Source organism: Pyrgilauda ruficollis, unplaced genomic scaffold (genome assembly GCF_017590135.1).
Source record: "Pyrgilauda ruficollis isolate IOZ18807 unplaced genomic scaffold, ASM1759013v1 scaffold11, whole genome shotgun sequence".
Classification (NCBI taxonomy): Eukaryota; Metazoa; Chordata; class Aves; order Passeriformes; family Passeridae; genus Pyrgilauda; species Pyrgilauda ruficollis.
The window spans coordinates 8,244,157-8,373,184 of NW_024509210.1; the positions used below are offsets into that span (position 1 = coordinate 8,244,157).

The window sequence follows — 129,028 nt, forward strand, 5'->3', positions numbered from 1 at the left end:
CTGCTGTGTCACTGTCTATATAAGCTGCATTGTGGCCAACCCTTGGCCAAAGGGTAAATATATATGATTTCCTATTCTGCCAAGACACAGGCTCCATTGACATGTACATTTGAAAGGCTAAACTGAACTAACACACTTCATCTAAACACCTATGCAATTTAGCAACATCTCAAATCTATAGCTAAAATTTCAGGCTTTTGTGCAGCACTGAGGAGCTTTAACCAGTGATTATTTTCAAGACAGTAGAGCAAGACCTGCAAATAAATTAAAAAAAAAAAGTTCCTGCACAGTCACATGAATAATGAGTTCCCTTATGTATCCCTAGACACCCCCAGGTTAACAGTTAATTCAAGGTGTTTTGAACAAATTCTGCAAGAAAATCTAGCTTAAGCTAAATCTCAAAAATATAAGAGGTGTCAAATATTGGACAGGATAATCAAAGAAGAAAAATAATATTTCAGTAATTTGTCCTTGGCAAGAAACTATTTTTCTCTTAAAAATTTGTACAGTCATATTTGTACATCATTTTCCCACAGAATCTGACGTAATCAGAAGTTACTGAAAAGACTAAAAAGAACCACAGCCCTTTACACTTATACCACATTTTCTTTTGGGTGAAAGCTGGAAAGGAATAGCTGTGTTATCTGCTAACAGATCATCAAAAGCCTTCCAGGAAATGAACTTACTGTCCACATAGAGCAAGCAACAGAATCACTGGGTCTTGATTAACCAGTGGTTAAAATAAAGAACTGGGAAGTACCATTCCAATAGCCACTTTTAAAACCTGAACCAAATAAATTGATAATTATAATAATTGATAATTATAATAACTGCTGCTGGAAAAAGTCTGAGTGGTTATTGCTTTATTCTTAAGCCAGGTATAGCTTCAGCTAGGAGGCAGCAAATTCAGGTATTTCAAAATATACTTCTTCAAAGCGGAAGGAACGCTGTAGGATTTTTGAAAAAGCAAATAACAGTTTAAAAAACCCCAAAACTATGCAAACAATGCACGTTAAAATTTAGTAGCTGCTTTAAATTTTTAATTTGTAATTTTTTTCATGAAGTGTCATGAGATGAATGCTGGCATTCTATTTGTTTCATTTAGTTAAATTTAGAATAACCAAAATAATTTTTTATCACTTGGTGATTGAAATATTTACTCCACATTAAACTCTTCTTTCTTCTAGGAAAAAAAACTGGAGAAAAAAAAGCTAGAGGTGGGAAGTCTACTTGGAGGAAGTTTGCTACTGAAGCTACAGCTTCAGTCAACTTAAAGACTTACAGTGTACAATACTTGAGAAGTTCTAGCTAACCACAGTCTGTAATAAAGAATTCCTTTTTAATAATCATAAAATTTTTACTGGAAGACTAGTGAAAAATTATTGGAGACAGCATAGTCTGCCATTGAGATAAAAAGCAATATCTGCTCAGTCAAAGCAGTGTGGTTCCTTTAAAGAAAATCTGTTCCCTCTTTCAACAATTGGACTACACTAATAAGTTAACAGAATAGCCAATAATATGGTTTTATGTGCTTTTTTCACAAGGCATTGGGAAGAGCTGTCTCACAAATATTAACAAGGAAAATTAATAGTTGTGAGCACACATGCATGTAACCAGAGACATCCACCTCTCTTCCTGCTAGGGAAGAAATTATATAAATTTATTTTTCAACAGAGGAAGAAAATATAATACTGGAACAACCCAATTTCTATTTATTAATTGTATTATTGATATGTTTGTTAGAGATTGGAAAGCAGAAGAGAGTCAGGAAATGAGGGTGCTCTGAATAAATAGGCAAAGGAACACTTTTTTAAAAGAGAATTAGAAGAATAAGGGGGATCAAGAGGAAAAGTATATTCTGTGTTCCCTTATATTAAAATACACTACCAATACTTAAAATTTTATTACACAAAAAGGCAGAGCCTGGTACTATTAAATAAATAATTTTAAAATATGATTTTTCAAGAAAAATGTTAATGGGCATCAAGTGTAAAGTTAAAACCAAATAACTTTGTTTGATATGTCAGTAAGAACTGTTAAGTCATGAACATTTATACAGGTATATTTGAGAAAGTAAATCTTTGAGAAAGTATTTCTAACATTCAAAACTATTCCCTGTGGTTTGCAGAGCAGATGCTGGACTCCCCCCAGGACATGGGAGCATTCCACATACAGCCAGGATGCTAGGAGTGATTATGGCAGACCCAGAGCCTTCCTCCTGTTAGAAGAGGGTGGCTTATTAGTTCTGGGAATCTGTCACAACCAGCCAGTGGGAAAAAAAGGGAGCTGGAGATATTCCACTTAAGGTATAGCAAAAGCGGTTTTTTTCACTGCAGGCTAGGGGGTTTTTGTTGGGTTTTGGTTTGTATTAATTCTAACAATGTCGTCCAAAACCACCAATATCTAGTTTAGCCTGTACCTATATTGCTGCATGAGCAGAAGTTGAACAGTAATAGAAGAACTTAATGTGAAAAAAAATGTTTAAAGTGCAAAGCTCATAATAAATTCTTAGCTTATGCTTGAAACTTCAGGGTCTGGGCAGGCACTTAAAAGCCACAAAGACACAGGTGGCCAAACAAAGCCTGGCTGCTGCAGGGATCCAAAGCCACCGCTGAAGGTCTGGGGTTTCACTGCCTTCTCTTGGCAATCTGTTGAGCTTGAAGAGATATCAGAATGAGCTGACATTGGGCTGTAACAGACATAATCGATCATGGGAAGAACAAGAAAAACCTTATATTTGTTCCCACAAGTATTCCCCAGGCAGTGGGTGGGGTTGACGTTTACAGCCTTTCCCAGCCCCAGCGCCGAGGTGCCAAAGGCAGACGGGCGCTTTAAATTCACTGCTGGGCGGTGAGGGTGTTTGCCTTAACAGGGGTGCAGCTTTACAACACTGTCTGAGTGCTGTGAAAAGAAAGGAGTAAGTTAAATGGAGGCTTTTAGAGTTCCCCAGTAGCTTCTGTCACTCAAAACACAGCTACTCTTAATCCCAGTTCCAATAAACAGTGCAAACCATTCCCCTGAAATTCATGTGGCAAAGCAACCTAAAGTGAAGGGTTCAGACCTCCTTGCTCTCAGGTCCTGGGGGATGCCAGCAGCTTTAGTAGTCAAGTCAGCTCATTAGAAAAGGCAGAAAACAAGTTCAAAGGTAAACAATGAAATAAAAGACAAATATTCTTCATGTGTCCAGATTCTAGTCAGCCCTTTAAAGAGGGCTAGAATTCAGTGGGACAAAAATTCCAGAAGCAGACTGGCTGACTAGGATTTTTTTAACTGAAATTTTTTCTCATTTCAGAGGTAAAGGCAGGATGAGACTTTGCATCCCAAGTGTAGACCATTTTTTCAAGGAAGGGGATTATTTCAAGAATACCCACTGTTAAAGCACACACATCAAGTCCCTGCTACGTGGGTTAGTGATTGGAGTTAGAAATTAGAGGTCAGAGCTTTGGCTGTCTCTTCCTGCTAGGGTTTCACATTTATCCACATTCCAATCAGGTTCTTGGTCCAGGTTTATAGACCTACAGAGTTTTTTTAATAACACCTAGCAAATGGATACACTAACCCTTATTTAATATTGATAAAGAACTTAGCAATTCAAGAGTACCATTGAGTTGAAGGTCACTGAAGAAAAATATTATTTTAGAGCGTGAAAATAATTATACAAGGCCATTTTCTTTTTCCCTTGATGGCTGAAACTTGTCTCACACCACCGATAAAATCCTGACTTAATGGGTGTTTAGTGTCCTGTGACAAATAATACATACTTTTGATTCCATTCCAAGCAAATAAGTAAACATCAGTACTGCATTGGGCCACTAAGCCTCACAGAAAGGACAAAAAATGAAAGAAACAAAAAAATAGTACAAGTAAAGACAAACTATTCAAGGTATCACAGCGTGAAAACATTTTGTGATTCCTGAAATGCCAGTATGGCAAGCTTTCATGTAATATTCTGTGCTCTTCAAAAACACAGAGGGGGGTCATCTTACCATTTTGAAACCCTAACAAAAATGCTTGGTTGAGAGCTGTCTTTCATGCCTCCACAAAAGAGAAAGCATAAAAAGCTGTATAACTGGGTGAGGAAATCAACAACAAAAACCCAAACAAAACCCTCAGAAACAAACAAACCCCCCTCAAACAAAGAGCCAAAACAAAGAAACCCAGCAACAACAAGAAAAACCCACACAAGGGGGAGAACTACTATAGTAGATCCTGAATGGATGGGAAGGGGAAAGGCAGGAATTTGCATTTAGCCCCAGGATGAGCACAGAAGTAACAAACACACTTCATCTTCTCTTAAGGGCAAGGAGGAAAGCCAGAGGAACAGTGGAGTTCATGTTCTGGTCTCAGGTCGGCTCACCTAGAGAGCATTATGCCAATGATTTAATCCAGACCAGGACCAGTTCCTGTCTTAAATATTGTTGAGGTTGTTCTCACTTGTTTTTATTCACATCTCAGAGCATCCATAGCATGTGCTAAACAAATCTGTGCTCTTACTGCTCGTCTAGATGGCGAGACTATCATCTTGCCTTAGGGAGAAACAACCACAAAAATGTGTAGGGGATGCCAGATCCATTGATCCTTTTAAAAAGAACTAAATCACTAACACAGATATAATCCTATTTGCTGTCCACCCCTTGGGCTGGACTGTTACTTCTCCAAACAGACATTCAAAACAATAAACGCCCAAACTATTACAGATCAAGAAAAGGAACAGAGAATTTAGTGATAAAGAATAACTCACTAAGGAAAAGTGAATGATTAGAGAAGCAGATAGAAAAGAATAAGGCTTTTTCCCCAAACTTTGAGAATTACCAGAAGTTAAAAATTTAAGACATCTAGGCACGATATATGACTCTTCCAATTTCTACTGAGTTCTAACTGAGTGATTTTCAAGCTTTCAATGGAATATGCAAGTACCAGAGAGCCATAGTAGTCCGATTAAAAATGCATTATAGAACCCAAGGAGACTAAGCTCTATCTCTGGTAACTCAGTGGAATTTATTAGTCCTTGCAGACTGGCTGCTACTATGAGGAAAAGCAATTATTCATGTTAAAGTGTGACTGTTAATTTAAAAATGTCCCAATGTAACCCAAGTCTCCTGCTACCATACAGCCATCAAGCCATCGAGAAAGCAGATCTTTGTGGGGTATAGAATGAACTATTTATTTATTGGTCTTCTAGAGCCATTCTTTATGAAAGAATTGCAATCACATAGCTCTGATGGTGGAAGGGAAAAGAGAATATTTGAAGCATACAAACAGTACAAGCTAAAGGTATTTTAAAGCAGAGAATAGAACCAAATCTGAATCCTGTTCAAACTGCCCAACTACAGCTGAAAATTAATTATGATTTTGGAAGTACTTCTGCAAATTGCTACTCCAGCTGACACCCCATCCACAGTTAATCACAAATCAAAGCCAAACCACAACATTTTACTGGGGATATTAGTTGTCACTGTCAGTTCTTCTCAAAAGACTTTTAAAAGAGAATCATAATTTTGGCAGTAATTGCAGCCCAGTCATATTTTCAGTTCATCAAGGGGAAAGTTTTAAAATAAATAAAGGATTTTATTTCTAATATATTGTTGAATTTTCTACTAAATTTAGGTAAGCTTAAGAAAAGTGAAACATTTTGGTAACACTCAGTTTGCCAAGGGATGCCTGATATTTTTCTGCTAACACAATAAAAATCACAATAGAGATAAGTGGTTGTGGGGTTTTTTCCTAGCCGCATGAATCCTCTTATCTCACCTCAAAACATCTGGCAAAATAGGGAAACAGATGCAGGATACCAACATCTTCATGCAAGTCATTGATGACCTAGAAAGAAACAGCTGAAAACCATGATCCTTGATCCTTTCTTGTGCTGTGCCTCGTTGGGAATGTTACCATTTGTCACCCCCACTTTGCTATATTCTGATATAGATACAGTCAAAACACACATGCTTACACCAGAGGCAAAATGACATATAACATGACACCACTGACAAAGCAGAACATGAACTTTTTTCTACAGAGCCTTCAGTTGTGCTCCGGACCCCTCTGGTGCTCATTAATGAGGGGCAATACCTTGCACCCCAACTTTCAGACCATAAAAACCAATCTGTTCCTTTGGAAGTAATCTGTACATGACAGTGTTCTAATTCTTAAAATGATAGATAAGCCATTTCTAACATTTGAAGGGTTTTTTACATGAATTCTCCTTTCCTCCGAACCTAAGACAGCAAAGATGAACACAGACTAGCAGCTGAACTCCTACTCACTGCCATGTCCTTGATTCAAAGTACATTAGCAACTAAGCAAAAACAAGCTAGACTGTCAGAAAAAAGGTTCAACAATCTCATATGTTCAATCATTTCATCTGTACCACTAGAGGTGGTAGCAAACAAACTACATATTCCACATATGTAAAATAAACACATAATTGCTGTCTAAAAGTTGAACTTTTTTTTTTTTTTTTTTTTTTTTTTTTTTTTTTTTTTTTTTTTTTTTAATTTAGCTGGTTTGGGGACCCACAGACTCAACATGTATGATTTTAATTTAGGTTTGTCTGTGAAAATATTATCAATTCATATAGTCTTTTTTTGTAGAAATTTCACTAACTCCAAAACAATGTAAAAAACAGCTCAGTTTGCTCAAGTAGTGTCCCATTTTGCTAGAGAACTGGATACATTCTTGTTGGATATAATTATATTGTAGCATTTTTTTATTAAAAGATACAGAGATGGGGAATTTTTTTTTTTTTTTTGTGAGTGCAATACATAACTGTGCCAATAGCAAAGCTGAAATTTGGCAATGGCAGGAACACACAGTACCTTTGACAGCCCTGGTGTTTGTGCTACTGAGCTGAAGCCCCTTTCCTGAAAGATGTTTCATCTGAAGGCATGAAAGGCAACCAGCATAGGAGTAAGACATCAAGAAAAGATTTAAACTATGATTTTCTATACTTACCCTTTATATTTCCCAGGATAAAAAAGTGCAAGACCTTTTGCTATGGTTTGGAAGGTGAGAACTAAGATTACACTGGGACATCCCCCCATTCCTCCATGTCCTTATTTACCCAGCAATTCACTTCTGACACTTTCAAGGAATGTCTCTGACAGTGCTGATTGGGATGAATGTTTTTCACTCAGTGACAGGGATGCTGTGGCAGAAACAGTGGGGTGGACACACATCAGCTGGAGAAGGTGTTTCTGTAGATACACAGTCACATGCACACTCTGTAGCTGCCTCTGGCCTACAGCTAGGGTTTAAACAAGTGGAAGAAAACAAGGTTGAATCAACATTAAAGTTGGGAAAATAAACACTATCCTTTTTTCACTTGTTCATCAATAAACATACTATCTGTTCATTAGCTGTCTACATTTCTGAGCAAATATGACATTCCTAAGGTAGAAATATTGGAAAGTTAATTTTGGAGCAATTACACCCTTGCAGACTTCCTCAGCTTTCATTTTTATTTTTCATTCAACAAGTTATTAGTGTTAATGATACCTTTGGCTAATCCCATCCTCACAGGACCAGGTGGTACATGTTAACACTTCCAAATTAACAGCTGTGTTTCAGATAGAGACACTGGTAGGCTTGTTCAGCCCTTTACAGGAGAAGAAGTTACTTGTCTCACTGCATCGCACAGGGTCAGGTCAGTACTCACAGGCTGGCACCAGTCTTAACTTGAGAAGTTCATTGTAAGGGTCTGCAGTAGTGTTTAGGCCAACACAGAGAGTAAAAATAAAGTTTCAGGTTAGCAGGCAAGAAAAATTACCGTAAGAATTCAAAATATTCCAGTTTTACACCAAGAAGAGTGGCATACTTTTCCCTAAGGCACATGTGCCTATACCCTTCTGGTTCATTTATTTACCGTAACCTTCACTATAACTTAATTTTTCTTATTCAGGATTGCATTGAAGAAACAAAGAAAATGTCTTGCTAGAAATTTCTCTTTTGCCTTCAGTTGAATTAAACTGGGCTAACATGAATAGGGACTTGAGTAGGGACAAGCAACTTGTATAACAACAATTGTTTTTACACAGGTTTTAAAAGAGCACTTTTCCCCTTGTGAATATTTCCTTTTCCTTTATGAGTGACTGGAATGTAGTGCTTCTACTAAACAAGACATACATGTGAAAGAGAATGATGTCTGTCAACTGTATTAATGGAGGTGAAAAAAACCTGGATTAAAAAGGAAGAGGACAGTTTTTAATGTTTTAAAGTAGTTCTAGTGTTCCATTAGCAGTGCTAACTTAGGCAATATCACTGTGACTTTTATCTATAATTGACAGATATATATATATATGGAAAGGGTTTTTTTACTAGAATTTAGTCCATATTTGTCTGCACCTATATCACTGCTCCCAAAAAACCATATACCAGGACTGATGTAGTAAATCTAATCCAAAACCTGTACAGTCATATGTGTTATAAAAGCTGGTGACTTTTAGGCCTTGGTGGACAGTAGCAGGGAACAGCCCCTTCCTGCACAGAGCTGTAAAAGCACCAGGCAGCTCGAAGGCAGATGGTCCTGACAAACACTGTAGGTGTGAGGTGTGCTGACTGAGGCAAGAACTGAGCCCTTGTGTGAGACAGAGGTCCAAGTTTCAGAAAATAAAAACCTTGTGTCTTCAGTCATCTGCAGTTCATTCCTTCTATTTGAAGAATTGCCTGAAACCTGCTTGGAGCGTTTTCAAGTCTGATAAAAATATTGTGCTGACTCAAAGTACCTAGGAAACAAACTTCCCTGCAACAGGGTTAGTGCCAATTAAGATTGGCAACTAATTCTAGCCTACTCTAGAATTAACATGGCAGCTCAGCATGGACAAGATATTTACACTCATGAACAAATAAATCATTCTGTCATCCGGACTAACAGAAAGTGGGGATAAAACAGAAAAAGCAAACCCACTGACAATCCTGGGTATGTAAAGAAAGCATTAAGAAGAAATTAGTGAGAGTGCAGCACTGACATAGGTAGTAGCAGTATGCTCTGTGATCGCTGGGGTGCCAGCAGATTGCCATACCATGAATAAAATACTGCTTCCAGACCCAATCTGTCTTCAGGACAATCCCAAAAAGCAGTCAAACACTCCATTAATCAAAAGATAATTTTAGATACAATCACAGCCTCCAATTCCAGCGCAGCCACTCTGTTTGCAGGTCCCATCAGTTCCTTCCTGTCACTTCCATCCATGTCATGTATGTTTATCTCTGGCATTCTTTTTTGTCTCCTACAGTTGCTCTAACTCAAAGCCTTGCTCTACCTCAGCAAGCAGGGTTTATAGTTATTGGAAGAAAAAAATCTAGTGGAGATCCTAGGGAAAAAGAGAAGTGGCAAACAATTAGGCACTAGCTCTGTCTCCTGGAGCCTGCAGTACCATGGAATTGGTGAGAGTAGATGGGCAGAGATACTATATGCAGTAAAGGGACACACAGAAAAATGCAAATGAAACCCTTCACGCATTTTCAAAAGGATCAAGTGAAGAATCCTCCTTTCCCTCCTTGGGTAATTGCTTGAGGATTTCTATTGTATTCTTTAAGGGGCTCCATAAATAGCACCTAACTTATTCTTCAGCTGGGAACCAGTTACAAAGCACTGAGGCCATTTAACCCTCAGTAAAGGGTCTCCTGGAGCATAAGGCAGATTAGAGGGATCCCCAGGTGACAAAATCCCTGGGCCTCTGCACTTGCCTGGCATTTCTCTGGCTGCAGAAGCAACCATCAGCAGCTGTTCCAACACAGACACTTCCAGGTAAGGCAGATGGCTCCCCTTCACCCACTTCTCCCTAACTGCTACTGCTCTTCTCATCTGCCCTGCTCTTTTCCTTGGACTCCCTCTCTTGGATTCCTGGATCAAGCAAGTGAAACGGGTTAGGATGGGCTAAGGAGAAGGAACAAGATACCTCAGCTACTGTTTTGGACATGGATGCCGAACTATGTAGTTCAGTACTAGAAACAAGGAGATACTACCTTTCAAAACTGAAATAATGGAACAATTCAGATGACTGTGCTGCAGCTGAAGAAGGTACAGGAAGCTTTGTAAAACAATACAGAAAGATCAAACCACTATTTCTCACACAGCTACTCATATCCAGGCTTATTTCATGCAATTACTCAGCAATGCACTGACATCTTAACAGAGAGCAAGCAAGGAGGCCCCAGGACTTGAAACCGCAAACTGGCCAGGTGCAGAATCTGTGTGCTCCAAAAGGATCTGTTACACCAATTACCTACTTGGTGGTTTGAGACAGTCTTGCAGGAATTGTGCTTCACACACTATCCACAGCAAATCGTTACGGCATATGGTATATATTTACTAACATTCTGCATATGGATGAACTATACCTTTATATCCATATATTTCCAGGATTTTCTATGTCAAAACTAAAGGAGGAAGAAAACACAAATTTTTACTTTTGTACCTAAGCACTGGGTTGCAGCTGATCCTTTAGATAGGTGCAAAAATCCATGGTGCTCCATACCCAAGCACAAGCATTTCCCAGACTCACTTTAACTAACTTTGGTTTATGCTACTTTTCACTGCTGGCAGTGGAAATGTTGTACCTATCCAGCCAGCACAAGTGGTTTTAACATCCATAACTCACAAATGCCACATGCAGATGTGCTTTCACAGTTTACAGCTCTGCTGAACTGCCTTCTCATAATTCAGAGTGCTCACACAGATTCCACCACATAGCAAACTTATTTTATAATAAGATAAGAATCTCTGCTGCAGCAGATGAAAAACATTTGTTTGGAATATTTCAGCCACGCTGCACATGAACGGCCTGTTGCATTATGTATATACTGATTACAGAAACTGGAGAATACAGTGGGTTCAAGTTACACATGTTCTCTAGCCTTATTGGCAGTTTTGGGTATTCGTTCTATTTTCCTACTGGAGCCCCATCTAATCTAGAAGATGACTAAGAAGACAGCAATTCAGACCAAGACAAATTTAAAAGCACAACAATCCAGGATATTTGTAGTAGGGCACATTAATTTTTAAAATATGGAGGAGCATAAAAAAATTCTTAAAAAAAAATTTAAATCACATATATAGTTTAAAGGCTGACATCACTAAAGGTATGAACATTGGCAGCAAGAACATAAATACATTAGATTATGAAACAAGTCCTGACCAGAAGTGGAAAATTATGTTCCTCACTCCTGCAAAGATATTGTGGGAAGGGTGCAGCCACAAGATGTCCAGTTCACTAAGGGGACAGGCTGAATGAGCAGTTATAAGGAGATTTTGGATAAATTACACTACCACTTAAACAATAGGACTGAAGCAGCTGAATCCTGTCTCTGTGTTTGCCTTTGACTTGTTTCAAGGCTTCTATTTTCCAAGTCACTTAAGCTATTCCATTTATTCAAAGTTTGATCTTAAAGTTCCAGTTGTTTGTTACTTCATTAGCAGTACTTGAATAAAACCAAGAGGATTCATGGATGTTTTGGCAACATAAGGCTGATGTAAAATCCATGTAGTTAATGTCACTTATACTCTGTCCCAAAATAATCAAAGGAAGATATTGTGCATGTCTGGAAGATATTTCAAAGCCATCTAACTACCTTATTGGGCACCTTTGTCTCAAGTATTTCTGAGAAGAATAGATGCAATCGATATTAGCACCTTTTTCTGTACTGTCATGTCTCTGCTAAACAGACCATTTGTATCCATCTTCTCCTCACTCATCTACTACTCCCAGAGGTGGAGTGAACTTCCAGTGAAAAAATTGCCATCTTGAACCTAAGTGGACTGTAACAAGTGTGGCAGCAGCATTTTGCTAAGCTAAGAGCAGTATTAAATACAGAAATGAGAAGGAACAGCCTGAAACTGTTCCAGAAGAAATTGCACAGGAGACTGGGATGACAACTGAACCTCAAAGAGTGGGCACTTTTCAGTTAAGCTGCTCATAATGCATGTATTTGCAGCCTTTTCCTTTCCTGATAGGCCAAACAAAGCATCTATTCAATTTACTCATTCCTCTGCATGGTTACTAGAAGGGGCAAGGGCTAGAAGTATCTAGAAGTTACCAGGGCTACTGCCAGGGGGCAATGACAGCCAAAAGCTCTCAGTTTGAACCTGGTGGAGCACACGGTGCCCCTCACATCATAAGGGGTTGCTGCATTCATGAATGCAGCTGCTGCAACAAATGTACCCTAACTCCACCTTCCCCTGCCCTGCAGCAATCTCTACTGTGTTGTCTAACTAAAGCAATCCAACCACCTACAATAAGAGCTGTATTCAATTTAGGGGGAAAAAATATCAAAATATACCAAAAACTCTTCATCCAAAACATTGTATCACCTTGACCACTCTATTTTGACCTCTGCTTTTGACCTCTATTGCTACAAGATCGCTGTTATCTTTTCTGCCTGTTCAGAATTCCTATTTCCTTCACAGCATCTAACTAAACAGAGTGCACAGTGGAGATGCCAAATAAAAACACATGTATTTAACTTAGCAAGTAAAAGAGGGAAGTGATAAGAATAGAAATTGTCTTTAAGGAAGGAATTAGCATGCCTACAAAAAAAAAAAAAAAAAAAATCCAAACAACTCCACAACAACAAAACAAGCAGCTTCAGCCTAGTTCCCCCTTCTAGACTTTCTACCATATCCTGACTTCTTAAATACCATCTGCCAGAAAGGCAAGTTCCTCAGATGTGCTATCTGTTTCTTGGGGTTTTTCTTCATTTACCAGCAAATCATGGAAAATCCTCCTCCACAATTTAAGTCAGTAAGCATCATCCACCTTTTCCTTCTTTAAAACATTATGCAACTGTTTGAGTATAGGATGCAATTTGATTGAATTCTTCTGTTATGAAAAATTCCACCTTTACACTGGTGGAAGTTTGTTCCTTCTCATACTGATGCACACTTATTTAAATGTGCCTCAAAGGGCTTCTAAACCAAGAGAGTGTACAAAAGAGTGAACTGAATCTGTGCTGCAAGGACTTTGTCACTGAAAAAAAAAAAAGAAAAGGAAAAAAAAAAGTAGCCTCACTAAAGGAATTCAGTTTGATTCAGCTGCTCTACCCTTGACCTTGCAGTTCTGGAAAGTTAGAATCTTCACCTGCATTTAAATTCCTGCAAGCATATAGCTCTGCTGTCCTAACTAGCAGCTCTCAAAAGTTTAATGCATCCATCTTTGGTGTTTGCAGCTGACGACTGAACAGCATTTTCTACTGTGTGTACACTGACTCTCACGTTCTGTTGCTTGTAATCAGACCTTTTCAGAAGAGTGACTTTTTTCCTATCTTGGCAGAGATGTATGGCTTATTACAGCAAACCAAGACGCCAACTTTGATGTTTCAAAGGTCAGATTTTTTTTTTCCCTGTTATCTAAGTAAAGAAGGCTTTATTTCCCCCCCCCCAAAGTCATATTGGGAAGACACATTAATTTTTACCCTTTTGTCACTCGGCAAAAAGCATAGGGAGCTATGATCAAGTTTTTAAATTACCTCCTGGGAGCTCCTTTGAAAACTCCTAGTTTGATTACTACGATGTTTGTACCAAAGCAAGAAATAGCCGCCCTGTTCCACTCATTGCAGGGAAGGCAGCAGGGAAGAGTTTTTGAACTGTAATTACCAGCTTACCCACTCAGGCTCCTTCCTAAAGCAGGAATCATTCATCATCCTCTTTTGTGCTACCGACTCCTTAAAAGGCCTACTCAGCTTTAACTCCCGGGCATCCCACCACAGCCAGGCTCCCCAAGAGCCCACGCCAGGGCTACCTAGATGGATTTCAAAGGGAACATCGCGCCGCTTGCCTGCCTTATTTGGAAAACCCTAACTCTGCACGGCTTGGCACAACCTCAGCGGCCGCGCAGGGCTTCGTAAACCTGGAGCTCTGACAGAGCTTTAACGAGAAGGAACCTCAGATTGCAATGAACTCCCAGCACCAGCAAGAAACAGAAATGAGAATAAAAAGAGAGGGCGGGCTGACAAGAGCCGAGCGAAAGTTGTCGAGTTAAAAACAAACCCAAAAGGGCCCAGCGCGGAGCGCTCGGGAGGGCTTTGAGCGTGTTTGGCACAAAAACCTTCAGGAAGGAGGAAAAGGAAGGCCGGGGAGCGAGCGAGGGAGCCGGTCCGACCCCGGCGGGCGAGTGGCCAGCGGCGCGGGGACACCTCCGCGCACACGCTCCTCCGGCCGCGCTCAGGCGGGCAGGGCGGGGGCGGAGCGGCGCCGGGACGCCCCTGCACCCCCGCGGCGGCCGGGAGGCCTATGGGGGCGCGGCGCCGCCGCCGGAGCGCCGGCAGCCCCTCCCCGCCGCTGCCTGCAGGAGTGGGAATAAAGACAGATAGCGGGGCAGGCACCGGCCGGGCGGGCGGGACGGAGCGCGCACAAAGTTTCCTGCGGAGCCCGCGGGCGGCGGCAGCGATGCCCGTGCTGCGCGGAGCACTGGGGCTGCGCGGGCGCCGCCGGCCTTAGGGGAGCGAGAGCGGCGCGGGGCGCGGCAGCGAGCCCCCGGCCCGTCCTCTCCTCCGGGCGGCCAGGAGGAAGCGCCCCGGGCAGGGACGGGAGAGCGGCACTGCCGGAGCGCGGGGAGGGGGACCGGCACCGCGGGGCCAGCCGCGCCGGCGGAGCCGGGGGGAAAGATGAGCTTGTTGTCAACCATCGACACCAGCGCCGCGCCCGTGTACCAGCCCGCCCAGCTCCTCAACTGGGTCTATCTCTCGCTGCAAGACACGCACCAGGCCAGCGCCTTCGATGCCTTCAGACCCGAGCCCTCCTCGTCCCAGCACCCCGACCTCGGCTACACCAAGAGCACCCCGGAGCTGGGCTCGTCACTCAGCTCCAGCTATCTCAACAGCTTCTTCCAGCTCCAGCGGAGCGAGGTGAGTCCGCCGCGCCGCCCGGCGCGGAGCCCCCGGCCCCCCCGGGCCACAACCGCCATGATGCCTCGGCAGCCTCCTGCCCCCTTCCCCGGGCCGGCACCGAGCCCGCCCCAAGCGGGGCAGCCCCGCTCCCCGCCGCGCACGCCGGGGCGGCTCGGCCACCCGCGCAGGCTCCTTGTCCTCCTGCCTAGCCGGCTCCTTCCCGCCCGGCGCTCCCTCGCTGCCCGTCCCGCTAACGGGCCGGGGCGAGGCGCCGCCGCCGCGGCATTGGCGCGGCCGCCGCCTCCTCCCGCCGCCCGCCAGCGGCGCGGGGCGCCCGTGTTGACAGTCTGGTCAATGGTTACACGGATTTCCCGTGCGCAGCCGGAGGGACGGGGGGCAGGACACGCAAAAAGTGCTACATCCGTCATAACGTGCAAAAATACCACCACCGCCGCCGCCACCACCCCCCCCCCTTTTATTTTTTTCCCCCTAAAGCGTTACTTAAAAAGCTTGATATAAGACTGCATATGGCTTATGAGAGATCAAAGGCAGGCACTATTTGAAAGGAATAAATATAAACAGGAACGTGATGAAAACAGCAAAAAAGTTTTGTGCACGTTTCGTAATGCAAAACGAGACTAAATGTAACCAAAGGGAAGGAAGCTAAAAAACTGGGATATGCAAAGACAATTCGCTGTGGAACTCCCTGTTACAGGAAGTTGTTGAGGTCAAGCACTTCTGCACTGGAGGGGTTTCACATGTGTGGAGAGAGATCCTGCAAGGTGGCACCTCACACGCCACAGCTCCCAGCCTCTCCAGAAAAGACCCAGCTAGAGTTTGGCACCCTACTGTGGGACTCTTGCCGGAGGCATTCAACAGCGGCTTTGTTTGATATGGTCAGATGGACTATACATCCCAACCTGCTCTGGCACTTCCTACAGAATGACATTTCAAAGTTCTTCCAGCACCTTTTATGTTAAACGTCGACTTAAAATGTATTCTTGGTCAAAGTACACCCTTCTGTTCTGTCAGAAAAGTTATGGAGTTATTAATTAAAACCAAATCAAATTCCCCAAGTGCTCTTGTAATAGAGCTACTAAAAGTTGAGAGCCAGATTTATATAGACATGTTTTCCTTTAATTAGAAATTCTTTCTTTAAGAATTTAACAAAGCACATCCAATCTCAAAATAGGTACTGTATTTGAGAGTATGTAGTTTGAAACTCGTTCAACCTGATTAAGTCTTACTAAGCATGACATGACATGGGCATTCAACAACATATAGACCTAACAAGCACATTGATTTTGCAAAAAGATTAGCAGGAAGTGCAATTTAAACTATTAGCTACCTACCTGTTGGTGACAAATTGTAGATTTTACCCCTTCCTGCTAGGCTTTCAAACTTTATGTTACCCAGGTAGCAGCAAGCCTCCAGGAGCTTGGCCAGCATGGATTCCAGATGGGACTCTGTTCAGGCCCATGTTTGTTGAAGTTGGGATACATTCTGCTCACAGCAGGTCTTTTATTTTTTGGGATAAAAAGGAAGAAACAAGTAAATGGAGTCTGCATTCAGGAAGCCTTTGAAACAGTCTCTGAGAAACAGTTTTCTCTTCCTGACAGTTCCCTAGTTCATTTCGGCTTCTACTATACTCTGTGCAAGTAGGGGCTAATCCTTTTGTCACACTCCCTTTCCACTTGGCTTATAGTTCTTTCCATTTTCCCCCCTAACCTTTCTTGTGGAACATAATTTGCCTGCTATTCCAGGCCTTCTTCAGGCCCCTGTCTCTGCCCCAGCTCCAAGCAGTCAGTCCCTGTGCAGCCTCCCCCCAGCTGTGCTGTTTTCAGATCCCAGAAGTCACCTTCTGTGTGGATTCCTATCACCCGCAAGCTGTAACTTTATTCTGCTCTTTTTAACCTCATTACAGTTTCCTGAGGCACACGAACAGCAGCAGCAACTGAGAATTTCAGCTCTGTAGAAAGCCAAGAACATTCACCATTCAGGAAATAAGAAGCCATTTCATTCTATACAGATATTTTATTATTTTTAAAGATAAGGCCTGTTAGTTTGTTGCCATTCATTTTCCAGCCTGTGACGATAGCACTGACTATGTGGCTGATGGAGACACTTCTATATTTCCAGTATTCACCTGAACTATGTCCTAATACATAGTAACCTGAAAAGAGGGAAAGGAGCACAGCTATCTCCTATGGCATGGGAATGCATCTGCCCTGCTGGATATACCCTGAAGGAAGTAGGAAGCCCTCTAATTTCCCAGCTAACACTGCCTGCTTGTACAGCAGCTTTCATTCAAGGGTTTAGAAGGTGCTAGAGATACTGTTGCTCAAAAGAAGTTATGTCAATATCTTATATGCTCTGTTCTTTCCAGAAACGGGAAACCAGACTGCTTTTTTGGCAGGAGTCACCCAAGAGTTTCCGACAATGTCATGCTCTTAATTCTTGAGATTCTAACATCTGTTTATTTGCAGATGCCATTGGGTATACACTACACATTTCAACCGCATAAAATTATTTTGGAGAGCATTAGTACTGTATGCTGTTTCTGCAGCAAGTGGGCCTATGCTATCTTTGGAACGACACATAGCTTTCCACAGTCAAACTGTTGACTGTTTTCTACACAGTACTTGCTTTGGTTGGCATTTTTTTTCCCCTCACGGTTTTGTCCTGGGTTGGCTTAGCCTGGAGCCGAGCTGTGACAATGATTGACACATAGCTGTACACAATATTTGGAAAGTGACCTAATGAGGGTCCAAAATAGCAACAGATTGAAAAATGATAGGATCATAGGGTGTAAAATAGTTGTGTGTCCTGTATGTTGCCTTGCAATTGAAACTTTCTGGAGAAGAACACTTGGAATAAGAGACAGCACTTGTGAAAAGTTGCTATTATACAGGGTTTGCAAGTCTGCATGGCACTGCCTGTGTATGTGACTTGCATACTGACCAAAGGAACAGGACAGCAAAAAAATAAAAATGCCAGCACCCACAGAGTAGTCTTGTACTTCAAGATTTTTGTCCTCCAGACTTTTTCCACTACAATGGATGCCTTCTAAATAAACATGATGAACACAGCTGTTTGGTGCATAAAAGCCCATTGTACCAAGGGAAAAAAAAAACAATAATAAAGGTTTAAACAGTAAAACAACAATGAGTGTTTTGTTCTGTATGCAAGACTCGTTTTGCAAAACAGACCTGCTTTAAGCCAAACTTTATGGCAGCATTTGTTGTCCTAGATATGAAATAAAAGCATGTTAGACCATTAAGATGCAATAAATTGGCCATTGAACTGAGCTCCACCCTCATTATAACACCATCCATCAGAGCCAAGTATTTGAGGTTTTGTTGTGAGGCTGGTTATGTGGAATTTAATGCCTTTGAGACACAGCCAGGTATCTGTGGCTTTATCATTGAGGGTTATAATTAAAAAAACCTAGAGTAAGGGGGCAAGAGACTCATAAGATATTTTTCTACACTAACAGGAGGCATCCTACCAGGTCAGTGCTGTCTTTGGTCAAGAAGAGACAGCAAGCAGCAACTAGAAATTATCACAATATAATAGTTACTTTTTTTTTTCTCTACTCTGTGTCTTTCAAGAGCAAAATTCCTTCTAGAAGCCTCTACAGCAGCCACTTTCTGGATCTAAAACAGATTTTATTTAAGCACAAATAACTGTACGTACTAGATGAGAAAATAACCACCATTTTCATGTTTCTGACTTAGAGACTTCCAGATCCAGTCCTTATAGGCAAGAGGGGAACTGACTGGGAATGAGAGCACACCAGCTAGTTCAGTTTGCTGCAGTAAAGTATGGATCACTTGCTTGGAAAGAAAAATGTGTGGAGTTAAAAAAAGTTTACAGTATGCTGTGGAAAATAACATTTAAATCCCTGTGAAACAAGCAAGTCTAAAGCACTTGGGTAGATTAGGTAACTTCCCAAAGAAGATAGTGACATTCATGAACTAACAACAAAAACTGATGAAATACTGAAAGAACAAAAACATAGGGAAGGAAATTGGGAGTTCTACAGAAAATATATTTTATTTTATTTTAACTTGTTGTCCCTCTGTCTTTCACAGAATTAGGGGGGTAAATACTAGGCTGATACCTGATGAAGAAAGATCTGTTATTTGGCCAAGATGAAGTAATTTGGAGGGTAATTATGAGATTAAAAAAAATATCTCCATTCTCTTAGTATCAGAAGAATATAAGGATTGCTATACCAGATCAGGCCATTGGCTCCCTGAATTAAGTCAGTATCTTTGGGAACAGCCACGTTTAAAAGATTTAAAAGGGAAAACCAAATGCCTTTTAGGAGGCTGCTCACAACCAGTATGGTCTGAAGGCAAAATCAACAGAGAGGCAGGTTAGCAGAAATTGCCATATGTTCCAAAACATGTCCAATTTGTTTAATTTTGAGCAACATTATTAGTTACTCTAACACACAGCATGTTTTTGATCCACAGGGTGCTTAATGTGCTAGGCACTCAAATGAGGACTTCTTGCTTTCTCAGCTACAGACTGACAGAGTAGCAGTCTACAGTACCTGAATATGTCCTTTAATAGTAATGTTAACTATTTATTTCCTAATTTTAATTTTTTTTTCTCACTGTAAGTACCAACATTGGAGTGCTCTCAACCTTCTCTAAATTTTATTGAAAGGACACTAGCATAACAATTCCTGTGTTGCAGGGACTTGTGCTCTCTGCCTCAGGATGATTATACTCTACCGGTATTTTGTGGCTACTTAAAGTGCCAAGCAATTCTAAAATGCTTTTCAGGAAGTTAAATGTCAATTCTCACATCAGACCTCATAAGAGATTCCAGGGAGCTGAATCTCTTATGTTAATCAGAGGACAACATGCATTTGGAGATCTTGGCAAGACCAGCCTGTGTTCTCCCAATGCAGCCAGCTCCAGAGCCCTTTTGATGCTGCTGCCTCAGCACACAAAGTGAGCTTTCACAGCCCACTGTACACTGGTCTCAAAATTTTAGATCCTATTACAGCTATTTGAGCTAATAACTATTCTGTTCCTAATTCCAATTGGACATATGCTTTAAAATGCAAAAAATCAGGGGTTTATGTCTATAAGCATTCTCTTTTCCACCCAGTTCTTATCTCTGCAGCTGTGGCCTCCTGCTTTGCTACTTCTGTAGCCTTTGAAAAACACCCACGTTTGCCTGGGAAATAAAAACCCCACGTGTGAATGTAGTATAGGAAGTGGAGTTGGAAAATAAGATCTATATCTTGTATAAAAAGTGTGAAACTCAAATTATTATCCAAATGACACTCTTCCATTTGTAGCACCTTGGTATGGCTTTAGGCTTCTCTGTTGTCCAGGATTAAGTGCTTTGTTTGTGTGTGTTTTTGCAAGTGGACAGTCCTGCATGTAGCAAATACTCTCCTTACTCTTGACACTTAGGCTGATTTACCTAATAGCAATTTGATTGCAGGAAGAAATGCACAAGAGCCAAATGTGATTCACCAAAGAAAGTGTTCTAAATACAATTATGTTACTTTTACTCTGGCTTCCTTACCTGACTAAGAACAGCAAAAGTTCCCAGAAGTAAGAAGGGGGTGTGTTGAATTTACTCCAACAGCCAGAGCCTCTTGTGTTGTGTCCTTACCAACAAACTGCCCCTGCCCCCAGCAAATGCTGCTGTAGCTCTGCAGCACACCTGCCCTACCTTCAGCTTTAACTACTGAAAACATGACTTACACCTGGGCTTTACTTTATTTACAGTGAAATTATTATCCACCATAGTAATCTGCAGCTACTTGCTTTCACATCACAATCAGAACCATGCTTGAAAAGCTGGCAAGAACTAAAATATTAATTGCTGAAAGTAAATCAAATCTTCAAGAAGAGGAATATGCACTTTTTGCTTTACTATTGATTTCTTTTTGATAGCTTGAAAAGAAAAATAAAATCAAGAACAGAAGATAGACTAGTTATATTTATTATTCCTGATTAGCTGAAAATCATTGCCAATTTTTTTAAATCACTTGGGATTTTGTATCTATGCAAACTCCTCATTGGGAGAAACACTGGCATGCTTCTTCTGCCTCACAAATATATTCACATCTTGGAAAAAGCCTGTCAGGCAGTATACAGAAAAGCAAAACACACCAACCTATAATTGGAGGCAAAAGGATGTAGAATTCTTGTTGCAATTATATTTTATACACAGAGCTTTCATTTACAGTTATTTTATGCGTTTACAGTGTCTTCCATGCCAAAGCACCCAAACAAAGGGGTGATGTAACTGTGTGTTGGGTAATGATTTTTCATCCACTCCTCTTTTGCTCTGCAGACACAGACTCAGTTATTCAGAAGAGAAGAGGAAGATCCTTCTCCAGTGAACTGCACAAATGATCAGACAACCGAGTCTGACTTGAACCAATATATAAATTTATGAAATGTATGGAATGAATTAGGTAACCAAGAGGTGTAGTGAACTGCTTTTATCCCAAAGCCAATGCCACTCTTCCCCCCCTACCCAGGCCTTTTTGGTTACATTTGGGGGATTTTCAGTACTTGTACAAGATAGATAACTTGTAGAGATGGTCCTGTTACTTTGGTAATTGACAACTAGAAGAAAAGATTGCATTGACAGATGCCAGGTGAGGATTAACACCAAGGAAAGTTTTCTAGATCAGAGTTTAAGTGCACCATAAAAGGACTTTGAAACACAATTTAAGTGAAATTTAAATCTAAGACCAGAGAATCTTTTCCATGATGCTTTAAGAAGCATGAAAAATAATGACAGTGCACTTGCCAAGAAGTGCAGGCACAGATACTACAAAGGCAAATCATACAATTCTGATATATATATTTGCGTAGGAACGAAAGCAGCTGTATCCTGTTATCCAAATTAGATGCATACATAGAAATGCTACCTAAAGAGTGATATTGGGCATAACCTTCCATTTTCTGAACAGATTAATGAAACGTCACAATTAATACCCATACCTCTCCCCACTTTGTCTTCCCCAGAAAAATTGCCAATGGCCTGATGCCCATTTTGCTAACTCTGGAATTGCTCTTCCTCTTTTAGAAAGTGACAATGAAATTACTAAATTAAATGGAGAGAATATAAGTCTTTTCCTCATGGTTTACTTAGGTTCTGTGTGGGTTCCAGAGTAATTATAATAGATCAAAGCAACTAATTGAATTTCACAAAGCTATTCAAATCTTACAGTAATGCTGACACAATTCAGACAGACAGTATTTCATAAGTGTAAAAGCCTGGATCACTTCATTTATCCTGCAGGTTGGTTCTCACTCTCAGAACCATAGCAAACAATTTGTGATCTGCTAAAAGTAGAATCTAAAATTATAGACAGATTCACTTGAGGAAAGCAGAATAAATGCTGGGTTACGAGTCCTTTGTCCCTGTCCCTCATTGTCTAGCCAGGCCAGCACAGCTGTGGGGAGTTTTGGTGGGTTTTAAATTTTAACATATCACAAGCCTAGCCCCTTACTTTCTGTCATATATTTTGGTGTAAGCAACTAGTAACAAATCCAGTACTTAGACTAAGAGGAGTTTTAAGGAGCCTCATGTAGACCCTTTTTCTTAACTCCTTCAACTGCTGCTGATGGGAGAACTTCTGCCTGGTCTTCCAAACCTGTTTCTTAAGAAATACGTTTTGTGTTTTGACAAATTTGGTTTGAAGATTAGCAAATGCCCTCATGATCCAGAACTTGAGCTTATATGCAAAGCAGAGATAAATTCCTGCTGGCCACCCACACCTACTCCCTGCATGTGGCAGGATTTGGTGTCTTTTCAATGAACACAAGTGCAATACCTTACACAGAAGGATTGTGGGTACCTGGAAATCTGTATTTACATCTCATCCAGCTAAATGCCAACCAAGCAAACACTTTAAGGGGATCAGCTTGGTCTCACAGATTTCTCTTGCTTCTAGGAGTTCCAGGGATCTCAGTGGTCTTTGCAGGGGAGTTGCAGCCTGTATTTCTTCATATTAAGGAAGCCTGCTAGGCAACTATTTTGGAAGTAGTCATTAGGGCTGTGGATACTTGTGGTTGAAAAGAAAGCAAATGATCTATTGTACAGTCATTGCACCCTGAAAATAGAGAATAGAGGACTAGCAATAGTTTTTAAGAGGATTTGGGCATCAGTGATCCTTGAAATACTGAGGTGTTCTTATATAACCATCTTTCTCTAACATACATTGCAACTGAAATTAGTAAAATAATAGATTAATTCCTCTAACAGTCACAGCATGGGAAGAAAAAAAACCCCTCAAATCTACTCTGAAACCAGATTTCTCAGTTGTTATTTTATAATTTATCTGAAGCAGATTGTGATGTTTTAGGTTTGCTTGCTGAGATCACACTTCAAGCTGTGCTCTTTCACTGTTGATTAAGAAGGTAGCTTTAAATGTAGATAAAACTATATGAAACCTGGAGTCACAAAATGAAATTCCAGCCTGTCATTTAGTAATAGAAATAATTTATTTTCCTCACTATATTCCATTTCGTAAAAGTTTTTGTCTTCCCGTGAGTGCAGGAGCTGAGGCCCTGGCGCGTTGCGAGGGGCCCGCTCTGGGCAGATGATGTATTGTTCCTACCTCTGACAGCGACCTCAGCTTTGACTCTTTTAAACTTTGGCAGCCGGCGCAGAGGTTTCTGTGCCAAGAAGGCATTACTGGATGTAAATGATATAAACAAAACTGTCTCAGACTTAGAGTTCTGTTTAACCCAAAATGGACATTTCTTAGCAAAACCTTTCATCATGCAAGAGCTGCACAGGAGGTGAATGCTTTCCTAAGTGTGTCTTGAACAGGCACATATCTATTTCCGGGTGTTATTTTTCTTGCGTTTGGAGTGTCAAAAGACCTACCAAATGAGAGGAAACTCGACTCTTGTTTTTCAGACTGCAGGTCAGATTGAGACAAGATTTCCTGCAGGAAGCTGAGATGTTAACAGAAAGTGCAAGGATCAAAACATGTCCATCCGTTTCTCCCCTCACTTCATGCTATACAGCCTTCATGACCTGCTCCTTGCTGGAGACCCCTGTCTCGAGCAAAAGGACTTGTTTCTGGGCAGAGGGACAAAGGTGCCTGCCAGGGACCACCCCCCCTGTGGCCTCTCCCCAAAGGTCAGGGAGGTTGGTGGCCAGGGGACGGCCTGGGAATCCAGGGTTCCTGGTGGGATGTGTTAAAGCAATTTGCAATGTGAATGGTCTCTGTTGTCCCTAATATAGAGCTCATGTGTTAGAGCTTCTCTTGAACATATGAGGGCAGTTGTTGGGTGTTCAGCAGATGAAAAGGAACCCTGCAGAACTTGGTGCAAGATTTAGAAAGTTCCTTCAAGACTGCATGCCTTTGACCATAGCAAATCTCTGTCCTCTCCCACATCTGCCTTTAAAGGCCTTTTGTGAGGTCCCTGTACATTGTAAAAAATGAGTATCCTCACTGATATCCACAGCAAACCCTTCCCTGAGGCTGAAATAAGGAGGGTCACACTACTAGCAGAAAGCCAAAAGGCTTTCCTGAGCTCTGGCAAGCCTGGAGATGGTGTCTGAGCAATTCCTGAGCTGTCAGCATAACTTTAACACTGTACAGTACAGAGGGAGCAGGATTTTTTAAAGACCTGAGAAACTCATTGAAAGCTTTGGATCCAAGTGTTAAAGACCAGCAGATCTAAAGCAAGGCGAGGTGGTGGTTGTGATTGAAGGGACACACCAGTCATGCTCAGAGGAGCTTGTTGCACCCACTTGCTGTTCTGCAGAGTCTGAGCAATTACAGCCTGAGAAGCCACAGCCAGCTGAGCTATCAGATTTGGAATAACTAGATTAGAGAGGTCTATATGCTGGATTAAAGATTCATTGCCCTTCAATGACTTGCTTTACAAGCACTGGCAGGTCACACTGCATTTGTAGCTGCCCCCTTAAGATACTGTTTCTGCAGAAGGAAAGGCTTAGTGCCATCTGTCTGAAAATATTTACAAGTAGACATTAGTGTTAGCAGTTTAACATAAACATGTATTTGTCTAAAACCCCCTGCAGAAGAAAGATGAATTAAGGTATACTTGGCTAGTCTAACTAGCCAGGAATGCATTAAGGTTTACTTGGCTAATGTACATTTATCTGTGGTTTTATATGAGAACTTGAGTAACTCAGATTTTACTAAAAGTCAAGCCAAAGACCAGATTTTTTTGACAGCTGATTTAAAAGTTGACTTCAGAAGAAAACAGAAACCTGAGTCTTATTTTCTTATTTTTTCTTACTCGAGGCAAACATTTTCTTTACTGAGTGATGAGCTTGGCTTTTAGTTTTCCAATGATAAAATGTTACTGAACAAACTCTTAAGCTCTTTTTTTGTAAAAGTATCCAGTTTATCAGAGGAGCTAAAGCAGACACAAGCCATACAGGAGCAGTTTTTGAGGTTTTCCAGTTCAGCCTTGGTAATTAAACTTCTCTATTTCTTCTGGCTCAAATTAATACAACTAAATTTATTACAGTATTTTCATTTAATCCCTCTGTTTTCAGAAGGCTTTGGGGTTGGCCATAAACATGATAATCTTAAAGGTCTTTTCCAATCTAAACAATTCCATGATTCTCTTCTGTGATTCTGCATTGGATGTTTTCTTTGGGGACAAAAACAGGGAACTGTTTTAATCACTTACGAAGAGCTGAAGCACAGAGAAGTCAGAGATTTGAAGTGCTCTTCTCCAAACATGGTTATTTTCTGGTGCAACTGTTGTGCTTTCACACCTATTGCATGGCCCCATGCATAAAGCCCACATCAGAAGCAAGCCTTAGGGCACTAGGAAATAAGACAGCTATAGGCCCTCGGGTTAAGTTTTGTATATTACACATACAAGCCACTGAATTACTGTTTGAGTAGCTCAGGTTTCCCTCTCCTCCAACATGAAAGTAGCAACTGAGGGCAATGACTTGTCTGTCCTACTGTTTTATCCATGACACAGCACAGGGACCACTCAGTTCTTATCTTTGTGAAAATCCAAGCTGATAACTTTAGCACCTTTTGATATTTCAGTGCAGGGCTAATGAGTAGCATGGCTAGTCTGGTTACTGTCATACAGGCTGGAAAATATTTACAATTTACAACAGATGAAAACTTTACTTTTCCCATACTGATGACAGGGCAATCCAACTCCTTTTTCCTACAGACTTCAAACAGCCATGGCGTCTGTTGACTTAAACTTAACTCTATCCATTAAGACTGCTGTATTTGTGTTTGCTTCATTAGGTCAGCAGCAAAAATAAGTCACCAAAAATTCTTTGCTCTTTGTTTTTCAATTATAGCCTATTTCATGTTGTGGAAGCATTGATGACTGGACTAGATTGTAGGACCATTGAAGTGCTACAAGACCTCATTTCAGTACGTGCAGTTACTACAAATGTAGAGAGAACCATAAGCACAAATCACACTAACTTCTAGAGCAGACAGATGCACTGACTAGATACAGCCCCCATCAACCAGCACAAGTCATTCTAGCCTTATATAATGGTGGATAGGTTCATCTTTATCTTCACTGCCTTAAGGGTCCAGCAACACAAACTGAACTTGGGGCAGAAACTGGTTTTTCCAGAGATACCTCTACTTTTCCAGTCCGTGCCTAATAAGATACCATTCCCACATGAACAAGTTGGCATTGCTGATTAATACCAGCTGGTCTGGTAGATGCTCAGACATAAATGTCATAATTGAGAGGCTGTTGTGCTCTCTGTGCTTTCTAGTCCCTTTTAAAAACATACTTTTATAGGTAAAGCAGTAGCTATACATACCAAAGGGAAATTTGGAAAGTAAGATTTGCCTCTTATTTATCTTTCAATGTTTCATTGCATATTCACAACAGTTGTCTTTCTTCTCAACATTATACTATTGCTAAAAAAGAAACTGAAGAGATAAAGCCAGGGTTTCAGGGTTTCTTTTTCTACCTCTTCACGCATCAATCCCAAAAGATGTTTCTGAAAGGGAGGGACCCCACCAAGGGAATCAAGAGCTTTAGCAAATCATTCGTGTAACTAGGAATATCATAGAGGTGAATTAGATACTGGAACTCCTGAGTCACTCACTTACATTACCCAACTGGAAATCAGAGTGAGGAAACTATAGAAGACAATAGCTGCCTTTCACAAAGGACCGCACTGCAACCTTACCATTACGTGCCCTTTAACTGGAAACACTGAGCAAACAAATAACAAAGGGAACTTTGCTTCCTAACACCACCAACAGATACAGTTTAAAGATCTACCCAGCAGTGAGGTTACCTTTAGAAAATACAGTACAAGATTTTCAGTTTGGTTCATATTCAATTAAATCAACAAGTTACATAGGAAGGAAAAAACAAACAAATAGACAAACTTACATTATCAGCTTGAACCTCCCACCAAGGCTGTTTCTAAGTTTTACCATCAGATTCCCCATCCCCCCAGTATGGCAAGATAAGGAAATCCTGAATTCATTGCAGCTGGGCTGATGAGCCTTGTAATTAGGACATGCAGTGTGGTCTTTCAGGCGCCTTCAGAACACTAACCCTTTCAGTGCCAAATCCTTTTCGCCTGTTCAAGCTCAAAATAAGACTCTATTTGAGAGGTACTATTGTCTACCATTTAAAAAAATAGGTTGGCTTTGGTAGTGCTGCATTGTGAACACAGAGCAAGTCATTGCTTTTGGTGGAATTCATGAAAGGAGTAATCTCCTTGCCACCTCCCAGATGAGTACTAATACACTTGAGACCGGAGTGAGTCAGAATGCATTTGTTTCTTCATCCCTGTTTTCTGTCTGAGGCCATCAACACTCTCTCTGGCACTCTAATCACCCCCCTGGACATCCCCTTTTGGTGTGAAGCTAATTCAAATTTTTTATTCAAAACCCTTCTTTAAAATCCTCTTTGTAGCAGTGCAAATACTTAGTAAGAGCTGAATTGCCTGTTCTGCTCAATTGAGTGCCCCAGAAAGAGAAAAAAACAAACAAACCAAAACTGTTTTATGTATCACAGCAATATTCATTCACCCCTTGTCTTTTACAATGACAAAATGGAGTCAATCACCATTTCATCACATTTGTTACAAGCCCTAAGCTTTCACTATTTGATTCCAAGGGCCGGGATGAACTTTCCCATTATCACCCTTATTATATAACTTGGCTTTTGGGAATGGTTTATTTCCTCATCTCTTTCTGAAGAACTAGAGATTTCCAGAGCTAGAAACAGGATGTAGCACCATTTGTGCTGGTGCTCTTTATAGCAACTTTTAAGTGCCAGATTGATGTGTTTTTCACATTGACTTGGAGTCAAACAGATTTAAGGCCATTTTCCAGGTCAGATTGGCAGGAACTGCTGAATCGGTTCGCCTGACTATACCCAGAGGGATGGGCTGCATCTCGGGATCATCTAGGCATTTTCCAAAGGAATGCATTGTTCTTTGATGTACCAGTGTCATCAGCAATGTCCATCTTCTCCTTTACTGTCATGTTCTGGGATGTTATATTTGTTTCTTCCTTTTTTAACACCGGGCCTCAGATGTTTGTAGGGAAGTGTTTCACGGTGCAGTGTGTGGACTGAATGTTTTGCCGTGTCCAGCTGTGGCATGCATTGCACAAGTGCCCTGCCAGCTGAACCAGGTGGCCACTTTTAGAGCAGTGTGCCCCTCTTTGGCCACAGAACCCTTGGTGGCTGCTAAGGGTAGGATTTAATGTCAGTGCAGCCCATGGTCTGATGGGATCCTCGCCTCTGGCACAGCTTCTGGCTGCCACGGTTGAAACAAAAGTTTGTGAAGGTTTGCTGCCAAGGTGCCAAACTGCACCTTGTTTTTCAGTATTGAGCTGAAATCTGCCAGGAAGGGTTGGTGGAGGAGTGAATTGCATAATACCCAGCTGTGGTTTCAAATTGCTCCCTTTTAATGAGGGCAATAGCTCAGTGTAAAGGATGTGTAGGGGAAAAAACGGTCATCACTGCATGCCGTATGCCCAATTCAAAGCCCACTGTAGGCAGCTGATAGGTATGTTTTGGTTTGTTACTGAGTTGGCCCTGGGGGAAAAAATAGCAACCTCCTAATGGGCAGGAGTTATTCTGCATCCCCAGAAGATATTCCACATTTTGGCAATAGGTAAAGAATTTGCCACTTCATATGTTCTGTGTCCATGCTTTCACCCTTCTATAAAATCAGATAATAAGGAATTTGCAAATTTACTTTTTGGGTGTAATGCAGGTGAAGTACTTTAAGAATCTCTTGCAAGACGATCTCTTAAAAAGAAGGATTGTATATTTTTCCAAGAGTATATAAGAGAAAGTGGCTCCTAGGGAGACAAGAACTTCTTGAAGACCCTTAATTAACACTATTTTGGCATTCACAGCACTTCCCCTTCCTTTTCAAAATTTGATGCCAAGAATTTCTCATTCCAATAGCATCCAATAAATCCTAGAACTAAATTCCAGTGACCATTGGAGGTCTCTCTGGTTGCTTGATGGCTAAAGCAGCTAAACTCTTTTATTCGTTTTTGAAATACCTTTTCCTTTTAAAATCTGTGGCTTTAACCCCTGAAACAAAGTGGCTGATTCTCCTCTCGGCCCCACCAGCTTGCACAGCACAGAGCTATGCTACACAGGATGTTTTAGCCCTAGGGCATATGTGAAGTCCCAGGTGAGATCAGAATTCCACTCTGGGACCTCTTGAATTAATCCTGCTGCTGTGCACCAGCTTCAGCTTTGCAAGAGGAGTCAGTAGAGATCAGCATGTTGTGTTTGACTACAGTGCAAGTGGGTGAAGCAGATTACTAGGCTGAATTCTTCTGTACGTTGTACACCATCTGTGGAGAGATGGAATTCAGGGATAGTTGGGGCTCACCCAGGTATTTCTGCCTAGAGCTTTAATATTATTTTTTGGTATGCAGCTGTCTCCCAGAAAACACTCACTGTGCGGGCACCCTGAATGTTTGAGATCTCTGAAACTAATTTAATTTCAATTTCAGATTAATTTCACAAACTCTAAATCAATTTCAGTGGATTTCACAAACTCTAAATCAATTTCAGTGCATTTCAGTCTTCAAAATATATATTACATGTATAAACATATGAAAACACATATAAAGACCCCATTGAAATATTTGAATTCAGTAGAATTAAAGCATGGCATCACAGACCAGACCTCTTTTTACCTCACTTTCCTATAAGCCAGCAGTAATTCTCTGATGGCAGGAGAATTACATGAACATAGTATTGCAGACCTAAGGTGGAAACACCTTGTGAAATGTGTCCATCAGGTGAGAATGGAAAGGACACTCAATGGTTGGTCCTGTTTCTACAGTGATTCATTATTATGTTAATTTTTTAAAAAGAGTTTTAATTTTCTTTTTGAACTCCACTAAGGTTTCTTTTGGACCTTAAGCGGTTAGAGTGAATTAATCCTTGTTATCTCCATTAGGGAGAATACCTATTTAGGTGTTGATGGGTTTCCTGCTGTTCCAAGACTACTGAATAGCAAATTAGGAGCTACTGATTTTGATTTGCAGATTGAGAGAGTGAAGATCCTATTGAGGTGAAGTACAAAACCTAGGTATTTACTGTTTATCAGGAAATGTTTAAATCACAGCAGGTTCCCCCTTAGAAAATCCAAACCAGATGTAGCTCTCAATGCTTCTTGTTATTATTTGAACATGGGACTCTCTGTTGACTGTCTGATTAACCAGATTGGAAATTGGAAGATACTTTGCATTTTTCTTGGTGTTCTTTCCTTTCCCTGACTTGTGTAAGTAGTTTTGGACACAAAAGGGTTCTGTTTTGTGAGTTGTTCTTGCAGCTTTTTGCCTGCATAATCTAACTGTACTATGAATGCATTATGGCCAAACACAAGAAAGCAATCATTGCTTAGTGGAAAGGTTGCACTAAGAGAATCATAGCAAGCTCAAAGGTTTCCTCAACAGTGGGGTGACCAGCTGCATTGCACTGCCATTGTGAAGCCTCTTTATTAATAGCCTGTATATTGCTTCCCTCAAATGTGTAGCCATGTTCCTAAGAAAAAAAATAATCACTTTGTTTTTTCTGCTATTTTTATCTATCCCCTATTCAAATCTCTCTCAGAACAATCCTTAATACGTACTGTGTTGCATGTGACTTATTTGTTTTCTTTTGCAGGCCCTGAGCAGCAGTCTCTACAAGAGTGCATCACCTTATGGCTCTCTTAATAACATTGTGGATGGGTTAAGCTCCCTCACCGAGCATTTCTCTGACCTATCCCTTTCTTCAGAAGCCAGAAAACCCAGCAAGAGGCCACCTCCTAACTACCTGTGCCACCTCTGCTTTAACAAGGGACACTACATCAAAGACTGCCCCCAGGTAAGTAATATATAATATCCTGAAAAAATATGCATCAAGATTTTCTTCAGTCCTTGGTTTAGATACACAGAATTTGACTGAAATACTTTAGAGTGAGTAACACTGAAGAAGTATCTTGACAAAGTGCCATGCTAGCCGTGTGTTCTTTTAATCTATTCTTTATCATAGTGCTGATGGACAAAGTACACTGTTTCATTTGCCTTGTACGTATTACAGCAGACATTAATTTAGGCACACAGCTAAGTACATTCTGGTGACTTTAAAAATGGCTACTCTGTAATTTTCTATGGGGCAGCACTGTGTGTAGTCAGTTTGGCAAGGGCACTTAATATAACAAGTTACATATGCTGAAGGAGAGGAAATTGTTACATTCAGAGAGAACTTTGGATCAGTGTTGCCGTAACAAAGGCTCAAGGTATTTTGGGTGCAAAGTCTTTTTTTGTCCTACAGAAGAGGTTTGCTGTACTTCGCAAAATGTGATGGTCTTTGACTCCTAGGACTTTTCTGTAGTGGCAAAGCTGGCAATATTTATTTCCTTCAAAAAGGGATATAAACCAGTGTGCACTAAAAGCACTTACTAATCTATAATTTTTTTCCCCTGAAGCTCCCAAGCAGAGTGAACCAGGTTTCTTAATTTTCTGGTTTCAGCTGGATGCAGTTGTGTTGCTGGCTTAAACTTGCACAATTTCAACAACATCCTATGTAAAGTCCCAAGGAAATTAAAATGCTGCCAATACTCTAAAAACACAGATGTGGACATCACCATCATCCACTTCATTATGACTTTAACCTCCTAGCCTCTTATTGTGTGACTTTCAGCAGAATTAATCTGCATAAAAATTAACTACAGTTAATTTGCTGTTGAGGATGTCAGACATTTATAAACCAAAACACAGGCAGAAAAACATCTGCCAGCAGAGGAAGGAGAGCATGAAATGAAGTCTAAATCAGATGAGCTTTGAGTGTATTCCTCTTGCTGCTATGCATAGACTAACTTTATCACTTTCACTGTATGTCTTTCATTAATTCTAATGAAAGTTATGGAATTAAAGTATGTTTGCAGTCTTGGGTGTGGCACTTGAAAATATTTTTACTACTTATTTTGATCTAGGTTGAGTAATAATTTTCTTTAGGAAAAAACTATGAAATTTTCTTTGCTAGGAGATCAAAAGTACTCTGGTTTCTTTACTTAAGTGTTTAATCTACTTAATTTAGCATGTTGCAGAAGAATGTAAGGATAGAACCACGTAATAAAACACATTACTTAACAAGAGGATTGAAACTCCAACTACTAAATATGTGGCGGAGTGGGGGTCGATAGCTGTGCTTTGCCATGCTGTGTGAGAAACCAAATGAATGCAAAAGGTCTCTTGACAATCAGCATGTGCAAGCTGCAGCTCATACAGACCAAGTGAATGTGTCAGTGTTGGAGAAGTAATGCATTATTTATTTCTTAGCTATTTTTATGATTTGAGGCACTAGGGATTAAACATGTTAGTGAAAACTGAAGACACAAGAAATCCAGGAGATATGAACAATTAAGGATTGTGTAGGAACACTAATTCTCTTAAATTGCACATCCTGTATAATTTTTTTTTCAGACCTAATTTGTAAAGTCTTCAATTTCTCTCTGAACCAGGAAGTGGAAAGACTTCCTACTGGCATACTCTGTGACTATCGTGTGAGTTTGGGAGGAATGAATAAAGGAACACAGGAGAGGGAAACATCTGCTCGCTCACCACATGCAGTCTATGGTTACAGGCAGCCATATCACATAGCCCCTTTTGAAAACTGATCAGGTTTTACTTGGGAAGCATTTCAGTATTTTGCCTTTGCTACTGCTGGTGTGGAAAGCTGCTCCAGAACCTCAGCCCTCTCCTAACTAGAAATCTTCCAATTGCTAGGATGAGAGTAACTCATGGCCACTTTATAGTCATTTGTTCTCCTGCCAACATTGTCCTCCACTGAAATAGCTCTTATCCCTCCCTGGTGTTTATCTCAGGATGTATTAATAGACTGCAATCATATCCTCTCTCAGCATTCAATCACATCCTGTCTCAGCATTCATTCTGTAGGACTAACCAGGCCAGGTTTTCTGAGTTTCTTCACACAAAGTATACAGAGCCTCTATTCCCCTGGCCTTCTCAGTGCTTTTCATTCCTTGCTCATGCATGACTACATGTGGCATCCCAGAGCAGAGCTTGTCAGTGCCTTCTGCTCTGTGTGCATGTTTCTGTTTATGTTAGTTAAGGGACAGGTGATAGGAAATTGATTCTGTTTAACTGGAGATTTCTTCTAGCACAGGCAAGTGCTTTCTAGTTTAATCAGCAAGTGCTTTCTTGAGAAAAAGCGGAGTTAGGCATTCACAGAAACATACACACTTTCCTTATGTTACCTGAGTTTGAGGACAGTTCTAAAGAGGGATGACCCTGTGTACAACATTGTGCACAAGAAGGGAGCAGCACTGGCAGGATCAGGCTTTTGTCATAAAGTCTCCATTTGTTACCACTGCTTTTGACAAGAACTGATTTCTTAGTTTGAACATTGTATGCACTGCTTACTATCTTAGGTTTTGATGTTTAGTTTTGCTAGTGCTGTCACAAATAAAAGTTGTTTAGCAAATCCTACCAAAAAAAAGGGCTGTAGCTGTGTGTTTTTAAAGTACTAAAACCTGGACAGAGAAAAGAGATAAACTAATCTGATCTGGGCAAAATGCGTATCAGTAAATCATACAGTATTTTTCTTTTGTTTTTATGAAACTGCCTAATAAGAAACACATTTTGAAATGGAGTGTTCTATGAAGTTTTTTCTGTATAGCAAAGAAATTGTGTAACAACTTTAGGACTTAATATCCTCCCTTAATTCTGCCTGTTACTACCACTGAAAATATATGTCCTTTTTCTGTTGCTGTAAAAGTTGATGAAAATGCATGTATCAGCTCAGATTTATATCTTAAGTGATGATCATATTCCTTAAGGTTAAATAGTTATAAACAAAAACTGCTATCTTTAATTTTTAAGTACCTCTTGTATCTGCAATTTGTCTAATATTGTGTCCTCAACTATCTGAAAATTGAAATGGGATTTAGCAGACTTCTATTATTTTACCATGTAGTTTGTGTCATACATGGTGATAGAAAGTGTTCTTTTCTGTTTAGGAAACTACGAGAAATAAGAGCAGTGTTATGATTGCGATTCATCATTTCCAATTTGTCTACATTTGCAAAAAGCTGTTTGTTCAATAATTATGTCTATAAAAACCCAGCACTAATCTTTAGTATCATCTTTATAGCATATCTACATTTTTTTCCAAAACTAATCTGTGAGTTTCAGTGGCTTAGACAATAAAATTCTGCTCATACCTCTCTGATGTTCTTGCACATAAAGAATTCTCATTGACTTGAATGAAGTGAAAAATGCGTAGAGAATAAAGGTTAAAAGCAGTGTTCTTAATATAGCACTGCTCTTAAATTATCATTGACAGTGCCATAAAAAATAAACAAGATGTTTCTCTTTAAATAGGAAGGAAGGTAAGGAATGAGAGTGCTTTTCCTATCTGGTTTACAAGTGGTTGATTGCATGATATATGAATATATATATATATATATATATGTATGTATATAGATCTGTCAAAACTTGTATACTTATTTGTGTACCCAAAGGTACTGTACCTTTGCCTGGTATTCCCCCTACCAGGAAAAAACCCCAATGAGTTCTGGACCGGTAATGCTAAAGATATATGATTCTATATGGCATTTTTTGATATAGCAGGTGTAGAAGTTATTAGAAGATCTTTTAAAAAAAGTTACATTGTGTCTTTTCACCCATTTTCACTATATTCTTAAATCCTATAAAATATAAACAGTGAGTTCCTTTGTACCAAGTGTGGCCTATACAAAATGAATCTTGCTCCTTTGAATTGTTAGGAATGTTATTGACATGATTTCTCTTCCATGATGTCATCAACCTAAACTCAGACATATCATAGAAGTTTAATTTGTAAAAAGTATAGAATAACGGGGTATGGTGTCTATGTCTAAATACAGTCTAAGTAGACACTTGTAAATAAAGCACCTAGTTCACATTCTAAGATGTTGCTGAGTGAAAAAACCTTTGCCATTTTTTCAGAAATCTACTTAGGAAAGTAAATACACAAATCCTGGACCTCATTTTTTGCTTATGTCATTCCAGTTGTTAATTTACTAAGCAGCAACAGAAGCCCAGGCTTGGAGCTCCAGCAAAGCATCTCTGTATTCAGAATTTTCAAACTGCTCTACCTGGTGTTTCTGCCAAGCACCAGTTCCATCTACTGGTGTCTTTGCCCTAACTGTAATCAAATACTGTGCCAGTGCCAAGCTCATTGAAAAAACCTTTCTGACAATTCCTGTGAATTTCTGCGCAGGCAAGGAACCCTTAGTTCATGCTGATATGGTGGGGAAAGAAAATGGGCACATATCACTGTTCTGCAGTCAAATTCCCATGCACTGCCCCCGGTTTCTGGGAGACAGGGGAATGTTGCACAGTGTGTTTCCCAGTTTTCCGTTGTACTTACAGAGGAAAATGCCACGTACCTGCTCACAGGAGTACAGACACTGCTGCAGACATGTATGTAATGGGAAGCTGTTAGTCTCTGCACTGCCTGTTTAAACCTGTGGCTGAAATGCATGGCATGGTCCATATTAATGTGGCCAACAGCAGGAGTCTTTCCACTGCCAACAGGGATCTTTGAAGCAGATCCTGTAAAACTGAAGTGCCTTGAGAGCACAAATTCGAGTCAATAGGAGCAGTAGGTAATTGCTGTGGCTGCTTGAGTTTGCATAGATTTGCTTTTGTGGTTTCATGCAGGATGTGGAAGAAATAAGTGTCAGGCTGCCTTTAGTCCTTTCTTCTTGGTCCATAGCTTGGTCTGCCAGATCACGCTGCCCTGAAGCTGTCCCTGCCTGTGGTCAGATCCAGTGGATCTTGGGCACTGGGGCTGCCTCAGCAGACAGCTATTTGGCTGCAGGATTGGAGCAACTCTCATGCCTGAAACATTCATCTGATTTGACTTGTGCCTTATGGTTGTGCAAGGATCTCAAAGGTGCATAACATTTAAGGAATTCACAGCTGTGATTTCTCCAGGTACCAAAGGCTGACTAAGATGGCAATGAGGAACAAACTAGCATCTCTACAAAGTTGGAAAATATTTAACTTTTTGGTTTTTAGCTCCAAAATCTTAATTTTTTTTTAAAAAAAGCAAAACAAACACAAACTCCTTGGAATTTTATCTTCCCTTTAAAGTAAAGATGAGATTTCAAAGAGCTCTGGAGTTAAAGGAGATCACAGACCTTAGAAAAGCCTAACATTCACTCTGAAAATGTTTTTGACAGTTGCTACATTTTACATTTTGTAGTAGGTTTTTGGATATTGTGTGACAGCATCCAAATAAATGTGTCTTTTCTCTGTTGAACTGAGTAAAATACCATTATTGTTACTCAGTTACAGGATGAGGGGGTTAGTCTCCCCATTTTTGGAGGAATCTGATACCCTGTATGGGCTCAATTTTTCAGGTTCCACCATGGTTTTTGAACAGAGTATACTTGGTGGCATTTAATCTGGTGCTGTACAGGCCTCTCCTATTTATGCTCTTATTCTGTTGGCCTAGAGAGTTGCTGAAGTATCCCTGATATAAATAAAGCAGTATTTGAACCACCAAAATTAGCATTCTTCATGCAGAGGTAAAGATGAAAATATGGATCACGTAAGAAAAGAAAACAACAGCTAAACTTACATCTGGTAAGTTAGGGGTGTTAGTAAGATCAGTGCTGAGACAGAACCTGTTAGCCTGTATTACAAGAGGGGAAAGGTGTTAAATCTCTGCTATACGTAATTACTTTCAAATTTTATGTGTGGCACTCCAGAAAAAAGTCTGTATGTCTAGCCCCTTCATTCACTAGCTTTGAAATGCATTTAGGTATGCACATTTCTTCACCTATACATAGTTCTATAAGGAATTGTAGCTGCTAGATGTTCATTCTGCAAATACTTCTGCACATACGAAAATTCCACATTACAAGATATTGGATGAATGTGAGGCTCTGAAGAGTCCTCTTTATGCACAACATGCTGATTTCATTTATTCCAATTTTTTCATTGAGAACCTGCATTAAACTATTGTAGATAATTTGGTCTTGGCTTAGATTTTTTTTTTTTTTTTTTTGTCACATGGAGCCACTTTGACAACTTCATGATGTTAAATATACTACAAAATTTATTGCAGGCTGTTATTTTTTTTTCTCATATACTTGAACTTAGCTGTGCCAAATTTTCTCAGTATTTCTGAGATTAGCTGAATATATTTTTTCAGATAATTTCTACTTTTATTATGAAGACTTGCAGAAATCTTGTAACCAAAGTATAGTGGGCTATAAATTGGTCACATCCGTCTTACTGCTGAAAATGTAAGCTATTTAAGAGTCTGAAAGATCAAAAAATACCCATTGTGCACTCTTTTGGAAATTCTCAATAAGCTGTGCATGTCATGGTTTCAAACCATTTATCAGAGGCAAGTAACTCAGCTGTACCTGAGTAGAGGGGATCCCAAGAGCCCTGTTTTGAGAGCATGTTCCCAAAGTTCTTGTGTTAAAGCTGTGTCTAGAGTATGGGGCATTTATGTCCAATTATTTGATAAACTGTGTGCTTGAAAAGAAGATACTGAACCCTAACATACCAAAGTAAGAACAGTTGGATAGTGAAAAAGAAAACAGAAAATACCTAGTAAACTGTGTCTGTGCCCCTTTCCTGTCTAGCACACTACATGACATTACATTCCCAAAAGTCTGGAAGTCCAGCCAAACCCAAGCTCCTCCTTCAGGCCCATGACTAAGCTGTTATTGCTGTGCTTCAGTCTTTATATACTAATACGAGTTCAGATGGGTTTTTTCATCCCTCTGGGATGTCTGCAATGCAGACAGAGGTGATAAAGGCAAATACTCTAAGAGCAATGCTTGCTTGGTCTTTGCAGTAGCCTTGGAGTGCAGTCCCAGGTCCTGTGTGACAGTTACCAATGGGCTGTGTGACAGGATGGATCATCCACCACAGAATGGGATTGCATTTCATTGAGGTTTTCCAACTACTTTTTATTTGCCTTTGAATCTCATTTGCATATTCACTATCTAGATAATTTCAAGCCAACTGGTAACTAGCAACAAGATAGATATCAGGAAAAGAATACTGTTCAATTGCAAAACCATAAGGATACCCAGCATTTAAACTGAATAAGGTTTTAGCACTGATAAAGCCTCCTCTGGCTCCAGGTTGGGCACAGAAATTCAGGGTAAAGTGGAGAGGAGCAAAATCAGTTTGAGATCTCTGAAACATGACTTGTGTTGAAAGGCTGAAGAACCAGTGTTGTTTGTTCCCACAAAAAGTCATATTAAAAATTTGCAAATATGTAGAAAGCCTCAGATGAAGGACACAGTTTGTTTTCCACAGCCACAGCTGGTGAGTCCAGTAGTGGCCTTCAGCTAGGCTGCTCTAACTGTGAGGCCTTGAAGTAGAGTGCTCTTGATCACTGGAGGACTTTCAGAACAGTGTAGGTGAACATAAACCAAGATTTGCACTTGGTGATCCTGTCCAGGGAAAGGATCTTGTCCAGGGACAAGTGAGGAGAACATCCCAAAGCACCTCACAGCCTTGCGTTTCTGCTATTGCGTATCTGCATGCTAATATTACAATTCACTATCTTAAACGTGCATGATTTATATTTAAAATCCATGCACAATGAACCAGGTCCAAATCCTGTGCAAGTCACTGAGAGACTTTTATAAAACTCATTTTAAGTAGACTGAACATAGCTATCATGCTAAATTTGAACTCTGTTTACTAACAATTTAGAATTTGATTAGTTTGTAGTAAAAATCCTGATAAACCATAACTACGTATTTAGCTTTGAAATTAGTACTGAGAGCATTCCTTTTGAGGAGGAAAGTAACACTGGTTTCCAGCCCTCCACCAGCTGATTTATAGATAAGGTAAAGAGAGCTACCAGGTTAAATCACACTAGTTTATCAATTCCTCATTTGCACTGATAAGAGGTGAATAACGGAAAATTAAGTGAATAATTTTTTCTCACTTCATAAAAGTATTTTGTTTTAGTGTGAAATATAGGTTGTGGAATTTCCATTCATGCTTGGAAGTGTTCAAGATCTGATTGGACAAAATCCTAGTAAATCTGACCTGAACTCAGTGTTGGTCCTTCTTTGAGCAGGAGGTTGGACTTGGTGCCTTCCCAATGTCCCCATCAAATTTAATAATGGGGTTATTTGTGAAAATTAACTAAATTTTCATAAATCTGCAATAAATAATCCCTCTTCAAGAGTGTTTTCAAGATCTGTCTCCCAGCACTAATATCTACCATAATCCTTCCTCACTATGGTTTTCAATAAAAGCATAAAAGTAGAAGCAAACAGGCATTTATTGCAATATCGAATACATAAAAAGGCCTCCCCAAACTTACCACCTGTCAAAATGTCCCTGCACAAACACTTTCTGTAAAAAGGTAGCTTCATTTAATCTATATTTAAAAAATGAATCAAATAACTTTTTTTTCCAAAAGAATTTTCTCCAGGAAAATATGTTTCAACAAGTTGTTCAGCTGAAAAACCAAAAGTTGAAGCAAAACCTGAAGTGGAAGCTTTACACTTTGCAATGGCTTGAATTTGTTTTGCAAGAATTTGTTTGGAAATGTTTCAAAAGCCTAATTTACCCAAAATGAAAATTTATTTCTTTGTGTTTCTGGTTTGAAATTCCAAAAATTTTTACGTCTGCCAAATGCCTAAATAGTTCAACTCCCTTTCTCGGTTTTAACAGAACCTTGTTTCCCTGTTTCTCAAAAATGAAAGTATGTTTTCTGATAAACTACATGCCCAATTAGAGGAGGCCTTCAAGGTCTGAGCAGAGACTGGGATGGTGTCATGGAAATGGGAAATGCTCTGGCTGTTGAGGAGAAAGTGACTGTCAGGGATGTCAGCTGCTGTTTCTCTCCCTCCCTTTTCCTTTGAAGTTCCTGTCCAGGGGAGGAAGCTGGCAAACAGCAAAAGCAGTGAACAAGAGCAAATGGCTGAAGGCAGATCAGCAGTTTCTGCTGGCAAGAGTCAGCAGTGCAGCTCAGCCCCTCCTTGCTTTCCTGGTTGTCCCAGGACAGTCAGTAGATTGTGAGGGCACAAATCCAACCCAGGGGCCCCCTCTCATTTTCCTGCTGTCAGCATGTACCACGCAGTCCTGCCGTCCCTCCCATTGTATCACTTCCCTCAAGAAATTAAGATACTGAATGGAAGTTCATCCCTATTCCATTTCCCTGCTATAGCACAAATACTGGTGGTATTCTACTCTATCTGGCTTATATCAATAAACATAGAAGGAGCCTTACATATTTGGATATGTCTCTTTCCATAGCTATAAAAAGGTCTACTAGGAGATGTGAGCAGAGTTTCTCAGATAACTGTTCTCCTCTGTGCCTGGTAGGACTGTAGATATCCTTCAGACTGCCTAAGAGAGAGAGAGAGAGAGAGATAGAAGCAGGAGAGGCATCACTGCATGGATCAGGAACACAGGACTCTGCTCTGCTGATACAGGGAATGTCAGCTTCATAGACATGAGGCTTGGGGTAAACTTAGTATAGACTTCTTTCCTTAACATTTTATATTTTATACTATAACTTATCAGTCATGTTTCTGATAGAACATTGTTATTTGAAGAGGCGTTTTGCAGGTTTGTAGAAGCTTTTTTTTAAGACAAAAAAAAAAAAAAGAGAAAAAAGGTTTTAAGACTTTTTTTCCAAATGTCCTTCATTTGGCAGGAAAGCTAAAATGTTTGTATAGTAATTGGAGAAAACAATGAATAAGCCTTTTATTTCAGAGCCTGGTCAGTGCCAAATTATTAGCTAAAGCAATAAAGCCTATATACAGGCACTTAAATTGAAACATTTGGGAATTTTAGCAGCAACAGCAGACATTTTGGAAATGACATAATGTTGATAACTAGTTTATCCAGACTTCTGCCTGATTTTCCACAAGAAACTTGCTACTCTTTGTTTCTAACTCTGGCTGTGTAGAAATGTGCATAGGAGTACAGCAGCACCTTCTGAGATCTTCTGTATTATTGAACCCTGTAAATAATATTTTTTTTTCTTTTCATTTTGGAGAGCAATAACACATTTCAGCTGGTTTTCAACACAGTCTCAAGGTATAATCTTGGAAACGAGTTCAGAGTAACCCTGAACATTTCCCAGGCTCAAAGGTTTCACATACAAAATACTGGTTTCAAGTCAATTTCTAATTTTAAACCACATTGCAGGTGTGCAACTATAGTTAAAACTCTGCAACAGCCCAGGCAAATGAATACTTGCAGCTGAGCCAGGCTGCCCACAGCACCTGGCAGCCAGGAACACCCAGCCCAGGTGCACACTCTGCCCTCCCAAACACTGCCCTGTCAGTCTTACAGTGTAAGGAATGAAGACCCTGGGAAGGCTTCATGAGAGCAGAGACAGCTTCTGAGATGATTTTATATAGAAGTCATGTTTCTCTTATTCCTGATTACAGAGCTGAAAAAATTAGAAGAGCAAAAAGTGGGGAAGAGAAAGGCTTCTTCCAAATAAATGGCAAACAAGAAGGCTTTCCTAGAAGATCAAAGAGGAGTCATCATTTAATAGAAAGGTGGCTTTGATTTAAATAGTTTTAAAAAACAAAATGTAGTATTAGTCATTCCAGACCTGTATTTTGTATTTCCTCTTTTTTCTATTTCTTCTACAGCAAGTTGGAGCTCTGCTAATTAAAACAGACTTATGTAAACTCTAGCTAAGGAGATTCAATAGATTAGAATATAAAGACAAACCTCACTGCCGCCTTCATAAGTTTTCTCCAAAATCATGAAAAAAGTCCTCCTGTTATATCACCTGTCCCAAGGCCAGATTATCTGTACATTTTATGTGAGGACAAACCAGCTCCAAAATGATTGCAGTGGTTTTTGTACTCCACTTACTACTGGTCAAAGTGTTTGCACAAAACATGAGAAAGAGGAAAATCAAATCAAGCCCATGAATTGTCCAGTTTCCTCAAAAAGAATTACTTGTATAAATAAAGCTCTTCATCCCTATCCTGAGGTGGGTGATGGGCAATACATATTTACCTGCATATCACCTGCCACAGGAAAGTATCCTTCTCAGGAAAGGTGGTATCCATATTTCCTGATGAGCACAGAGTGCTGTTACACAAATGAAACTAACCATACTGTGGTTTTACAGCATGCTAGTCATTTTTGCACTAGTGACTCAAAACTTCTATCAATTACTTAGCTCATGTCAGTATATTACACAGTTGTATCCTGTGTGATATCATGTGGTCCTCAAATGTGTAGGTGAAGCCCTCCAGAGGGGATAGACCTGTCTCAATGTTATATGGAGTTTTCTTGAGGTGGCTTGCAGTGGAGTATCAAAGCCTGACTTGCATGTTTTTCTCCAGCTTTTTTTTCTTTCAGCTTTTCTCCAGTATCTATAATCACACTGCCCTCTCAGCTTTTTACCGTTTTGTAATTTTGCTAGATTCTTTATCCTAGACTCATCTGATCTTCTAAAACATGACCAAAAGCTTCTTGTCAATCCCCCTTTCCCTGTGTGACCCAGACACAAATGATGCTTAGAGTCTCCTCATTTTCTTCATGCCCATAGAAGACAGGGCTGTCTGACTAGATAGCTTGGCACTCGAGGCCTGGGAGCCAGATGTCCTGCACTGGGAGGGAGAAGAAGGATAAAGTAGGTTATAAAGGTGGATATTTTATGCCAGCAGCTATCAGCCTTAGCAAATATGATGAGCTCTTTCAGTCATCCAGGAGCTGTTGGCATAGCACCATGTACAGCACTGACAGAGTTACTGCATCTATTGCTATTTCTGCTGTTCTGCAGTGAAAGCTATGCTTATTAATAACAGCCTGACTTTTCAGCCACTGCTAACACTCCTGTTAAACTTTAAAAAAAGTCCTCTCTCTTGCTGCTGTTGTTTACAGAAGTCTCCTAAGCAGCAAGTCCTAACTGTAATTTTATGGTTGGTTTGTGATAAATTATTTCCTTTCATACTCTATTGCATTTATTTAAATAGAAGGTAGGAGACACTACAAAACTAAAAATTAGTGGTATTAACTTGAAACTACTGGAAAGTTTTGGTTGGAGTATTTTTAGATACTGACATATATAAGTAAATAATACAATGGTCTCCTCTATAGGTGCTTGAGGTAGAATATATCCAGTATCAGTGGGTACAGCTAATATGGCTGTAGTGCTTGTGCTGAGCTCACAATGTGACTCATGTTTTGTTTGTTTGCAAAGTTGGAGAAGAGAAGGGGCACTTTTTTTCAACATTAACGTAATTTTAACTCTCATCTGCTTTCTTCTGAGCTCCCATTCCTGATTCAGCACGCATGAGTCTGCTAATGAAATCCAGATGTCAGACGAAAAAACAATAAGCTCTCCCACCCTTCTGGTGGATCAGGTTTCTCAGAGAATGGAAAAAAAAGAATCAGGAAAGATTCCTAGAATGTCTGAAACTTTAGATTTCAGTCTGTGTTCAGAGAGCAGAGGGCAGCAGGGGGATGGTTTGAAGGTAAAATTGATAGCAAGTCAAGATTCTTGGTGCAAACTTGAGAAGAAATTTAGTGATTATGTTATCAGTTACTCTGAGCCCTAAACAGATCTAGTACATTCCAAAGTCAGTGCTACTACTGAAGAATTACTGAATAGTGAAATAATTCATTAATAACAAATAATTAAAGTGGTGTCTTCTGTGCTTCCAATAACAGTAGGATGCATCAGGGTTTGTTTTGACTCCGAGAGACATCTATCCCTAAGCACACGTGAGGCATTGCAAGCTTTCCTCATTTCAGCTATATTTGACTTGAGCCAAGTCACAAAGTGCTTTGCTGCAAGAAGTTTCCTTTGTGACTAAAAGCAGAGTGGTCGACAGCAGTGGCCTCCTCTCAGTGGCTACACCTCTCCCAGATCTGTCTGACCATGGTGCTTGCAGACCTGGGCACATTCTGCCTCTGCTGCAGGCCACTGGCCAGGCTACTTCTGATGCAAAAGTCCTGTAACCCTACTTGTTGAAATGTAATCTGTAGATTTAGGACTTTAAAATGCCACAGCTTCACATCTTTCAGTATTGCACTCTTTTCTGTGGAACACTGTGATTAAACCTGTTATGATAGAGGTAAATCTTGCAGTTGTCAAATGGCACAGTTACTCACGGATGCTACTCAGTAGTAGTTTAGTATCTGCACAACCTCCAGAGCTCTCTGCTGTCAGACTGAACAGAGCTGTTGAAATTTGTGCCTCCTACAAAGGGAACTGCTCTGTAACTACAAGCCCTTCAAAGTACTCATTCACTACTATATATTTGGCCCAGGTTATCGAGCTGCTCATTATTCATGAGCTGCTCTTATCTGAACTGTGGTCACAATGGTCATAACTTGTGATGATGGATGGTTAAGAGCTGGTTCTAGTGTGCAGACTTTGCATTAGAGCCTGTGTTGTTTTAACCAGTTCCTCTGGCAGTTGTACACAGGGATTCAGCAGGATGACTGTGCACAGAAACCACAGTGGGGACCAGTGGCAGAGTCTCTGCTCTTGAGGGGGGCTGGCCAAATGATCCTTTCATGAAGGATACAATCCACCTCAGTGCAATCCCTTGGACCTTGCCATTCTTTTACATGAGGAAGAGCAGTATCTTATGAAAGCATCACTGTTCATAAACATTCCTTATCACATCTTTTCTTTCTGCCTCATAGTCATCTCTGTTACAAGCCCCTGATACATTTGATGTCTGATAAGCGCCAAAAGCAGAAGCTATAGAGATAAGAGCCAGGGAAGTGAGAGAAGTGAGAAGACAGCTGTTGCCTGAAGACTACCAGCTGTTGAAAAACAATCAGAGGGCACTATAGAGCATCACCCTAAGGTAACTTAAATAAAGACTTTAGCTCTGATCTCTGTCTGTGCAAAAAGCCTACTTGTTTCAGTAGGAACTGAATAGAGATGGAACTTTGGATGGTCAGCCTTCAGAAATAGGCTGTTGTCTCACTCCAGCAGAATTATTGGAGCACATACAGAAGGTCTGACCCTGCTGACCCCACGTTCTGCATCATGTCATACCTTCTCTTTATCTCACCTCCATTCTTGAGATTCTTTCCCAATCAATTAGTCTCCTTATCCAGCTGCTAAAGGTAAATCCCTCATTTATTTTCCAGAGTATCTAAGATCAATATTTTGACCCATTCAGCCCTCTTTCCAAGGCGCCTTCCACTGGTGTGAGAGAATTAAGGCTGAAGAATGGATATTTAGCACACCAAAACAGATGGGGAATGGAAGGCACAGCTCTCGTATTCCTTGTATACAGTTCCCAGAAACACAAGCTTTATCTAGCTTTTCCAAACTCAACCTTTTTTCATTATTTTCTCTTTTAATCTCCAGTGGCTGTCATGTCATTCATCACTGCCATTTTATTAACCACTCTAGAAAAGATGTTGTTTATCTGCTTAGCATATCTTGCAAGTTAAGATACAGTGGTTTCTTCTCTGGATATTTTAACATACCTTGAGTGGTTATGTTACAGCAAGAAACACAGCCAAAGTGCAGTGAGCATAACTAGTTAAATGTATAGATTCAGATCTGTGAAAAAGCAATTTAAAGTTCTTGAAAAAACCCAATTACATTTTAGTAGGATTCCATGTCAGACTTAGCTAGCAGTTGAATAACCAGCAGTAGATATTCACTGCCTTCTTGTGAAGTTGATTTATTCCATACTGATATTTTAAAAAAAGAATCCTGATTCCTTCTTACTTAAGGTAGAGATAAATAACTGAATTTGGACACTGTAAAAGGTACCAAACTGTACATGTCCATAAGACAGATCATCTATCAGCTAATTTTTCTTTTAAGCCCTCTCTGACTCCTTGATTTACTGTTGGAGAAAATTATGTGTACTGATCAGATAAACATCCAACAGAACACAGAACTGGAAGAACTGGTGTTCCACCACGTATAATCTGAGCCTTTCCTGCTAATGTAGTGTCACTTCATACAGGTAGAACTAAATATCTAGCCTGTAGAACAAAATACTCTAGTTTCATTTCATTTGTGATCAATTTGTGGAAAAGGAATCTGGTTTTAGTTGGATCTGAGCAGTCTGGTACTGTTTTAACCTACAGTTGGGTTACCAGTATTCTGATATTCAGGTTTTTTCACTTAACTATGGCTGGTTACTAAATTTTTGTGATACTGTTCTTTACAACAAAAATAGCATCTTTAGTTTTCCAGAAGTATGGGACCAGGAAGCATGTTTGCTCAAATTTTTGTAAAAAGTGAAGACAGCTGAAAACAATTCACTAAAGATCCGTAGGTATTTAAAGAAGAAATTGTCATGCACTCAGTCCTCTTAAAAATCTAGTCTAATGTACATTCATATATAAATCAAGAAATGAGGTGCTCAGCACATCCGTATTAAACTTCTAAAGCTGAAAACCCCCTGGTGTTTGCAAACCTCCCCACACTTTTCATACTGAATACCACTTTTATTCTCCCTGTTACTCTTCAAAACACAGGTGCCTTTCAGGAAACCTTCCACATGACTCCAGAATATTAAATCACAAAAACAACAAACCTGCTGAGGCTGGCAGGGGTCTGAGGAGATCAGCTAATCTGACCCCCTGCCCAATACTCAGGTGTAGAGTATCTCCAAGGATAAGGGCACCATAACCCCCTTGGACATCCTGTGTCAGTGCTTAGTCACCCTCACCCTAAAACAGCTCTTATATTTAAAAGGAATTTCTGGTATTTCAATTTGTGCCCATTGCCTTTTGGATCAGATCTCCTCTGCTGCTGGATACCAGTGAAAAGTGTCTAACTCTGTCTTCTTTAATCTCCCCATGCTACATATCAGCTACACAACACAAAATCTGGGGAGCCTTTTCAATTGAATATTAGTCATGTTGAACAGGTTTGAACTGTGAGGGAAGATGGGGTGGCCACCTTTTTGCCATCTGAGATGCAAAGTCTAACAAGGTGGATGCTAAAATATGTGATTCGTAGGCTGCTAGAAGTCACTTGGACCTAAACTCTGGCTGTGTTTAAGACAGTTGCACTTTCCATGCCACAGTGCACTGTCACGGAGAGAATTAGGGTTGCATGCATTGCAACATGCAGTTTCCACTTCTGGAAGTGGCTTCTTCAGAGCTACCATCCTACCAGTCCCATAAAATAGAGACTAAGAGGTATAGTCGTGACAGATCATCATGTCTATGAAAAGCAGCTTTTTGTCCCTCAGATACGCTCTGGGGAAAAACCAGTCAAGTCAATGAATTGAGAGACTTTTGCCCATCTAAGTAGTTGACATGAAAAATTCTCTTGAGGCAGGCACTGCATTTCAGATGCTGGGGGCAATGAATCTCTGAATGCATTGGATTAACACATGCAGAAACAATGATATAGAGTACACATTTTGACTGCCTCAAATACCATTTTCTCTGTTCCAATTTAATGAGAGAATGGAAAGAAAGAGAAATGAAAGCAGAACTCCATTTAAAATCAGAATATCTGCAGTGGCTTTAGTATTTTCATCAACTTCTTGACAGAGAATATTCTTTGCACTGCAGATTTTGAGTTGCAGTGAGACAGTTTGCTGTTAGTTCTCCATTTTAAACATAACTACAGGACCAGGTTTTTCAAGACCTTCACTCTTTCTTCTCCATCTTTCCTGGGTTTTACCTCACCACCTCTCCTGAACTTGCAGCAGTGTTTTGTGTGTTAGGCTTTAAAAGTCAAGGCAGGCAAGCCCAACATGGTCAGCCCTCAAAGACAAATGAGCATGATTCTGTTCAAGTCTGTTAGGATGCATCTGTTTGTAATATTGGATTATCTGGTCCACAGTATCAAACAGGAAAAGCCAGAAAATGCTGTTAGCTGAGAGTTTCAGTTGGCATGGCACTCTGACTTGATATAGCTGGCGTGTTCATGTGATGGAAAGAGCTCAAAAATCACAATGATTATGCCAATCTTGAGTTGTCAGGAGGGACAAGGCAACTTCCATGAGAAATTACTGTACCTTTTACTTTTCCATGCCTTTCCTTACAAACCAAATAGTTCTCCTTTTGTCCAGTGGCACTCCCTAGCAAGATATCTGCTTCTTTCTTATCCAAGGCTGGTGATACAAGTTTTGAATACCTGCATCTCAGCTGACTCCAAGACCCTTGGCTCAGATGTGGGGCAGTGCTGCGGAGCTGGCCTGTGGCAGATGCACGCTCCGTTCCCAGCATTTTATTACCCACTTAGATCCTTGGAAGTAGTAAACTTTCTGCTTGTTTTTGCACAGCTGACCTAATTGCTCAGAGAACTAAAAAGCCTACTACTAGAGTAGGCTTTTCTTTTTCTTTGTAATGACTAGCCTTGTCAAAAAACAACCAAAAAAAAAAAAAAAACCACAAAAAAACACCAAAAAAAAAAAAAACTCCAGTGCTGTAGTGCACAAGATCATCTGTGATGAAAAAAAAGGTTACTTTTTTTCATCGTGTCATACTGGAAACTCAAGTTTAGCTGATTCTGAATAATTCTCCTGAGAAGAAACCTCAATTTATGGTATCAAGTTGTAGCACTTCAGTTTTACATTTGCCTATGGTAAAACATGGTCCTGTACCACTTATGCAGTGATTGAGATCACTGTATCAGTTAGATGATCTCTTCATTATTTACCACATCACAGGCACTCTGCAGACTTCATTATTCCTTACTACCTATGTTCCTCTTTCTGGCTACACCTTCATGGAATAATATCAAAGTGAAACAAATGACAGGTTTGCTTTGGCATCCACATATTAAGAATAATGAATTTTTATTTTCAGATTCAACTCACTCCTAAACTGCTTTTGATACTGAAAAACACTTGTTGCAACCAATTCAACTATGGGGCTGATTCAGGGAATGGTAAATTTGTGACACTGAATTACTAAGTCATCACTATGAGTAAGAGTCAATGCTGTTCTAATTTTTTTTTCTATTTTTTTTAAATATAAAAAAATTCTGAGTGTTTGGCTTTGACCCTATCTATATAATTGTTTGTATTGGTGTAATTATAATTCTACTTATTGTCCTCTGCCCTATAGGAATATTGTGTAATTACAAGCAGTTAATATAACATCTTAGATGTTTATCTATAAAGAGTAATAGATAAAAATCCTAGAAAACCTCTGCAAAAAAGGTTTTGGAACAACAGCACTTCAACGTTATATTTGCTGAAAAATTACAAATATTTTGTGTGCCGATGAAAATCACAAATAAAAAAAAAAACAGTTGAAACAGCCTATTTTCTGTTTATCAAACTGATAGAAGCTTAGAAATAAACTCAAATATTATTTTCTGCACTTTTTTTTGTTCATATAATTTTGAAGAAAAGTTATCTAACTGGCTTTCATGATTGCCCAATGATGTTTGAATTTGTGATGCTAGTCATTTTGCTATTCTGGTTCAGAAGTTTCTCTGAAATATTTTCTCTCCCTCTACACTTCCAATCACACTTTATGGGCTTGCTCTAAGGCCAGTGACTAATTTTTAAAGGCCTACAAATCAATCCTGAACACCTTCTACATGCATAAATATACATCATCACTCAAACTAATGGTTCCTAAATGCCAGCATAAGTTGTAATATTGAGTAATATTGTAATATTGTAATATTGAGTTCTAATTTCTGTCTCACTATTAAATCAACGCAGCACTGATTTCCCTTTCAACTTTGTATTTTCAGAGCTGTGGCTTAAGCTAGTCAATATAGGAACTAAGGACTAGAAAAGAATAAGAACACGGTACATCCATGCTTTTGGCCCATCATTTCAGTGAGAGAGTTGTATCATGGTGGTGATTCCTTCTAGGGCCATTTATGAGAGTATTTATGTCTTTATCATTTTCTCACCTTTAACTAACACTGTTTCACTCTGGAGAAAGTTACTCAAGAAAGAGAAATTAAACATATAGCAAATAGTAATTTGTTTTAGCAGTGATAATGTAGTTTTAGTTAATGGTGTAGTTCTGGAAGGAAAACCAGCGCAGCTGGCAGATAACCATGATGGGTCTATGGAAAATATTCCTCAGTCAAAACTCTGCTAGTTCAGAGAATATGTGCTTAAAACACTTGGGGATGGTTAACCAACAGAGAACAAAAATTCTGGGAGGCAATGGTTTGTTATTTTGCAACCAAAGTTAAATCTTAATTTGTTACTTCTTTGGAGGAAAGTTGTAATTGTCAGGCACTAAATAAAATGAAAAACATAGTGGTACCCTGAGGAATGCATTGGTCAGCTAACAGAATCTAATCTTTTTTTTAACAGGTTGTAGCCACTGTCCTCTTTTATCTAGAAGAGGAGCAATAATATTAGTCATTTATAGTATGGACACTTGTCTTGGATTCACTCTGCTAGGATTCACTCTACCTAGTCATAAAGGGGCCTGGTCCCACAGGAATGTGAAAACTAGAAAGTGAGTTTGCTCAACTACTATTTAATAACTAATATTAATAGTGGGAGAGACAACTACTTTATAAAAAACAAATACAGAAAATGAAAGTTGGAAACCTTCCTAAAATACATCAGGTTTTCTATGACAGACTCTGGCCTTTCTTACAGCATCTTGCATACAACATCCACCAGTAATGCTTCGTCTTTGTACTGCATCAGTGTGAAGCTCTGCATCACAGCATCTTTAGGCCAAATAATGGACTACTTCTAAACACTTTTGGTCCAGAAGCTGCTCTTCGATACTGCTTCATGTATTAAAACCTAGACAGTTCAATTCTGCTAAATTATAAAAACATTATAAGTCAAAATATAACCCCGTGCATTGTTCAGTGAGGACTGAACTGTCCCATCTGCTATTGTCTTCTGCAGTACCACATACTCACGACAGAAATACAACTGAGAGATTGTGTGCAGACCTCCCCAATTTAGCTGCAGTTGCACTATGCTCAGGAATTTCAATCACAAAGAAGATCCTTTTTTACAAGAAGGCAGTAATGTGCCCTTAGAATCCATTGGTATCATGTAAAACAGAACTGTGTTTGTTCTGCCTAATGGACTTTGCATGGGGCATCTTTCTAGCACAGTCAGAAATATATTCTTTGGCTGTACCAGTTTGCCCTGAGGCACTACAGTACCCCACAGATTCTCCCCAGGGAATTCATGCTTTTCGAAATCCTAGCCAGGTCCTCTTTGGTAAATGTGTGTGTCCCCAGACCTTCAGTGCAGCATGTTGCTGTTGGCTACATGTCATAACTGTAAAACATAGGTTGAAAACAGCATGAGAGTTTTGTCTCATTTCGTTAATATAAAGAGAAACTGGACTGTGTGCCTGTAGTTCATTGAAATCAACCAAATTGCTTATTTGATGGAGGAAGGGGATTGTTTAATGAGAAGTACATTCTTACTTCAATTACATTGTAGCAACTAAAACAGCAGTCTCTAAAATGAGCAAAAGTGTATGGCTTTTAGCAACTGACACTTAATGAATGGAAAAATTCCTAGAGAACTTGATTCCACAGAAGCTTGCTGAGTCAGCAAGCTCTCCCAACTTTCTTTCCTTTGTTTGGTGGTTACAGTACTCAACTTTACAGTAATGTATTTTCTAAATCATGTATTTTAAAAATATATATTTTTCTTCTGTAGGTCCATATTCAGTTTTACTAGTTTCAAAATGTAGGAGTTAGATTTTTTTTTCAGTAAGCACAGATGTTGTGCATATTGACCTTAAATTCAGTTCTGCTTACTGTCTGCAGGCACAACAGAACATACAAGCTTACATGGTCAGTCAGGCTGACTGTGAACTCACTGAATCCCAGCCAGTTTCCTGCACAACATGCTTTTCAGATATTTTTGTTTGCATTTAGACTTCTTGTAATGTGTAACACATTAATTTGGAAGTGAGAGAATGGTCTTGTGGTTTAAGATCTGGACTAAGATTCAAAAACATGTTGGTCGATGCTGACTAGTTATATACACTTGTATTAGTGATATTAGCAATACTGTATATCCATGTTTTATGGATGAGGAACTGAGGCAAAATCCCATTTTACCCACTAGAGTCAGCTCTTTTGGCCAAAATATTTTTTCTGTCATTTTGTATAGCTCCTACTGCAATAGACTGAGGATTTCCACTTAGTAGTAAATGATAAATAATTTTTAGACAAGATTCAAAAACACTTAATCACTGCTGGTCTGCACTGGTCTGGGGATCAATGTGTCAAGTCAGCACAGCTGACATACCACAGGTTTAGAGAGTACTATTTACAAAAGACATGAGAAACCAAAGAAGAATTCGAATATGGTTCAAAACCAAGGGGAACCTGGTTTGGCCTCCTGGATGTGCCAAGCAGGGCTGGAAAGCAAATGAGAACAGTGTTTCATGAGATTTTCCTACTTCTGGTCAGGCCAGAAATTTTGCAAGAGCAGCTTTTCTCATGATATTTTGGCACTTTTGCTTCTGGTCTTGCCTGAAGCCTGGAGGCAGAGCCATGTGAAAATACTGAGGGTAAAAACAGCTTTTCTCAGTGTGTTTGATCTTCAGCTACAGCCTGAAAGATTCATGTTCTCATACTTTATCTATGTCCAGCTGTTACTTTCAGGTTTAAATATTTTTTAACTCATACCTCCTCCTTTTGCTGCTGCAAACTTGCAGCCTCACATGCAGCTTAATCCTTCGCCACCAGAAGAAACTGAAAGCATGAAATGAAGTGTCATTCTTAAAAGAGATGACTATGAATTAAGGAGAAGAAGGTGCTGTCCTTGAAGCCAGCCTTCAAACTACCTTAACCCCATTGTCTACTTTACCCCAGAACTTCCCCAGCTGATGTCAGAACATTGTGGCTCACTTGAGTCGGGATTGATGTAGCCACTGTAGTCATTGACAAGACTAGAAGAGCTCACAGAATGTACTTCACATACCCTCAACCCAAAAGCAATCCTAAGTCATTGTCTGATCAGTCTATGTCATCACCTAAAGGACAAACTCACTGGGGCAGAGACTCACCCTATCCATGAGTTTCTACCAGCTCTGTTGTGGCAGACAACTTCCCACAAATGGCAAATTATACTATTAATACCAGCCCTTTCTTCCTTGGAGCATTTATCTTCCATGTAAAGTAGTGAATCACAGAATTTGCAAGGGTTAATAGGAAAGGCTCTCTCTAGCCCTCTTGCTAGGAAGCTTTTCTTTTACTCAAATGAATAGAGGGTCCCTGCAGCCTCCCTTTTACAAAGGAGGTGATTTTGACTATGGATAGCAATCAGGAAAAAAATTAAAACTCACACTTGCTCCTCTCCTCAATTTTTCAGATGACACCATTCCAATGAGCTTCGTAGCTAACCTGTTTATGGCTGTTTGCAGCATTACTCTAAACACAGGGTCATCTGTGCCAGCATACCTGCCTGGTTTCTTTCTCACCCTGTTTATCTGCAAACACTTTTTTTCAATGCAATCACCTGCCAAAACCAAAAGCTGAAATTTGGGGGATTTGTAGTAACACACCCTGGTTTTTTTCTAGAGTGGAATATAGGAGGGAATAGGAGGTGGATGAACTGAGCCTTTCAGTCTTTCTTCAGTGTGGCTCAGAGCATTGTCCTCACCTAATCAATCTCTCCCCAGATGTGTATGTGTATTAGGACCCATTGCATGTGTTCTTGAACTGTGTTCTGGGGACAGGTGATAACCATACTCTGAACCACTGAAATTTCATGTAGGCTGGAATTTATTTCTTGATTCATCTACAGCTGTTTCTCAGACGATAAAAATAGGCTCCTGTGCTAGTGCTATCACTGCCTATTTTGATTAAAACAAGATGTGCAACAAGATCCTGTTCTGATCCAGATGATCCAGAATAAGGGAAGGGTGAAGCAAAGTTTTCTTTCTAGCAAGTTTTGGGGAAAGGGACAGGAAAATGAACTAGCAATTAATTCCCATTTAGGTCTTTTTAGAGCCTTTCCTAGAGTTTGCAAATTGCATTGGGTAAGAAACAACACTGCAGCTTTCTCAGCACCTCAGTGCATTGCATACATATTAGCAGAAGAAAGGTACTTGCCATAATTAAACCATTGCCCTGGGTGAAGCCAACAGTTGATCTTTGATTCTTGTTCCTGTGACAAGCACAAAATAGTACTGCATAGTTCTTGAACTCTGTCAGCATGCCAAAGGAGGAATTAAGGACTGGAATCAGGTCTGGGCAGCAGTTACCAGAAAAGTGATCACCGTGTTGGGCTTCAGGTGGACTCAACAAAGCAGTCCCTGTCACTGATGCTGTTGGTGGTGGTCTCAAAGTCTGTGCTTGTCTCAAATTATTGTACCAAGCAAGAGCAAAACAACTTCTCCACATTCAGAGCCAGGTTCATAATGGACAGAACTGGAAAGTGATAGGATGGAGAGAAATTCCATACTTTGGTACTGCACTATAACAAGAGTGTTAAGTCTGGACAGATGGTGATGAACCCAGCCTGAAGGGCACACAACATCCTCTACCCTCAGAGCAGAGACAAATACTCTTCATAGTGACCTCTTAGTTCAGTACTGATGAATTTTCTTTACACAAAAGTATCCTTACAAACCTTTTTAAACTGTTTTAGAAACCTTGCATTATTAATACCTTTAAAGAAGATGTTGAAATTAAGATTTCAGATTGCTTTTGGCTCCACTAGCAGTACTATACTTGATCTCAAATATCTCTAGCTAGTACAGTTGTTACTCCTTTTAGAGGTCATTGGAATAGTTTTTAATCTAGATATATCAAATTCACTTTAGCAGTCCTAGAATATTTTTGATAGGAATCCAAACCTGGGAAAGTTTAACTGAAACTTAGAGAATTCTGCCTTTATCAAAGAGGATTAGAAAAGAGAAATAATGTAGCCCAGATCAAAGTAAAGAATATCAGGTTGACTACTCACCTTGAATGGGCTTAAAAAAAGGTTTCTTGTATCCTTACTCTAGAAAAGAAAATGGCTTGGATTGTGTGGAAAGGAATTATACTAAATACCCAGAGCCGCTTGATAGGGTACTGCAGAAAAAAGAAAATCAGAGAAAAAGCCACACAGTCCCACCACACCAGAGTGTTGCTTCTCTGTCCTACACATCTTTGTAATTGGAGATCTTTGATCATGGAACACCTGTTGTCCTTTAGAATCAAACATGCATGGAAAAGAGCAGAACGCTTTATTAAATTATTTACTTACGGTCTTTGGGAAAGCGTTTCATACTTCAGCTGCCTGGATTGTTTTCTGCCATAATCTGGCACAGCTTTATCTCACAGCAAAAGGTGCTAAATCATCAAGTGTGTTCAGGCACATCTGTGATGTCATACCATATGCAGTAACAATGTATTTATTATGTGATGTGGTATGCATCTGTCCTAGTAGGTCATTCCTATCATTGTCTTCATCAGCAAGACACTTTTTTTTTTTCTATGTGCAATGTTTTGTTTTACTTTGAGAGTACAGACAGCTTTGGCAAGGAATCAGCTTTAAAATTTAGCAGTTGCATGGACCTAACTGGACAAGTGAGCACATCAAAACCAGGAGATAACAGTGTATATTTATGGGGAGATATGTTTATGGAAACCTATGGGAAAGGCCAGCTTCTTTTCAGAGAAGACAGAGGTTGTGCATGCTCATTACAGCTTTGGAAAATTTTCCTTTTACCATTTTACCATATTCTGAGTGAAAATTAATTGCAAATATATTCTTGCTACTGCTGTCAGCTCTAATGCTCTATTAAGCTTCAGTTTAATGCTTTGTTCCTCCAAAATCTTTGCAACAAATTATCTCCTGGCTTAACTCCACCAACTGTGGTGAAGCTACATTAGAATGGATTTGGCCCTACATTTTTTTTCCCAGTGCTGCTTTTGCTTGACTCTGTACATGACCAGAATATAAAGACAGCAAGCTTACATTACAAACAAGTCACTAGAGAAACCAAGAAATCTTTCTAAGCTATCAAATGTCTTTTCATGGGGTGTAAATGACTGCACAGTTCATTTCCTTCCTTTTCAATATCTTCTGGCAGGAGGACAGTGCTAACTGTCATGTAAACATCAAGTTTTACAAAAGAATTCTCAAAAATAAGTAAAGTACTGGTTTACATTGCTTAGTTCACTTTTCCCACTGTTTATACACAAACCTGAAATTCTCATTACCGAATTATAAACAACTGCAACCCCCCAAAAACATTCATTTCAGAGGACATAGTCTGTTTCAACATATTCATGGTTCAGCTGGTGCAACAGCCTCCTGGATTTACTGCTGGTCTGCTGTGCAGCAGACCCCTAGAAATTCTGCCAGAGAACACCTCAGTCATCTAGGTTAACACAGTCTTTCCCTAAAGCAGTGTTTTCCCACTCTTACTGTCCCATTTTACATGACTCAGCAATGGAGTTTTCACACTGAAGACAATTCCACATTCTAATTGATGGTTTGCTTTTTTATTGCCATTTTTTTTTTCAGGGTTGAAAGAGAGCTGCTTTTGTAGCCTCAAGGCACGTGGCAGAAGATGGAAACATTTCTTTCATAACATCTTTCTGATTATAGAGCCCTTTGATCCTGAAAGATTTACATTCAACTGAAACAAAAACTGAGACAAAACAACCATTTGTAATCACTGGTCACTAGTACAATTTGAAGTATCTTATCAGGCAGGCTAATAACAAATTGGCATAGCCTCACAGACACACATACAGGAATATCTATCTACTGTATTATTTTAAAAAAAACACAGTGGAGGAGAAGAAACTTTCCAAGTTTTGGCTAAATCTGTTTGAAAGAGAGTGTTATCCTGTTAGTACAGAAGAATCTAGATAGTGACATCAAAGCACCAGAAGAGCAATGCTCTTCCTCATGTAGTGCACTGTGCCAGCAAATTCTTTGCTGAAGATGACACTGTGGCAAAGTGGTGGCTTAAATTTAGGCACTTGGTAAATTGAGAGCTGTTGGAAAACTGCATAGACACCTAAGAATCTATGAGTATACCTATCTGAAATGCTGTAGGTAGCGTTAAAGTAATGGTCCCTTTTACATTGCCACAGACCTAAATCCCACATAACCTGCACACCTGTGCCAAGATGGTTTGCTCCTGTCTGGTGCTGAACCTACTGGCTTGGAAACTGAAGCACAGCTGTACGGCCTGTCCAGCTGGGGACATGAGAGGGATTGTTGTGCCATTTTTGGCAATTCTTTGTCTATTCTGACTAGAAAATGAAGAAATCAGAAGATAGAGACACATGAAATGACACACTAGTTGACTATCATAGATATTTACACAGTTCTAGCTATGAGTGAAAATCGGAGTAGAATGGAGAGGAAGGGTAGTGTTGGAAGCTCGGAGGAAACAGCAATCACTGCCCAAAATGTAACATCTTGTTGAGTTAGCCTTGCCATCTCCTCAGCTGGTGCTGCTGCCTTTCAGTATATTCTCAAGTGTCCTTTGCAGTCAGAGTTCAAATAGCTGAAAGAGTGGCACGTCTGCAATTTCTTAACCTGACAGCTATACCTTACTGCTAGGAATTTTCTTAGACATTTAAACTGAGGTCTCACATCTAATACTAGAAAGAAGATGAGTAGCAACACCTCCCACCACTTACTTTATGACAACCTGACAATCTTCACTTAAAACTGCTCACAGTAATTCTTTACTCCCTTGGAATTTTCTTGATGTATCTACAGAAGAGTCATTCTGCTTCTGAAATCTATAGGACATTTATTTATTTACTAGCAAAACATCATCTAGACTGGGATTTTGCCACCAAATCTTACTGCAGTTTTATGAAGCTGAGTAGTTGATACATTAAGGCTCCTTTAGAAAACCTGATACATTAGGAAAATAATCCATAAGGAAAAAACCAAAGTTTTATTTGTTACTTTATAAAAATAACTTTATGCTTACATCTTAATCTATGCTTACACAAACATAAGTCACCTCAGCAAACTAGAATTCCCACGATCTGAAATCCTCACCTCAACATTTTGGAAACTTGGTCAGAATTTTAAAACAGCCTCATCCAGCCCAGCACTGTGCTTAGATGACCTTGGGGAGATACTGCTTGTTTTAAATGTCAGCTACCAAATTTCCAAATCAGTCACCAATAATTTATGTTTCTAGCTGCACAAGCACCTTTTTCCCGCAACACTTGATTGCTGAAGCACTTTTTAGCATTTGCTAAATGATTCTAAGCTCAAAAGATGAAAACAAAACCTAATTTTTACTGACACTGGTGGAGTTTTCCCAGCCTGCTGGGGAAGCCTAAATAAAGCAGACTGGAGCAGAACAGGAACAAAGCCATGCTGGAGGAACTTGCTCTAAAAACACAGCTGAGCATGCTGAGTTCCCAACATACCGGAGACACAAACAATAATGTAAAGCGAGGATGGAAGCTCTTGCTGTGAAACCCCTTGTTCTCCTGCATCTCTAAGAACATGTTCAGCCCAGAAGAATTTACATGAAGATGTATGTGAGGCTGCCCAGCTCAGACGTACAGGCAGTGCGTGCAACTCTGCTTAAAGCCCTTTGTGTTCACGAGGGGCCAGTCTCTTGCTCAGGCAGCCATGTCTTTTTGTTTACCCACTGGGGTGCTCCCTGCTGCTCCTTATTAGGGCCCCTGCCTCTACAGGCATTTCTTGGTACAGTCAGTGCAAGCATTTTTTAACTGTTACTTACAAAATGGCAGTGGCTTCCCCAAGGCCATATCTTTGTTTCTTTGTACAATGCTGTGATTGTGTAAATTGTCTTGCGTAAGCACATCAGCCCACTCTGGAATTAATTTTTTCCCCCCTTATGGCCTTTCATTGTTGTTCTTTTATGGTGGGATTTGTTCTTTTGCCATCTTGTCACAAATCCATTCCTGTGGCTATGTCACTTAAGAAACAGCATGGCTAAGTCTGGCCTTTCCATTTGCAGAGGTCTGGGGAGCAGCTACTTCTGCTGAGAGCACTGTTGTCAGCAAACTGAACGGTCTCCCTAGCACTGTCACACAAAACTGCAGAGTCCCTAAAATTGTGAAGTCCAAAGCAGCCACTTGTGTTCTTTTATCATAATCCTTTCCTGCATATAGCTCAACAGACTGTCTTCTAAATCCAGTGAAGTGACTTGTGACATCAAACCTGGGAGTATGAGAGAGCTTCCTCTCTTAGGCATGATTCAAGTCCTTGGATCTTGAATGCAGACACTGCAAGCTTCAGCGTACAAATTGTGTACAAATATTTCTTCTTTCATTTGTATAAAGAGCAAACCACAAGTGAAAACCAGAGTCTGTGAGAAACTTGCAGTTTCAAGATGGCACAGCATTTTGGAGCATGTTTGTCTCCACCCATCTCCACCTTAGCTGTAATCCTGCTTCAAGGTCTTTTAGTAGTGTACAAGATCCCTTCCTGGGCCATGGATCTGACCACTATTTCCTCAGCTGCTAATATTCATCTGGAAAGTTATAAAAGGCTAACAGGAAAGCATGTGTGGAGGCTTCTTCCCCTTTTACTTTTGCTACAAACAGAAGAGGTCTGGCTGACCCGCAGGCTTTGCTGGCTCAGTGTGTGCAAGAGCCCATCAGGAGATGTCCATATGGGGGGCCACTGCTACAGGACAGACCCTCAGGGTTTATTACAGGCCCTGTTTGCAGAAACCATCCCAGCTGACCCTGACAGCAGTGCACAGGTTGTCAGCTATGCAGCAGCCCCATTTGGAGCTCAGGAATACAATAGTCAATTTGAGATTAGGCAGGAAAGAGTTAACTATCAGGCTTCCTTGGAAGAAAGGAAAATTGCACTTAATTAGCTTGTGCCACCTAGAAGGATTGAGACGATGTTTTTAGCCAAAGAACCATTCAAAGGGAACACATAAATCAGGATCAGTATTGTTGATTTACCAGAAAGGTTGTAATCCAAATCCCTGTTATCCAAAATGTGTTGGTTTGTCATTATGAAGCAGCAGCCACGGAGTTTACTTCTTCCCATGTGTACAAGCAAAGTCACATACCCCACTAAATGAGCAGTAATGAATAAGCCCAAGTCTAACTGAGGGCAATGGAAATTCCATTGTCTTCCACCAAGCTTTGAAATGAGCCTGAGTCAGACATACAGAATTTTTGCATGTGTGTTTGTTATAACACAGTTATACTTCAGCAAACAGTGTTGCAAGATGTAAAATAATATGTTCAAATACTCTAAGCTCAGTACATAAAATAAATCACTTCTATTCATCATGTTTGCCCTTACAAATCTATTGTTTTAGCCACATTAAAAAACAATCAATATTCTTAAGGCTTGAATGCTACAATGGTTCAGATCAGGTATCACAGACAAACCTCAAAAAAAAAAAAAAAAAGAGAGAAATTACCTTCCTATAAATAAAGTGTGTCATCTTCAACACAAAAATTTAGAAAGAGTTTACCTCCTAATGTTAAAAGCTAAACTGTCTAAATGATGCTAGATAAATATAGGGTTATGCTGCTGTTGCCAAGAGAACTTAAGGAGCTTGATGAGGGTTAGAAGTGTTTTGTCTTTGAATGGCATGATTGTGATATCATTCCTGAGTCTAACATTAGATTTTATTTAAACAAAATTAATTAGCATAAAACAGAAATGCTGCAATAAAGTGGAAGCTGCCTTTGTAACAGTGATTCTCCAGGTATGCCTCACTCTGTTTTCTCCCCCTAAATGCTCACTAAACTGCTTGTGCATTTCTGGTGAGCTGAAAGGTCAGCAGTCCACATTTCCTAGAACCACTTCTGGAAGACTGTGAGTCTCAGTGATCCAGAATGAAATGCTCTTTCGGCAGCATGCTGAAGAACACCCTTACCAGCTCTTTCTCTTGTGTTAGCTGCATGGTTCATGTATAAGTATCAGACCTAAACATTTTCAATTCAGAATTGGATCTGAATGAGGAGCTGTTTTATACAGGCTGAGATATTACTCTTACCCTGGGCTATGCTTCTGAGGCTGTGTTTGGCACGTGTCCTCCACTGAAATGCTTTGTGCTTACTGCTATCAGTATTACTCGTGTTCATGCTGTTCGTGTGTCTCAGCACACCTGATCCCTGAATTTCAAAGGAAACTGTAAGTAGAATTATGGTGTTGGTTGCCAGCTAAAGCTGATGAGCACCTGCCTTTAAACACTGCTGTTGTGCTCCTCCTGCTAGCACTGGAGCACAGTCTGTTCATCATGGCTGGACTTCTCTGCTAGCACTAACAAGAGCTGGTTTAAAAACATTTAGATTGATCTGTAACTCTGCATTTGTTTGAAACTTGGCCTAGCTAAAAAGAGTAAGATTTCTACTGTGTTAAGGAAGGAAACTTCTGAAAAGCAATAAAAATGGGAAATAGCTCATTTGGAAATGACCTGATTGGTCATATTGTATATCCCATAATCTTAGGAACCTTGGAAATAGCCATAGAAATGGGAATCAGACATAGCATGACAAAGGCCCAAGTAGGTAAAGTCTTTAGATAATCACCATTCTTTCCTATTTTCTTTCATCTGTTTTTGATGAGACTGTCCTTTAAACAGACATTTCTGTCCTCTTCAAACTGAATACTAAGGACTCCAAATTTAGTAGGAAAAATGTAATCACCATACAGACAAGAATAACAAAAACTGCTGTTGAGGGACATGGAACTGAAGAACAATTTCAGCAACGAGGCTTATACACTGCTCAGCCTGTTTAGAAATACAATCTCAAAACTGTTTACTTACACATGATGTAACTAAGCACTGAAAATTTAAGGTAGGTGCTTAGTTCACTGAAATAACTATTAATTGACTGTTGCCATATATTCCCTTCCCAAAATACACAACCTGAAAATTAGCGTTCTACTAGGAAATCCAAATGCATGCAAAGAACTGATTCAACCCAATCACCTATCCCACAGAGGATGCCTGCACTTCTGCTTTTTGTGGAATTGCCTGATTTTGGAAGGATGACCAAGGGCAAAAAGTCATGAGGTGGACAGCATGCAAACACAAACCTAAGTTTCCAAAAGGTGTTTCTTATATTGGAAAACAAAGCCCAGACACATCCTCTTCAGGTCTTCTTTGGCACTAGGTTATTTGAGATATTGTCAAGAAGAGGCAGGAGTTCAGTTCACTTGTAAAAAAAAGGAAGTGGAGATCCCATCCTTTAGGTTGCAGTTTTGAAAATAGCTATATAATATGATAATAACAGGCTAGATTTTTATTTCTCAAGAGCTGAGATGATGTGAATGTGGGCTACTTGGAGGCAGAGGTTTTGTGTCCTCCATATCCCAGTTATTTCCCCATTTGAACAGAGAACTATGGGCATGGAGGTATGTAGATTCCTGCAGACAGCTCAGGGTTGAGCACAGCTTTGCAGGCTCTGCTACAAACATATCCCGTTTGCTAGAGAGCAGCATGCCAGCAGGGAGTGACAAAACAGAATAACATGTACACATGGTTTTCAAAACAGAGTTTTCAAAGCTCTGTTACAGTTCTTAAACAACGATAGAGACCAGTTACCAAGTATGCATCACCCATGAGAAAAAAAGAATTTCAGTTCTTTGAAGTGGTTTAGAGTGAGAAACTAACCTGTATCTGTTGAAGAAATGAATGTAAAATATGAAATAAAGCTGTCCGTTTTCTCTATGTCCCCAGTATAAAGTGCAGCTAAAGTGCACCTGCTCATACACAGGTGAAGATTGCTCAGTGTTCCCCTCTCCTTTCACAAGGTTCATTCAGTAACTTCACAGCAGCTTTTCTCCAGCATCTGCATCAGCAAAACTAACAGAGCAGAGAGGAGCTCAGAGCTAGACTAAAGGAGACTTCAACTGTCCCAAGAACTTTTCACAGACACAAATCTTGGTCTGGCAAGAGTGCAAAGAAGGCCATGGGAAAAACACATCCAAGCATGCAGGAGGCCAGGCAGACCTGATGTGTAGTAGTGTCTTATGGCCTGTCACTGCCATGACTTGGAGAGCTGCTCACTTAGAGAGGCTAATGAGATCACTTTGAAATTGTGGTCTAAAACTCCCCCCCTGCCCCCCCGCCTTTCTCCTCTTCTGAGTCCAGACTTCCTTTCAATAATCTTTCATCTTCCAAGAGAAACAGTCACAACCTCCATCTTTAAAGGAACATATCATACATAAAGGTTATAACCCAACTGGAAAATGAATAATGACATATTTCTTCTAAAGAGATTAAACTGATATCAATAGATCTTTTTATAAGCCTGGAATGTGTGTGAGGGTCCCACTTACCCCAGCCAAGCTGAGGCATAGGGCTTTCCATCTGTCTTGATCTTCATCAACACCTAGCTGAGGTGGGCAGCACATCATCCCTGCCACAGACTATTAAATGGCACACAGAGGAGTAAGGCATGAACTGAGAACAGCTAGATTCAGTCCGAGGCCTGTCCTCAACCACACAGCTTTTCTGCCCCAGAATGATCTCCCTGTGTACACACTTCAGTGTAAAAAAAAACAGCATTTGAAATTAATATCTCAGAAGTTTCTGTTCTTTGAAAATTACATCTGATGTCAGCCTACTGGCAGAACACATCAAGTGCAGGCAAGGGAGAAGGGGAATACAAAGCAGAGGATGTGAACTTCTACAGAGCTCAAAAGAAAAACTGTTGTTATCGTTGGCCTGGGTATTGTGGCTTTAAATTACAAATTACTTTAAATTGTAAAAACATCCATAGCAATCCCCTGGAGAAGAATCCCCAGAATGGCAGTAAATAAAGAGCATCCTGTCTCTCTTTATGCCACAGCTAATGTGGGAGGTAGTTTAAAATCCTAGCTTGGCAAGTGCTGCATGTCAGAGTTGATGAGTTGAAAGGATGTGCATGTACACAGACCCAAACAAAGAACTTCTAACACACAGAAAAATTACTGCACTTAGTGGCTGTAGATGTTGAGCAGTGCAGCAACATTTGCTCTTATACTTGGAGTTGTCCTGAATTTTTACAGAGGCTCCTATTACCTTGGAAGTGGCAGGTGGCTTTTCAGGGATCCTTGGGGCTGCTGTCATAGGGGAAAGTTAAGCTCACAAAGTACTTCCTTGTCAGATCCCTCACCACCCTGGGAAGAGGACGGAGTTCTCTTTCTGTTTTGTCCCGGGTCTGGAGTCTGGGAGTCCCACCTGCTCCTGCAGCTCACATGCCCTGAAACCAGAGCCCATCCAGCAGCTGCATAAATCACTGGGAACAGGGCTGCAGCGGGTGTCGAGCAGTTGGGAGCACATGGGGGAGTGACTCCCTCCTCCCTTCATGCCTCCATCTTCCCCTAAAGTAAACAACAGCAGTCCCCACTGTGAACCCAGTTGCGAAACCTTGTGGCTCTGAACTTTAACTCTGTGATGAACTCTGTGTCTCCCTTGCATGGGCTGTGCAGCTGAGGGCTCCTCTGGCCTGTGTTCTTCTGCTGCCAGCCAGGGAATTCTTTCCATAGCTTGTACAGACACCCTAGGAAAGGCAGCCTGCTTGTAAATGTGCAGCTGAATGAGGTGGTGTGGGCAGCTTAATGCATCATTTTTCTGGGACCAAGTCAAGACCAAAAGTGCATTTCAATAAATTGCTAATACCAATTTACATACAGTCAACTCCATCAACATTTATCCCATGTCAGGTAACTTTTAGTTCTCCTAGAAGCTCTTAGCATAAGAAAGGAGCAATAAAAAAGCAGGCCAGTCAAGTTATAAAGTTCAGTCACAGATCAGAGTAGTAACTCCCCCCTGACTAGATAATGCAAATGATTCTTGGTTCAGACATAATTATAACAACATGTTGTAGACACTGATGTGGTTTTTTTCCAAGATAGAATTCCAAAACTAGCAAAAGCTACCACATCACAAATGAGGAAACCACTCCCTTGGTGAAGAGAAGATGGTACGACATTAAATCAGTGGAAAAGAAAACCCTCAAAAAGCCAATAGATGCATTGAAGCTATCCATACGTAGAAGTGGTGGTCCAGGGATCTGAGCAGTAATGCTCTGCAGCTGCCTTGCAATCCAAGTCATGTTTAAAGGAATCCTTAAAGTCTCACCCACGCAAGAGATTCTGGTTTAAAGCCAGCTCCAGGAAACAGCATTCTACAATGTGTCTTTCATATAATGAAGACTTTCCTGGGTTCTATTTTATCGTTATGATTATAGTACTCAGATAAAGACTTGGAACCCAGAGCTCTGCATGTTGAGATGAAGTTTATACCTTCCCCTCTAAAGATTTCTGTCCTGTTGATATTTTAGTTAGAAAAACTTATCTTTTATACCATGTCATGGGGAAATACACTGTCCTGAATTTTTTTAAAACTCTGTAAGCATGGAACCTTCACTCAAATTATTCATATAAGTTCTTACGAAATAAGAACAATGGCTCTCACCTTGATACGAATTTTCTAACTTAAGGATCTCTTTAGATTATTAATGGCTAAACCACTAATTTGCTTGAAATTGAACTCTCAACCAAAATCTGGGCTTTATTATTTGGACCTTTTCTTTCCTGTCTATCTAAAGATACAGATACCTGTGTGTTCCCAGGTATTAAGAAGTAAAACCAGTTTGTGTGTGAGGTGGAGAATCTGACAGGAAGAAAAAGAGGGCTCTAATTGTAACTAGAACTGAAACTGTATTAAAACCAGGAAAGAAAGAAAGAGCTTCAGGAGAGCAGGTCCTTGTTCAGCATGCAGGCTCTAAATCTCACTGTAGTTCACCCAAGCTCAGGTTTCAGAGCCCTGGAAGATCAGCAGGCTAAGCTTGGTGAGATGTGCTGTTCACAACATGATCCTTGGGCTCTTGGGAGAAGAATCTCACTTTAGTCCTTTGTTTGGGAAAGGCTTTGAGCCTTTTCCCATCACTTTATGTGGAAGTATGTAAATTTATTACAAAGGTAAGCTGAATTGGGCTCTCTTTTTGTGGCAGAAGGGAGAATGGGAGACAGCCAACAATGTGCCATGGGTACAGGATACCCAAAATGCCCGAGTGAAATTTGAGGTGTGTAACCCTCCTGTAACTGCAGTCGAGCTCCTTGCGGCTCACTGTTTGAAATGCTGTCACTGTCATCATGCCATTGTTGTTCTACCAGTACATAGCTTGGCTTAATCTTTTTATTTCTTCTTCTGTTGGGATGGGGAGGCATTAGATGTACCTGAACTACACCACTCTCTTCCCTAAAATCCCAGACCTCCTCAGGAACATCTAACTCCTGCCTGTGCTTTCCTACCAGTTCCAGAGATAATTGTTTCATCCTACACACATCATCCAGACAGAGAAGAAAAGAGATTTCCTCTCTATCTTCCTTTCTTTCCACAGCATAGAAAAAACTAACTGGGATGGCCAAGTTTTGAGGCCTCCCTTGTGCAAAGACACCTAACGCAGCCATCCTTCGAGCAGCTGCATAGCCCTGACTTACGTCAGCAGGATGGCTGGCATCTTCAGCTAAAATGCATCTTGACTGGAGTATTTTCTTTGCTGTCTTCATTATGTATCTTCTTTTAGTTAGCCATATACTCCAAAGGAGTACGGATCTGTTGGATATATTCCAACAGAAGAACACTCCTTCTACAGGCTAGCTGCCACCCAGGTTAGCACAGGATTATGTACTTTCAATGCACACCTTTCTGTAGCTTGTAATATATCATTAAAAAAAATAAAAATCAAGCTCTCTCTGGAACATAAGCTGGTGCCAGAGGTTATAGTAAATTCTAGCAAGTGGACAGAAATTTTCCTCCCTAATTTTGTTTTCCTTGGGGAGTAGTGGTTTCCACGTAAACACTTCTACAACCAGGCCCTTTGAGACAAGCCTGGAAGAATATATGTTCTGCCTAACACTTATCCACCATATCTTAGCAGTAAGAAAAAATACTTCTGTGGTCTCACAACACTTCACCACTATCACCTCAGCCTAGCTAAGCTAAAAATTAGAAAAAAGACCAAAGAAATGTTGGTATGTTGAGAGAAAGCTATGGCTCATAATGGCTGATATGTTGTTTCTGGACTTTTTCCCATCTATTCTGCTAGGTTTCTAGCTCCAGGAAACAGTGTTTGAAACCATGAATAGTGTTAGAAACCATAAATTATGGTACATAAGGACAGAGAAAACATAACACGATAGTCATTCATTTCTCATTGCTACACGGAGCAGTAAGCAGCACCAGCCCATGACATCCAGAGAATTTTCTCTAAAGTTTAGATCATCATTGCAGAGCATACAAAGGACTTATTTTTCCCTCTGTTTTTATGTAGGGTCCAATCACATTGTCTTAATATAGAAGATCCCCTTTGATGTCCATTCACATTTCATAAGCCAAGAGGAAAATAGTTAGGGCCTTGGAGGACAAGGGGAAAAAATGTAAATGTAAGTTATTCTTGGAAGTCATTTGGATCCTAGCTCCAGACCAGAGAATCTTTGAACCTGCCTGAGCAAACTGTTCAGTGTCTGAGCCCAGCCCAACATTGGATTTGCAGCTATGAAACAGACAAATCCAAACCATGAACCTGGATGATCATAAGCTCTTGAACATTCTGTATTTCTGGTTTGTTTGTTTTTTGTGGTTTTTTTTTTCATCCTGAGCTCTCTCCTAATTATTTATACAAGACACCTCTGAATCTTTTGGTTAGTTTGGCTGGGTTTTTTTCCTCACATGCACTTACTTATAATGCCAAGATACTATTAAATATTTGTAATGCTTACTAAGCAAGGCTCTGAGTAGTGAACCTCGATTAGAGTACCCAGAGATTCCCTCCACAAATTCCAAGTGCAGGCTTAAAAAAAACCCCAAACAAACAAACCAACCAACCTGCCAACCAACAAAAAAATGCAGCTCTGGGACTTATAATTATAGAATGCTTATATTTAAAGCATGCACCTCCAGTAAAGCAAGTTCTGAATTCATCTTGCACATAATCAATGACATTCTTCCCTCTCAGCAAAATAGCAGTTCTTTATACCAGCAGAGCAAAGTGGGAGGCAAACAGAGCAGAAGAGTACGTGAGTGTGTGTGGAAGGGCTTCAACTCTGGTCACTTGGTGACTCAAGGACTGCAAAACAGAAACTGAAGCTTATTATGACAGGAACAGAAAAGCTTCATGTTCAAGGAGTGAGATTCCAAGAGAGTTGTGGGGATTTTTTTCCCCCTTCAAACAAAGCATTTCTTTTCTAGTAAAGTCCAATTCCCTCATGGAAACCCAAACCCTAAAGTAGCTAAAATAACCTTTTCTCTCTCTCCAGTCTCTGCTTCTTGGCTTCTTGAAAAGAAAGAATTTTGAGCAGGAAGTCACGTTGGTTAATGGCACAGGGCAGACCTTCCAGAGGAAACTTCACCTACAGCCATTTGTAATGTTGATAGTGATGTGGTTTGTGGCCCTTTCTTTTCCCTAGACAACAAGATTGAAAAACAGATCCTGATCCAAATCCCATAGCTCTTGGTTTTTAGACACCTGAGCACTCCTTATTCTCCACAAGCCTCCAAGAGATTCTGGGTCTCAGAAGGAGTACGTGAGTGCAATAAACTTTCCATTCTTTGCTAAAATTCAAAGGAGCTATAGGAAACTGGACACTTGAGTCCCACTGTTTCTGACAAAGCCTGTCTTGCTTTCAGCTTGCAGTTCTTTTGCTTTACAGGCACACCACATCTGTGTCTTATTCTTTGTGTTCACCAATACTTCTTCATTTTCTAGTACTACCCCAGTCTTATTAGTAACCAAAACAGTACATGTAATTTTGCAGTCGCTTCTGATTTTGTATCAGAACCTTGTAGTTCTAGATAGTATTGCAACAAACCGCAGAACTTTAAAGAAGTAGGATAGAGTGGGATGTTAATGCACCAATTGGCCCCTTATCAGTAATCCAGTTTTTTTCTCTAGATGCCAATCCATAAACAGCCAGCTCAACCATAAACTTCTGTTTTCAAGCAGTGGTGTATCCTGCTGGGTAACAACCCTTTTGATACTAAAGATATCTCCTGCAATGCATTCTCCACTGCCAAGCAGTGATTGTTGACATAAGTGTTTCATTTAATAAATATTACCAGTGTGTATGAGCATGAGGGGATGATTCAGCAGCATCAGGGGCCCTATGGCAGCAGGAAGACAGAAGTGATTGCTTCATAGCAAGTGAATCAGGCCCCAAAGCTAGGACACTTCAAGAAACATCCTATTTGCACTTAAGTTGTTGTGCCTCAGGGTTGCATTAATAATGATCACATATACAAAAGCTGCAACCTGTTTCTCATCTGTAAAGTGGGGATCATGATATTCACCACTCTAAAGTCTGTGGGTCTCTGTAAACTCATAACACCAATCGAAAAACCTTTTCCATGAACCATTCTCTCAGCCATAACTTTCTAAAGCTTTTCTTCACAATCAAAATTATTGAAACTTGGTAACTGCTACTTACAGCTGACTTGCCTTGGCAGCCAGTTAAACAGATTAAGCTTGTGACCAAAACCTCCTAGACACTGTTGAGGAACTGACTCTGATCCTAGCATCTCTTCTAATTTTTGTGTAGAAAATTTGTAACAGACTTCCATGGTTAAATTAATGAAATCTTTGAACTGCATTGCCAATAAAAAAAAAAAAAAAAACCCAAAAAAAAAAAAAAAAAAAAAAAAAAACCAAACCAACAGTCTTTTATAGCAAGAATTCTACATGTGTAAATAGCAAGTTACACAAATAGAAGTTTGCATTACTGTTCCTTTGGTAGCAAAGAATTTTAATTCATCTATTAGGCTATCATAGCCTGTTATCTAACACACAAACTTTCTGTGATGTATAAAAAAATAAAATGGAGAGATCAGTTATCTAGGTGTCCACAGATGAAGATAAATGCTGAGACATTTATTCATTCAGGAGGACCACATGCTCAAAAAATAACTGCATTTGCATCTTTGTGGTTATTCATGAATGAAAATATTCAGTGAGAGGAATAAATGTTCACAAAACTTCCCTGAAGAAATCCAAATGTTCAAAAATTTGCTTGTCAGTAACAGATTGATTTGTGGAAACTCTCAAATTCATGAAAGGCAAGTTTGCCACATAACTACTGGATGAATTCCAGGAAATTTCAGACTGGTTGAAGAATTAAATGGTATTTTAATTATTAAACATCTGTGTAAATCTTGTGCAAATTATAAATCCTGTCTGTTCCACATAATTTTTTAATAAACCTGGGTTATGATTTCCATACTGTGTGTTGAATAGGTGTTGCACTGTTTAGGGCTGTGGAAAGTGCCCTTTCTGACTCAGGCAGGACTGACCCCACTGCAGACCCCAAGTCTGTGAACATTGAATCTGTCCTGTCTGGGAATAAAGCATGAGCAGACAGCAGAGCCAAATTAGACCTGCAGTTATACTGTGTGCTCTTGCTGGATGTAAATTCTTTTTTTTTTTTCCAATTGACTCTGAAATAAATATTTAGCTATATGCCTTTGAGAGTAATGGTTTGTTTGGGTTTATCTTCTACACCATCATGTCACAGTATTTGGTAATTCACATCCCTTGGGGTGGCTTCCTACTTGGAGCATTACACAAAGAATGCATTTTCAGACTAGATTTCCAGTAAATAACCCTGCAGTTCCAGGAGATTGACTAAAATAGCAGCACGCCTGCAGCACAATGCCACTTAAGTTCACATCTCTCCCTTATTCTGCTTCTATGCTCTTCTGTCTCTCCCCCAACAGTAGCATAATTGTCAGTGTCCTCTTCCTGTGAGCTTCTTGGTTTTCACCAAGCCCTTCACTAGCTCATCTTTGCCTGCTACTATGCTCCCATGGAATCCTGCACTCTTGATTCATGTTTCCAGCCCTCTCCATAGAGTCATCATCTGCCACATCACAGTAACACTGCCTGTGTGAGTTCTGCCACTACTGCTAAGAGTCTGGAGACACCCAGCACCTTTTCTCAGACTATTATACAGAAACAGCCTCAAAAGAGAGATCACTCTTAGTAAAGAACAATGACTAAACAGATATTTCAAGAAATTTTAAAAAATGTTCTAATGGATATAAAATCTTGAAGTGTATCTTTGTCACATTGTTTTATGAGTTGCAGTTGCCACATGTCCTGCTGAATACTGTTTTTTAATTAATTGCAGATGAGTTTTTACCATGCCTAACTCATTGTTCTCACTCTTTATAAATCCTTGATTCTGGTTTTGAATGCAGTTTGGTCCCCAGTCTCAGGGAGTGCCAAAGATTAGAATTATGCATTGCATAATGCGTATCTTTTCAGAGTGTTATTTTCTAATTCAGTTTAATATCTTAATCTGTGTGAGAGCCAGGAGAACTTCCAGTTTACCCACTCTGCACTTCTACCATGTGCTCATTCATGTACTGTGTAAAAACAGGGGAATTTTGTTATGAGAGGCTAACCAGCCTTTATTTTCACAGATTACCCTTTTGACCTTCTCACAGCCCAAATCTAAACAGGTGGGAAGGTCTTTGCAGGATCTTGTCTACACAAGCAGAATAACCAATGCAGATTTTAGCCCTTTCAGAATGAGTTGGTCAGAAATATATTGCCAGATTAGAGGGAAATCTGTGCTGGACAACTCAGTCATACATCTGAAGGAACATCAGTTACATTTGTTTAGCTTGTAGACTAAATGGGCTCTTGGAGGTGACCTTACAGTTTTGCATACAGACACCATGCTTGGTTCAGCTGTTCCTAAAATGCATTGCTCTCCTCGTTTTGTCAGCTAGCATACTGCAGGACAGGGTGCCAGCTGGCTAGCTGACACATCAGGGTGAGTTAGCAATGTGTTGTGAGAAATGTAAGAAAAAAAACCTAAATGCTGACAAAAGAATTTTTTCCAGTGTTTTTTGCAGTCCCTCACTTGCCACTTGATCTCCTTCTCTTTGCTCCTTATTTTCCTTTCAGCCCTGAGCATTTCTTGTCCTTTCCTCTCTTTCCCTGGCCTGCCCTGGCAGGAGGTATCACTGAGCAGAAGAGAAGCCTCTCTCACATCTGTATAGCTTTACTACTACTCACTTTTCCGGGCAGTACTTTCACTTACCCCATATTTCACTCTGCACTGACAGCTTGGCCAGAGCATAGCACATTTTCCAGGCACAGATGTTTCTATCGGATTCATGCTTGCTTCTTGGAGACACGGCAGAAGGAATCTTTTTACTTGTACTTCAACTGATACAAATGATCCCAAGCCAATATACAGCAAATTTCTTTATCCTATTTTGACTTTCTGAACATATTTGCTTCAGTATTTACATGAGGAAAGGCTGGTACTTAATTCTAATTAAAAAAAAATAGATATACCATTAAGGAAAAATGACTGAATTTTTAATATGCTCCTTTTCAAATAGCAAGACATTTGAGCACAGCTCTGGTCTTAGAGTAAGTGACAAAACATACAAGGTCTTAAATTTTCAGTCAGATACTTATTTGTGTAAAGATCTTTCTTAAACTTCTGGGAATTTCCAACTGTGCCACAGGTCATCCTGTATTAATCCAGTTGTAAGACTGGAACCTAAGATGATAATTTTTTCCACAAAAAAACTCTAGCTGATTGACTTTAACTTCTGTAAGAGGGTACAGTTGCATCATAGAACCTAAGTAGTCTTTAACAAAAAATATGTGCAGATCTATTGCCTAGAAAAGAAAAGACAAGACGAAACTATGAAGACAAGCACAAGGTGCTATTTAAAACACTGTTTTCTCAGCACTCATTACTGGTCTGGTCCTAGTGATGGAGTGTTCTCATGCAGACACTGGCGGCAGGTCGCAGCAGAGTAGCTCAGTGCACATTGATGCAGCCACACAGAGTGTCTGCACACCTACACTTTCAACATTTTAATGCACGGATTTTAAATAGTGGGAATAATCAGTTGCTTAAATAGTGGGAATAATCAGTCTGATCATATCAACTTCCTTGATATTTTATTTTTATTTCTGTCTTTTACTTTCCTTCCTTCCGCCATTGCCGTACAATGGAAAGAGGTGCAGGGGAAGGAAGAAGAGAAGAAAAGAGAAAGGAGGAGTGTATTTCCTTGGCTAGTCCCACAAGGTGCATTCTAAGAATTCTTCTGGCAAACCTTGCATATAAGGTTCTACCTCTAGTTGCAATCCAGAAAGCAATGTCCCAGTGCTCCCAGTAAAAGGGTAAACTTCACTTGGTGCAGCCTTTCTGTACTTGCTGTTATTTCTTCACAGCTGAAGAAATAAGATAAAGTAGAAAAATAAACTGATCAGTTTTTACACAGGCAGTTTCCAGAGATCAATGCTCCCAAGGCAGAGCAGTGGCTGCACTAAAGGACAACCCAGAGTTGGCATCAGGGTGCTGTGCGGGACAAAAATGGGATGTCTGCCAGTTCTGAAACCAAATGGGAGCAAAGCCATAGGTATACAGTCTCTAACTTCCCTGGGTGCCAGGAAAGTCTGTGTTACATCAGTAATTCCATAGGTCTCCTACGACTATTCATCCAAGTCTGTATCACAGCTCTGGTTTTAATTGCATCTGAAGTTAACTCAGCAGAAAAATATCTTTGTCCCGAGTGACAGACAACTGTTTTCTTCCAGTTTTATGTAACCCTATATCATCACCAAAAGAAAAAAACAACACCCACCCTCACCAATCAGTCTTTCTTCATAGTCTTTCTGGTGCATGTGAGCAAGCATTGTAAAGCACTACAGCAAAAACTGTCACAAATTCTTTGTTTCAATGAAGCAATCATAAAGCCTAGGAAATAGCCATTTATGTGTTTATTTACTACATGTTTGTTTACATCTATCTGACTTTAATAGATATCCTAATGGATTTTTTTTGAAATATATTTTTAATGTATAAATAAAATATGGGATTATCCATTCCTAGCATAGTTCGACCAAAAAAAAATTATACTCTGTGGCACCTTGCAATCCTGCCAGCTGTCCAGTTGTTTTACATGGGAATATAAATGCATGTTTGTCTTGAGAGCTCCCAAATCCCTGTGTTCTCCATAAGGAAGAATGGCACAGGAAATTTCTGGGTTACTGGGCTCTTTGGCGCAGATGTCTCTTTTGCTTTCACACGTATTTCCACAGCTAGAGGAGATCCATGCTAAGCAACAGACACAGAGTCTCATTCAGCAATGGTTCTTTTCTTTTTTTGTCTGCTCTAAAATAGTCTGAGTGTTAGGAAGAGTAGCAAGCACTGAACTTTTCCCCACATGCATTACTCACACAGAGGAATGAAAGTGGGTTGAGATAAGACTACTTATTTTTTTCCTCTCTAAGGAAAAACCCCTAAAAAGGTAAAGTTCAGGTTCCTTCAAATTAGGTTTATTATTGGAATCATAAGACCACAATCCAGCAAAATGTACCTGTTTTCAGATCATTTTTTTATGTCCTTTTGAAGTTAAAAGTATATTTAAGAACTTGCTTGCTTAGGTGATTAGGCTTGTGACAGAAGATTGAGGCAAACACCTAAATTTGGGGATTCTATGATCTCTGTTCTCATGCTGAGAGCTTTAGGTATCAAGAAGTGCCAAAGAAACAGTCTTGACATTCTCAAATATTTTACCATATTCTGCAATCTTAAAGTTCGGAGAGCTTTTCATCATCAGTAATGAAACTTGATCCATTTTTTTTCTTACACTCTTTTTATTGTTTGACCCACATTGCTATAATAAGAGGCGTCATATAGTGGCTTCCTACTCCTATGGAATGTACAAAAATGAAAGAAAGAGACAACCAAAATGCTCAAGATATAACAGGACCATAGGCATAGCTTTTCTGGAGGGTCTAAAAAGCTTGAACTCCTCTGTGGGGTTCTGCCCAAGCAACTGCAGTGCATCAGCTGTGTGTTCTCCCTCCTGGCAGCAGCCAGCATCTTAAAAATGTACAGGCACCAAAATTTCCCAGTGATTATTGCAAAGTGGCCTGCTGTATACAGATTTAAGGTGGCCTGGGGAAGGATGTCAGTGATGTTAAAAAAATAATCAGGCTTTTTTGGGGCGGGAGAGGTGGTGAAAACGGAGTGCCTGGGAGGGAAGGCACTGGCATGCAAGCTTATTCCAGTGTGCAGAGGAGAACTGGGAATTCAAAGTGATATCTGTATAGTACTTCAAGGAAAGCACAATAAGAACAATTGCAAAATATTACTGGTTATCATGAGTTCTGCATCAGTTGTGAGGCTCTCACTAAAAGAAATTTTAAAACTCATAACCTTTTAGGACTTTATATTCAATTCTCAAATCAGACACCAATTGCAGGAGAAAAAAATGCTACCATTCCTCTATTTACATTAATCCCACCGGTAGTGTCTTATTCCCAGTGACTTCTTCAGCACAATTTCTGCTGCCCTTGGTTAAGCCCAGTTTGAGACTACTCTGTTATCTGATTTTCCTGTGGATTATGAGCAGTGGGTTTTGTCTGTACCAAGATCTGTTCACACATTCTGATAAGAAATGCAAACTCAAAATGCCTATAACAGAGCACTAGTTTAGTCCCAAAGCTAACAAAAAAACCTAAACCAAACCAAAACAGCAAAACCCCAAAACATTAAACAGTTGCAGCAGAAATAGCCAATGTCCATATTTTGTAGAGGAACAAGATAGTATCAATGTAGAATATTTTATTAATTTTAGAGCAATATAACCAGCTTAAAACCACTCAAATTTTAACTGATAGCATTTTGACCACAGCATATAATCCCAGATATGCAATTTACTGTGTATAAACAAGCCAGAAGAAAAAGGGAGAAAACTCCTTGGCGCCTGCTACACAAAATACACACAAGTGCTGCAGAAATCTGCTGATAATCCCCTTTTCAGTTTGTGTTCACAGCTAAATCTACTTCACTTCCTCTGATATTGAACATTATGCAGTGCTCTGAGGTCCACCACTAGCCATAAATCCCAGGCAGGAAACAGTCTTCAAGTCTAAGGAGGAAAGACAGCGTTTCATTTTCTAAAGCCAGCCCAGAGTAACCAGGTCAAACAAAGTTTGGAGCTGAAGCTCTTGAAACTCGGGGTATAATTGTGTATGTTTTTCTGCTTGCTTTGTTACTGGTTAACCGGATGCAACAAATAAAACCGTTTTTCTTTCTTATTTTCTCTCTCTGACTGCCTCACTGGGAGCTCCTCTTTGGGAGCCAACCTCTCCATGAGCCAGTGCTTGAGGTCATAGCTCCCTAACTTCAAGACATCTGCTAGGTCAGACATACTTGAAGAGAATCAGCTGTTTGCAGCCAGCACATTATTAGCACAATGAGTCCCAGACAAATGCTGAGGGTCCCTCTCTTTTTCCATCTCTCTAACAAACACAGAATCACAGATATCCACGTATTGTATTTAAATTTTCTTGTCTTGATCAGAGATCTATCTCCAATCCCAATACAGAGCATTAAATAAAGAGTTTGGGCTCTTAAATGTTTGAATAATCAGCTAGAATAATTACAGAAAAAAATTACAAAACAAAATACTCTCTTCACTTCTGGTCCTAGGGATTGAGTTTGCCCTGTATGGTACTCCTAACTTTCTGAAAAATCACAGAAGATACAAAAAAGCCCCTAATTTGCTGTGTTGGATACCTGAAAAAAAGATTGATGAACTATACTTTGTGAAAACAAAACTCCTCTTGATGGCTAAAGCTCAAATCCAGCAACTCTCTGAAACATTTGCTCCTTATGAAGCACTTGGTGCCCCTTCTTATATTCATTATTTAAAACATTTCTATTATTTCAGTAACAGATGTAAGAAAAAGGCAAATAAATATCCAGTATTTGTATTCATCTCTCTGATATCAAAAACATACATAGAGGGAAAATGTAGTTAGTAAGGAGTTATTTCTTCTTTTTAAGTCAGCAAAGGTTTGTCCTAGAGCTCCTTCAAGCCACCTTTTCTGCCCTAAATGAAGTGTTACTCGGAAATAGAACAGCCAGTTTACAGTAAGGAAAAAATGTGCCTGGAAAAAAAATACACCAGGCTTGATTCAAAACTTGCACACTGGAGTGCCAGCTTGGCAGCACTTGAAAGTGCAATGGAATTGAAAGGTTTCCATCCCACTGCTAAGCTTTAACACAGCGTGTTAGATATTCAGAGTGCTGTGGCACAGACCTGCAGCCCCAAGTACACCAATTTCTACAAAGCTTTTGAAACTCTCATTCAGGTAACTTGGAAAAGCAGAAAGTGCAAGGAAATTGTTGACATACCCTCAGGGAGTACCTAAAAGCCAGTCAAAATTGCAGGACCTGTATCTAGGGAATTGCAGTAAAAATCCTTCTATACAGCTCATCTCTTTAACAGACTTCAGGAGGGAATTGCTGGGAGCTGGATTCACAGCCACTATAAAGCCACCAAGCAGCATTTATCCATATATTGATATCTGTTTAGCTAAGGTTCAGTCCCTGCTCATCTCTGCCAGATCCAGTGTTATGAAAATAAGTAGGAAAAATCAACATCTATTAAAGGCTCTTTTAAGCTCTGTGCACTTTACCCTCTGTCATCCAATACGCTTTATTCTTTCCATGTATATCAAGAACTAATTTCAGTTTTGCACCTATTCTTTTCAAGTCTGCTGACAGAAAACATCAGGGAGGCAACGTATACTCAGAGATTGATGCAGGCTCTCTACAGGACTCTCTGTCTTTTGCAGTAAAAGTATTGCAAGAAAAGTAAGAATACTGCAATGAAGAAATGTAGTGCAATAATAATTATATTTTCCATCTCAAAATATTTCCCCCGTATTCTATCTGTTTAAATCATAGTACAAAGATAAAAAATTGGTTGAGATTGAAATTTTCATTGGACAGCCTCTGGGGAAAGCTCTCCTGCTGGCCTGCAGAGACCATGCAATCCCTGCTGAGCGCAGGTGCAGGGGAGCCAGTGCAAACTGTCAGCCTTGTCTGCAGTCCTCTCTCTGCCCTTGTAAGATCAGCGCACAGAAAGAGCATGGGGTAATGGCTCTGGTCTGCAGGAGTTTGTCTTTCAGGAACTAGACTGAAAAACATGTCTTGGTAAGTCCAAAACAAGCACCGGCTTTGAACCAAGGCGCTTCAACAGGGAAAACAGCCTTTTATAAAAACATTCTTGCTAATCTACTTGATACCATTTGAGCCTCCAAAAAGTACCAGTCTGAAAGAAAACATATCTTTCATATGTTGACTGTAAGTAATTTTGATTCTGTGTCTTTCAAGTTAGCAGCAAAGTGTGAGGAACATAGAGCATTCGACAGTTCATGTAGTATTTGACAGTATCATTGTTCATCATCTCCACTAGAAATAGGAAATATGGAATGTTTAGTCTCTTGTGATTTCTTCAGTGGAAGTGAATTATTATCCAGCACTGCGACTTGGTTAACACATTCATGACAGGGTTATTAACTCATTCTTTAATCAGCTGTGCTCTATCTATCAGATACAGTACTCCTGGGTTATACTTCTCAGCAGCAAGATCAGAACAGTTTGGGTAAAGATACCACCACTGGCTCAGGGCATCCCTTAGTTGCAAATTGGTGGGATCTGGAAGAGCTTACCGGGGTAAAACTATTTTTATGCTTAGCTTGGTTTGTAGTCTCCTCTGACATCCATGACTGGACCTACCAAGGGCTGGGCTAGCACTTTGTCTGGCCCAGTTCAGCCATTCTGGCATGCATGTGCCTATATGAAATGATTGTGCTCGGTGAAGGAAATAACCTTTAGTCACAAAAAAAAAAGAAAAAGGCCCAATTTCAGAGACAGCAGTACAGTTTCCATAGCTACTATTAGATCTTCATTTACAAAAAATTGAAGTATTAGGCATGCTATACAATAAAAGCAAATCTTGACATAGAACCACCTGACTGCTGATGTCAGGCACCATTCAGGATGTGATTCAAGTGCTAGGTAGTAATAACCTTAGAAATTCTTTTCAGTTGGTGGAGAGGGAAATAGGCTTGCAATTCATTTATTACATATTCTTTGGGAACAAGGAAAAAGGTGAATTAGAAAATCACAGGGAATCTTATTTTCAAACACAGATTAGATTTTATAGGTTTTTTAAAAGAGGCAAAAAATTAAGGTTAAGTCTGTGCTTCCTCACTTCAAGAGTGATAAAAATGTTGCATTGTTTTAGCATCCAGCATGGTCTGATCTAGTTTTGGAGTTGGAAAGAAGCACAGTTCTGTGTCAAAATAACACAGTTAATATTTTTAGCATGTCATCAAACAGATACATAAGTTTAAACATGTGCCTCATTTTGTTTCTGACTGGATTTACCAGGTGTGTGCTTTGAGCTGTGTGTCAGCACCATCCTTTTTTGTCCAACACACAGAACGTCTGGGCATGTACAGATCAACGTAGAAACAGACTCTGCGCTCACTTTCTGAAGTATAGGCTCATGCTGAAAGTCCTGTTTGCAGCATCTGATGAGAAGTCATTCTTAAGCTCTTTTTAATTTTAGTGCTGTCTAAATTCATCTCTTCTGTGTTAATATTGATACATACAGTAATAAAAAGATAGGAGTAATTTAGCATTAAAAATCTTTTACATGTACAGTACAAACAAACTAATGCTCCTCTCTGAATGGTGCATTTTTATCAGTCCTACACACACAGACTACTAAATCACAAAGGGAAGAGACATGAGGGCTCTTTGAGCCTGTCCAGGAGACAGGGAGAAGAAAAAGCAAAGGCACTTGTGCCCTTTTATCATTCCTTAGAACACCAGGTTTCAGCAGCACTGGGTTTGGTAAGAGTTTCCTTCAAAGACAATGAAGAAGCAGAAGAAGGCCATTTCAGAAGGTATGAAATTTGACCAGCAGGTTACCTAAGGTTCCGAGTATAGATGAATTTTGAACTATGATATGAGTAGATTTTACACTTAGTAGTGAACCTAGAATCAAACTTGTTGTTTGCTTTTTCTTGAAAAGCAGATTTTGCTAAAGTTTTATTGTAGCAGATTAAACTCAACCAAGACTACTTTAGAGGAGGATTTTTGTCTGCAAAACACCCATTCACCCCTCTCAGGAGACATGAAGATTATAGCAAAGAAATTACTTTAGCAGATACCCCTCAATAAAAGAAAAGGCAAGGCACAACCTGGTATTTCTCCTTTTGATTTCTCCATACCACCTTTTGATGGCAACAACAGGAACTCTCTTGTAGATTTCCCCAGTCTCTACCTAACCCCAAGTACATGCATACACGTAGGTGCAATGTAGAAACTTGCTCTAACTCAGAGTGCTGGCAGCCAAACTCCACTAAAATATAGGCCTCCAAACACTGAAGCCCTGCTCTTGGACCTCATCCTTCTGGAAGAATTAATTACTAGGAGGGGTTTGGGACTTTTTTCCCTTATTTTACATTCCCTTGCTCTTCTCTGCTTTCTGGCAAAAATGTGTACTGCTCTCCCACTCTTGCTCTCCTTCCCTGATTTCCATGGTTCAGATGTTTGAAAACACTTTGTAGAATTCTGCAAACTTCTTCCAGCTATGCCAAAGCAAACTTGAACTCACAGCCTTCTGAGGCTTTCCCATCACTGCTGACACTCTCTTGGTGATCTGCCTGCTATGAAGTTTTTGCTGGGGTTTTCTGACCATTTCTGCACATCCACCATGGAACAGCTCAATGAGATATGGATGCCAAGGGGAAAAAAAAAAAACAACCAAAACCCTACATTGCTTTCCCTGGGTTAGTTACAGAGCTGGATAAATGGGAAAAAAAAAAAAAAAAAAAAAAAAGGAAAAGAAAAAATAGAGAGGGAGAAGAGGCAGAGGTGCAGAAAAAGAGAAACAATGTGGGCATGTGTATTTGAGGGAGCAAGGAACTGTAAAAGAAGGTGGTCTTTTCACTAAGTACTGTCTCTTTAAAAATAAAATTAAAAAAAATACCCTCAGTGTTTTCTTTAGTCTTTTTCATTCTTTGGCAGCATCCCAAAGATTTCACTGTCCTTGTCTCCAGCATCTGGAAACCATCAGGGTAAACAATAGAGTGCTAGGAACTGGAACCCCTGCCTCAGCTCCCGTGGGACTTCACTCTGGAGAACATGAGAACACAAACCATTGGACACCATGTGGTCAATTACTTCAAACTAACAAATCTGTGTGCCTTCCTATTTTCTGTTTTCCTTGGCACCACATGACCCTTTCACAATGGAACCCAGCTGTTGAAAAAGCCAGACGTTTTCTTTTTTAACCTCTTGCTTACTTTTGTACTTGCTTTCTGCAGCAAGATCAGGGTTGGCACATACCCTAGGTAGAAGTGTCCTGCTTATTAAAATCCTGGCTGGCTCTAATGTTTGCCTGTATTAGTCAGCAGAGAGGCTCGAGAGTATTAACTTAACAGGATCATACTGCAGTGAGGACTCCACAGGTGGTCCTGTGTTTTCTGAGTTTCCTGACATTGCATGCCAGGACTTAAAGCAGATACACCAGGACACTTTTATAGCCTGCCTGTTTTGTGCAATCAGTAATTGCATGTGCAGTTGTGACCTACTTTTTAAAATTTGTTCCTAGTGCAGGTGCTGTATTGGCAATTGCAAAGAGCTAAAGTCATCTCGAAGCCAAAGGCTGTTGAGGGGGCCGCCCCCTTCTAGTGCTGTGAAATAAACTTAGCTCTGGATTAGCCATACTTGCTCCAGCACTAAAGCTGGTGGTCACAAAGCAGAGGCTGGTGGGTTCTTGTTCTACCCAGCCTTCTGTTTCAAAAGACAGTCTTTGAACTATGGGAAACAGTGCAGTGTTACTGACTGCACACAAGCCAAGACTTCTATACTGTGTTGAGATGCATCAACTTGTATGTGCGGTTTACTTCCATTAACTTTCTTCAATGAAGGGGGATGTTGAATGGAATGGACTTGTGCAAGAGATTTAGGACTTCACCTGTAAGTCACCTTTAAAGTTGCTGAACATCCCTTTAGCACACGCTAAAGAAAAACAGCTGACATTTCATGCATAAATAATTAATCACACATGCTCCTAGTCTGACAGTTTGATTTCTGGGAGAAGGATAGGTACATGTTCAACGCTACGCCTAAAAGACAGGAAAAAACAAGGATGTGCCATGCAGTTGGATCCTCTCAGCTGGAAATCCACTCAGATGTGGCTTTACCTGTATTCTGGGACTCAGCTTCAGCACCTCTGACCTAAAACAGGTGGTTGCTTATCTGCTGTGCAAAGGCAGCTCTGTTAGTCTGTAAAGGTCAGGGAGTTGGCACCAGTGGAGTCAGGAGCCTTGTGCAGGGTAACCAGATTCACAGTGGCAGCTATTTCCATCAGATCTGTATCTCAGAGTGACAGGGCTGTCACACTGAATGGGTCCACCCTTTCTCCACAGGCTGCTTGGTGAGGCTGGCCTTGCCTCTGGATACAGGAGGGCTTTTCTAGGGCTTCACTGGGCAAGTCCTGACATCCTGGTTACACACTGAGCACTACTCACTAATTTCTAGGTTGCTGTGTGGAACTGTACTGCCTAATTTTCATTAAGGTTACAAGAATCTGTAGAATCTTTGGACCCTGTCAGCTTATTTCCATTTAGAGGAAGCAGTGGAGCTCCTTTATAATTTTTTTCAGCCTCTTTGGATTTTTATATAAAACTTTTTCACTGTAGTGGCCTCACATCAAAATACAACCCAACTAACACAAATAAAATTAAACAGAATAATAATATATATCTATCTGCTGTGACCTGCAGACACCAACAATATCATGAAAGCTGACAATTTTAAACTTAAAAGGCAGATGGACTAGGAGACAGCTTGGATAGGCTGAATAAGCAAACAATTACCTGCAAGCTTGTTAATGATATGCTGCTGAGCCTAAAACTAACAAGATGGATGCCTGGAATTGTTCCTCTCCTTTCCGTAAAGTGCAATATATATTTTGTGCACAGTTTCAAGTTATATTTCTTTTAAAAGAGATGAAGATGAATCATAAAATGGATTTGCTGAAGGAATTTCTACTGCAGGATCTAAGAATTTAGCCATTTTGTGGCAAGTAGTATTAATATGGAGTTTTTTAATCCCAGGTCCAGCCTATAGCTCAGTAGTAATACTAGGGAAACTTTTTTCCCTTTTCTGCCAATACTTTTTGATCCCAAATGTCTGCAGAATTGATTAACATGATACTGAAAGGGCAGAAGTGGTAGGGGGAAGAGGAAAATTAGGACTATGCAGTAGCAACTTAAACAGCACAGTACATGCTTGATCTTTAGTATTTACGGAAGAGTTGGTTAAATGTATGGCAAAAGTTCAAATCAATTTACTACTTCCCTATGTGAGCATCTTGGACGGGTTCTTGTCTGGCTGACAGATATTCACAGAAGTATAGATGCAGTTCTTTAAGGAAGGTTCTGCCTGTAGCAAGAAATCTATGTCATACAAGAGTTAAGGAAGCCTACCTTAACTCACTGAAGGAGTCCCAGTACAGCTTGGGTGCAAGCCAGGACACAAATGAAACCACTATAATGGCACTGATGGATGACCTCATTCCAGTAATGAGGAGAGAACACATCCATTCTCTTCATACTGCACCTCTTTAGCATTTGACACAACTGTCCATGAGATATAGCTGTTCGACCAGGGAGAGGTGACAGACAGCCAGAGTGATGTGTTAAGATGGTTTCAGTCTTTTTCAACAGAACAGCACTTCCAATATTTGTTCCCCTTCCCCAGCTCAGTGTTGTGACATTCCACAAGAATCAGTTTCCCTCTGGTCTCTTACAGAATTTGTGTGTTTGCATTTGCTAGGTAGGAAAGTTGCATTTAAATGCCAGCAATACATCTGTGTGACTCACAGAGCACAAGCTGGTTTTCACTGCCTCTAACTCTATCACTCTATGTAGTGAGCCTGTGTTCGGTGGGGCAAATTGAATTCAGGGATGAAAAACAGCTGCTTGAAGGTGAACAGAGCTAGAGCTGACGCTGGCAGCCAGAGGACAGAGCTTTTGGAAATGTTTTAGGACTAGTGCAATCTGAAGATTGATCAAATTTAGTCACTCTTCTACGGCTGTTGTGGTATTACTCCCCAAATCTAACTTGTCCTAATTCTCAAGAAATGTTTTTCTGCCTCTCTGAAATGCTGCAATTATCCACTCTTTGCTGAGGCTGCTTTACTGCTCGAGTGCAGTCCTGTGTACCTGACTATGATGCCTACATCTCTTAGGAAGCTGGAGGCATTCAAGTATAGTTCAGCATCTATCTCCACAATTCAGGAGTCAGCTTGTGTTCTGTAGCATTCCACAGAACAGAAGTACAGGCTGAAGCACATGCATCTCATGAAGTTCATGAGATATTCTAAACAGCTTTGATTATTTGGTCCACAAAATCTTCAAGTTGTTTCATTAACTGGGCCATGTTATCTGAGGGTACCAACCTATTAGTATCACCAAGAATTTGATGAGCACTTGTCACCAAAGGACAAAAACCTTTTCAATGCAAAGTTTCCTTTTATCTTCAGGAACAAGGGCAACTCAGGAACTGAGGATTCCCACAAGCCTCCTCAAGGACATGATCTGCACATTTTAAGCTTATGTTCAAGTAAACATGTACTGAAATATATATATGTGTGTTTACAATATATTTAAAAACTAGAAGTCCTGTTTAGAACAAGATTTCCCCTGCACTAAAGGAAAGGGAGAGAGATGAAGTGCTTTGGTCTTCAAGCTGATTATACTGGAATAACAAACTTTACGGGATACTTTCTTCCATCTTTCTGTGAATGTAAAGGATGCATATCTTATTGCCAGCTTTGAATCAGCACGGCATGCAGAACGCTTCAGCTCTTGTGATCTCTTTCATTGTATTAAGTAGCATGTTTAAAATGAGTTAATGTTTGTCTGTGGTTGCTCTCTACTTAAAGGAACCTCTTTTTCCACCGGTCAAGAGCATTTTTATTTCCAGTCAAGTGTGGAAAAGCAAATGCAATTCTGATGTTGTGCAAGAGATTAAAAGGCAAATTTTCAAGTTCCCAAAAAGTTGTTAGAAGTAAACTAAAACATCATCTGTGCTCATTTTTAGTTTGAAATACAGAAAAGCCCAAGCCAATGTGCAGTATTGTTCCGTCTCTTCCAGTTTCTACACTCTGTTGTGATCTCCTGCTCATTTTTAAATGGAACTGTTAAATCATTAATTGAAAACAGTTTAATAGTGCAATTTTGGGTTGAAAAATAATTTGCAAGTTGTATACAGTCAGATTTCTGTGACTTTTTTCATTAATTGCTACAGCTTGTGCATCTGTTTCTACAATAGATTATAATAAATAGGCCCATAAGCCGCATTTCCTGCAACTCCTTACAGTACAATCCTACATATCACCACTTCTGACAGATCACAGACTATAAAGTTATATTTCTGCCTCATGGGGCTGAGTTATTACTAACCACTGAGCTCCACAGAGATGAGTCTGTTTATCATAATGTGACTAAAAAGAGCAAGTAGTCAGGGTGGAGAAGAGTGCTGAGGAGGGAGAGGTGTAACTGGAAAGAAAGCTTCATTTGTAGATGACAGAGCACTGCTTTTCTACAGAGATGAATGACTTGGAGATTTTACACATCCTGTTTTTCCTCCACTGTTGAAGTTTTTAAACATGAACACTGATCCTAAGAGAAAGAAAGAAGAAAAGTAGAAAATAATACAGAAGAGCATGAAAGTTACTGCTGAAAAGAAAAAACCATGAAAATAGAGAACTCTGTTGATTAACTACTAGTGATTCACTACTAGTGAATTCAGACTCTGTGATGGTCATTTCATCTCATTTAGTCTCGTGTGTTCAGAAAGAAAACTGACTTCATGCTGCTGATCATCAAGAAGGATGTGCATGTAGGCAAGGTTGGAAGAACTGATTGTATTGCTCACACCATTTCTGCTGAGGGGAAACAGGGCACCGAAGTCATACCTGCCTTCAGCATTTTGGAAGCTGATTCTCATTCAGATGTAATACACAAACTTTTTTACTTCCATTTAACTCACCAAATTTCCAACCATCTACAAGTGTGGTGTCTATTTTGTGACATCAGGTCTGCAACTCAAGTTTTCAGAGTATTCCTTTCAAAATCTGATGCTGCACACTGAAATTCCTATTAGGAAGGGACCAAAGGAACACATTGTATGTAATATGGGAGGAAATGGCATTCAGTTTGCTGCTTCTGTAGTCAGGTACCACAGCATACTGGGATTTTGGCTCTTGGTTTAGACAATACCACCTGGTAACTCTGGTTCAGGTAATACCTGGGGTTGTTTGTTTTCAAATACTGTTTACATGACTGAGCACTTGGCTTAGGGAAAGCAAACGTGCAGACAGTACAGATGCTGCAAAGGGAAGTTCATTTTCACACTGATCAGCATGGTCACAGGCTCTTTCCTCCTACTCTAAATCTTTCTATGGTAGTACACCATGAGTCCAGGAATTTCAAGCCAGCCATAGGACATCAGTATGCCTTGGGTTCTTACTTTGTTCTGCAAACTCTACCTTGTTTTCAGTCTAAGGGGCTGTTTGGTTCTCTCCATCAAAGGGAATGAAAATATCCTTTGCTTGTGGGGCTATTAGTCTCTATCTGAATGGTTTGAAGAGAATTACCATATTCAAATCAGTGCAAAACTCAGTGCTCTAAGTCTTTTATTTATTTATTGCAGCAAACAGGCTTGTGAATAGTCTCTATTTCTTGGACAAAATAAAAGATCTCCATTATTTATATGCCCTTTTACTGGCAGGATTCAACTTTTTCCTTTTGCCCTTCCTATTTACTAGTACAAATACTAAAACAACCTGCTCCCAGCTGTTGGAAGCCCCACACTGTCCCCTTCCCCCTGCCAGAAGCAAACAGCTGTTATTGTGCACAACAAAGGCACTGCAGGATCAAATCCAGGCAGTCCTGATCACTGCTTCTCTCGGGAGAAGTTTTGAACTGTAGTTTGAAAGACTCACTGCTGAGCAGGAGCTTCATGTGCAATTCTACTTCTGTTCTTTGTTCATCCATAATGCTGGTTAACAGCAGAGGCATTACGTGTTTTCTCTTGGTTAAACACTTATAATCTACTTTTAGCTGAATTAATTGTTTGAAAGAGGGAAATGCAAATCCTAAATTGGCCCCACACACTTCAGCAGACTCTTGCTAAGTTGTGTTTGAAAGCAATTTCTTCTACAAGTTTACAAACCTGACTTTGCTGTAACAGCACTGCCTTACATTTTCAGCATAGCTCTCCACGTGCAGTGTTAAATGTATGCTTGAACCGAGTCCCAGAACAGCTTCCAGTGAATACAGATAGTGAGAATGTTTTCCAAAGCAACATCCTAAGCAAAAATCTGCAAAGTTATGATTGTGTTAGCCGGGGCAGACCACCCAGCTTTTATGAGATCCCTTGACTGCCACAGCCCACAGCAGTCACCTGAGCAGAAGCTGCAGCCTGTGCTCCTGTGCCTGGCTGCCTGCAGGACAGCAGCACCCATCAAGCAGTGTCTCTCTCTGCTCCCCAGGGGAGATGGGGACACATTCAGGAACATGCCAGGACCTGCAGTCTAGGCAGACAGATACCTCCAAGTTGCCCCAGTGACAGATGTGTACAGACACCTAAGAGCAGCACCCCTAATCTTGTGTCCTCCACGCTACCCTTATGCACCAAGCCAGCCCTGGTGAGCCCTTCTGCCTGCAGAGCAGTGCTGCCCACTGCCAGTTCCTGTGCAGCCTGCAGAGATCACACTTGTAAAATCTGAACTAATAACTCCTTGTTAAAAAAGTGCTGTTAAATGCAGATCCATCTGCACCCCGAGATGGCTGCAAATAGCTGCAACTTTTCTACTAACAGGTATGACTACTGACATTGGAAGTGCTCCAGTTGTTTGTAGGCACTGTGAAACAAAGCAGTTCAGTTTAAAAGCAGAGTTCAAAGGGAGAAAAGATTTTTGCAGCTGTTGTTCTGCCCTGGAATTTGTTGTGCATATCTCCTTTTTGGGAACATTTCTTTGTTTCATGGTGCCTTCAAAAATATGCTGTCATCACAACCTTCCTGCCAAGTACCACTCCAAGCTGGCTATTCACTGCTGCCCTTTTCCCAAATCAAACCATGCATTTCTAAAACATTTCTCACACTGATGGGGAGCAACATGCTCAGTCTCAGGCCAACCTGTGAGGTAAATCAGCTGACCTTCATTTCCTCTAAGTGAAGGAATGAAACAGCAGTCTCATAAGAGAACTGAAAGACAGTCCCTGTGTGGTTACAATTGTTTGATATCAAGAGCTTTTTTTAACACCTGTGGTTTGACAAATTTACTCATAACAGATCATTTAACTGACACAAGCTGCAAAATGTCATAGAGAGAAATTAATTGGGAGGCAAACCCAATTTAGAGACTCAATTTTTTAAAATAAAAACTTCAGGTAAGTTCTTTTGGATTTCCCTACCTACCCCTACTTACAGGAAGTAGGTATATGTTTTAAGAGTTATAAGTTTTATATAAAAATAGGACTGTTATAAATAATTTGATAAAGCCTGAGGAAAACAGCAAAAGGACAGGATAGGCATAATAAAAGATGAGCTCCATTCCAGTTCACATGCATCTACCGTGATATTTTGAATCAATTACTAGATCATGAACCTAAATTGAGTACCACTGTGTGATCAGTGAGGGCAAAAAAATAAATTCTGGAGGCTGTTCTTAAAGTTTTTTTCAGAAGTAGTAATATGTTTAAGTTTACTAACATTACATGATACAATGCATTTTTTGCCATTTCACAAATCAAAAAAAAGCAGAGCAATAAAACATCACAACTACTATTTTAACTTTAAAACACTGTGATCCCACCCCCCTTCTAGAGAAGATGACTATTTTGATATGTAATATTTTAAGAATATTGCCCACTGAAAAAAATTAGTGAAAGAGCAGGAAACAGTGTTGACTGTTGGAGAAGCTGCTGAGATAGCACAGATATGAATTTCTGACTGCTGGGCACATCTGTGTCTGCAGGTTTATTTGGTATTAACACTATACTTCCTTGCTACTCTGCAAATTAGAGTGACTGTGTAATTCCATGCTGTTTTCTTGCATCCCTCTCCTTCATAGCTTGTCCTGTTATGTTTTTATTTTAGTTCACTGTATCTGTTCAGTACAGATTATGTTTAATACAGATTATTTTTATAGTCTCTACATTGTCTGTCCACACACTCTGAAGAGTTGTCTTTACCCATTCTTGACATATTTCTAAGCAGACATGCATCTGTTCCACTGTTTTATACCTGGTGGGAAATAAAGGACAGGCAAGGGATTTTTAAATACTCTTTTAGCGATGTTAAAAGCATGACTTTAGTTTATGCTGTTTAAACTCAAGTCCTAAGAGATGTCTTAGGAATAAGGCACTTATCCACAGATAATTTAGAGAAACTCCTTTTATACTGCTTATTCAGATAACAAGAAGAATGAGTAGGCCTTTCCTGTTTATATCCCAATTTCATGTGCAGATCCACATCCTTAAAAAGAAGCGGGTGGTGGGCAGTCTCTAAAGGGATTTCTTACACATATTTCCCTGATTGCATCCTGGCAGCACAGAACGTGCTGCCCACAGCCCAGTCCAACAGCTGTAGCATCTTATTGTACAACCTAAGCACCCCCCACAACCATCAGAATAGATTAACAGTGACATGCTTGACATGTATTTCTTGCTTTTGTTTTCAAGGAGGAATTGGAATGCCTTAGAACACAAGGTGGCTTGGCTACTCCAGCATTTAAGGAAGGGGTCACCTGGGGCACTATCCAACTGTCCCAGTCTTCTCTGTCCATTTCCATTAGCTCTCAGTATTCAGTATGGAGCTTTACAGATGACCCCTCTAACAATATTTATATCAAAGTGAACTGTAACATTCACCATTATAAGGAAAATTGCCTATATTTGCTGAGTGGATTGTATGCCTCATGCTGAATGTGCATAACACATACTATTTTGTTTCTGTTTACCCATGGAAGTTAAGTGCCTGATGAATATTCTTCTCTTGTATCCTTTTCCTATTGCTGCTGTCATTAACTCCACATTTAGAGAAATTATGTATTATGATGAAATTGTTTCAGTTTCTCAAAACTGATTCAAACCCAATTGTCTTTTCAAATACCTCACGTATTGGAAGTTATTTGGTAGCTTCTCTTCCTGGAGACCTATGAGTGTACCCCAGAACTTTCACACAGATGATTTATTACTGTGAAGAGTTAGCAAAAGGCAAAGCACAGGCTGGAACTGGTCTCCACCCCAAAGGTGCAGTTTCATACTAGCAGATGGACTGCATAATTTTAGAGTACTCTGTAATGGGAGCGAGTGGGAAATAGCCCAGGACATGTTTTTAATGGTTGACAAAATTAGTTTAACTTTTCACTAAAACGCAGCAACTACTTCAGAGAGGTATGTTTTAACAGTCTCATTAGAGGACAATTTAAAATAGAAAAATAAGATTGCCTGAAATCAAGCCTTCCAAGACCTGCATTGCAGCTGACTTCATAACAAAAATACTCCAGGGTTAATAACCTCTGTTCATCGCCCTGAGTGTAGAGAGTTTTAAGTGAGCTCAGTGCTTGTGTTCAGATAGTGGGTAATATGATATTTACAAAACGAGTGGATCTGTTTTCAATAAAGTGGAATATTCTTGGTTACATCATGCTATCCTGAGCCATGTACTTTAACTCAACAGCAAGGGCAAGAGGAACCAATGCTGTTTGTGAGGAGCATGCTGTCTCATTGAGCAAACTGTCTAAAGGGCTCTATCTCTTCCATCAGTTGTGTTGATGTATTTGTCACCAGTGGAAATGTCTACTGTCCCTCAGCATACTTCAGGGCTGAGAATGTCTAAGGAAGAGCAGGCTTCCCCTCCTTTGCATTGCTGCCTCTCACTGCTGCCTTTTGGAGGGCTTAAGATGTCAAGAACCTTTTAATTCTAAGTGTTGCACAGGAGACAAAAGTATCTGATATGAAAATAGCTGCATCTATGCATAAAGTGTGAAGATAAATCCATTTCTTGTAGGTCTAATTTTGTCCAAGAGTTAACAGAGCTGAGCAGGGTAGATTGTACAATTGCTAAAGATGGCACTGCCCCAGAAGAAAGGCCATTTGTTGCTAGTCAGCTGTCCTAAAAACTAAACCTGAACTTGCCCCACAACCCCAGCTGAAGACATGGTCAACACAAGACAGCCCTTTCTCCAGTTCTGCCAGACCTGAAGACAAACAGCAGCTCCTGTAGAGTTCAAAGTTTGACAGAAGCCCATTTTCTGTCCCCTCGAAGAGCTTTTCCTGGGGCCCTGTGCCTGTCTCCTGCTCAATGAATGCTGTCTTTGTACCCACCAAGTTGACAAATGCCAGCACTGCAGAATAAGGATGACATTTCTGCTGTGGTATTAGAGCTGAGAAAGGGGATTATTCCGGGCAGTTCGGGCCAGGATGCAGCGCACGAGGGAGGCTGCGCGACGCTGTTGTTTGTGCTGCGACAAGGAGGCCCTTGAAGGCCGCAGCCAAGACCGAACACAGGACCTGTGTGTGGGGAGACGTGCGCGCACAGCCGGGCCACTGTCCCCAGCCAAGTCCCCGGCCTCGTGGCACACCTGTGTCAGCTTCCTCCTGAGCCCTCCTCATTATGCCCGAGCGCACAAAGAGCCAGCTGCGCCGGGGCTGCGGGCCCGCCGCGCTGGCCCGGCCGGGGCTGCCGGAAACCAGGACCAGCCACCTCTTTTGTTGCCTTTCCAAAATCAAGGGTTTGTTTTGAGCCTGAGGAGGATAATGAGCCTCTCACCAGGCGCATACACTGAACTGCACATCCCCCCGAAATGCAGTGGATAAAATTAACTGATCCTTGGAAAGACTGAAAAAAATAAATCAAGGGGCTAGAAGACTCTTGCTGTTGTGCCAGTCTCCTCACAAGAGTCTGAATCCACAGCTTATCAGAACAGCACGCCCTTAAACAATACTCCTTGATTCAGAAAAATAACACTCAGAGACCTTATTACACATCAGGTGTTGCTGACTTGTTTTTGTTTGTGTTCTATTTTATCACTCCTTGTTGATATTTTTTTTTCTTAAACAGTAATACTGCTGAAGCTGCCCAGTGTGAGATTATCCTACATAACAGGGAGAAGTACCTCAATATGAAAAACAAAATCAAGGACTCTTGATAAGGTTGTCTCCATGGTTTAAATTTTTTTCCCCTCCAAGATCAAGGCAAATTCACTTGTACTACATCCCTGGAAGCAGAGTAGGCATGAATCTATCCTTAGACTAGCATCTGCCAATGGAAAGAGTATCAGGACGAAACAGGAAAGGGGAAACAGTAGCAAAAGGCATAAAGAACTGCACATCTCCCTTCCCCAAATCTTCATCCAACCTCTCCAATCATCTTCTGCAGCAAACACCATGACAAGCATTTTACACCAGCTGCTTCTTGCGCAATACCTTTTTGAAAATGAATAGTTTCTTAGCAAACAACAGTGAGACAGCATCTAGTAAAGATATTTTCCTGTGGGCTATTCACTGTGTGAAGACTGCCTTAGACTTAAGAAACACTGAATATGGCCTTGGTCACAAATGTGTTCCCATGACAAGAACTGAACACAGCACAAAACCTTGCCATGCCTTCTGTGCCCTACAGCCCTTTGGTGGATCCTCTGGTCCCATGAGATTTCAATTAGAACTTGTATTCTTCCTTTCTATTGTCTAATAATGAGCTTTTCACATCATTGGCTTGTGGATATTGAAACTATCTGCTATAAAAGTACAAAAGTAGGACCAGAACAGGGTGATGAATTTCTAAAATAGAGCTAGAACCTCAGGAAAAGACTGTTCCTAGTCGTGTAGAGTAGCTGAACAGCTGTCCTTCCCATATGCTTTGTGGTGCACTGTGTTATTCACTAGTAAAAGAGATCCCTAACTTGGTAGTGGGGTCTGGTGCTGGCTTGTTTTTTCTTGAAAAAAAATTCTTCCTTTGGGTAGAAAGATTTACTCTGTAAGGCGTGTTCATATGCCAATCCATGTTGAAGAATATGGAACTACCAGTTGGCCTCAGGCCACTCTCCTATTTTGGTTCAGCTGCTAGCAACAGGTCTGGGGCACTGCCAACATCATATGCTCCAAGCTGTCCAATGTGAGATTATGGTGAAATGTGTCCTATATGGTGACAGCTACTGCTGTGTACACAGGCAAGAAAGTGTTGCCTTTGAGGAAGTGAGACTTTAGGTATCCATGATAAGGAAGTGCTGTGAGTGTCTTTGACAATAAATTCTTAAATGTAGGAAATGCCATTGGTGCCACTGGACAAACATATTGTGAAGATTGCAAATGGTTGATTAATTTTGCTTTTTGAAGAAGGACCAGGGAAAGCAGTAATAAAAAAAGTTGGAATACAAATGTCCTCTACTTGCATGAAAGGAAATGGTGCTTACAGCTCACTTGTTTAGAGAGTTCCCATTTTGTTTCAGGTTTCTTACTATATTCTGGTCAAAACAATTTTCATTCAAAATGTTTAACAGCGGTGACTATCTTATACAGAATGGGCCTAAAACATCGGTGTTCAAAAGAATTATGGTACAGGCAGGCAGCCTGATGAGTCAGATATGAGTTTCCTATTTCAACACAGAAAAGATTTTATTTCTCTCAAAAACTCACACAACATCCATGGCCCAAGTCAACCTACGACCTTTTTCTTTCCCAGGAAGTTTCAGCTAAACATTGTCCTGGCTTATTTTATGACTGAATAGAACAACAAAATCATTAGTTATGAAAAGACAAAGAGTCAGTTAACTAAAAGAAGGCAGAATCTGAACAGTTGAAAAGGCTGTAAATTTTATTCCTTTTTGTTGTGTAACAGTCACCTCCTAGATGCCACTTCCCCTGTTCATCTTAGCAAGAACTCTGATGTGAGAAGTGCTCTTCACCCAACACTACCTGTGCTGTCCTTTTACCCTTCACATACCTATTAGTATTCTCACTCTGTGATTACTGGTTGCACTCCATCCTTCCTCACCTTCAAGGTACTACATATTTCTGCATGTGATTAAGAAAGACATTATGGAGGGAACTGGCTTCAGCTTGTTTTCATGAGAATTTCAGTAAAATGCTCTAAGTTCTTGTAACACTACAGACATGAACTATGACTCTCACAGAACGGTTGATGAAGTCTGACAGCTGCTAATGCTGTTCTTGGGCAATGACAAGTGATTCTTTTCGATGATTCAAGTTAGCTTTGCACAGAGTGGAAAAAAAAAAAAAAACAGTCAAGAAGCCCAGTGGAAAATACAAATACAACTGCAGGAACAAGAGGCACTGAGAAGGGAAGGAGGGAAGAGATTAGAGCAGCACATTCCTACTGTATTGTCACTAAATGCATGGCAAAGGATGGTTGCCTTTGGGTCATCTAAAAGTATGGGTGTAGCTTTCACTACAATCCCATGGCTATATTTAAAACACTGAAACTTTCTGATGCACTTCAGTTGAAATGTTAAAAGCTTGCTCTTTCTCAGCGGGGAGAACAAGCCTACTGTAGAAGAAAGCTATCTGGGAGTTCCTCCCAGGCACCTGTACATGCACAGGTGGCCAGAGCAAGCAAGGAGCACTCAAGCAGTGTCATGCACACGAAAAAAGTCAGGTAGCTGGGATTTGGTGGCTCTTGAGGTAGATGAATAAGCACATGGCTGCTCTGGGCAGAAAGGGTGAGTTTCTAAGACTTTCTTCTATGCAATATACTCGTGTATGGCCTGGCACAGTATTTCTAAAGGAAAGAATACTAAAACAAGAAACAAGTCCCCTTCACATTTATGCAGTTTACATATCAGCATCTGAAGTCATGTTTCATTTTTGGGCTATGCATACCATGTCTTTTTCCAGGCTCAAAAAGAATGCTGTAATTTAAAGCAGGCTGACTCAATTGATGTTTTTGTATGTCATCTCTTAGGCAGCATGGCAGGGGGGAAGGTGGAGGGAAGGAGGCTGAGGTAGAGAAAAGGACGGCGGTTGTTCATCTGGTCTTTATTTCCTTTCCCTGTTTCTTAATAGTTCAAGCAAAGGGCTCATTCTAGCCAGAAGCAATGACACTCTTGCTGTGGTATTTTATGTTGGAGGAGGATAGGCTACAGCTTGCCCTGTGTGCTGGTGTCCTGGGAGCCTGTACCACTGCACTGCTGTGGGGTGGGCGAGGTTACCGGGCAGGTGGGCCTTCTGCTGTATTTGGTACAGGAGGAAGCTTTCTAAGAGGGCCCAAGCTTCGTCTTTTGCATAAAGAATTTCCTAGCTGGAAATCCTTACAACTGTGTAGTACTTGTCTTACCTTATGTCATTTGGGGTTTTTTTAATAATGTATCAATGGAGATACCACAAGCAGATAATAGAAAATGACAGTTCTGACTGCTTTAACCTGTCAGGTTGTAGAGAAAACAAACTGAACAAAAACATCCATAAGCAGAGACTTTATAAAAAATGGCTCCAAGGGGTGAGGCCAACGTCACCAGTGACAGGCCTACAGTAGTTCTTGTTCAAAACTCCTGCCTGAGAATTGTATAATGAGAGTCATGCATACTGCTCACTTTTGTAATAACAAACACTGATTAAATTCTGAGAATGTGAGGTACACTAGCACTGCCCATACTCCAGACGAAAATTCAAACATGGAGAGATCAAGTAACTTGGGCACAAACCAATAGAAAGAGCCTGTAATCGAGCCAGGAATGAAACCCTGGGCTTGCAGAGGCCCCGTCCTGTGCCTTAACCACAAGATCACATTACTCTCATGATCCTGCACTCTCCTGCTGGAATTTTCTTACTCTAGTTATACCTATGCTCATGCAGTGTGTGGGATATGCCATGAACCAGGTCTTGAAGCCTTAAGGATTTAGTGGGTAGTTGAAAGGGATCCTGTGCCTTTCAGAACACAAGGAAGGAAGAAGGCTGAGTTCTCCTGGAAACATCCTTTCCCTTTAAACTTGCCCTTATCATCTTAACAATATTTCCTTTACTTTCCAAGAGTTGTTTTGAAGAGATAAAACCTTTATATGAGCAAAACATTTATAATTCAGGCTAAAAAAAAATTCCAGCATTATAATAATTCATACACATATGAATGGAACAAAAAAAAAAAAAAGAAAAAAAAAAAAAAAAAAAAAAAAAAAAAAAAAAATAAAAAAACAAAAAAAAAAAAAAAAAAAAAAAAAAAAAAAAAAAAAAAAAAAAAAAAAAAAAAAAAAAAAAAGTGTGCCAGTCCAGAGGGTGCAACAAGCAACATAAAAAAACCAGAGCAAAGTAAGCCATTTCCTGAGTGGTAAACTGCTGAAGTTGCATTTCATATTGCACTGAATTAAAATATTCTCTGCTTTTCCACCTCCTTCTCCTCCCCATCTCCCAGTGCAATGCTTTCCCCCTGCACACCCTTTGCCCAGTCTGTAGAGTACAAACACTCATCCTTTGGTCACTGTCATCTGAGGACAATGACTATGCAGGAAACTGCATATAAACTGGATATAGTTCTTAAAGTTTTTTAAATTAAGTAATAATATTAAAGTATCTGTTGTATGAGTTTAAACTTGTGGGCTGCAAACTGTGAGAATGGGAATAACAATATTTTGGAATGATGCAGTTTCATTTAAAAACTAAGCACAAAATTAATGTTATTTTTAGATATATGAACATCAAAAATACCAATTGGAATAAAATTCTTATTCATTGTAATATCCTTGTTAATGCCATCCAAGTCCTAAAACAACTATACCTCAAATGAAGAAGTACCTTAACATAAAGCAGTCATCTCCCCGGACATCTCAGGACATCAACACACTGTGTTTCTCATGAACAAGTGAAAGTAGCAGATTTCCAAGTTGAAATTTTTTCTTAAGGTCACTGATACATTGAAGTCCCTTTCCAAGTACTTTCAGCAAGTGTAGCACAGCAGATATTTGGTTTGGAGGAAAGCCACAACAGGTCTAGATTTACAAAAGGATAAAGGCACCAAAAGCTATGGCTTGTCATGCGGCAGGATTTTACAGCACCACTCAAGCAGCAGAGAAACCTCTCTCCCCTCAGCATCTACAGAGCTCTAATACAGGTGTTTTCTCTACTCCCCTCTGTAAATTGACACCAATGTTATATCAAGATGCACCCAGTATAAGATTAAGGTACAGTAGTTCATGAAGAGCAAGTAATGTTTTGGAAATTGCCATGTCTGCAATTAAATTTCAAGTGTATCTTTCAAACAGTTCAAATAGTAAGGACAACACTATTATTTTGCATATAGCTGGAAGAGAGAAAAGCCTCAGATTCTCAGCTGTAACATAGCAAAAAACAACATAAGCTTATGGTGTCACTCCATGAATTGGAAAATTCTCTGATCCAAATACTCTTGAAAATATGCTTTGACCAAATAGTGGTGTACCCAGTCTAGCCTGGACATTCCTATGGCCATGTCTGGACCCTAGTCTTCCCATGTGGCTTCTTTACCTGGGCACTTAATAAGGAAAGAAATACCATCAGAGAATCAACTGGAGATCTGTAGCTTTATCTCATCATCATAATTTAATCCACATCTTTTCTTCAGGTAGAAACTTTACATAAACACATGTCAGAACAGCAATGAAGCAGAAAGCAGCATCCCAGTTGTTGAATTTGGCTCCAAAAGCACCTGCTACTCACTTAGATTTGGAATCGAATTGCCTTCAGTGACATCTGTCTGCCTTCCCACCTGTTCTGAACAGTCTCATGACCTATGGGGAGGCAAGGGGTCTGTCAGAACTACTCCACTGCTTTGTAAAGGACAGATCACAATCCTTAGACCTGTCAGTTTCTCACTAGATCAGTGCCCCAGCTGTGCCACGTTAGCCCTAGGAGAATTGTGAAATCCACATGAAGGCATCTGAGGTGAACCAATTAAACAAGTCCAAAAATATGAGTCTTGACCTCAGCTTGGAAGAGGTAATGCTTGATTATAGCAAGGGTTTGACCCTCCCTTCTCCAAAACCCTAATTCCAACTACTAAATTAATATGAACATATTAAATATAGTGTGCCACCAGAGGGGGAGGGAGAGGAGGAGAGTATTGTTATTGTATGTTCTCAAGCAACAGATGAAGAGGAACAAAAGAGTCCAAACATCAGGAAACCATTAAAATGAATACATTCCTAGTTTCTTCATAATTAATTCAGCATGTCCAATTTTGTATCAGAGAAAGGAAAGGAAAGATTTCAACCACTTCCTTTTATCTCAAGCTGTTTGGAAGAATATGATCTCGTAATGCTGAAAAGAAGTGCCTCACTGCATCCCAGCAGGCGAGTGTAATTTTAACTCTTCCACATGCCTAATTTGATATGCAAATCCCTATTTTGTGTGTCATACAGTTCTTAAATTACACAGCAAAGACCCAGGTTTGCTTAGGCACACTCCATCCCCACTTTCTAGCCCCACCCCTTTTTTACTTTGTACTGCATTAAACATTACCTTGAAAACAATTTTCAGTATTCAATTTCCTAAGTGATTTTTTCAGTTTGCTTGCCTTGTTGCACAATTTAACATTTAGTTCAAATTTTGAGGGTTACCTTCACATGCATAAGGACCTGTTCTTGAAAATTTAGCTTCTGGGTTTGACAGAGTTATGCAGTACTTTCAAAAGAAGATGCATTGAGCAGCTATTTATATGCCCAAGTAATTTCATTGTTTTCAAGGTCCTACAGGAACAAGCATTTTAAAGCTGTGATTGGCCACAAGCATAGATAGCCCATGTGGGAGCTCTTTCATGGTCATTCAACAAGCAAAGAGTAGCATGTGCAGGTAAAATAAATCCTTGAAATGCAGTCAACCAAGATAATTATTTGCAGCTTTCCTTAACAGAAGATTTTGGTAGGGCTGGGGGAGTTCTGTGGCTCTGAAAATTTACCAAACATATTAAATGTTTGATCACTGCCTGTTGCCCTGTATATAACACATGATATACTAAATATATAAGCATACCTGGCAAATTCGTGTGAACATTTAGGAAATGCAAAAGTATATCTGAGATTATTTAGAATCTGAATTATTTAGAATTTGTGAATGCAAGGGAAGTTTACCCTTCTATTCAGGCAACACTATAGGGACAACAGGTTTCTATGCAATACAATATGCACTCAAATGTTCTTCTATTAAAAGGAGTGACTGAAAAAAATTGAGTGTTATTTGCTTGCTTTTTTCATAATAGCACTTATGTGAGATGAAGGTCAACGTTCCAGTATGCTACACAAGCTACATTGCCATAGGTAGCCCCAAGTGATTTGTTCAATGCCACAAGAATGCAGAAGTGGCAGGAAACAGCAGAAGGACCTTTCCCCACTGCAGATGAAGAGCTGAGGTACAATCTGACCACAAACAGAAAGAAAATCTCTTAAGGCTCTATACTCAGTCCAGGTGCTGGAAGTCCAACACAAGTCCCATCACCATGTTACATTCTACCAAATACTTTTGTCTTCTACTGGTTGCTTGCATCAACATGTCCAAGTTCTTTTTTATCTGGACAGAGGCCTGTGAAAGCAGCATGCTATTCTCTAACAGAATTGTTTACTCACACTGGATGGTACTGAGTGTTTACATGTTTCCTATATCTGTATTAGCTGTGGAATGATGAGTAGGACTGGCAAAGAAAACCCATACTGTCAACCTCTCAGACCATTCAGTGTTGGGTAATTGACACATCAGAGAATTGCAGAATTAGCAACTCTTCAGCTTCAAACTAACTTAGCATAGTAATGATATTGTATCTTTGCTCCTGACAGCATGGCTAGGACTCTGAAAAATCTGTGAAACCAGATATTGATTTGACTGTTGGAATGCTTGCCAAACCAGATTATTGGATTTCTAGACTTTGATCAACATGTCCATGACAACTATGCCTATTGATTCAATCATCATCAGAAACCATATGATGCTATTAGTAACAAACTGCTAAACCTTTCTCTTGGTTTTCCTTTGTGGAAACTAGATCAAAATCACAGTTAACATACACAACACTGTTGACAACACTGGTTTTTCAAAATAACCAAGAGGTACATACTCAAGCCATACATTGGGCTTCTGTCATACAAAAATTTACCTGTAAAATTTCATTGACACAGCTTAATCAATATGCTTTTAAATCTTCCCAAAAATTAATTCTTGGGGAATGAAAATGTTCATAACAGCAGAAATAGGGTATTTCTTCAAGAAAAATAAAAGAAACAATGCTGGTTTGTGCTGCACACTGCATAAACTTGCATGTTTTGTTTAACATTCTGCTCCTGGGAAATTGAGTAAAGTATACTTCACTTGACTGTAACAGCTTCATTATTTGGGACCTCAGTACAAATCCCCCTTCTACCTTGATCGTGTTGTAAGAGCAGCAGTGGCACACGTGTGACAAAAGGCTTCAGATCAGCAACAACCAATGAGCTTCAACTGCCATGAAATGTCAGTTTCTGCGGATGCAGAGGTGGGAAAACCATACAGTAGACTCCCCAGTCAGAGGCTGAAGTAGCCCTAAACCATGCCACAGACAAGTCTCCTAAGAAAATCCCAGTCCAATAAAACACATACTGGCCTCCTCTTTTAAGCTACACAAACAAGCTGAAGTTTTCTTTATTTTTCAGCCATGTCTTGCTCAGATATAATTTTATCTATCATAAACCTTTAATCTGAAATATCCAATACAACTAGAAGTTCCATAATTCCTATTGTTCAGCAAAGCAAATAGAACTTTCTATTTAAATAGCAATGCTGTAGTGAAGAGCCTTTCTGACCATTATGCATTTTTTCCCTTAACAGACCTGTATCAAGACCTCTCATCATATCACTAATACACAAACTAAACTAGAGACAAAGCCAAAAAAAGCATTAGTTTGGTTCCTGTATCCCCTAGATGCTCTTTCTATATTGCATGTACTAATTAAAGACGTAGTGCCTGTTGGTTTAAATCAATACCTCAGTCTTCAGTGTCAGACGTCAGCAGTGTCATTCCTAAACACATCACCTATGTGCCTGTGTATTCTGTTGACACTCAAGATTTAGATGAGCACAAAAGTGAGGAAGGACAAGGGTGAAAAAATGTTGACCAATCCAAAGATTCCCTTTTATGTGCCATTTTGGCAAAAGTGTGCAAGTGTGTCCTCATTCTTTACACGGTATGCACAGAGCTGAGACAGGTGAGAGCACTTCTGTGAATTTCCCAATGCTCTGCAACTTGCTGCAACCTCAGGACTGGAATGCCACAACACCCAGTACACTGAATCAGTCCTTATACTTTTCATTTTCTAATTGAACCTTTTGGGGATGTGTTATCATACCTTTATTAAAAGATACGATAGCTATGTACAGAAGTACACAGTAACAGTAATAGGGCATTTTTAATGCCATCTCCCAATTGTGCTGACTTGCAGTTGAGAATGTTGGAGCATTCACATTTCAAAGTACAGCTCTGACCCTCCCACTCCCACAAACCACTCAGGAGCCAGTCAGTGCATCAAGCTGTTGTTTGCTGTTACCCTTTTCTCTTCATTTGATGAAGCACGCTTAGAAGCAGACTCTCAGAGTTCTTCTATGAAGGGGATCCACCTACCAGTGTTAGGCTGATTTCATCTTTTCCTGTGCTGTACAGAGCCCTTTCAGCCCCAACAAACTTGGGGGAGATGAGGGGAAGAAAAGCATTAAATTGTGTCTCTGCATTTTGCTATGAGGAAACTCAGGCTCATGTTGTTTATAATGAATCTAGTTTTAAGCAGGGCATGTTGGGGGAGGGGAACATTTTGTTTTTGCTGACTCTGCAAACCGATACTTTGAGGGAATTGTTTAGGGAAAGCAGAGAGTCCTTTATTATGTACGTCATTGCCAAGTGATTTGGCAGATTCCTCATGAGATGTACTCTCTGATAGGTTGACAGGGAGCTGGACTGGCCAGTTACCAGCACAAAAGCTCAACTTAAACACTTTTAAAATCTTATGATGGCCAATTTGTGGTTTTGGCTCAAGAAAGAAAGATGAAAAATAGAGACAGCTGGGTGTCAGTGAGGGATGGAATACTGAGGTAATTTTTGTTACTTTGCCACACAAAATTCACTGGCTTTGTACATTGGTTGTTTCCAGCCAAGGCAAACACACACACTGACTAGGTACACCTGCAAAGGTGATGGCAGTTGTGTCAGTGCTTGTCCAAAGTCAAAAGATCACAAAACTCCCTAATACCTAGATGCTGACATTGAGACGTACTTCAAGCAATGGCTAGTTTCTGGTCCTCTGGTAGCAAAATCTGTTTGGTTTTGATCCTCCCCAAAGGCCTACCTGTCTAGGATGCAGTAAATCCTTGAAATATCCGAATGAAGACACACCAAGTTTTTGCAGCCAAGGATAGAAATCAGGCCAAAGACTTACCTGGGCCTATGGGCAATGGGACAGTGTATTTTAATATGGTAACAACAAAATATTGTGCCATTATGAACAGAAGCATAACTTTGCCAGATTAACTCTGCACATAAATAAATAAATCTGTATCTGCAGAAAGAGTAAGAAGAGAAAGCTCAGTACAGGAATTGCAGGACCTAAACACCAACCAAAGCCTATTATTAACCACAATTCAAATGGAGCTGGGGTGGAGAGAGAATAGGAGGCTAATGGTTTAAACAAGGTAAATCCTACATTCTATAAAGTAACGATTTTTAAGTTAATACTAAATGACAAAATAGGTCTTCTTGCTCTCTTTTGGCATTTAGCTAAGGAAAAACCTCTGGTGAAAATAGTTCTTGCCCTCCAGCTGAATGAGCTCTGAGATACCTCAGTTGCAGAATGACCGGGTGCTTGAGCACCCTGTGGGCTGGGCTGGCTGCTTCTGTGCCAAGGCTGTTTCTTGGAAATGTTTATGCAATTCAGCTGTGCTCCTGCTGGAGCCAGACACTTTAAATTAAAAAAAAAAAAAAAACCAAAAAAAACCAAAAAAAACCACCAACCCAACAGCTACCAAAAACCCTAACAACAAACAAACCAGAATACCCAGCCTCAGATCTCCCAGGCCATTAGTGTATCTCACTCAGATTTCGCCTTCTACCAAATACTGTCAAATACCTGTTTTGTTTGGTTCTGCAGGGTGGAGGGAGTTGGAGGGTTGCCTTCACTGCTGTCAGTGGTTCCTAATGATGTTTCCCACTAGAGAAAATGAGCTTGCTTGTTTGCAAGTCCAAATTCCCTGTGGGGCACAGCTTGGAAAACTGAAGATATGGGAAGGAAAATAATATCTATTAGGGCAACTCATAAACATCCATAAAAGCAGAATAGCAAAACACCTACAGAGAATGTTGTAACTTTGCCAACAAACTAATTAGAGTCACTGACTGAGGAGGGAGCTGTGACAGTCAAAAAGTTAAAATAAAAATAAATCAAAAGTTTAGTCTAGCAATTATAACAGGAAATAACCAACAGAGTCAGGCCTCCTACATTCTTTTCCTGGTTCTGCTTCCGATTTACCAAGAAGGTTGGAGAAGTCAGATTTTAAAAGTAGCTTTTAATTTGGAAAGCCTCCATCTCTGATGCATAGCTGTACACACAGAAGACTCCACAGACCTGTATTTTCAGTGCTCCCTGTGCATGTGTGAGGGCAGAGCATTTCAGGGCATTGGTGTCTCTCAAGTCACGTATGTGACCTGGACAAACCCACAGTCACTGGCCCGCCCAAGTGGCCGTCTCTGAAAGTTTCCCAACTGGGAATTGTGGCTGGCACAACATATTGCTGTGGGAGTCTGATGTTTAAATGCTCTTTATGGCTGACATAACATATTGCTGTGGGAGTGTTATGTTCAAATAATCTTTGTAAACATTTACAAGACTTCCAAGTTGCGCTCCGTCTCCAAAGTCAGTGCTATTTCTTTTGGAAATAATGAACTCTGTGAACTGCACATTTTCTGAAAGGACTGCTGCTTGGTAAGGGCACTAGGGTGCATTTTCAAGTCTGGCTGCAGGAGGAGTTTACATAGAGGGTGACTTAATCAGAGAATCAAAAATAATTTGTCTTCCATTCCATAACACTCCCCCATTAGAAATTGCAAATAAAACAATCTGTGATGCCTCAGCAGGAGAGGGCAGGTCTCTAAAACACAGGAGCTCTCTGGACACAGGGTTTCTGTTCGATTTCATAAGAATTTCTAAATGAAGAGAAATTCTTATGAATTCTTCATGTGGCTTCTTCTTACACTGAGCTGTGCTACAAGCTCTTCAGAGGCAGAACCAAATTAAGTATCCAGAATAAGGATGTCTCCTAAACTGACATTTTCCTGCACTACATTCAGTTGCAATCTCTCATCCTTATCAAGGGACAACATGGGTCAGAGAGCTACACTCTGAGTGCCTGCCAGCACTCACTTAGTTGTGGAAGTCTGAATGTTTCTCACTATATCAATGCACTATTTTTTCTTCTGTGCTATACTACTGTAAATATGTGTGTCCTGGTCAGCTTTATCTTTGTAGTTAGCCAGAATATTTCCAGTGGCTTGTCAGAAGCAAATTACTGTAGATGTTTGCCTTTTTGTAATGGAGGTTGCTACTGATCTGATCTTCTAAAGAATACTGCTATGCTGAGAAATGAGCATAAAAAAACCCAGAGAATCTTGTTTACTGACACTACAGAAAGAAAAAAAAAAGGCTGGAGTGGGTTTGGTGTCCCCTGCTCTTCCACCCACAGCATGCGGGGGAGAGCGCACTCAATGTTCCTTTCTCTTCTTGCTCCCACATGCGACCCAGGAGGTAACAGAGTGTTCACCATCTCCATCAGCCACTGCAGCCTGAGTCTCAGAGCTCCTGCCAAGCTCAGGTCTTCTGCCAACCACCTGCTTTTGCAACCCGTGTTTTCACATAGAAAGCAACTTGGACCTACACACTGAGAAATCGTACAAACTCCCAAAACAAAAACAAATGCCTTCCCAGCATGATGGCTCATTTCACTTTTGTAAACTTTATCTGGAAGCCTTAAAAAAGAAAAGCTGCTTAGGCCTGACATGTAAGTAAGTGACAAAGAACCCTTTGATAGGTGATCATAGTACACTGTCACTATACAGGCAAAGTATCTCCCTCTAGGCAGCAACAAACTAAACATGGTGACGTGGACAGTGTTTCAACACCTGCTAGGGACTCTGGGAAAACTTCATCTTTACAGCTATCCTAGCACAGCTGGATACAACACACTCATCTTCACATACCTCACCATATTTTGTTAAGCACAACACACAGTTTTAGTGAATGAATGCATATACAAAAAATAAACCTGATATTTGCGTACGGTCATTGTCAACTCTACTGGCTTCTCTAGATAAAAAAGGCTTTCTTTAAGGGACATTTAACATTCAGACATTACAACACACCATTTGAGAATCCTTTCCTGTTTCCTTCAAAAGGCAGAAATAGTGAAACCATTTACCAAGAGGCAGAAACCAGATAAAGTTAATAAAAGTTATTATTTCCACTGGTCAGAAAGTCTTTCCTTCATACTCAATCCCAGTTTGTGCACTTCTATATAACAGATAACATATAGGCTGAGAAAAGCAGAACTATTAAAAATCTTCTTAACTACAGGTGTTTTAGTGGAAAATAGATTTCTAAACTGGAATTTCTAGTTAAAAAGTAGTCCTTTATTAGTAATGAGCTACTCCTCCTGATGATATATATATTGCTAGTGATATATACTCAATAGAGATGATTTTATCATAATGAAACTAATATTAAAACTATTTATTCAAAAAGTGAAAGGGTATATTTCTAAAGGGTATATTCAGTGTCATAACAAGTATTATGTTTTCTTGAAACTTTGAATACTTCTTACAGAAACCACTCTCGACTGTAAAACTCTAGCTTCAACATATGAACTCTTCATTAAAGGGACATGTCCTTCATGCTTGCCTCCAATATCTTCTGCCCAAAGTTACTTAATTAAAAAAATCTTTATTTTTCTACTGCACACACCCACATCCACCCATTTTCAGTCATTCATTGCTACTTCCCTTTGTTTTGTAGGCTCGTCCAAAAGGAGAAGGCCTCACACCATACCAGGGCAAGAAACGCTGCTTTGGTGAATACAAGTGCCCAAAATGCAAGAGAAAATGGATGAGTGGAAACTCCTGGGCTAACATGGGACAAGAATGTATCAAGTGCCACATTAATGTTTATCCTCACAAACAGGTAGGAGAAATGCAGACCTACAACAGACCTACAATGACAACAGGCTTGGAACTAGGAATGCTGTTGACTTTGTAAAGTATGGGTAAGACTTAAAAAGAACTTGACTGCAACACACCACAGAGAATGTTTCCCAGATGAGCTGTCTCAGTCCTGGAAATCTGAACAGGTGTCATCAGAGTTGCAAAATTTGAATGTTCTTTCTTTCAGTACAAATACCTCAAACTCAAAACCTTTGCCTTTCTTATAGAAAGAAACTATGGGGCTTTTTAATCTTAGAGTAAAATAAGTTCAGCAATAGCAATTGGCCTTCTAGTTCTTCTGATTCTCTTCATATTTACACCAATTTATTGTTTCATTCCACTGGTGTCAGCAGAGTTACTTCCCATGTATACTGCTTTTTTCACTTGCTGGATTTTCTCAAGGGGCTCTTGCTACTTTCGAAGAGTAGTGATAAAGGAGAACAATATTAAGATGACTCCTACTTACAAAATTCATTGGTTAATGACACTAACTTAACATAAGACTCTCAGAGCTTCCAATGCTTCTTGTTCCTTACCTCTGTTTAGACAGTTTGTCTAAAAAATCCAAAATCCAGGCTAAGTCACTTACTACATGCATGCAAGTACGGTTTTGAGGGTGAGAGAAATTACAGGACCATTGATAGCACAAGACCATTTATAGCACAAGTTTATAAATAATTACCTTGTTCTTCAAATCTCTTTCTATCATTTATGTTGACGAAGGGTCAAGAAATCATTCAAGAGGTATCCCATCCACACTGTACAGGAGGCATTATAGACTTAGAAGTGTACATTTTTGTAATAAAGTTTTGCAAGTAGTCCAGAGCTGCCCCTTGTGGCAGAGCTGGAGGAGTCCAGTCTGCACAGCAGTACTGAAGTCAGATACACACTGTGGGAGGGTTGCCATCTTCAGTGCAGCTCTCCACAGTCAACCCCATCACTGTTTCCATATTTCTTGTTTGAGAATTAAAGCACAAAAAAATGTTGTGCACTTAATATGTTTTTTTTTAATAGCACTGCTACACCACCTTAACATTTTCTAGATATGTTTCCTGTTTATTCTTTAGATTTTGATTATCTTGTTGGTGCCTACCATAGCAGAGGCCTCATTCATGTTTGATTTCCTATGCATTTCTAGAGGTTTTTAAGCCCTCACTTCCCTCTCAGTGGATGTTCTCAGTTAATTATGTGTGCCTTCTGCATTTATTTTATGGGATCAAAATTTATTTATTTATATGGGATCAAAATATTTGCATTCTCATCTGAATCTTCCACTGGACAGGTTTTCCAACTTAAATAATTCACCTGAGAAAATATCTTGCCTCCCCCTACACACCATGATTCTCTTGTGTAATTTTAACTCCATTTGAAAAAAATAAAGTGTTGCAGTTAAAGAAAACAGCAGACAGACACTACAGAACAGCAATGTCACCACAATAAGCGATGTGATTGATGATAGTACAAATAATCAATAAATTGAGTTTTTTCTTCAGTTTAACAAAAACCAGATGAACTGTAGAAGTCTGACCTCCTTTCAAGATCAGACAATATTTACTTCTAGTGAAATAAATTATTTCTCCTTTCAAGCCATCTTGTCAATATTTCTCTTCACATTCCAGCAATGTGCTGGAATTCATCATCTCCTATTCTTACTCTTTGCCCCACTATTTGGTAATCATAGAATTGTAACATAACAAAAAAAAAATCTTGGAACATTATTTTAAAAAATAATGGTCATTTTATCAGCAGATGAAAATCACTGCTGGTCCTTCAACATGAAGTAACCTTTTGTCAAGTTACAAGAACTTCCAAAACTATAAAAACTGTAAACATCTCAGCCCATATCTAAAACAGTCAGGGACCACAGTTCCCTGGTGAGGGCATATGAGAGAAAGTTTCTATTCAGTATATTCATTATGAAAACTCACACCAGGTCAAATCAACCCCCCTGTTCCACACCTGGTCCTAGGCAGTGGCAGACACTTCCAGAAATGTGTGTGTGTGTGTGTATAGACAAGACAAAACAATCACCTCTGAGGATACTTCACCAGCCTCGTGCATGGCCTAGTGATTATCTCAGCATCCTCCCAGTTTGTCACCAAACAGATCAAACCTTGCAGAGTCTATTAAACAGCTGAAATCCAACCACATGGGCCACCAAGCCTTGCTGTGTCACTGTCACTGTAGGAGAGTAGGATGCTTGTGCCCAATTTAGGACAAAACTTTGAAAACCATATTTCAGAATTGCTCAGTATTTATCATTGCAGTGAATTAGTAGTTTCTTCTCACTTGCCAGGCTTGCCTTTTTCTCCCATCCTCATCTCCATAGCTGTATTTCATCTTCCCCACCCACTTTCCCAAATCCATGGACTTCCCAGTACTGTACGGTCTGTCCATGTCTCATAAAGAATGGTTTGGTGCTGAAGTACTCCCATGTAACTGGCTCAGGCAATAATATCAGAGTACTGAAGATAATAATCTCCACTCTGCATAGCCCTGGGGTAGCCATTCAAGCACATATGTTGGCTCTGTGAATGGCTTGTGCAGCTATGCTCAAATCTTGATTTCCTATGCATACCTTTCGTTAGTGAGTCCCTGGAGAGGAGAGCAGCCACACTTTCCTGCCACCTGCTCATTGTTCCTGGAGGCTCATTTCATTCCAGGAAACTATCCTGGGCCAGTTCCCCACAAGAAATTACTCAATTCAGCCCTATGCTCTTAGTCCACATGGCCTAACTGTGAGAATGAGCTTTTAATCTCTCTGGGGCAGGAAAAGTCTTCTCAGCACTTTTACAGCTGTGTATATACTTTAGAGTGCTCTATAAATACAGCTCTAAATCTCTGTATTTAAAAGAGATGGTGGAGCACGTATTACAAGAAGTAACACAAGGGCCTGACAGGAGGGCTGCTGCCATTTATTCCCTAACTCATCCACCAAGGAGGGAATCAGGTGGCTGTCACACCTGAGCTGCAAAACTGCCCCTCAAGCAAGCTTTGCTAAATTATTCCACTGTGTTCCTCCTTCTGCATTTTCACCACTCCTTCAAGTGACAAACCTTCCCATAGGAGTGCTTATAGGAATGCACAGAACATGGGGCAAAAACCATAGGCCCACTAAGCTCAAGCCTTACTGGAGGCTAGAGAACTACCCAGACAAATCTGCTCTATGGCAGTTTCAAAAGTTGCTTCCCAGGTAGTAACTTTAGCTACTCTAAACATAAACAGGAATCTCAGACAAGAATTAAACCTCTACCTATTCTTCCAAGGAATTTTGATTTTGTGGTTGTTTATGCTCCTTCTTACCCCGCTTCAGCAACAGAGCCAGTCCTTATAGTCATTCACCAGCATCCTTGGCAGTGTTACAGCCCAGATGCCAAGCTCTGAATTCTCATTCTCTTCCCCTGCCTACTATAGCAGCAACATCTGCGCCCATGGTTATTTCCTGGCTGGCCTCTTATCAAGGCTTCTTCTCCGACTTTGTGGCTAAGGCCAGTGCTGTTTGTGATGACAGCTGTTGCACTGGTGCAGAACCAGCCATCTGGTGACTTGTCCTCTTGGACACTATTTTCTTCCAGCTGTCAGGAATTTACTGTTGGACTGGAAATAATTTGGTATGTAAATACATACCTCATGATACTCAAGTTATTACTTTCATGGGCAATTCAGTGGTCTCATCATAATTCCCATATCTGAGTGCAACCACAGCCACCTCGCTTCCCTCAGTATGGGGAGTGGTGGGTATGATCACTCAAGCCCAATAAACTTTTCAACAGTTTCAAGCCTACAAGTATGATCTTTTGACTCTTTAGATTTAATAAACCCTCCCCAGCATGCCCATGTTTGTGTACTCCAGCTATGGGAATACGGTTCCCCTCAGACTGCTGCTTTTCTGAACTCTTAAAAAAGAGATTTTTACCATTTACCTCATGCTGTTATCATTCATTCCTAGCCAGCCTGTCCCAGAGGCATGCTGCTGACAGAGGCTGCTTGCTCTCTCTAAGCATCCTGCCTCTGATCTGCTGCCTTCTTATCACTGTCTCTTGGATGCATGGCGACAGCCCAGGGCCTTGCTAATGTCCCTCTTCCTCCAGGCAGATGGAAAAGCAGAGGGTCTGCTGCTCAAGAATGGACATTGCATTTAATCTTTTCTTCCCCAGTGCCTAATTTTTTTATTGGACTAAAAATTTACAAATTCATGATAGCGTGTGTTTCTTGAGGGAAGCATGGCTCCTTAAGACTGTTAACCTTACAATAATTACCCTGCCAGCAATAGCTGCAGAATCTTTCTATTTGCATTCCTAATCTGACATTTCATCATCTTATTTGCTGCATTAAGACTTGATGTAAATGAGTCCAGAAAATAATCTTAAAACGTTTTCTCTCATTTGAATTCTGATGTCATTCTCTATCCATCAGTGGTGCAATTAAATTGCTCCATTCCACAGCAGAAAATACAAACAGAAGCAGGCACATTATTCCATTTACACCTTAGTGGAAGCAGTTTCCCTCAAGATGTCCTAGTGATGCTTTCTTTAACACCTAACACTTCATAAAGGGTGAGTTTTTGTTTGAGAGCTTTGAGGTTTCAGCTGACTGTTGAGGAATGCAGCGGTCATGCAGTACATCTAGACTGGGACAGCAATAACTCATAGTCAAAAGTTAATTCGCAGGTCAGGAATTGATATATAAATTTGAATTTCTGTCAGCTTCATTCCCCTGCGTCAATATCTTTATTCACCACCACCAAATGCTTTGCTGGTGGAGCTGCACAAGATTATTTCCACCCCACAACTACCAGGAGAAAATTAAACAAAGATGCACTAAAATGAAGTCTGGAAGAATATAACTTCTTATATGGAAGTTATATTATTATGTGGATGCTTGCATTAAAAAAAAAAAAAATACCAAAAAACCCCCTAACACAACAAAATGTAACTTTTACAGTTAAACTCTCCATTTAATGGAAAATAGGATACCTTTCCTCTGAGGAACATAGCAGTATTTACTGTTGTTCTACAATCCCCATTTCACTCTTTTCTAAGGAATGGAGGTAACTTTTCAGCCAAATAGCCTGTCCCCTTCTCCACACCCTGTCCAAGTGCATGGCTGAGTCCTCAGCAGCAATACAGAGCTCTTGCAGCCTCCTCAGTTACTGGTGTCTCCTGCAGAATTCAGGCAGTCCCCAGAGCTGACACAGTGTGCAACAGCCAGGCCCTGCTGCACACTCTTGTGTCAGTGTCCTCTCCTTCCCCTCTGCTCCTGCCACACCAGGGCTGGGGTGAATTGCCCAGCCCTGATGGACACACAGCTCTGTGACTAACATTCTACACTTTTAGCATGTTGTAGGAATGGTTCCAAGAGTATAAGGTTATTACTTTTAGGTTCTCCTCAATTAGTAACAGACAGCAGCAGGACAAGAACACTTGCTACTCAGGGTGATTAAGGGGTTCTTTTTTGCCTTTACAAGATACCATGAAGAGAAAACGGCAAATGGAGATAAGCTAGGATTTCATTTTATGCAAAAGTTAGGTTGAAAAGGTTTTGAGACACAAACCACATCAGTAGACTACCAATTTCAAAGCCTCAGCCCTCCACCACCTCACCAGAAATGCAGTCTGGGCTCTGCACGGCTTCATGCCTTCCAGCTGGCCCTTGGCAACCTGCTTTCCTGCATTTGTAACCCCTCTCTCCCCAGCCTGTGTCCTAACATACTGGTAACAATAACAGTTCTGAAATCAAAATGCTTTGCAGGCCAAAAAGCTGAGCTCAATCAACGCAGGGGGAAAGCAAACTACGGAGAGCTATTGTTTCTGAAAACCATCCAAAAACTCTTGGCGCTTCAAGGCATTCCCAATGTCCTTTGCACTATTTCCAGGAAAAATGATTCCCAAGGCCTCGCATATTAAAAAAAAATCTGGCTTATACCAATAAACATGATAACTGCTGTATTTTTCTCTTTAATCAGAGCACAGCTAGCATGTAGAAGCAATCAGAGCTGAGTCAAATAGCCTGTTTCAAGTGTAGCATTTCAAAACTCTTTCGCTGTTGAAGAGTGTAAATTAACCCCTGGGACTCCAGAACCTGCACTTCATATTTATGTAATGCAAATTCTTGAAGAGTATTTGTGGGCAGATGTTGGTGGAATAAGTGGTAGATGAGGTAGAAAGGCAGGTTTCTGACCAAACACACTTATTCAACTTGCCTTTCTTGTGGAATAAGCAGTATCTGGACCAGTGCTTGGACTGCAAGCCTAGAAACATAATTGCTGGTTCTGATCTCAAATCTCAACACAGTGACATCAAACATTTAAAGCTCAGTAGGGTTGCAGGGCATTTGGAGATGAAGAGTCTACTACCTTCCTCATCTGACACAAGAAATCCACTTTGCATGGATGAAGTTAGACTCAAAGACCTACGTGGTGCAGGACAATATCGTGGTTCAAAACACTGAATCAGAAACAAACCATTGACAATCACTACTGAGTCACTCCTATATATTGTTTTGACTAGCTGTGCAACATAATAAGAGTGTTGCACTTAAAATCCAGTACAATCAAGCAAGAATTCACAGACATCCCTTGTTCAAGATGATAGTATATGTTTTGTGTCATTTTAGCTATTCAGAGAGAGAAACCCTTCTACTCCCTGATTTATGAGCAGTTCTTGCAGTACTACATAGCCAAAAAAACAACTTTAAATATCTCTGTTCCTGTCCACAGAGTTTCAGGTAAGTGGCTTGACAAAGAGCTTATAAATGAAATCTTAGATGATCAGATGTACTTTAAGACCTTACAGATAAAAGAAAGTCTTTAAGAAAGGTTTTAAGACATAAATGGCCAAGATGGTGTAATTTTTATTTACCTTTTTTTTTTCCCCCCCCCCCCCCCCACTGCTCCAAGAATCACATTTTGAAGATATAAGCAAGGGTCTAATATCCCTGTAAAAACAGTGAGAAGCTTATGGCTAGTTTTCAGATTTCACACCACATGCTGTTCTACCATAGTCCCATGGAAGAACTGCTGCCTGCATGGCACTGTGCAATGAAACAGCCTTTCAGATTCATTTCATGAAAACAGATCAGTTATGGGTTAGGGAACTTGGGAGTGTTTTCCAAGCAGATGGTGCACTTTATTAACTTCTACCTCGCGTCTCTATCACTTCCCTACCTATTAGACTTCCCAAACCTTTAACTTAGTCACAATATTTAACATAACTATGAGGCCTTTTACATGCCATGGAAAGTGAAAGCACAAACACCTAATAACAATGAATCAGCTTAATTTCCCAAACACTGTGATTTCATGAATATTATTAAAAATACATAATTTATTACTCAGATTCAGTGCAAAGGATTGTGTCACGATGTTGGATTTTGTTTTGGCTTTCTATGAGCTTGGAATTTTTTTAAATTTTATTAAAAGCTTTGCAGCTGCTCTGCTTCAAAACTTTCAGCCTCAAAAACATGGGACTATTTATTGGGAAAGCACCATTTAGCTTTGTAGTATCTGTGCATAATTATGACAGTTTTCTTCATGTAGCAGCTAGTCCTAACATTGATAATCCCTGCTCTGCATTGCTGGGTAATGGGATTCCCATGATTTAGGTGTTAATGCCCTTGGGATATCTAAGCTACTGGAGCAAAGCAAATGAACTCTTTTGTTACTGCTTTTTATAAATGAAGTTCTCAATTCAGTATTTTTGTAATTTGTCTGCAACAAAGTTAACACCACCTTTATGAAGACTGACATTAATTGGGAGGTCGCTCTGAACCAATGTAGAGCTGAAGGGCTGCAAAAAATCACTCCATACTTTCAGGAAAGAAACATAGTACTTTTTAAATTACCAGTAGAAAGCTCACTTAGGGCATAAAAGTAGACTTCACATGCTTAATAAAGAGTAACAAGGACAAAACCTTGGATCTAATCTGATTTCCTTCCCACCACTGCAGAGACCCCTGGAAAAGCCGGATGGCCTGGATGTGTCAGACCAGAGCAAAGAACATCCTCAGCATCTGTGTGAGAAGTGCAAAGTTTTGGGCTACTACTGCCGCCGTGTGCAATAAACCTTCAAAGTGGCCTCTTCCCATCCCCATCATCCTTAGAGATTCTCTGGCAGCATGCGATCAACAGCAGCACAACAGATCAAGATAAAAGCTAAAAGAATTGCCAATATTGCCTATCTAATAATATGCCTTACCATTAATAGAATGTAACATTTCTCCTGTGCATGTGCATGCATGCAATAGGTATTTACAGGACTATGATTTGTATACATATATATGTAAATTGATATATGTACACATATAAGGTGTTACTGATGACGTTCACTACAGAACTACAGTTACAGGTTCTGCTGATTGTTTACACAGACCCTATATCACAGCCAGGTGAAATGAAGTACTTTTCAAAAGGCAAGGAATAATATTCAAAAGGAATATTTGTTACATGTATGGCTTTTGCAGAGATTCAGTAACTGTGGGGCCACTAATTGTAAGCACTCACCCACAACACAATCACTATTCTTATTATATGACAAGACAAAGGAAGATGAAACAAGCCACCGCATAAAAGGGGAATTACTGCTTTCCCAGTTTTTAGAAAGTCTTAAGAGTTTTGTGCTGCTGATTTCTTGGACTTTTTTCTACTTGTTACCATCTCTTGGGCAGGGCTTAGGCAAAATAATTTTTGCAGGACATGGGAAAAAAGTGAAAAATTGTTTGAGGGGTGTGGGTTGGGTAGGAAGGGAATGCCATAAGATTCCAAGAGGTGTTTGGAGGAGACAAAATTGTCTTGCTTATGCAACTACCAGATCCTTCTCTTGTCATATAAACCCATTGACATGGTCCCTTCTATGTGCATTAGGCCACAAGCACACTAAATTTACTATGAATAAGGGGATAAGAATACTTAAACTGACCCCAATACCCTTAACTGAAAGATTAGCCAAACTTACTATTTATAGTAGTTTAAAAGCCACTTTCTGGAAATATTTTTATGTCCTGTTTTCTACTATAGAAATTTGTTATACTATGAAACATGTTAGCCATAGGGGTGTTTTAAGGCATGGAGAACACTCTATATATAACCCTCTTTCTTTATGTCTTCCTCAAGAAGACCCATATACCTGGGTAGAAATTTAGGAATTATATTTCATTGTCCCATTTCAGGTAGAACTTTGCACAGGGACAGCCTGCTGCAAAGAACATCTCGTCAGGGATTGGCAAATATAAACTGAAAGTACCTCGAGATAGTATCCTGTTTGTATGGCTACGTGAGAGTACATTGGCAACAGGACACAACAAGCAATTAATTTGTAGCATTCACTAAAAAAATTAGATGAATGTTTGAGGTGGGGGGAGGGGGGTTTACATCAGCAATTTACGTTTTTATGAAGTTTCCTTTAGGGAGATTGATTTGTGTGAATGATACTTAGAGAAAACTTTAAATCCTAAATAACTTGATGTGAACTAAATGTGTTCTGAGGACTAGTTCTGTAATGCAAAGACAGTGGGGGGTTTATGCCAAGTGATAGCAGGGTGTTACCAGTATGTCAAGACAAGCTCTTATAAAGAAAGTGGAAAACTTATCACGAGCATTCACCTGCTTTGCTATAAGCAGGGCAAAATTGCATCTGCTTGTTTGGTGGGAGTGGCAGGTACATCTCTTGCAAATGCCATTATTTATGGGCAGCCTGAGTGCCCCAGCCTGTTGCTCACAGCAATGGATAAGCATCCTGACTCCTGGCTTCTGACCACAGCTCTCCCATAGCTCCCTGATTCTGGGCAAGTCACAAGATCCTTCTGGACCTCAGTTTCCCCAGCTGCAAAAAGGGGGTAATAATACTTTAGCATACCTACCTCACAAGAGAGTTGTGAGGTTTACTTAATATCTCTTAAGTGTTTTGGCATCACTGGATGAAAAGTGCTATGTAATGCTAAAATAGAATTAACTAAATTAATCACTTGGAAACTACTTTCGCCCAGTTAGCAACTCCAACTAAAATAGCTGAAAATAATGTTATTGAAAGTAACGCTAATAAACAGTTCAGTTGCCTTAGTGAAGATATGCAGTTTTAGCATTTTGAAATGCAAACACATTCTTTTGCACAGATTCACAAATTAACTTAGAGACAAATGCTCTCAACAAAGATACTAATCTGTCTATACAAATAAGAAAATACACAAGCAAATCTAGGGGTGGATTTTCTAAGCTTGACCTCTAGGATTAATCTCAATAGTTTGTTTCAAGCATGAGTAATTTTGAAAGAGCAGCTTTTTAAACCAGATCTATTTTTTCCTCTTGAGCACTTAATAGTACAGGAACAAAGAAAAAAAAAAAAAAGACCTAGATGGTTCACATCTAGCTAAAGAACATGTAGAAAAACCCCTTAGATGAAGATAAGGGAAAACATTATTTTATTTTCTTCCTGAAACTAAGGTGTTGCTATCAAACATTTTGTTCAGCACGGAAATAATCTCCCTGTTATGATAACCACTAAAACCAGTAAAATAGCACAACTCTTGATATAGCTGTATCACTATATCACACACCAGCAGGTTCTGACAAAAAGCTGACTAAAAGATGCCATTATAAGCATTGGTATTTTCATGACAGTGCCCTATTAAGAATTGTTTATCCAGATTCAACACTGCAAGGCAATGCCTTTAGCTTATGGATTTGTAGATTGTACTAAAAATACACGTGATCTACTTTAACACGATGTCTATAGGTGTAGCATAATAATTCTTGAGAGCACACTTCTGAGAGTTCAGTATTTATATTACTCATGTGTTCCTAGGCAGAAGACATATAAAGTATTTAAGTGATACTTAGCACACCTGTAACAAAGAGGAGAGCAGATTTCCCCCTGCCCTGGCGCTGGGGGAAAGCAGATGAAGAGCACAAGGTGTGGAAAAGCAAGGGGGGACACTGCCGTGGTTTGTGCTGCCCAAGGCGGAGGCACAGATCCGGCGGTGCGGGTGGCAGCGGGCACCTGGTCCCTGCACAGGCTGAACCCCTCCCTAAAGCCGGCCCGGGCAGGGCAGCAGCACCGAGCTTGGCCGGGGGAGGATCCCTCCATCCTTCCCGCATGGCCTGGCTGCCGGATTGGAGCTTCGGGCCCGAGCATTCGCTCCACACTCGAGTCTGTGCAGTGGGAGTTGCTGGAAAAACACATCCACATAATTGTGGATAACAGCTTATGACCATTGGCTTTTAGTTAGTGGCACAGAAGGGACATTTCTGAATCCTTATTTCAAAGGAAAGAAAGGACAAAGGATTGATTACAAAATATAGATTACTTCTACTCCCTCCCTCCCCACCCAAAGGTAATTCACCTATAGATGTAACCAGCTCTCTCCAAACCAGAAAAAAAATCTAAAGGTGCAGATTTTTGACTGGAAAACTGAGGAATTGATTTATCTTTTAAAATTTAGTGACTGCTTTCTGATGTTCTCTAACTAGCTCCGCATTGAGAGCATCAGCTAGCAATCAGTTGAAGGCATTAGTAGACAGTATTGGCAGGAGTGAAGCAAGCATCAATAAAAAGAGTTTTAAATCAATACAGGCCTCCCTAAACTGAGTATTCTTTAGGGCTGTACCTCAGAGCAGTTTGGCTTTGTGCAGGTATTTGGCAAACTGGATTTTCAACCTCAGATGTTTACTGTTGACAGCCCACCAATATAGCCTGTCCTATTCTTTTTTTTTTTTTTAATTTTCACCTTATTTGAGATTTTTTTAAACTTCCATTTATTTCTTTAAAACCAACAACAAAAAACAATCAAAAAATAAACACCCCACAATTTGTTTCACGAGTTGGTCATAACATTTCATATCGAATTTGGCATTGGCATGCCTCTGGAAAAATGTTTGAGTAATTTAAAATGTGTGTCATAGGTTTTTAGCTGCTTTAACCTAATGAGGCTACAATGAAGTTATTACAAATAGTTCATTTAAAGGTGATGAAGAAATATCCTAGTAGTTTAAAGGATGGCCCCATTTTAGCCAGTTCCTACTGCTGCTACCACAGATGTAAAATGAAACCACACAAGCAAAGTTTGAGGCATTTTTGTCTCAAAGTTGCTATTTAATGTCAGATAAATACACAAGAGTATATATTATTTCTGAAAATAGGTGTATTTTGAAGTTCCCCATTATATGGGACTTAGTTTTTAAACTAAAAATGTGAAGTTACATATGTCTGAGAGAAGCCTTATACCTAGAAGTATTATCTACATTTTACCTTTTTATATAACATGAAATTTAGATTATACATGGATTTTATACCTGTGACACTCTAGCATTTTTTTAAAAAAAAACCCAAAACGTACTTAAAACATTAAAAGTTTAGAGCTTTTGGATATGTCAGACTCCATAGTCTAGTCATCTTTGTCCTGCAGTCACACAGAAGATTTTTTTTTTTGTCCTATTCTGGATCCTAAGCGTTGTCCACTGAACAGTAAGCAATAAATCATCAACACATGTTTTTCAAGTTAAGCAGATAAACATGTATTTTCCACTTGCCTTTGCCAACATATTTTAAAATGTGATTGAACTATCCCCATAGAAAAATCATTCTTTCAGATATCACTCCACTCCCAACTGGGCTTCCACACATATCTCTTTCTTATCTGCAAAACCAGTGCTGTCCATTGAGTTTGCTGTATCGCTCAAGTGCTCAGAGGGCTGTTTGAGATCTTAGATATAGGGATGATGGATTGTGTTTCTAGGATGAATTTCAAAGGGACAATCGTGTGCAGTTACTAGCTATAGATGATTGATATAAATGTTTACCCCTGTATGAAGTATTTTACAGTTTTACTTGCAGATGTGTATTTATCTTGAGTTATACTTGACATAGAGTTTCTTTCAATTTTTTTTTTAATACTATGTGTGTATTTTGGAAACCTTTTTAGATGTTAAAATTTTTGAATGGTTACAAATATTTCTTATAATACTGAATTGTTATCTGGAAACTCTTTGCAGTAACTTTTTTGTATATATTTGAGGGCCTTTTTAAAAAAGTATTGTTTGTTTTTTGGGCAAAGTTTTTACAATTGGGAAGCTTTCAGAAGGGCCTTCCTCTCAACTAGGATACTAACAGAGGTAAGAGTTTTCTTAAGTATTTTGCAGTATTTTGCAGAACTAAGGATGTATCCTCAAGAAAATATTTATGGAAATAATTTACTTTTTTTTTTACAATGCTTTTGTCTGTATAAAGTATGCAACAGAACTACATTAAGAAGGAAATATTGTCTACATAAAATATTATATGAAAGTTGGTACATAATTCTGACAAAAAACCTTGCAATTCTTTAAGCCATATTGTTTTTGTTATCCTTGGATGAAAATATCAGTATTAAGTAACCAGTGTATTATTCAAGTGCTTAGACTTATATGAAAATGCTTATACGGTTTATTTATGTGTATTTGGGGAACGAGTGCTAGAAAAGCTATCACTAGACATGTAGCAAGTGAGGAGCAAATAACAGTATACTGTCACTTTATGGCCTTGTGAGAGACACAAAGGTGTTGGGAGCACCGTGGAGACTCAGCTTCCAGAAACTCCGAAGCACAAGTGGTGGGTTTCAAATGGTGGCTCTTTCCTTCCCCATAACTAGAGGGGAAGAAAGTTGGTTGGGACACTGTTTAACTTGACTTTCACAACTCTTTGCAGACTGTGAGCTCAGCTATGCAGTATCATCTACAGCAATAATATCAATCAAAGGATGTAAGAGAAAAGGATTGAAGTAGATTATTGTAGGGGTTTACGTTTATTTTAATTAGAACTCATAGCAATATAGAATATGCATGTGCACGTATTCAAAGCATTTTACACTTTACATTTCATGTAGTTTGATTATATTATGAAGGATTGAGTTTTTAGTTTGATATTTTACCATGCTAAAATGGGAGGTCTGCCCAGCCCTATACTGGATTCTTGTTTCCTTTAAAAGGTTATTTAGTACAGCACTCACTGCATTGTGTAATAGTGCTAAAACTAACACTATTGTATGAATTTCTTCAGCTTTAAAAAAAATTAGCCTAACGATTATTACATTTGTTTAACTGTACTTACTGACCTTGTCAGATTCAGTTGGCAAATTGTGTAATTTCTTTTTCTGTAACTGTTAATAAACTTGTACAGCTAAAACAAACAAAACCTATGGACAAAGGCCTCAGAGGTACCAGTTCTGTTTCAGCAATCAAGATGACACCCTGCTGATCGGGTGTCTGTGTTGCTACTGAGACTGTAAAACCTCTGTTGTGGATTGTCCATAAAATGGCATTCCGACATGTGCCTTATTTGCTGGATAGTATACAGCTTTCCTCTAGTATTCTAGCATTTTAATGCTGTATTAAAGTATTGCAAAAAACCCAGCAAGAGCGTGGAATGGTTTTCTTGAACATTGCTTCTTTTGACAATTTATTCCCAGCTGCAGTGGGTTCCTGGTAATGGCCTGGCCAGCCACAGTCTGGTTCCTGAGGAGCAAACCTGCCCTACCACAGCGGTGACCCAGGCCACGGGAAGAAGGCTCTCCACTGCAGTGAGTCCCTCTGCTGCAATGAACCTGGTCACATCAGGGTGACAGCTCTCCACTGCTAGTGGGACACCTCGGGTTAATGGTGCCAGCTCCTGTTTTTAACAGCCTATTCCTTCCCAAGGAAAACCTATAATCAAATTACACTTGCAGCCTTTGGTTAGATAGGAAAGTTTATGTGCCAGAAAGTTGCTGTAGTGAAAAATAACATTCATCATTCTTTGCAAACACAAGAAGTTAGCAAGAACTAGACCTACTAAATGCTTGTTGTGTATTAGCAATGCTCTTCTCACACTCCCAGCCAAAGTTCAGTGGCAAGTACTTTTCTCCTGAGACTGACAATACTGTAGTGATTGGAAGTTAAAAAAAGGGTGTTAATTCTTAACTTTGGATTTTAGGTATCCTGCCTCTAACACAAAAGATCACCTTCATTTAAAACAAGAAGAAAATCTTTATTAGACACACCAGCATGCATTTTTTTATGTCTGACCATCCCTACGAAACACACTGTGTATTTGCCACTTGGAGATCTTCACCACACTGACACCATTTCTATCATATAGCAAGTCTGATTTCTGGATTGAGTCCTCATTCAGAGGACTCAATCCAGAGAGAGCAAAAACACATCCATGTTTGTGCATTGTTAGGCAATGGTGGAAGAAGAGGTTGACAAGGAAGTGTACAGCTCTGAAGCCTTAAAAACAGTGACTATTTCATCAAATGGTGAAACATATCCCCAGCTTAGCCCCATGGAAAGGGAAAGCACATATTCAGAACTTGTTGGTAAATTTTTGTCTGAAAAATAAAACATACTGCTCTTCACTTAAAATTTGGCTACAGCACTTTCCTATAGCAAACACAAGCCATGAAGCCAAGCTCAGAACTGAAATACTCCTTTCTTTTTACAGGAGACCTGGGGCTTCCCAAAAACCCACAAACACCTCAGATTCAGCACTCAACTGAGACAAGAAAACACGCTGAGTAGAACCACAAAGTCTTAGCTCCCTATTACCACATTTTCTATGATTCCTCAAAGAAATAACACTTTCATATTTAAAATAAAAGTAGATGAACACAATATGGCATCAACAAAAACAATCAAACTACTCTTGCATCATTTTTCATTGCTGAGGCATTTCCCCTTCCTGCTCTGTGTGAATGAGGTCAAGAGACAACACACCAACCCACTTGCAATGGAAGGGCCAAATGATTCCCACTACAGGAAAATAATAGGGCTTTCATTAGCAGGGATTTCATATAACACTGATACTTTAAAATAAAAAGCTGTTTCATTATTCTTAAATGCAAACCCATTTAAACAGCACACCAAGGCTTCTACTCCTCATGTTAATCACATCACACCAAAAGCTTCTCCTCAGATCCTCCTACTGTATAGCAGGCATACAGACTAGACCTAACATTCCAGGTAGGGAGGGGAATATTCACTGCCATATAATCCAGTCAAATGTTTAAAAGGCTGCTCCTGTCTCCATACCCCTCTGCAAAAGTCTACACAAGAGACGTTGGCAAGGAAAAAGGAACCCAAAACACCAAGGGCTGAATGCTAACGGCCAGGTCTTTCCACTAAGAACTAAAGAAACCTCTTAACTGGGGCATATCAAAGCAGCAGGTATAGGAAATCTAACACTAGCCAGCTTTCCATTAAGTTTCCTTAGAGTTATGCAACATAAGGAGGTACAACTCAAAGGATTTCCAAGGAGCCAGACATATCCCACTTGATTTCACCCAGCAAAACTTGAAGGAACAATACAGGAAAACACTGCAGAAGTAATAGGAAGTAAGACCTCAAAACTCCCTGCTTGCAAATAAAACAATGATAAATAGACAAGTACCACTAGCACAGAGGAAAAAAAATACCTTTGTTGAGTACCCTCAGGTCAAAATCCAGAGAGTTGAAATCCATAGCCCCTGAAAAGGGCCTCCTTTTTCTCTGCCTCACTTATATTGGCTACTAGCCCTGATTGCTGAGGGCTCCATCTGTGCTGGCCAGCTGTGTGAGGGGTGGGAAAGGGATGGAGGGGAATGGGGGTGGGCACCAGCTCCTCCACAGGTGCAAGCGCTTCCTGCCTGGCTGTGCCGGCTGCAGCACAAACCCAAGAGCCCTCTCCAACACTGCTGCAAGAAAAAAGAGCACAGACATCAGTGCCACCAACAGGAATATTCACAGGCGGCTGGGAGGCGAAGGACAGTTCAGTTCACATCTAGGAGAGACAACTCTCATTTTAATGTTCACAGGAATTGAAAGGTCAACACAGTTAACTATTCCACAGCTGTAGAAATGTCACTAAGGGATATACACAAGTAAACTTCACTAGACAGAATCTTGAATAGAACACGTTGAAATCAATCAATTAAAATTGCTTTCCAGCATGCCCTGCTAACACGTCTTGTACAATTTGTGAATACAAAGCAATTACACACAGTAAATAATGCCTTGCCCAGCTACTAAGGTGTGGTTACTTTGGATAGCTGGCTACAAGTTTTTGCATTTCTTTAATTAAACTGAAGCAAAAATGTCTGAGTTAAATAAAGATGACCACTCACACCAACATGTTCCATGATTTGAAGGAATGAAACTAGGCTTATTAAGTTGGGAGGTGAACAGTAATTCAGAGTAGCAAAAGCAAAAGCAGACACAAGTAGCAGCTGAGTCCCTGATGCTCAGTGAAAGATGCCCCAAATGGTGCATATTGAATAACAGATTTTAAATTAGCTAGTAATAGTCATGAACAAGTGCATTGTGTTATTTTGGATTGTTCAACTCAAAGTCATAATAGTTTAAATAAAGAGACGAACAGAGGATTTGGAAGTATGACCAAGAAAATGAAGAGAAAACATCATTATCCTTACCACTTTCAAAGGACATCCAATCCTTATCACTTTAAAAGGACAAAACAGAAATAAAAAAAACTCAGGAATGATGAAATGAAAGAAATTATTTCCATGTGAAGGGCGACTGTGGACTGGGCCTCCATCTTCTGGAAAAGAGATCATTAAGGGCCGATGTGTTAGTATCCCACAATATAATAAATGACACAAATAAGGGAAGAAATATTAATTGCTTCTACAACTCCCCTATAAAAAGGGAATTTTGGATACAAACATCTGAGGTAATATAATTAAAACAAAAATTTCACACAGCAGACTGAAATGCATAGTCATGGGGTATTCTAGCTGTCAAAAGAACAAATGAGATCAAAACCAACTACTAAACCACATTAAAAAAAAAATTAAACTCTGCAGGGGTTATTAACCACGAAGCTGTGACCCTGCTCAGGAAGTCCCAATGCACAGAAGCTGCCAGCAGCAAGAGATGACGCCAACAGGAAGTTGACTGTCTGTGCTTCGTATCTTTTCCCTCACTAAACTGCTGTAGGAAGGAGGATATCTGAGTAGGTGCTAGTCTGATTGTTGTCCTGGCTCAAGGATTATTTTTTTGTGTGACATTGGGAGCTGCAATATGTGAATGTAAACATACTTCAGCCCTGTACATAAGGAAGCATATGGCACCCAACAGGTACCTGACAGCTGCTGGGGAAGACACAAACAGACATGCCACGGGAAATACCCTTCAGTTTTCCAGCATTCATGCTCTGAAAGGAGACCTTGCAAATCACTATGCTCACGCTTAGTTGGGCTAATTAGCAGGAAACTAATTGAGAACTACCATAATTTGTAGTCTCCAACAGAATATTGCACTACTGCAGCAATAATTTTTTGTTTGGGTTTAATTTATTTTTTTTTAATTCTTTGCATACAGTATTTTTCAAAAAGCTATTCCTAATTAGCTGTGTTTAAAGATATCTTAAATGCATCTATACACTGCACTCCTGTTTGCTGGGCCACACCACCAAGTGGCAAGGACAGGGTTTAGCCCTCGATTAGCCTTACCATCTGGTTTTCTGGGGTCACAAAAGAATTAACCGTGCCAAGGAAAATTTCTAAGAGGTGTTTAATCACGTCTTAGCATCCAAAAGGTCCAGTAAACGGAGCTGATAACAATGAGGTTAGGGGCTCTGGCTGAGCCACACACCATGTCACGATGGGAGGCAGCCAGGCCGTGTTGGGCTGCCACAGTGGTTCCAGCCAGGCTGTGCTCAGCCCTTCTGGCCAGCACTGAGCCACAGCCAAGGACACCCCGAATTAACAAGGAGGTTGGTTAGCCTGCACCCATGTTTTCCCATCTACTGATTTTAAGTCCCGCCTTTTACTCCAAGGGTGCAGCTTCACACCCAGGAGCTGCAGGAAAGGCATGAGATGTGCATGTGTGGATTGAGAAAAGCTTTATCTTTTCTGCCATAAATATCTCTGCCCATCTCTCTGTGCATGGGGGAAATGTCAGCCCGAGGCAGACAAAAAATATTCAGAGTGAAGAAGATACATCAGGAGGCTTTTGAAAAATAAATGTAGCCAAGAGGATAAAGTGACCTTTTTCTCCCCTGATTTCCTTCCTCCACCGAACCCTGCACAACTCTTTGCAAGAATTTAACACAAGAGAAGAAGCAACAGGGTCTCAAATAAGACTTTACAGTCCCAGCAAAGGGGAAGTTCAGCCTGGAGTATGTGTGATTTGCTCTCTCAAGGACTGTAGGTGTGAAGTAAATCTTAGATTTTTTTTTTTTAATAAGAATTTAGTGCACTTCATAAACATGGTCTTCCCTTCAACACCTTAACAGTAAATCTGACTGATTTCAAACAGCTTTCTAAATATGATAAGTAGGAGAAATTTGTCACCTGGGTTCTTTTTGTAAAGATAGACAATACAGCAGGTAGTGATGGGCATATAAGCCTCACTTTCACCCTGGCACATATTCTGGTTTTCTTAAGAGTAAAAAAAGGCACTTTTTTCTTAGGGCCGATACTGTCTAGTCTCCAGCATGTAACCAATCCCTTTCAGGGATACCTAAGAAAGAAAGAAAATGGAAAAGGAAAAGGAAAAAGAAAAATAAATCTGCTACTAATTCATTCCAAGGCTGTGTCCTGTTACCCAGAACAAGCAAGCAAACAAAAAAAAAAATACCCCAAACTAATTTCCTAAAAAACTCAGCTGGGTAAAGTCTGTTCAGTGATTGAAGTGAGACATGTATGTTTAGATTATGAAATTGGAACTCCATCAGAGGCTCCTTCACCTGTAGATAAAGGTTGTAAGTGATTGTGCCCAAAATAACTGAAACTGTAAATTTCAAGTCCCTCTATGCCTCGTACCTCCCCACTTTCTCTTGCCTCTCCCAACTCCTCCCCGCTGCCTGTATCATACAGATGTTGCTCGTTTTAATTCTGAAGTTGTATTACATGTTTGCACCATCCCTGGTCTTTCAAAAACATATTTGGAATTACATTAACGTGCTGTCCCCTCCAAACATCCTTAATTGTGTTGCCACACACATTCCAGCCCTTGCCCACCTGCCACACAGGCAAACACCCTGGTGCTCTCCACTGCCAGTCATACTCTTAAGAAACTCCTTTGTTCTGCAGAGGGATGCAGGTAAATGACCTCAACCATCTCCCTGCCCTCACAGGAAGCAAATCAAGGTCTCTGTATTCCAGTTCAATTTGTGATTTCTGGTCTTTCTCACACAGTCCCAGTCACTGGCTTAGCAGAGAACCAAAAAAGTCTCTCAAAAAAAAAATGAGGCAGACAGCACTGCTTTCTAAGGGCTGTGAGCTGAGTTTGTGCTTGCTCTACTAGTCCCAGGTACGGCCAATTGCAGCTGGGTTACAGCCAAATAGTCCTGGCCTTTTCTTCTTCCCAAATCTCCTTCTGTCAAACCTCACTGTAAGAGCTCCAGGAGGATTTCCCATTAGGGATGAATCTGATTTTTCTGTCCCAGGAATGGCCTGGTTGGAGCCTCTTTGCTTGTTTTGGTGGAGCCACTGCACAGCTCCTTGGGGTGGAGCACACACTGCTGGGGGAGCACTTTGCTCCCCCTCAGCCTTAGGGAAGACAAGTACACTGCGCAATGGTTTTGCAGCACAGCAAAAACCATCTCAACCAGAGAATGCTGGGTAAGAAAATGATCTTCCTGATTTCTCCTTTCAGCACATTTTGTTGCCTAGTGAGAAGGAGGCCGAGATGGAATGAGCAGACGGGTCTGCAGGATCGGTGCTGGCAAACGTGGAAAATTTTACAGCTTCTGGCTCCAGCCCCAGCTTGTCCCCACTTTCCACGAATGCCTAATTGAGACTGTCTGGCTTTTTCCGCAGAGGTGGGAGCCAGTTTCCAGGCAGGGCATATGGGTGTATTCTGTAAGTCTTTGCCTTGTGAAGTTTTAGCACCCAAAAAAGCCTCCTGTCTCCAGGATGATTCAGTTGGCTGGTGAGGGAGTGGCTGCCAGGCAGGGGTGAGGGTTGTTGCTGTTGACAGGAAAAAACAGAGGGTAGAAGAAGGGAAAGAGCAGCTCCCTTGTAAAGAAACTACGCCACAGCAATCACCTCATTTTGTATGGGGCATGGGCCCCATTCAGGGTACTACACTAAAGTCCCTGCAAAACAGGAAACATTTACAGCTGCAGCACAGATGCATTGAGGGGCAGGGTGAGGTGTAGCCACTGTGGCTGTTCATCCCTTGACAACACCTGTGGTGCTTCTGGTATGATCCACGAGGAGGGCACTCTCTGCTGTCCCATCCCCCAGCACAGCATGTGCCAGAGACCACCTGCAGCAGTCCCTGCACCTTCACCTCAGCGTCAGGACCACAGCAGCTCTCAAAGCTGCAGCGCTCCACTGTGGGTTCAGAGAGGAGATCCCAAAACAAGAGGTGTGTCTGAGTATCACTGGGGATGGCAGCAGCTCCCACACCAGAACTACCTGAGCTGCTGTTTCCATTTGCAGAGCAGCAAAGAGCCAAGCAACGCCATAGCTCAGCATCCAGAGCGGGACGGGGCTGTCTGTGCCACGAGCTTTGCCCCGCACTGGTGTCCTGTAGGTGCCTGAGTCAATATTAACTCACACCCAGCCTAGAGAGGGAGCAATCGGATAACACCCAGCTAGGAAGCAGTCTGGACTCCCCAGCATGCTGTGTTCACACTATTCCTTTCTCAGTGGGATAGACCCTGCACCTGCCAAACACAACTTGGATGATGGAGTGGCCTGGCCTATCATGGATGTTGGGGGTTTATATTAATCACATGGAAATAATTTTGGACAATTAAGCATACAGATGAAAGGCCAACTGGCTGCATATGTTCTGTGGAGCATGACCTAAAAGCAGTCCCAGTCATCGAAATGATGTAGTGTGAAAACTGGATTAAACAGGTCAAGTAAATTTGGAGCAGCTAAAATAAACTGAACTCTCTTCCAAAACATATGTTGTGCTTGCCATATAATATTGCTGTACTGTGGTAGCATGTCCCACACATGCCAAAATTGTGATACGCTTGTTCCAGGGTCACAGTGCCAGAGGGAGAGAGAGAGGAGGGTTACTTTGGAAAAAAGCCGGTCAGAAAGTAGTTCTGTGAAAGTCATAAGCTCTCCTGAATGAGCTGCCTGATAAAGCTTTGCACATCTTCCTTGCAGCCTACCTGCCCAAACAGCGCAAGCCCAAGGAAGGGATTAAGTCTTACACTGAACAATCAAACATGAATTAATGTTCTGGCCTTTTGGTTCCCCCTATAAACATTTTCCAGCCAGTGGTAAGCTGTTTTGAAAACCCCCAGCAGCTTGGCTGGAAACTGGAGACATTCTACAACATCTGGGAACGATTCCTGAATCGCTTCCCTGCATACACCTGTATTGAACTCCATTTGCAGCAGGTTTGCTGTGGAGAGACAGCCTGCACTGCCTACCCAGGACCAGGGCTGGGAGGGCATCACCACTGGCCAGGATGGCCAGCTCCTCCTAGCAGGGTTGGCTGACTGTGAACTGCTCACCATTCCCCTGTGCTGACCTTGCTTTAAACATTTGCCAGTAACACACACAGGGTAAAACACTTTATTGGAGTGATGTGGCCACAAAGGAAAAATAAATAAAACAGTCCTCAACCACTCACAGGCAGGTTAACAAAGCTGGGCATTAATCATTCTGGGAACACAGGGAACCCAGAGTGAGTTACAAAAGGGCTTGGATCAGCTGCACCCTTTTTCCATCACACGGTTCTCCACATCAACCCTTGCCCAGGACAGTGCTGCTCAGACTTCCACACTGCTCTTGGGTTTTTTTCCTGCCATTTAATTGCCATATGCTTTGTATTATCTTTGTTTTTACT

General features: G+C 40.2%; 1 protein-coding gene across 1 annotated transcript; it reads left to right on the forward strand.

The window, feature by feature from the left end:
* The first annotated feature begins 14,220 nt into the window (after nt 1–14,220).
* Nucleotides 14,221–120,643, forward strand: ZCCHC24 (zinc finger CCHC-type containing 24). Its single transcript, XM_041475471.1, has 4 exons — nt 14,221–14,838; nt 30,966–31,166; nt 106,082–106,246; nt 114,214–120,643. The coding sequence occupies exons 1-4, from the start codon at nt 14,599–14,601 to the stop codon at nt 114,325–114,327; spliced, it is 720 nt and encodes a 239-aa protein (XP_041331405.1). The 5' UTR covers nt 14,221–14,598; the 3' UTR covers nt 114,328–120,643.
* Nucleotides 120,644–129,028: the final 8,385 nt, after the last annotated feature.

Bases quoted from the DNA above. Each gene is read 5' to 3' on its own strand.
- ZCCHC24 (XM_041475471.1), top strand. From the start codon at position 14,599: ATGAGCTTGTTGTCAACCATCGACACCAGCGCCGCGCCCGTGTACCAG. The intron at 31,167-106,081 runs GTAAGTAATATA...TTTGTTTTGTAG, and splicing joins ACATCAAAGACTGCCCCCAG to GCTCGTCCAAAAGGAGAAGG. The intron at 106,247-114,213 runs GTAGGAGAAATG...CCACCACTGCAG, and splicing joins ATGTTTATCCTCACAAACAG to AGACCCCTGGAAAAGCCGGA.